This window comes from Semicossyphus pulcher, unplaced genomic scaffold (genome assembly GCF_022749685.1).
Source record: "Semicossyphus pulcher isolate SPU_LCO1_2020_fin unplaced genomic scaffold, fSemPul1.0.p SCAF_22, whole genome shotgun sequence".
In the NCBI taxonomy this organism is placed as follows: domain Eukaryota; kingdom Metazoa; phylum Chordata; class Actinopteri; order Labriformes; family Labridae; genus Semicossyphus; species Semicossyphus pulcher.
Window position 1 is genome coordinate 14,446,237 of NW_027211696.1, and position 121,640 is coordinate 14,567,876.

Consider the following 121,640-nt stretch of genomic DNA (forward strand, 5'->3'; position numbering starts at 1 on the left):
TCAATAGGCATCGTATTTGACATCCACGAGCCAGCTGAGACAACTGCAGATTGAAGCACACGGTTGCAGCTCCTCTCCGTCTGCGAAACCCCTCTGAAGTGTTTTTCGCAAAAGCGCCGGCTGTAAATATTTACATGCCGTGTCTGGCAGCTGTTGGAGACGGAGAACACCTTGAAGCAGACTGACTCTGTGACCTCATTGTAACCCTGCAGGGCCTGCAGGCAGGGCTGGATGGGAGACTGTTGTGCTTTTCTGGTTGCTAAAAACAGGAGAGAACTTGATCAATAGCTGCACTGCACCTCCCTTTCCCTGCTTGTCTATTTTTTTTATTTCATTGGAAACCCTTTAGAGGTGAAAAATGCAAATATTTACTCACTTACTCACAGACATCCATCTTGATCTAATCTTTGTTTAACATTGCAGCCAGACTGTGAAGCTGACTCTTTCTGTGATAAAACATATTTGAAGTTAACCCCATATTTTGCTGTACAAGCCAATATAAAGCAATTATTCTGAATATTTGAGTAATATAATGATCGTCCATCCGTGTTTAGCTGCTAAAACATGGAAAATACACTCTTAAAATAGAATTAATTACATATATTCTGCAAAAAAATGCAACTATATTATTGAATATAGCCTACAAATATGCATACCTGTGAAATGTAGGTCAAAATATTACATATTGGTGTATGTAAATATATTTTTCTTATTAGTGATAATGTATTCCTGTACTCACCTGCAAATTGCTACATATATATGTGAAGCTGCTAAATTAATGAGCATGTGTTCTGACACCTGTATGGCTGAGTAGGACTGTTTACACCTGTATAATCCTGACCTGTTTACACACAAACGCACACACGATGGGCTGTGCCATGTGCACCGAGCTGGTCGACATGTGGACTGTGAAGGTGAGCAGGACCGGCCGCAGGGCGATGGAGCTCTCCACCTACCCTCAGATGCTGCGCGGAGGTTACCACAGAGTGACCGGCCTCCACTACATGTCCTCCTTCTCTGACGCCGAGGACTGCTGTGACGACACCAGCTCGGGCAGCTCCCTCACTCTGGACTGGCAGGCACAGGGGACTGACGGCTGACCGAGAGGTGCTATAATAATATACCAATAAAATAACACATATTATGACTTACATGGGGAATGTGGGGTGTTTGCAATAAATGAAGTAACTGGTGTTAAAGAGAGGAAGTGACAGATGGTTTTTTGTTTTGTGGCAATTCTATGCAACTTTATCAGTGTCTTAGATGTAATCAGTCCTTTTACTTAAATTTGATATGTATGATAATTATATGTAGCAACATTTTGTTGCATTTGATAATAGTATAACTATGCCTACTTGACTCGGCGTTATAATTAGTAACAATTGTCGTTAATGCGGAGTAAAAATACAACATTTGTCTCTGAAATGTATCAGAGAAGAAGTATGGAGCAGCTTTAAATTGGAATAGTCTACCTTGAAAATTGTCCTAAAATACAATACTTAAGAAAATGTTACTTTCCACCACAGGGTCATCAATAAACTGTTTTCATCATCCTTTTTCTCGGTAAAAAAAGATAGGCGACGGATTGTGGAGTTTAGCAGCTAAGGAACCAAATTCTGGCATGAATCTAAATTGCGATGGAAATTTTCCTTTTCTTCCAACCAACCCCCCAAACCCATATTTTGCCAGCAGCCTTACAAGAAGTAATTTACTCAGTGTGACCACTACATTGAAAACACATGGTGGCTCTGAATGTCAAATTGTCTGTGACTGAGTCACAAGCACCAAACACACCCTTTAAACATGATCTTAAATCATAGCAAGACGCCCGATTGATCTTAAATGATGAAAAAAAATCCTAAAGGTTGTTTTAGTTCAGATTTACATTTTCCTGTACTGAAAAAGAGGATGTAACTTTAAAGGTAACAAAAATATCCAAAATAACCCAACAGTTTGTCTCCTTTAGGGAGACACTCGTAAAGGTGGAATGTAACAAGTAAATATAGGCCTGCTAATAATAATAATAAATAATATAGCGCTTTAAAAGGTACTCAAAGACACTTTACATGTTAAAACAATAGCAAAGACAGTAAATGCAATAAACAGTGTATAACAATTCTTCATCAAAGGTGCAGAAATTACAGTTAAACATGAATGTATATAAAAAAAACAATTACAACAATAAAATAATGTTACATTCCACCTTTACAGTAGGTACAGTTACAAGTGAGTAAATGTACTCGTACTGTACTTTTGTAAAAGGTTGCTGAACCTATCTTTAACTTCCCGCTTTCGGCTACTTCATCATCATTAATTCCAGCAATAAATATTGTACTTCTTACTACACAAAAATTGTTTACAGCTTGATTATTTCCATGTATCGATTTCACCAGAAACATTATATATACGGTGGAAGGAGTAATAACTGAAGATATAATTAGGATAACAATGACACGAGGCATTTTTCTGCCTTATGTCGACTCTTACTTTTGATACTTTACGTTCATTTTATTGCGATAATATTCAATGAGGGCATTTCCGTCGAACAGAGTATTTCCACACGACTTACTTCTTGTAAGTAAAAAGTGTGAATACTTACACCACAGCCAACGTGCCTTCTTAAGTATAGCCTGGGGGCACTCATTTTTCGCGTGCCAAGGTATATCGCTGTTCAGTATGATGAGTGTAACAGTCAGTCTCTTCCGTTGAACCGGAGATCATCATTGGGTGAGCGTGTGGAGGCATCATCACCGCAGACAGTACAAAAAGCCTTTCCCCTTCGCGTTCACTCTCACTTTCAAACAACTTTATGTACGCGTCAGCAACAAATCTGCTCGTGGATTTCAACACAGCTCACTTTGGATAATTGTAAAAAACATGGCGGCTCTGTTAAAAAATGAAGTTTTCTCCTGTTTTGTTTTCTACGGCGTGCTTCTGGTGATAAAAATGTACATTATCGCGATAATAACTGGACAAGTGAGGCTGCGTAAGAAGGTAAGTGTCTTTTAATTTGAAAGGGGGAAAACAACAAAATGTTAACTTCTGGAAGCTTTTATTGATGTATTTTTATTATTTCCTTTCTTAAAGGCGTTTGCCAACCCAGAGGACGCGCTGAGACACGGAGGTGTACAGTTTCACAGAGAGGATCCGTACGTGGAAAGATGCCGGAGGTAAGAGAGCACAGCAAGTTATTTTTTTGTGACTGTTACCATGAGAACAAACATTTATTTACTCGTACTGTGATTGTATCTCATATGTTTAGAAGTGACAAATAAAACTTTATTAAGCTGATTGATAAGTACAAAGTAGCAGAACCACACTACAGAAATACTACATTATAAGTTAAATTGTTACTTAAGTAGAGCAGGCAAGTTAAGTAAGGAAAATGACCTTGCTATTATTCTTTTAATACTGAATTATATTGAAGTTATATTTTATTATAAGTTACTAGTTTTAGGTGTTTTGTATACTGTTTGGTCTATGAAAATGCATCATATTTTAGAAGCTTGTCATACATAAAATCTTAATTTTTTAAAAAGTAAATACTGCTTTCAAGCAACCTTATTGGAGAAACTGTATTGAAGGGGTACTGTATGCTGTAAGTATGTTGGAAAAGTATTATAAAGGTACTGTATTTATATAGTTTTACCCATATTTGTAAGAATATCAGACTCCAGCATGCACGAACATCCCCTTGAACATACCCCCTGGGGGTCCGTGTACAGGACATGAAGCACACACTGGCTTGAAATAAAATTATGAACTATAGGTACCTCAAATTTATTTTGTTAGTTTCTAAGTAAATGTGATGATAGCATCAAAAATCCTATACACTTCTTCTGCTACAATTTATACATGACTGTGTATATGATTAATAACAGGTTATTCTAAAAGGTTAAACAATTTTAAAGATTCCTCTAGAGTTTGTGTATCTTCGATTCTCTATTATTAAGTTCTGCATTTGCCAAATAGAAGAAAAACAATGAAAAGTAAAAACAATCCAACAAACTAATCTCACTCTAATATTTCAAGGAATTAGTGATTCTCCAATACTTTAAAAAAGAACGCCATTCTTTAGTTTTTTTCATAGAGATGCAACCTTTCAGTGAACTGGTGTGATATCTTCCACTGATTTCCATGGAGAAATGTGCTCCACTGTTTTGTTTAAACTTGTCAGTAAATGATCCATGGCAGCTGTGAGGAAAGCAAATATTTTCCTGCTCGGAAGAAAAAAGTTTTTGTTGCCTGCCTCGGACCGTCCATGAGGATATAGCTGCACTGACGGTTCAGATACATTTTTAATAGGCCATCTGGTTTGGCTATAATTCAACATTACTTGTGGAAAACAATCTGCCGGGCTTATCATGTTTCCATTATGTGCTGTTTCTTAAAAAACAGTTAACAGGGCAGGTTTCTCAGAACCAGAATCAGCTTTGTTGGCCAAGTATGTGAGCACATACAAGGAATTTGACACTCTTTGCTCTCAGGTACAGACACACACTAAAGTGACATACTAAACTTAAAAACAAGGACAGGTTAGATGAAGGTAACAGACACTTAAACACTAAAAACTAAATCTTAAACTACTATATACAGTAGAGATAGACCGATATGGTTTTTTCAGGGCCGATACCGATACCGATTATTAGCAGTCAAGGAGGCCGATAACCGATATTTGGAGCCGATATTCATTTGCAGTAAAAGTGAAAATATTGGCGTCAAAATTTTGAATAATACAAACTCCAACACTTAACTTTGTTTAAATGCCTTTAAGCATATGCATCAGAGCCAAAATAACCCAGTTTTAAATTGATCTCTTATCGGCCTTCGAGAAAAAAAAAAGAAAAAAAAAAGGCCGATGCCGATATGTGTCAAAATGCCGAATATCGGCGCCGATAATCGGTCTATCCCTAATATACAGACCTATGGATACAAAAATATTTTACAAATTATTAAATATATATAAGTATATACATTATTTAAAGAAAACACAACAACACTTATAGACAATGGTGCAATAGAGGGCGCAAAGGAAACACAAAAAGTACTAGAGAGCGCAGCACCAGCGCTGCCATCCGCGGCGCCATCTTGTTGTTCTTAGAATAATATTTTTGAGAAGTTGAACCCAGTGGGTTGAGAGGAAGCAGGAAACAGTAGTCTGACTTTGTTGCCAACAGGGAGAAAGTCACATCCATCTGCTGTTGTGTGATGCAAGACTTCAGGGTTTACTCACACTCAAACTACTGAGTCAATTTACAGAGACATTTCTGAAGCCACAGTGTTAGGAAAGCAAGGGCAATTGTTCCGGAAAATCATCACATAAGCTACAACGAGTCACTGAAATAAGTGAGAAATACTTCAGTAGGCCATCACTTGCATCATCGATAACTGAGTCACAACTAAATCACTTCCTCTCCCTACAGAGCTCACGTAAACGACCTGGAGAACATCCTCCCCTTCCTCTTCCTGGGTGCCATCTACTCTATGACCGGACCCTCGCTGGCTGTGGCCCGCCTCCACTTCCTGGTCTTCTTCATGGGTCGCGTGCTGCACAGCGTTGCCTACCTGTTCGCCCTGCGCGCACCCACCCGCTCTTTAGCCTACACCGTCGCACAGATACCTTGCGTGTCTATGGCTCTGCAGACCCTAATGTCAGTCGCAGCGTACGCCTGAATATGCAGAAAGGAGGGACTGAGCTAGAGGTGGTGTTCTGGCCTGAAGGAAGGATTTGTGGCTTGTGTCAGAAAAAGCAGGAGGAGGATACCTGAGAGGCCTCCTGGGAGAGAGAGCATAAAAGACAATATGAAGTGTTTTATGACACCACCGCTTGGAGGTTTTGTCAGTATTTTATTGTTTATTTACAATGTTTAAATGTGAGAATGTCTTAAGAGTTATTTCAAGTTGACTATACTTGCGCATTTGAAATGCAAATGAAGGTTTTTGCTCGTTTTTTTAACCGTGTTTTGTTTGAATAGAATCTAAACTCACAGTCGAACAGTTGTCGAGATTTAGTTAAAGCCACTTGGGAGTATTTTCCAGCCCCTTTTTTTTGTGTTTACACACAACACAAACCACCATTCGTGTGGTTATGCATCCTCCGTAGCTTCATCTATTTCCTATGGGGACATTCCATCTGCTGTGTTTGTGTGCTGTGTTCAACAAAAGCACGGTGGATCCTGGCACGATGACTGAAGGTGCGTTAGGAGATTTGATTCCACACAGTTCAACACGACTTGATGCTCTTAATGTGTGAGGGACAGTGTGCTTCAAGTTGCTTTTAAGGAAGAAGAAAAGAATCTGTTTGGATTGAGAAAAATCGTCATGGAGAGAAAGAAACCTGTGAAAGGTTTTCTCACATTTTTATCTGTGAAAACATTGTAAAACTCTATTTAAAGTATTGTAATAACTATTTATTGTTCAATTTAATGTAAACAGTGATTTTTCTGAACCCCAAGACATATTTTTTAGGCAATAAAACAATTCAAACATCCAACTGAGTCCATGTGAATGTTATTTGTTCATTCAGTTAATTGTCTCCGAGCAGAGAGTCGTACGGAGACAGTCTGGTGTTGCGGGGACCGGGCCCCACTTTTGTGTGTAATGCGTGTGAGAAGTGAGATGATCCAGAAGTCCGCGGCAAAGCTCCAGCATTCCTCCAGTTATTATGTAAGACCGTTTTGGCTGTGCTCGTGTTCACAGTCGTATCCTGAGGGGCCAGGAGGGTTGTTGGGAGACAGACGTACTGACAGACAGGGCAGCGCTCAGACATGCATTCACACAGGGTACTGTTACAGAACGTACGGTCTGCGTGTCAACCTGTTCAAATCACCTGTTACCTTTTCTGCAGCCTGGGAATTTCTCACTCTTTCAGCTCTCAGCAATTCTTCCCACCCTAAGATGATGTATTTCCAGTTATCCCAACGCCAGTGATTTTCCTACCAGGGATGACTAATTTGAAATGACAGAGCCAGAATGTTTCGTGATTATGGAGTTTTCTATCCAAACAAAAGAAATATAACAAACCCTAATTAGGTGGGAGGACTGGAAAAACCTAATCCTTTTGCTCTGGGTGAATGAGCATTATGAAAACATACGATCGGGGTGAAACATAAAGCTAATGCAGGGGCACAGGGGTGTGTCTATTTCCTGTGTATGCGTCAACGCTGTGGTCGTCTCAACCTGTCTGTACAAGGCACTTCCTATACCTCTCACTTTTCAGCCACTACAGTCAAGAGATGATAGAGCTGCAAGGCCTGACTCACTCTCAAAAATAACAATCGTTAAATGTGTTGAGCAATCGGAAGTTTTTTGGCTGCGTAAAATTCTGCCTTTTTCTTTTGTTATTCATGCCTGACCAGGCAATGACTCTTACAAAAGCTCTGCTTTTGTTGCCCCTGGCTGGTCCCCATCAGGAGATCAGTTTATGTTGGACAGGATGGTCTATTGTTCAGCCGGTGTAGGCTTGCCTCTGGTAAGAGAAAAAGCAGCCAGTGGCAGCAGTTACTTCAACAGCTAAGAAACTATGATCATAAATCTTGCTTGTGATTTCATCAAATCAAAGTTACATCATCATTCATCCCCACCTTGTGCAATCAGCACGTGTAAACGATCTTCAGATCCTTTACTTAAAGATAAAATCTCTAGCACCTTCACAGTTGTGCGCTTGAGTGCCATCCACTGGCATTATATAGTAAATGAAGAATACACGTCTCAATTTAACCAGATGTCTATGGCTGGCTCCCTTTGTCATGGTTCTTACTCTTGCTTTTCCTCGCTTTCCTTTTCCCTGCTTTGACTGTTTGCCTTCATCTGAGCATCTTTTCTTAGTATTTTCACTTATTTTTGAAGTTGTATCTGTAGTCATCGATCTTTCCCTCGTGTCGTTCTCTCCTGTCTTGATTGTTGCTTTTGTTGTATTAACTCTCAGATCTACGTCGCTTTGCCATAATAGATTACCGTTTCCTCGCAATGTGCAGCCACTTAGCTCCACGACCCTCTCTGACAGACCAATCACTGCTGGATGATGGAAAAAGCGTGACTAACTGGACACCGCTTGTGATTTTTTCCGCAAATGTCGCCACAGACACCCAGTCCATAAAAACCACCATTGTGTTAACTCATTTGGTAATAGATAGTGACTTAAAAGACATTTATTTAAATGAAAAAGTTGGACATTGTTACTTTAAAGTTGCTGTGATTGATAATTTTACAACAAGAAAATGGCGTCCCACAAGGCGCCATACTGGGTCCTCTTTTATTTTTAATTTTTATCAATAGCTTTCATCTTTTTGTGGATGACACCACTATGTATACCTCATCCTTAGCAATTAAGGAACTAAAAGTTGGTTTTAATATAGTCCAGAGAAATCTTTTTAATTGCAAAACCCCCACAAATGGTTGAGGCTGAGGATCCACAAATTTTATCTTTTAGAAAAGTGTGTTTTAGTTTAGCAGCTAGTATAGCTGTAATAATGCAGTGCAGTGAAAAGTATTTGTCTGTGCGATGTTGTGGAGCAGAAGAATAATAAGTAGAAAATTGAAATACTCAAATGAATAACTTTGAGGTGTTGTTAAGCAAAGAACTTGAGCTGATGCATTTTGCAATTTTCCACTACTGTTGATTTAAAATCAAACGGTTTAGGCTTTCACCCTCTTGGAGAACAAATTTTGTGGCTTCTTGCGTAACCACCTAAACTCGACATTAGCTAACACAGCAGCACAGGTGGTGGTTAGTGAGATCTTTGGCTTTCCAGTTTCGTCTTTGTATGTTTACATTTAAATAAATACCGCTGGACAGCAGGGGCAGAAACACTTTGGTGTGGTAGAAATTAAACTTTATGTGATGTTGTGATGATGTGCTTGCATCTCTGAGGAATCGTGCCACCGTGTCATTAAAAGTTCAAAGTGATGAAAGGTTTGCGATAATCAGAGATCCTTTGAAATTTAGACTGCATTGCAAAAATGTCCTATTAAAGTGGGAAGGAGAGCATAAAACTAGCTAACTTTGATGCTAGTGCTGTTTAAGATTTCTGAAAATACGTCAGGTCCGACTTTCCTCAAGCAACAGCAAGTCAAGGTTTTCCAACATCTAGTGAAATATCTACTTCATGGATATTGGCTGAAGACTGGCGTTGCCCTGTTTTCCATGATGTGTTTCTTGGAATTTGCAATTTAACTTTAGGCCTGAAATTTGTGGTCTTGTTAAAAGAGATTTAAAACAGATGTTGTTGCTGTAATCTCTACCTGCAGTTAAGGCCAGGAGCTCTGACAAAAAAAGCCTCATCACATTTTAGACTAAATGTTGATTGTCGAATGGAAAGGAGGAAAGCATTTGCAGTCAGTTATATGTAATTGGATTGAAGTCAAAGCAGAGAAGTTATCACAGAAAAGTATATTTTGCCATGAAAATAAAGGTGTTTTAATTCTACATAAATCCAACACAGTTCATTGGATTGTTTTTGAAGGACAGTTGCATTTTACCTTATTTATTAAGGTAATTTTTTCACTCTTGCAATGACCCCTTCACAAATGAATGAAGCACAGCAAACCAGTGTCAGTATTCAAAGAGCAGCTGTATGTGATTACTACAAAGATCCAGCAGCACTTCTACTCCGCCATAGAAAGACAACTTGATGCCAGCACTGAGGTAAGATGTTTCTGTTCTTGAAATCCTGGGAAAAGAATTTTGGACAAGCTCTATGGAAAGACATTTTACTGGTACCAATAAACAGAGAATTATAGTATTCATTAGAGGACATAACCATTTCAAAAACAATAGTCTCCTTATTGTAAGCTGAGAGAACTCTTAAGGGCTTTTGAGCAAAAAACAATTTGGACTAATGATGTAATGTGTTTTTCCAAGCTAAGATTGCAGTTAAACAATAAAGTTCAAACTTTTTTGGCTGTTTGTTTTTAAGCACAGGCTCAATTTTAATGACTGTATCTGCTGCCCAGTGGAAAAAAACCCAGACTCAGGCACACATTAAGTTTTTAAACTAAGATCAGGAACAAAGACCACGCCTCAAAGACATCCCATTTCCTTGCTGACCGTATTTTACCACACCTTATCCATTCCTTTCCCCTTTGACTCTGTTTTCACATCCCTCACCCCCAAAACCTTCATTTTTGGTATTTCCTTTCCTCTTTCCTTTCCTAACTACAGGAACCACCGGGGGGCTCCAAAATTAAAGAGCACAAGGAGATGGCTCCTCCACCCTGAGTCTCTACACCACCGGTTCCTATTCCATACGTTACAAGACGAAGCAACTCCATTCCCTCATCAGAATCAATCCAACCCAATTTCCTCAATTACTCTTCAGCCCCTCATCCCTTCATCCCTTACCCCTCGACCCCTACCCTCATCCCTTCGTCCCTTGACCGTGGACCCCTACCCTCATCCCTTCGTCCCTCAACCCTGGACCCCTACCCTCATTCCTTTGTCTCTCGACCCTTATCCCTTTGTCCCTCATCCCTCGACCCCTACCCTCATCCCTTGGTCCCTCAACCCTCGACCCCTACCCTCATCCCTTCGTCCCTCAACCCTGGACCCCTACCCTTATCCCTTCATCCCTCATCCCTGGACCCCTACACTCATCCCTTCGTCCCTCAACCCTGGACCCCTACCCTTATCCCTTCATCCCTCATCCCTGGACCCCTACACTCATTCCTTCGTCCCTCAACCCCTTGACCCTTATCCCTTTGTCCCTCATCCCTCGATCCCTACCCTCATTCCTTCGTCCCTCAACCCTGGACCCCTACCCTCATCCCTTTGTCCCTCATCCCTCATCCCTTATCCCTTCGTCCCTCAACCCCTTGACCCTTATCCCTTTGTCCCTCAACCCTTGACCCCTACCCTCATCCCTTCGTCCCTCAACCCTGGACCCCTACCCTCATCCCTTCGTCCCTCATCCCTGGACCCCTACCCTCATTCCTTCGTCCCTCAACCCCTCGACCCTTATCCCTTCGTCACTCAACCCCTTGACCCTTATCCCTTCGTCCCTCAACCCTCGACCCCTACCCTCATCCCTTCGTTCCTCAACCCTGGACCCCTACCCTCATCCCTTCGTCCCATGACCCTGGACCCCTACCCTCATCCCTTTGGATTGGACTCAGACTCAGGTTATGGGGATTCGACTTGCTATGATTAGTAAAAAAAAACAACAACAATGAAAGTAGCAGTTCAAATTTCATAAATATTTATTACATATCAATGAACAGAATCGACTACTTTCACAGCAGTGGTCTACAGCACTTGTTTAAAATAATTGCTCAAATAATAATATTAATAATAATAATAATAATATAGTTCAGTTTCATTTGAGGCCACATTTGATACACAAACATTTACAAGTAGTACTTGGCATTAAAAACGATGGCGATACAATATTTTAAGACACTTGGTGTTTTTTTTGTGAGTTTTCTTTTGTTTTGATATCACAGAGAGGTTCAGCAACAGTCTAAACAGTAAATATAGATTCAAATACAAAAAAACAGAACAAAAAACAGTGAAAATGCCAAGGGGAGGTAGGAACAAAGAGTACTCGACAGAAACACAGGAGAAAGAGGAACATCATAAATGGGGGAAGCGGTGTTACAAACTGTAACTGCCAGGCATCCCCTGGTCACCCACACTCATTCAGAGTAATAAACAGTAAAGTAGAGTACCTTTGTAAAAATCCCCCCAATCCCGTTTTTTCTTCTTCTTCTTCCTTTTTTAGTTTTTCTGAGTGTTATAGTGTTGGAGAGGTTTTACACTGAGACAGGCAAGAGTTGAACAGAGGGAGGCCGTGAGGGGGAACGAGGAGGAGGAGGCTCATGCAAGATCTGAAGTGCTGCGGTGTTGTGAAACCACCACACAGAGGCGCTCTCATACCAACATACGCATAGAACCACAACTCCCAGTTTGTACCCTGCCTATTAGTGGCTCCTTAAAGCTTTCTCCTTTGGTTTTACTGACTGTCTAGAGTTAGACTAGACTACTCAGAACATTTTTCCATTTAGAATAAGCGTTCGCACCAATTCAGCTTCCTAAATACTCTAAGAGAAAATATTTTTACCAGAGAATGCATTTTATGAAGACATTGCAGTGGGATTTCAGGCTGCTGAAAACACTGATGTTTAGATGTTTCATGAGAGGCTGGGACTTAAACTGCATTGCAGGATTAACTTTATGTAAAGGAGCAGCTTAAAGGGTGTGGAGTATTCGGAAAAGAATATGAAATGCATGGATTGGAAGTGAAGGAAGGTGTTAAATTGAGAGTTATAGTGTATGGATTTTTGAGTGCCAACTATAAGGAAGTTCACTCTTTAAAATAGATTCAAATTGATATAACAACAAAGGTCAGGATGTGAGGGATAAGTTAGAATAAGCAGGAATAAAATGTTTCTCGTCCAGACTTAAGTGTATCCTTTCCAGACATATCTTTAATAACACACTACCAGTTAAAATTGAGTTATGACTGCAGATAGCTGCTGTCATGGTAGAATTTATCAGCAAATTAAAGCAGTTGTGTATAGCCGTTTTTCAATAGACACATGTTGGTATGGGAATAAAATGTCAGTGGGGTCCAGTGAATTGGTACGTAATTCATAGCCGCACCACTGCTGTAGGTGTACAGCTGTACATCTGTGTTTTATTGGACATTTGGAATAAAAACAACAGGTCTTGTGAGCTCTAGAGACCTAGACTAGAACCTTTAAACTTTAACGTATAAACTCCCAGCGTGTTTTATGATGTTTCTTTTATATTGTTTCCCTCTTTCTGTGCTAGTTTTAGGTTTTCATGCACACCTATTTTATTATCTAATAATTTGCTTACTCTAATTAAAGCTCCTGTGATTAGTTTTTTTGTTGGTTATGAAACAGACTGAAATTGATTCTGATGACTCTATATGACCTACAAAAGCAAACCAGACCATCAGCGACAAGATTGATTATTTCTATGTAGTTATTTTTAATGTCTGAAACCGCTGGCAGGGGGGTAGGTGTCAGACGCAGGGATTAACTGCGCGTTGCTTTTGTTTATATTTTCCAGGCAAACATTTAAGGTGAGTGATGCATGTGACTGTTAAAGAAAGCAGGATGAGATATTTTTTTTAAAACCACCACTTAAGCATGTACAGGACAAAATCAGAAAAGAGATAAGAGGTACAACTTTGTCCACAGGGGGCGCCAAAATCAACACAAACCGAAAGTTCCTCACAGGAGCTTTAATTAACTCTGGAAGGCCTAAAGTGGTAAAACTGTCCAATATTTCATTAAAAAAAAAAAAAAAAGTAGAGAATAGTTTAGAAAAAATTGTCCACAGGGGGCGCCAAAATCAACACAAACCAAAAGTTCCTCACAGGAGCTTTAAAGAAATTTTAGTTTGATAAAAGAAGCAATTTCCTGAATGTACATGAATCGAATGACAGATTACATTTTGTGTGTGAATTTGAAATGAGTCCATAGAAACAATATATGTACTTTCTTCAAATTAAGACATAAGTGTTTAAAAAAAGGGACCCTTCACAATTTTAACCTTTCTGCACCTTCCACATACGGAAAACGGAAGAAACGTGTAAAATACTTATTTTATTTTAGTATGGTAAGTTGTCAATGTAGTTTTTAAAAAATATATTTTTTGACAAATTTCAGCATTTAGGCATTTTTTAAATTTAAGATTTGTCTAAAAGTTCTGGTTTTGTCTACAACTATCTTGCACTAATATATTGCACCTCAGGCCCTCACATGACAGTATTCTATCCTTTTAAAATCCGCACTCTTTCTCTCAAATCATGTTGTGGTTTCCTTTATGCCGCTATGTTGGGTATGATGCGCAGACCTCTTGGTTTCCAGAGAAGCTGTTTTTTTGGCGCAGAAGACACAAATACTTGTAGCAAAGGCAGATCATGCAGGTTTTAAGGTCGAGTGCTTGTGTCTTTAAGAGAGAGTGCCTCCGTGTGTGAATTTATCCAAGCTGTGTGAAAGGAGTTATGGGTCACCATCGTAATCTAATGTGGACTACAATCATGGCTGCTACTGTCAAACGCCGTAACACGGTGTCTGTTAGAGGTGTAGTTCTGTGGAGGATGCTGGGAAATGGCACTTGTGGGAGACTTTGCCTCCAGCCCTGTCTACCTGTGTACTGTGAATAAGGAGAGGAATAAAGACTAATATGTGCAGAGAGCATAAAACATCATATTTTTACTAAATATGGGAATAAAATGGATTTTTATAATATATCTATAAATATGCACCACAGACCTGACAGGCATACACGCCCGTCACTGTGTGCACTTTCATGTATAAACAGATGTACACATACATATGCATATCATACAACATTTGATAGTGGATTGGAAATAATCACATAATATACAACACATATTAAGCTTTAGTAACTTCAGAGGGTGTTGGGAACCAGATTTTTGTCGTGCCTCGGAGCGCAGATTTACATTCAGTTTGTGGTTTGGGATCAAACCGTTAGCTTTACCTCAAGGCTGTCGCAGAACTCTGAGTAAACCACGCCATCTTGCACAAACTCTTTGCCTCTTTGGGTTATTTGCTGCGGGGCAACACAAACAACCAACACGCAGTGGCTGAGGGACTGCTTGTGAAAACAAACACGCACACACATACACGTCTTCAAACTCCCACTGCACCCATCTTGTCTGATGAATGGGGAGACCCGAGATACAGGGATATAAACAAACAAAACAAAAAGGAAGTCAACAAACAACAAATTAAAAGCAAACCAACCAAAATAAAAAATAGTGACAGTACAGGAGTGTGAGGGCAGAGAAGTGCACGATGGGATTGTCTTCACTTTAGGTCCAGGACGTCTTCTTCGAAGGATGTGGACTGGGCGAAGGCGTTAGCAAGAGTCGGGCTCTCCGCTCGCAGCACCACCTTCTCTGGCTCCGCCTCCGAACTGGACGAACAATGCAGCTGGACGTCCAGGTCTGAGTCAACAGACTCTGAAGCTAATCTGTTGTGCACAGAGAGATAGGGGTCAAGCTCATTTAACAATGTGCAGGATGTTAAATGTACAATGTTGTTGCTGTTGAATCTGTCACTGTTACCTGTCACTGTTTGTTGACGTCAGTGCTCGTGCTTTGGGATCTTCCTCAGTGTTCTTCTTGCTCATCCTCCTCTGTTTGACGGTTCCGCTGTCTGACTTCCCACTTGGTTCCTCTGTCAAGCCTGTTTTGGTACAGAAAACGTGTGTATTAAAGGAACAGTACGACATTGGGGAAATGCACTAGGGCTGAACAATGAATCGAAATGTAATCAAAATCGCAGTATGGCCGGCTGCACTTTTCAAATCGCAGGAGGCGCATTATTTATTAAAGGTGAAATGTGTGTCCAAAAATACCGTTTTAATTTAAATATTGTGCTTCAGAGATGTTCTGGCCTACACAGCATGCGTAGATGTAAGTATCAAATATCTTTGTTTGGTTCAGATCCCTGCAGAAAACACACTATAATCATTTTAATATGTTTTTCAATGAAAATTAGAGAAATTATATAAAAATTATCATTCAATTTAATATCGTAAATCATATCAAAATCGCAATATAATCGCAATTAGATATTATTTCAAAATCGTTCCTAAAATGCACTCTCTTGATGAGAGTTAGCTTAGCGTAGCATAAAGACTGGAAGCAGTGAGAAACAGTGAGGCTGGCTCATTCAGAAGGTGACAAATTTAACCATTCCAGTAACGCTTAATTCAATAGTTAGCATGCTATAAATAGTTTGTATAATCCATTAAAAACAAAGCACACAAACATCCATTTGTGTTTTATGCACTGGATTGTTTGTTGGTCCACTACTTCCTGCACAAGAAATGTTTACGCATATAACATGTGAGTGCACAGTTGCTTGTACTTCTGTTTGGTAAGCTCTGGAAAAGGCTAGGCTAGCTGTTTTCCCTTGCATCTAGTCTTTATGCTAAGCTAAGCTAGCTGTAAGATACATAAGATAGATATGATTCTCAACTAATTGATTTTAACCAAGACAGCTAAGTAGTAAAATGTCAAACTATGGCTTTAACACTTTCATCACTAACAAAGAGTTATTGTGTCATTTTACCGAGCAGCTCCTTCCGTGTGCGGCTGGCTATCTCTTTGATCTCCATGCGGGACAGGGACAGCGAGTGTGTGGCGGAGATGAGGGGAGTCGGGGGCACCATGGTGGGGGCCGGCGTCGTCAGCACCTTGTTGACCAGAGGGGACTTGAGGGGTCTTTCGATACTGCGGCCCACCAAGTTACACAGAGGGATCTTGAACATGTGTTTACATGATGATTCACCTGCAAAGAAGGAATCCAGAGGGAGATAAAGGACGGAAATACAAGAGAGCAACGGGAACAGTTAGGAAGAAGGAAGGAGGAAGGTGACAAGAGAAGACATGAAACAAGAGTTAAAAGGAGCAACGATGAAATGTCGCAAATGAGACGTATAAAGAGAGAGGAATGTGTGGCAGTGATGAGAAATGTATGAAACTGGGCTGAAGCACTTTAGTGTTTTTGTATGTGTTCGTTCCTTCGCTAAAAAAGGGGGTACGCATGTAAAGATACATTATATTTTTAGACTTACCGCTCAGCCACTGAACATTTTGTCATTTGCGACACACATGACACATGACTCTAGTTGGGAGTAGTTACTATTTCTCAATCAAGAAAAATGGCACAATATTGAGAAATCAAAACTTACTTACGTCTGCTAAATATGACGCTAAAGCCTGCAGGTAGTTAGCTTAGCATAAAGACTAGAAGTGTGGAGAAACAGCTAAGCTACCTGAACCATAGACTTCATTAAAAGATGGACGGCATGACAGCTCCCTAAAAGTGACGCCAAACCCTCTCTATCGCCCCCTGCTGACTGGCTGCAGTATAGCTCATAAAGCCCGCCTCCTCCATGTTAACAGATGGGACATGAGTCAAACTATAAAGTCAAAATACACGCCAAATACATCTGTCATTATAGTTAGTTCTTATCATTCTGATTTACACCCAAGTGTTCATTTTTCTAACAAGTTTATTTTTAATTAGTTATTTGATGCTGTAAAAAGGATGATTGACAGCTCTGTTGACAAATCCGGCTCCTGCAGCCGATCTGTTCCAGATTAGCAGAGTAGAGGAGGAACGGCGAGAGGAGATGTAACTAGAACAATCACTACAGTCATTGAAGTTTCCATATCTGTGATCGTCTGCTTCAGACCAACACAAGAAGCTGTTCTGCTGTTAAATACACAGACATGCGGGATCTTTGCTGTTTTTCCAGTAAGTTAAATGTGTGTTTTGGTTAGCGTGAGGGGCGGGACATCGTTACTGCGGCTCCACCCAGTCATATCTGCTGCGCAGTCTCTGGTTCCAAATAACATCACTGGAGTGAGATGGCAGTGTGGGGTATTCTGGCTTTAAAAGGTTCAATTAGAGGTGGTGGAGACGTGCCGTCCATCTTTTCATACAGCCTATGATCTGAACCTGTCTAGTTTTACAATGTCTACTTTTTTCTTTAAAGCTTTCACAATAAAATAAAAAGGTAACCACAGCAACCTAGATCTTAAGGAATCTACCTAAAAAATTGATTAAAAAGTATGAACTAAAAAATGCAAAATTATCTTTTATCATGCCTTTAATTAAACCCAAAGTCTCTCACTCACAAATTCTCATTTTGTAAATTCACATGTCTAAAGGTTGACAAGCTTATACTCCCTATTCAAATGAAGGTAATCTAAAGGGATTAATAGTCCTATTTACTGAAACAGTGTGTCATCTTAAAGTTAATCATCCTTACTACGGAGCGCTAATGAAATGTAACTGCTCAGTTGTGACCATTTAAAGCAGACCTTTCATAATTCAGAGTCTATAAATGTTTAAAGTCTGTTCGGGAAACATTTAACAGATTTAACAGTTTTTCAGTCGGCCTGCAAAAAGCTGCAGTGTGCGAGCCTGCAGTACCCTATTGTGCCAACAGGGAGCAGCGTTGCAGTTCTGCAGTCACGCTCTGCTCCACTGAGACCGGCTGGTAGTAACAAGGATGAGACTGAATTAATGTGGATGCTGCGCTGCACAAATAGGAGCGTCTCATCTGAAATGTCAACGGGTGAGAGGTGAGTGAAGAGCCACGGAGAAAAATAGAGGGTCACTGCTGATGTTTGACAGGTACACTGTGTAAGCGTCGTTACAGATCCTCTTTCCTGTACCTGCACTGTCAGACAGCAACAAAATAATAAACCAATAAAAAGCGAGAAACATGCAGTTATTTGGAATATACAGACACAGAGATCAATATATTCCACATGCGTTTCTGAGCCAGGGGAAGTGTTAAAACTCCATCACACTTTTGAGTGAATTAAGTGTAAATATTAGACTTTCGAGCACTAATTGAAGTCAAATTCTCCAGAGAAGAAAGCTGTTTTGCTGCAGGTTTTTAAGCCGCTGGATGGAGGTTGGATGGAGGTAAGCAGCCACATCAGTAACAGCATCTTGTTCACATTACTGATGCGATTACATCAGATAAAACCCTCCCCAAGAGCAGATACGGCAGGCGCACAGGCAGTTAGACGATGGGATTTTTGTCAGCACCCCTTCCACCTTTCCTCCCCCCTTCTTCACTCCCCTCCTCCTCCCGCTGTTTCACTCCCCACCCTCACCCTGCTCGGATTGTGGCACCGCTGTTTGGACGACCACTTTGGATCGAAGAGAGGGCTGACAAAAGTCTCCATGGCGACAGTGCAATCTGTAAATCATGCTGCGGCAGACGTGTCTTCTCCTTCCCTCTTTCCCTTTTCCTCCCAACCTCCTGCTTGTACACAACCCCTCCCTTTTTCCTCCCTCACTCATGCATACCTTTTTCTCCTCCTCTCTTTCTTCTTGTAATTTCAAAACCCTCCACTTTGATCGACGTTATCTCCTCTGCCTCACTTTTTGTACTTTATCACCTTTCCCCCTTCTCTCTCCTCGTGCTAACGCTTTAATTAGTTAAGACAGAAAGGAGGGGGGGATGGGGAAGACAAAATGTTCACTTAACATTCAACCAATGTTCAAGTCAACATGCCGCCGTGGAGGAGCAGACAGGGTGATACACTCTGGGAGCATGTGCATGTTAGTGGGGCAGCGTTATGAGCGCATTTCATGGACCGAGGGAACGAGTTGCGGGAGAATCCTGCAGTACCTTCGGCATCCTTAGACATGTACAGGGAAAGCTTGGTACCATAGGGGATCCGTATAGAATCTGAACCAGGGATGAAGAAGAGGGTTACACAAACACACAGTAACATACGCTTAGGAACACACACACAAAGTAGGTGTCCAATTGACCATATTACACTGTAGCTATTTTCCTTTGACATCACACTCAGGGTGGGAAGCTCAAATGCTGCAATAATGTTATACCGCTGTGTTCCAGTTTGTATAAATGAAGGGAATCTAACAAATCAGCCAATGCTTCCAATTTGATCAGCTACTAAAAAGACAGTGAACAGTAAAAATCCGGTGTAACATCGGGCCTCATTTCTGAACAGCTAATGTTAGCATTAAGCCACCTCCAGTCCTAGCTAATATTACCACTGGCTAAGAGGGAGCTGGATGCTAACATTACCTTTTGCAAGTGTTTTATGATACAATCGGAAAGGCATTAACAAACTAACATATTTGTTAACTAGTTAGCTACCATCATACAACAGCTACTGTTAGCAATCAACCACTGCCTTGCTAACACTATCAATACCTAGAAATGTACTAAAAACAACATATTTGAGAATCCATTAGCTAGCGTCAGAAAACACCTAATGTCGGCATTCAGTCACCTCCTAGTTAATATTACCACTGGCTAAGAGGGAGCTGGATGCTAACATTACCTTTAGCAAGTGTTTTATAAGAATGTATTAATAATAAAGGCATTAACAGACTTTACTTTATAAAAACAACATCTTTGATAACCGAATAGCTACCTCTAGACAACAGCGAATGTTAGCATTAAGCCACCTCCTGGCTAGTATTTCTAATAAGAGAGAGCTGAATGCTAACATTACCTTTTGCGCGTATTTTTTATGAAACAACAGGAAAGGCATTATCAGACGTAACTTTGTAAAAACAACATCTTTGATAACTGAATAGCTACCTTCAGACAACAGCGAATGTTAGCATTAAGCCACCTTCTGTCTAGTTTTTCTACTAAAAGAGAGTTAACCAGTTCGCTACCATCAAACAACAGCTAATGTTAGCAATCAACCACTTCCTTGCTAACACTATTGTTACCTAGAAATTCACTAAAAACAACACATTTGAGAACCCATTAGCTAGCGTCAGAAAACACCTAATGTTAGCATTCAGTCACCTACTAGTTAATATTACCACTGGCTAAGAGGGAGCTGAATGCTAACATTACCTTTTGAAAGTGTTTTTGATACGATTGGAAAGCAGACTTGACCTTGTAAAAACAACATATATGATAACTCATTAGCTACCATCAAATATCAGCTAATGTTAGCAATCAACCACTTTCTTGCTAACAATACTGTTAGCTAAGAATTTACATCTTTTATAAAGCAACATATTTGATATTTGACCAAAGCTGATTAGCATTCAGCCACCATCTACTCATCAACTGGCTAAGAGGGAGCTGAATGCTAACATTACGTTTTGAAAGAGTAATATAGTATGCTAGGAAAGGCATTAACAGACATACCTTTGTAAAAACAACGTATTTGATAACCCATTAGCTACCAAGAGACAGGAGCTAAAGTTAGCAATCAAGCACTTAATACATTAGCTGTTGTCTGATGGAAGCTAGCTTGAAATAATGCCTGATGTCCCTCCTGATTTTCACGATCTGTTGTGTCAACTTCAAACCCAAAGACACGACATTACAACAGCATGTGAGCTTCCCACACTGAGCGTGACGTCAGAGGAAAATGGCCGCTGGGTGAATATGGTGAATGATGCAGAGTTATATGATAACCAGCTAAAACAGGAAAGAAATGAGAATCCCTTTGAGAGAAATGATTACCAGAATCAGCCTAAAAGCACAAAGCCCGTCCTCTGCTAATTGCAGCAGCGACAGCCAAACCGTCCTCCTTGTTAGCTTTAATGGGACCTGTAAATACCCGCTCCCCTCAGGAAAACAGAGAAAGTCTGTCTTGATGGTGCAGCAGGAGCCACTGCACATTTTAATAAATGTTTTCCTGAGGCCTTGTCCTTCCCTGCAGCCGTCAGAATCACACAAATGCATCTGAGGATGACTTTGTGTCACTTTACAAGTCTAATGAAAGACGAGAAGTTGACATTGCCGTGATCCACTCGCTGAATGACAAACCTGTATGTCATTAACGACAGCCGTGCATCACAAATATGCCCCATTTACAGACAGTTGTTGCAATCAGGAAGAGGTCAGCTAACGGGGGAGGGGAGACTCCGAATGGTCAAAGACACACTAAAGGATGGAGGAGGGAGGGAAAGTGGGCTGGAGGGTGGGAGGGAGGAGGTCGTATTGATCCTCAATCATCCTTGAAAGCATTCTTTTCCCTGCGAGGACACTGACTGTGTCCCTTGAATGGTGGTAGTGGGCAGTATGTGGGTGATTAGTCTGTTCCTCTATTTGTAATTTGTGGTTAGTAAGAATTTAAAGAATCATAATGACGCTTAAAATGTTCTTTCCCCTTGACCACAAAGTTCATTTATATAACTATTTTACATATCATTACTTTTCTTTTAGGTTGGATTTCTAGCTATTTTGCAACCAATCATTTACCGTAAAATTCAGTGTATAAGACGCACTTTTAATAAAATGTTTTCATCTAAAAAGTGGGCTGCGTCCTATAAACCGGTGCGACCAATATACCAGTATAAAATGCAGAGAGGTAATTTATTGTGTTTGGGCATTTTACCCAGACGATGACACTTTAATCTAGCTAAAGCTTTGTCACGTACATGCGCCGTCATGATCACAAGTGCAGCCGCCATCCACACAACAATCAGCGTTACCATAGGCACCACTCGACATGATGTACACACATGGTAGGCTGTAATTTGAATGTGTTTCAAATCAAATTAACTTGTTTACACGTTTTCATTAATAAATAACTATAGAAAACATTTTTCCTCTGGGGTACCCCCAAAAACAGGCTGTGTTCTTATATTCCGGTGTGACTTATATTCTGTATTTTACGGTAATTATTGCATGAAAATCCATTTGCAAGACACATGTAATCAGTTAAAGTAGACATAAAGTTGCCTTAATTTTTTGTCAGTGTCATCATGTTATATTTCATTAAAGTCGCATTGGGTTATATGGATCACAGTTTTGAACATTGGTGTGTTCGTGGACGCTCCAAAATCTGAGCGTTGGCTATCCAACAGCAAAAAACATAAAAGTTTTCAACAATTAACAATTGTTAACAATTTTCTCATTGTCAACAAATGCCATGAAAAGACCAAAACACATATCCAAATTTAGGTAAAATTAAAGTGGCCATCTGTTAAATGAAGTAACACAAATTTAAATAATCAAACTATATGTATACAGATTTATGGTTTTTGTACTAGCCAATACGGTTTGGGGCTGAGTGCCACAGACAGAGCAGAGGAGCTGGGTGGTATTAACAGATATATAGGAAAATATAAAATAAAACCAGCCGTATTCTTTAAACCCATAAAAATATATCCTTTTGATATGTTAAGGCCTTCTGACAACAGGACAGCCAAAGCATCGCTCGTCAGCAGTAAACCCTTGGACGTCAGAGGGTCCTTGAACACACCAGTAGGTTAGTTTTTCTATGACAAATTAGCTCTTTTATGTTTTAAGTTTTCTCATGAGAGGTTCCCACACCTCTGTTTGTTTCTCTGTGCTTTTATTTTTTTTAACTTAACTTTATCTCTTATTTTTTGCCATGAATATTTAATGTTATAGAGAAATACTTGTTTTAAGCATCTTTAAAGCAGCTGCAAGTTTATTTAAATATTGTGCTGAGCTAAATGTAAGCTAATGGTTGCATAGCTGGAGATTAATAAAAAAATTAGGAAAATTCTCAGTTATAATGCAATGTTTACAAGATTTACATATTTAAAACTATAAGTAGGGTTATATAAATTACATGTAAGAAAGAAGCTACTGAAGGGAGACTTTCTGAAGATCTGGATCTTTCCCAGAGTCAACTTGATTTTTCATAAAAGTCTTGGTACAGCAGGAGCATGGTGATAATGACGGGAGAGATAAATGCAATTAAACACTTTGCCCTTCAAACCTACACATGATGAACTGTGAGAAAGAAAGAACTCTTAAGGGGGAAGTCTGCAACTTCAATGAACCTTTCTGCTGAGACTAGTTTTTATGTAAATTGCTCCGGAGCTCTCGGCGAACACAGCAGCGTCCAAAGTCAAACAGGTCTGCAGGCCGCGCTGACATTTGGAAACCTTTTATACAGAAGTGCTAATATCAACATCCTCTGGTGCTTTCGCTGTGCGGGGGCTTACCGTCACCGAGCGGCGAAGGGAACACGGGCATCTCGTAGCCGGTGGGCGTCTGCGGGGAACTCTGAGAACTGGTGTCTCTCGAGCTGCAGTTTGAGGCCGAGCTCACCGGAGCAGACGAGAGAAAATAGATGTCCGACTGTGGGTGGAAAAAACAGACACAGAGAGGAAATGAGACTCATACAGACACACGGCGGGAAACATTAGGGAGAATAGTGGGACAGAAATGGTGGAGCGAAAAATTAAAGAAATACGAGAGATGAAATGAGGATAGAGGAGGAAAAGGTATCTGCTTCATACCAGGTGCACTGTGGTCTCTTTTACATTATCTCTGTGCATGAATTATGAATGTATTATTGCTTTGTAGCCATGCTGATTGCCAGCCATATTTCCCACCAGAGTAATAAAGATTGATTGAAATGAGGGAGCTGAGACAGCTACTTCTAAACGCAGAGTTCGGCCGTCTGACACTGAAAACACTCACAAGCTCAAAGGGCTCTTACTGTAGTGAACCACGTATTTTGTAGGGTCACTAATAATGTATTTCTACAACACTTCTGATCCGTTATTGGACATAAAACAAACAAATATGAGAAGTACTGACCCGGGAAGCGGCCAACTGTAGCTCTGGCACCACTGCTGTGTACACGAGGTTGCCGTTTACCACCAGTCGGATCTCGATGGAGTCTGTCGTGAAGGCCAGGATGTAAGGGAACGCACACACTGCAAAGACAACATGAATGATTAATAGAAGCAATAATTATGGGTTAATATCATATTTATACTTGATTGTTTTTTATATTTGATCGTGTAGTATCATCATTCCATCCATCCTTCATCTGAACCGCTTATCCTGTTCAGGGTCGCGGGCAGGCTGGAGCCAATCCCAGCTGTCATTGGCGAGAGGCGGGGTTACACCCTGCACTGATCACCAGTCAATCACAGGGCTGATACAGAGACAGACAACGCTTCACGCTCACACCTTCAGAGTCACCAGTGAAACTAACAAGCATGTCTTTTGACTGTGGGAGGAAGCTGGAGTACCCAGAGGGAGGCCACGCATGCACGGGGAGAACATGCAAACTCCACACAGAAAGGCCCACTACGTCCGAACCCTACATAGGAACCATAACCCTAGGGGCGGCTGTGGCTTAGTGGTAGTGTATCTCAATCGGAGGGTTGATGGTGCGATACCTGACTGCTACAGTCACATGTCGAAGTGTCCTTGGGAAAGACACTGAACCTCAAATTCCACATTATGAATGTGCATAGATCTGATTGGAGATTGGCACTTAGGCCTTTGCAATCAGTGTGTGAATGTGAGTGTGGATGGGTGAATATGACATGTAGTGTAAAAGCGCTATATAATTACAGTCCATTTACCATTCTAGCTGTGAGGCCAGAAGGTTTCTGTGCTAACCACTTCACCACCGTGTAGCCCGCATCATCATTCAACCACTGATTTCATTTAGTCCTTCATGTCTGTATACCTGTTCCCTGTTCTCTGTCTTTATCTGTACGTTTCCAAGTGTTAAATATAGAGAGAAAAAAGTCTGATAAAAGCAGCAATATATGACCAACAGGGGGCACCAGAGAAAAACTCCCCCAACAAGTCTTCACATAGTGTGGCTGGGAAAACAATACATTAAAACATTTTTCAACTTGCTTAACTTCCACAATCCGAGATATTTAACATTTAACAGTTTCTCCCCAAATGGCATTTTGAAATGCCATCATTAGTCGATGGTATATGCAGAAAAAAGAGAGACACAAGTATCAAGCTGAGCGGCTCTCCAAGGGGCTTCAGATGCTTCCCATCTACTGTGTTTGATGAGAAATGTACAACAAGGTGAGAGCAAACTGCAGCGCAGCATGGAGGAAACAGTTCCGTTAAATATTGAAAAGCAAAAGGCGGGTTTAATAAAAGGCCTTATTAAAGCTGAATATGGAAGTGACAGTTATAGTAATTTTCTTCTGTTGATTCATCAAATATCAAAACTCGATTCTGCATTATGTGATTTTTTGGCCACTTGGGGGCAGCGCAACAAGCTTTAAGAACAACACTGACATATTAACATCTTAAAGGGCCAGTTCGCCGATTATCAACCTCAGTCCTATCATGCTATCATGGGAAGCTAATGCCATTATGGTAGAAAAAAAGCATCGGAGGACGCTATCAGCTTCTCCAATGGGCCCTGGAAAACCTCCGCAAGACTACGTAAAAAATGTCCTCAATCTAATACGCTTGCCGCCAATGTCATGTCTCGTTCAAAATCGTCAGGTTTGAAATGTAGACTGCTGACCTGAAGATTTTTTCAGGTATATTCTCATCGTATTTCGGATTCTGTACCGCTCTGAGCTATCGCTAGCAGCGATCAATGTCCTTGACTAGAAAACAGTATTTCACTCCAGCGTTTCTCGCTGGGTCGTTCCTTTCAGAGGGAGGGGCGCAATGCATGCTGGGTGTTGTAGGAATGTAGAATGGGCGAAACCACAAGCTGTTTGTACAACTTTCTCCACAGCTATGGCGCCAGTTTTGAATATTATTGCTTCTATCGATTACAGAGAACACCAGCTTTGACTGACAGCGGCTTTTTCCAGGGCAAACTGCTCCTTTAAAATACCGATCAGTTCAATATCCACTCTTAAGCTCAAGTTGGTCTTCAATAACTCCTGAGGGGAACGTCGGGCTTTTAAGTTGCTAATGCTACTTTATGTTTAGCAGCTAGCTGCTAACGTTATCTGTCATTTGGTGCTAAATAGTTAACAGTTAGTTACACAGTGGGCTAACCAGCTGTATTTTTGTCACCGAAAGCTGCTGGCTGTTGAAGCTGGAAATTAGGCTGATGAAAAAAAGAGTTACAGTGAACAAAAACATTGACGTTACTGCGTGTAAAAAACAAAACAAAGGGCTAAAAGACGCTAAAATGGAGAGCTGCTGTACAGAGTGAGGTGATCATTCTTTGTTCTTTGTCACCCAGGCTTATTGTTAATATAAAAATGTGATTAAAGCAGCTTAAACAGAGGCTTTCCAATATGTCTCACACCTTTTGTTATTGCTTGTTTAATGTGCGAGTGTGTGAATGTGTGTGTGAATGGAGGGAACATGCAGCAGCAGCGGCAGCAGTGTGTTATCAACAGGGTCAGGGTTACAGATTTAGTACCAATTGTGCTTCCTTTTCATCACCCTCTGCATTAATAGAAACATTCACAAACACAGACACATGTGCGCACAAACACACAAATAATCACATAAGCCAACTGAACACTTGTGTCCACACATGGTGTTTCCATGGTGACAGCAAGCTCTGGGGCCAGGCCAGCGGGAAAGGGGGCCGGGTGGAGCCCGAGTGTTGTGTCAGCGCTAACGTACCGATAGCATTGGGCATCTGGTTCCAGCTGAAGTGGAAGTCGGAGGTGTTGGACTGGATCATCGGCGTGGAGCCGTTAAACGGACAAACTTTCTTGTAGTAACAAATATCTGGAAGAGAAACAGGAAGCTCAACTTTCACAATAAAGGATCTCGTGTTTACTGTTGTGTGAAGCAGAGCTGATTGTTTTAATGTAACTCAGAGAGAATTTTGTTCTATTATTCAGACATACAAAAGCAGAAGAAAGACAAAGGATGGCTGTATTCTCTGAATTCATCTCTGACTTTTAATATTCTGGAGCCGTCTGAGACATGATTTTTATTCCAGAACGGTACAGAGGCAGAGCAGGGCTCAGCGCTGACAGCAAAGACAGAGACCTGAATGAAAAAATATGTAGAAGTGAGACTCACAGTTGTAACACAACAGCAGACCCGCCTCCCCGTCTTCATACACATCAATGGCTGCTACATAATTTACCTGCAGGCAGAGACGAGTCAGTTTAAGGGTAATCATTTCAAGGAGACCCAAAGGTCAGGGCAGAGAGGTTCTGGGTAATCATCCAAGACATATAAAAGACATAATTCTCCTGTTTGTTATTTTGGTTACTCTTTCACAGGAGTAATCGTGAAAGCAGAATAATAGAACAGCTGTTCAACCTCCAGCCTCCTCTTTCATTTCTCCTCTCCAGCTGGAGGCTGTGAATGAAGACGTGTTGATTCAGCCGACACAGGCTGGTAATGTGTGTGTTCTCGCATCTGCCCCTCACCCTGTTGGCGTCTACATGATGTAGCCGGTAGGCATCTCCAGTGCTCTCATTGATCAGGTCAAACTGATGTTTGTAGGCCACGCAGATCATGTTGTCATTTTCCCCCGTCGGCCCATCCACCAGCGCCATCACCACCGGCGGGTCACACAGACAGATCTCCTGATGGAGGGATGGATTGACAGATTAACCTCAGTGCCCTCATACATATAAAGACTTTCCACACGTTTCATTCCCTGACACGTTGTCGTACCCGTATGTACTGAAACTCCTCCACCGGTGAGTCCGCTCCTGCTGCGACGGCGCTGAATCCCTCAAAGCGCGGATGTTTCCTGGTGATGAGGAGGAGTTTGTTCCTGATGGCTGCTACTATCCTCAGCTCTGAGCCGTGATGGGTGTTGATAGAGTACAAATGACAACCTGGGACAAAGAGGGAGGAGGAGGGGTGAGCGATGCCACAGATCAATGCATCCAGCACAGACAGCTGACCTTACACCAGCAGCAGGTCAAAGGTCGTGTGTTTGCAGTGCTGAAAGGACCTTTTTAAAAAAGGTCACAGAATCCTGTTTTATGCTGATTAAATGTTTCTTTCTAAGTACAAATAATTTAATCAAGAATGAATTGCATTAGATTACTAAAACTAACTAAAATGTGTGATTTCACAAATATAAACTGGTTGGATTGGCTGATAGATTTGCTAATTTTAAGGAAAATAAGGATAAAAACATAATAAATTCCAGTTTTTTTAATTTTCTTAAATAGTTTTAGGCAAATAATCTCAAACAATTCTGTTAGTCACTATTTATGACTTCATTAGGTAACACAAAAGTTAATGAGCCTGTGGCCCACTGATGGAAGTCCTTGGATTTGCAGTAGCCCCTTATACACTGCCAGTTTAAGGCAGGACTATTACACCTCTGTTACGTTTCGAGTGGTGGGCGAAGTCGTTCCGCCTCTGAGCCGGCATCGGAGGTAGTAACAGAGGTGAAACGGCGTCTGTGTAAACTGCAGAGCGGAACATCGCCGTGTGTGTGTATTTGAAGCATGTGAGGTTTGTTACACTTCGTGCACGCTGGAACGCTGCGTGTAAAAACACACACTAGGGCGGCTTTACGCCGGCGTTGCTTGGTTCAATGTGAAATGGCAAAGGCTGCATGACGGCGGAGCTTTGTTATGGTGCTGTGGTGGAACCACAGTGTAAAAAGGGCTGGTGTCACAAACTGGGTGTCAGTGGCACCACTCACGCTGCAAACACCTTTTTCAGAAGCAGCATTTTTTTCCCTCGCCTGTCTGTGCAAGAGTTGTGAGTCGTAAACAGTTGTTGGGATGTAAACAGTATCTGAAAAAACACTGAATAAACATGAACGAATTGACTAGTGAGGAAATCTGCGGTTACATCTTTTCTCCACAGGGGTCGCTAAAGAGAAAAATCGTAGATCTGCGTAGATTGTGACTTTTACTGTGACACAATCACCTCTACAAAATAGGAAGGCAAAGGCAGATTGATGAACTAAAAAATAGATTAATTTTAGTAATTAGGTAATTACGGGAACACATTTACAGCTGGCTCCCATTGTCATGGCTCATTTTCGTTTTCGTTTGCCTTCATCTGAGCGTCGAATTTGTTTGTTTTTCTTTGGATTTTCACTTATTATTATTGTTGTATCTGTAGTCATCGACCTTGTATTTGTTTGTTCAGCCATAGTAGATTAATGTTAACCGAAACACTTGCAGAGAGCGGAAAAGCAGCCACTTAGCTCCGCCTAGTCGCCACAGACACCCAGTCTGTAATACTGCCAATGCAAAGGCTTTCATCAGTGGGTCATAGGACCATTGTGTTACCTCATTCAGTGATAGATAGAGACTTAACAGACATTTATTTAAATGAAAAACTTCGAGATGATTACTTTAAAGACACTTAATATAAACGTTCTTGTCAGTAATCTCTCTCTCGTCTGTACGCTAAATATACAACAAGAGTCAGCAAGCAGTTAGCTTAGCTTAGCATTAGATCTCTCTCTGGAATACGTCATTCTTCATGTAAACTTTGCTTTTATTTTTCTGCCATTAAAGAGGACGATTTTGTCTCCCATCAATTACACTGCAAACGCATCAAGTTGAGCTGCGTCAAAGCAAATTTCTCCTGACCATGTTTTATGTTTTATCTTGTTGTGTACAGTAATTAACAGCTTGTGCAGCGCTTTGTATTCCCCTGTCTGTCTTGCGTGGTACCTTTAGTTTTCTCCAGTTTGTTCTCCCGGCTGTCGCACTTGCCCCTGACGAGCTGCTTCTCCTCCAGGCCTCTCTTGAGCGTGCTCAGTCTGAACACATACAGCCGAGCGTCCTTCCCTGGAAACACAAACAACAAAAGCCGCTTGTGTTTTTGCATGAAGGTTACTCTTAATTTGCCATCTCCCTTTTTAAAGCATCCTCCCACGCCACAGACAAAAGGAGAGGATTACTCGAAGGCTTCTCCGGGCTCGTTCCTGCTCTCTCCGAGGCTTTATCAAAGCCCACACACAGTCGTGACAAATGTCTGCGCTGCCATCACATTATCACTATCACAACCGAGTCGACCGTGTTTGTCAATATTAGGGTTAGCTCATCATCTGCATGCTAATTAATTACATGCTCTTTGGGCTGAAACAAACATGAGACGAATCGTTGAGCCGTTTGTCCGTACAAAGCGACTTCTTTGTGTTTGCTTTTAAGTCTGTTTCATTTTATCTGTGTCTGCCTACTAAAGCCTCACAGTCAAGCCAGTCCTGCAGGATAAACAGACACACACACACACACACACATACACACACAAAAGCCCGGCGGGGATTGGTTCTCTATAGGTCAGCTTCCTTAGATCACAGCGAGAGATCGATGTGTTCGCTGGGCCGATGGAGGTGGAAAGGGTAAGTACGTAATCAACAGCGCAGAGCGAGATGACAGAGGTGAAATAAGAGAAAATAAATAGGAATAATGAGGAAAAAAAGAGCCGTAAATACTGCTCTACTGCAAAAATGAATGAATGATGGGATGACGGGGGATGGAGCGGGCTCTGATGTGCAGCGAGGGGGTGTTAAGGAGGATCTGACTCCTTTGTTGTCTACCTTTGTCGGCCCTGGTGATAAGCAGGTCCTGAGGCTCGAGAACGTGCATCTGCTTCACCACCATGGTTTTGTCGAACACCTGCACTGGAGGAAGAGCCGGCGTCTCTGAAAAAACAACACACGCGTCACGTAAAAACGTCAAATAAAGTCGGAAAAAATGTGAAATATTTGCAACACTCACCGGCGTTGGGCAGAGCTGGATCAGGCCCTGAAACACGGATAACATCATTATCATCACCATGTTAGCTGTTAGCCGTGGCATTCAGCAGAGCGCAGTATTGAATGGTTATGGATGGGTGACTTTTATTTTGGAAGGACATAGGGAGATATCGATTAGGGATGATCTCACCGTCCAGCAGCATGACCCCCGCCGTGTCTGTGGCAGCCAGCAGAGACTGACCCCAGGAGTCTGCACACACGATCTCGTAGGGGAATGTGCTGCAGAACGACTGGGACTCCCATGGCTGCAACATACATGTACACGCAGACACAAAGACACACAGAGGGGAATTAATATCACTTATTTTGGCAATATTGTTTTTTAAAGAAAAATGCTCTTAAGGTCGTATTTTTCTGGGGTGCTGGTTTAGCTCAGCGGTTAAATCTCGCAAGACTACAGTCAAGTCAAGTCATGCATAACAGAAACAATACATAGAATCCAAAGCAATGAGACAGAACAACAAAACACAACAGGCTGAGGAAGTCAGTTACCGTAAAATTCGGTGTATAAGACGCACAATTAATAATTCTTTTTTCCATCTTAAAAGTGGGCTGCGTCCTATATACCGGTGCAACCAATACACTAGTATAAAACGCCGTATTGCCTTACAGTGTTTTACCCAGACGATGGCGCTATAATCCAGCTAAAGTTGTTGGTTTTTAAGCGGTGACGTCACATCTCCGCATTAAACTGTTTACAGGTCAAAGCTGCCACAACGTCTCCTATCCACAATATGCCGCAGTGCTGTTTTGTGTTTGCCTCGCTGTTTTAAGGGAGGAAAAGTAACTTGATTGCTGCTAACGCTTTGTCACGGACATGCACCGTCATGGTCGCCGTTGCAGCCGCCACCCTCACAACAATCAATGTTACTGTAGGCTGCCAGCTAACGCAGCTTGCAAACTCAACATGGTGAAAACAGATGGTAGGCTGTAATTAGTGAGTGTTTTAAATAATAAATTGAAATAGTGTTGAAATAACTTGTATACACTTTTTTATTAATAAATAAAAAATAACAATAATTGGTCTATTGGAGGGGTCAGGTCGTTCAGGGCTTTAAATACAAACAGCGCAACCTTAAAATCAATCCTGAAGCGGACTGGAAACCAGTGAAGAGAGGCTAAAACGGGACTAATGTGCTCCCTCCTCCTGGAACCAGTCAGCAGCCCTGCTGCAGCATTTTGAACCAGTTGCAGGCGGGACAGGGACGACTGGCTGATGCCAGTTTACAGGGACGTTACAATAATCGAGTCCTCTATGCTGCAGCCCCGGGTTCGACTGCCACCATCGCCCCCCCTGCCGCGTGTCATCCCCGCTCTCTCTTCTCCTGTTTCCCACACTATCTAATGTCCCTCCGTCTCTCAATAAAGGCATAAAAAGGGCAAAAAATTAATGAAAACATAGACTGTGGACTCTTAGAACAAAAAACGCTCTGCAATTGAAACCTAATGAGATCATTTCAAATGCTCCTTTTGCATTTTTCCATGGTATTGCTTCCTTTTCCCCTCATTTCTGGAATTTTCTCAAGTTTTCATTTGCTAAAAACAAGACAGGAAGATGATGAAAACCTGACATGTTTCAGAAAGGAATGGAATAACACTTAAAGAATCCGTAGGTGATTAAATGAGTCGTTAAAAGGCAGACTCTTCCTGCAGTGAAACGTCTCAAAGACGCGTCTCTCACCTCTTTTCTGCACAGGCCTGTGGTAACGAGGCTGGTCGGGGCGTCTCCTCTCACGATGGTCTTCAGCTTCAGAGCCTGAAGATGAAATGGCATCAGATATGTCACACAACACTCACATCTGTCAGCTCTGGATGCTTTCGGCTGGCAGTGCTGCCTGGAAGAAGGACTCAGATCATTTATTAAAGTAGAAGCATCACGAGAATAATGGAGAAGATATTCCAGTTAAAGTCTTGCGTTCAAAATCGAACTTAAGAAAAGAAAAAATATTATCAATTAAATCTATTTAAGTTTCAAAAGTAGAAGAAAAAAGTGCCTCATATATCAGTACATGCACACTTTATATACAGCTACTTATGGTGTTTTAGTCCAGTGGTTCCCAAACTACGGTTTAGGCTCCCTCAAAAGGCTCACAGGATAAATCTGAGGGGGTTGTGATGATTGAGGAGGTAAGAAATAAGAAAAATAAATTCTACTGCATTATTTTTTAAAACTTTTCTCTACTTTTTGTTGTTTTTTTAATGAAATATTGGACAATTCTACCAATTTAGGCCTTCCAGAGTTCATTAAAGCTCCTGTGAGGAACTTTCGGTTTGTGTTGATTTTGGCGCCCCCTGTGGACAAAGCCGTACCTCTCATCTCTTTGCTGATTTTGTCCTGTACATGCTTAAGTGGTGTTTTTAACAAAACCTCTCATCCGGCTTTCTCGAACAGTCATATGCATCAATCACTTTAAATGTTTGCCCTGGAAAGTGTAAACAAAGGCAGCGTGCAGTTAATCACTTCGTCTGACACCTATCCCCCCCGCCCGCAGCTTCAGGCATTAAGAATAACTATATAGAAATAATCAATCTTGTCGCTGATGGTCTGCTTTGCTTTTGTTGCTCATATAGAGACATCAGAATTAATTTCAGTCTGTTTCATAACCATCACAAAACTCCTCACAGGAGCTTTAAATGACACCATGTGAGTATTTTAGAGGGGAAACTACTACACATCAATGCCATGTATTTTATAAGCTCATTGTATGTTGTTTTTAAATGTAAAGAAAATTAATAACTACAGCTGTCAGACAAAATAGAGTAAAAAGTACAATATGAAAAGTACAGGAGCATAATAATAAAAAAACACTCACATCAGGTACGAGCACTTCAAAAGATGTACTTTGGCTCGTTTAATATGAGCAACAGTCTGCTTGCATTTTACACCTCAGCGTAAAGTGGCTGGTCACTTCAAAGCCAAAGTATGTTTATATAGCACATTTAAAACAACCACAATTGACCAAAGTGCTGTGCAGGCTTAGAACACCATATCAAAGAACCAATATACGTAAAAGGAAGAGTAAAATATGTCAAGCTCAACAGAAATTACAAGCCAACGCAAAGCGGGAGGTCTTAAGCAAGGATTTAAAACTTTCAAGGGTCTGAGCGGCTAACAGGTAGACTGTTCCACAGGTTAGGAGCAGCCACCACAAAGGCTCCGTCTCCTCTGCTTTTGAGTCTGGATCTTGGAGCATCCGACAGCATCTGCTGTGTTGACCTCAGGGCTCTGACTGGAGCATGACAACTCGGACAAGTAGGATGGTGCCAGCCCATTTAAACTTTTATAAAGAAGCAATAAAATCTTAAACTGGATCCTGAAACTGACAAGAAGCCAGTGAAGAGAAGCCAGTCGTACTGGTGCGATGTGATCATGTCGTCTCTAGTTGGAAGACAGGCAGCTGCATTCTGGACCAGCTGTAAGCGACGAAGAGACGACTGATCTACGCCAACATACGAGGAGTTACAATAATCCAAACAGGAAGTAAACAAGTGAATGGCTCTCTCAAAGATAGGCCGTTACCTTCCCCAGAAGCCTTAAAATAAATCACGTGCTTTATATTTACAAACTGTCCAGACGAGACATTCAAATCATGGACCCTGCGTGGGACAAAGGAGTGTCTGCAGCACGTCAAATGTGCATATAAATGCAGCAGCAGTGGTGTGAGCTTGTTGAATTATGCACCTCCATCACTAATATATAACTATCCTGTCACTGTTGCTTCCTTGTTTTCATGCTCATTTAGGCTGAGAAGTGTGACGGCGGCTCACCGAGGAGGAAATTATTTGGACGAGCAGACTGGTGACAGTAAAAAAAAAAAAAAAAAAAGCGCCATAATACATGAAATTAAAGGTGTAATTGCATCAGCTTCCAAACAGAAAACAGTCTGCACAAACGCTCAAGCAGCAACCATCTGATCAGATTGACAATCGGAGCTGCAGTCAGGCGTCTCTATTTACATATCTGCATAAACAGGCAGTCTGGAGATAATGGAATCAATACCAGCCAGCAGTATGATGGCTCAGCAGTGCGTCCGTGAGAAAGTATCCATAAAGAAACACATATTCCACCCTATCAACATCATTGTGTGTAATGTGCGCACACAGTCAGTAGTCAGTTTAGTTGAGGACAAACGCCTTGTCGCTACAAATCAGGGTAATCAATGACTCGACACGTCTAGCTTCCTTTGTTTTCACGCTTTACAGCACAAAGTGTCGATGCCCGGGCTTCTTGTTTATGAGCAGAGAGCGACAGGAACAAGACAAATAAGCTGGAAAACACCGAGAGGAACAAGGGGAAGAACATGAAGATAACAAACAAGAGAGACAGGAAAAACATCTTTATAACTCATTCAAAGAAGGTTGATTTTAATCTTCGATTTCCTGTGGCAGCCCGTTACTTAGGGTCCTGCAGACGGCAAATACCTGCTAACTGTTAATTATCAGCATAGACTGAAAAATAAACACAGCTTTGCTCTTCGGCTGCATTCTGGCCTCTGTTAAGGTTAAAGCCGTGGTTCTCAACTGGTGGGTCGGGACCCAAAAGTGGGTCGCAGAGCTGTTTTCAGTGGGTCGCGAATGTGTGCTTAAAAAAAAATGTTTGGATGAATCATAGATGAAACATTTTCCTCTTCTGCACTGCCACCTGCTGTCATTTTGGGCACCATTTTTCATCATATAAATCTGAGGAGTTGAAAAATTTGGGGTTGTGATTTGTCATTAAGGAGGGCGGTGGTGGGTCCGGAGGCTCGACCAGCTGAGAACCACTGGGTTTAAGCATCTGGTTACAGAGCTACAAAACATGTCCATAGTTTTAGCAGCCATCAGTATCCTGCTAAAAATCAGTTTGTAAAGTTACAGATGAGCAGTGTAGCTTGGCAGGACGAGGCTAGTGTGAGTGTCTGACAACTGGCTGACAACATGAGCCAAATAATTGTCATGACCTGAGGCAGTAGGGAGACAAATCATCTGCTAGACTAAAATGACCAATTACATGCTGCAGTAATAATCCTGCATTGTAAAATGCAATATTACTAAAAGTGGTGTAAAATCTGAAAACTAAGGGGGTAATTTACTAAAGGGTTAAATGCAGTCCAAAGTAGAGATAGACTGATATGGTTTTTTCAGGGCCGATACCGATACCGATTATTAGTAGTCAAGGAGGCCGATATTCATTTGCAGTAAAAGTGAAAATATTGGCCTCAACATTTTGAATAATACAAACTCCAACACTTAACTTGTTTAAATGCCTTTAAGCATATGCATCAGATCCAAAATAACCCAGTTTTAAATTGATCTCTTATCGGCCGTCGGATTAAAAAAAATAAAATAAAACATTAAAAAACAACAAAAAAAAAATGGCCGATGCCGATATGCGTCAAAATGCTGAATATTGGCGCCGTTAATCGGCCCGTCCGATAATCGGTCTATCCCTAGTCCAAAGTGTGCTGCAGAGCAAACAGCGTCTCTGTGCTCCGATGGCGTTTGCACATATTTAACTGAGTCATTATGCGGCGCAGTATTAAGTGCTGTCCGCTCTGAGTTTACACTGATCATGACGACAGTTCCACCTTTTGTGTGATCAAAAAAATTAGTCTGTAAAAACAGTCTGTTGATAATATTTAGTCATTATTATTATAATCAGGAGACCAATCAGTCCGAGGCTGTGCGAGGGTCAACCCTGGGACACGGGCACACTTTGTCCAAGTGTGTGGAGACGGTCTGGAGCCATTACGCATGACAGGGATTATCATGTGGACGAGCTGCTGTTGCGCGCTTGTTTAACTAGCTTAACTGTAACACAGCCTAACACCTGTGGAGTCTGGACTTTACAATGAACTCTTAAAAGAGCTGCCCCCTCCTCTCCCTGCTCATCTGTGCATGGAGTTGAGATCCATCAGTGTGGAGCTCAGCTACTGCCTGAGAGCGCAGCACGGCGCAGCAGGAGGTGGAGGTGCTGACAGCCTCTCTCCACAATCAGACACAAAACAAGAGCAAACTGTACGGATCTGCAGAACTGTACGGAAGTGTTTGCTCTTAAATATCACCAGGGCAATTTGCTTTGTGAATTCTACCTTGACACGGAGCTGATAAAAGGTGCAAATTATGCGCAATTTATGGAGCTAACAGCGGCTGCAATTCATTCCCCCCTAAGTCTCTTTGCAGAAAAACGGCCCCTTGTTATATTATTATGTATGTAGAGAATATCTAATGTCCAATGTTCCAACTACAACTGTCCGCGAGGCTTGAGGACACAATTAGAGCAAATGTAGTTTCGGTACAGGTACACCCCATAGCAACAGTCTGCATATTTGTCCAAAGAAGATTTACCATCTCGAAAACAACCCAAACAAACACATAATGCCAGAGGACATCAGGTTTCAGCACCACGGACAGTTCTTAACCCACACGTCTTCTTTGTGTTTTCAGACATTGTTCCTGCGTAATGACAGTTACATCAGCACCCAGAACAGAGGTGTAATGATCATTACATCAGCCCGGTAATGACTACTCGACTGCGGACTCTGTGACCGGTTCTTATATCATTATTCCAGCCTGACCCTCCTGGAAGCAGTTCACTCAGCTCTCTGTCAGGAATAACAGCTCTTGAGAGTTTTTAAAGACGTCTGCAGCTTCTCCTACAGCAACAGTTTTTCTTTCTAATTGGCTGGTTGATAAGAGTGTGCACGACTCACAGACAAAAATGCACTGTGAATGAAGCTGTAGATTATAACTCGATCTTAAGGGTTTTCCACAATAAAAGCTGATCAAAACCAGCATCACGCAGTCCACGTACTGTAACATCTAATTAACACATTCCCTTTAATTAAGTGTTGTGAAATAATTTCTACTTTGAACACCTGGTCCAAAGTCTCCTGTTTGATAAAAGAATGAAACTATAAAAGTCTGTTGCTGATTAAATGCTCAACACTAAATCAGTTGTGTACTAACCTCCTTAGATCTTAAGTACATTTGTTGCACATGTAAATCTTTGTGAATATTTAGTTGTGGACGGTTAAACAATTTTCTTATTTTTATACCTTCTATGTTTTATTGTTATAAACTACTTTTATCACATATTTTTCCCGAGCTGAAACTGTTCATGTTGTATATTCTTTATGTACAAGCTCAGGCATAATTCACACAAGGGATGGGGATAGTTGAAACAAAAAACCTAGAGTCACCCTAATTTATTAGTGTGCGCACAAACCAACCAGCTAATTGAGCAGCAGTGAGTGGGGGGCAACTTCTTTGAAGGCTTTTTTTTGCCTCAGGCTACAAACAGGCTGCCCAACCTTTTTAGGTTCAGTGTGCAGCATGAAAATTATACCTGCACTGCACAGGGCTAAAAGAAAACATGTAATGCCTGAGCACGACGGTGGCTGTCTCGCGAGCTCTCGCTTGCACTCTCTTGGTTATGGAGCATCTTTCAATGACCACATTGTCACAATATGTTAATGATTAACTTTAGTCTCGCTGACACGAGCTACTACAACAACCGTGTGGCGTGTCGTAATGATGGCGGAGAATTTAAATCCCCACCTGGCCGGAGCGAGAGAGATTCTCACCCCCAGCATAACAGACAGGTGTAGGTATGCTGTCACAGCACAGCTGGCTCGGAGCGCTGAATGTCCGTTCTACCGTAGCTTAATTATTATATTAGTTTATTTTGCCAGGTGTAGGAAGCCTATGTTGATTCTGTTTAAATAAATATATCTTTGTATTGGTACGCCCTCTTGTAGACATACTGCGCAAAAATAGATATTCAAATCGTTTGAAACTCTGTGTTTTTTCAGAAGGAATAAGCAAACGTCATTTTTGGCAAACTTTGGCAGCACTAGTTTGTTTTGTCTTAAAAGACACCAGAACTGAACAACAGTCAAATAAATGGAAGTAAACAAAGGCGTACATAGTATCTCTAGTTTCTCATAGTTTTTGGTCATAGTACCATAACACTATGGAAAACATAATAAGCAAATTCGTTGACACTTAAAGGGGACATATTTTAGCTATGTAATCAATTTTATGAATCACGTTGGTAAAGTTTGTTTCGTTTTAAAAATTGTAGACATATTTTAATTTAATAATTTTTCCAAGCCTCTCCTTCCTCCTGAAACCAACAAGCCGTTTTGCCGTCAAAGGTCAGACCTTATGATTGGCTGACAGTATTTGGAGTGACCGCGTAGCCCCTCCCCCACGTGTGTGATCCCATGTGGGGTTGCGGCCGTTCTGCACTGTCACTCCAAAGTTGTAGAAAAAATGGCTGCTCTAGGATCGGTTATTCAGCCTTATATGTACGAGCCAGAATCGCCAGGAGGTATCGGAATGGTAACGACAACGACTTGACTACAAGCTAGTGCAAGAAGGCAGCCTGAGACGAGTGATGGTGAATGACAATTGGTCGATTTCAGCGGAAGAAAGGTTCTACGTAGAAACCTGCAGCTGTTCTGAACGGCCCATTTCAGAGGCGACCTTTTTAAAAAAGTTAGTCTAGCCACAATGTGAACAATAAACACCCACAAATGTGAAACACATTCAAAAAATGAGAATATCCATTTAAAAGACACGGCCCCTTTAAAGAAAGAGAAGCACAGCAGTCTCCTTATCCTAACATCTCTCAGAGCCTGAAAGTCTGTCATAAAACAACAGTAATCTGCTTATGTGTTCATTGGAACAGGTTTTGCTTGCTGTAATTAGTCCCCATGTACATACTGATGATTGGGTGATCCCTTTCTGATGCAATTTAGGAGGCAATGAAGGACAAACTCCAGACTCCTCGTTAGCAGAAATACACTGTGCAAGTTCATCTGATGATAATGAGTCCTAAACAGTTTCCTGGTTGAGCTGCTGCGCACAGATTATAAGAACACTCAGCAAGTTTGTACCTAAATGTTTGGAAGATACCTATCGCACACTAGGAAGATACTAGATGTTGATATTATGCTCACTGATGCCAATAATCAACGTCTCTGCTGTGTGTCTAGGCGTGTCTGTGTTTGTCCAGTCTCTGCCCTCCTTTCTCTGGGTGTGTACTCTGGTTTCCGTGTGTGCGTGTGTGTGTCACTGCAGAGCTGTAGTCGGTTGTTATACTGTGTTTTTGTGTGTGTATGTGTGCTTGCGTGGTAATTACCTGCCCTATTCTGACAAACTCGGCCTGCCGTGCCTCCTCCTTCTTGCGTGCCGACTTTGGAGACTCGGGCAGCACGTCGCTGAAGGACCGCCGGTTTAACATGTTCTGGGGAGAAAAAGGAACCTAAACGTGGAACACCAACAGCCAAAATGTGGCACGCACACACACAAGCACACACACACACACACACAGAGGGGAAAAAAGAAAGCAGAGAGGGGGTCTTAGACACTGACCCTGGCAGGGGGTGAGAGCAGCAGCAGCATAACACAGTAAGAGCTAAGTCGTGTTAGGAGCAACAGTGAACAGAGCGAAAAACAAGGGGAATAAGAACAAAAGTGATGTGAGGAGAGAGAGCCCTGCTGAGAAAGTCAGCATTGCAGTAGTATCCAGTCGGTGTGGTGCAGTGTGCAGAGAGAGACCGAGGGCTGCAGTGGAAAACAGCAGAACAAAGCTCAGCAGTGGCTGGAGTCGCTGAAAGTGACAGGAAGGACACAACTTGCGTGGACGAAAAAGTGCGCGAGAAGTCAAAGGTCTGTTGTGGTGGCGAGAATCGAGCGTACCTTGTGCAGGTCAGGCATGAGGTCTTGGTAGAGCGAGCGGATCAACATGTCGAGGGTCCGCTGACGCTTCTGGGCAAACGTTGGCGTCTCCAGTGTGGCTTTCTCTCCATTGATTACTGCAGGAGAGGAAGCAGGATTAGACTAGAAAAAGTAAGAAAGAGAACTGATGCCATGTTATCATTGGGTAACGCTTTATACAGTATTAAGGTCCTTTTATTAAACGTTAGTTAATAGGCAATAAGACCCTTATAAGTCCTATGAGATGCATATTAAGGAGAAGTTCGCTATTTTTAAACCTGGGCCCTATTTTTTTACAAATTTGGGGGTCAAAAGCTTTTGGAATCGGTCCGGTAGATGTCCTCCGCCGTAGCCGCGATACGGCTGCAACATAATCCCCTGGGGCAATTGCGCCCGATCAAAGTACGTCCGCTAAAAGTGCTTGTTTTTGCAGCTGACAGGCTCAGATTGTTACTCCAGGTGTCCGACAACGTTACGGAAATGATCCCTACAAAGATCGTCCTTGTAAAGTAAATGAGTAAGACTCAATGAGTTTGTAATGCTATAATAAACAATTATAAGAAACTTATGAGGCTTTTATTAACGCTCTTAATCTGTCTATAAATTGTTTACAAGTTTCTTATAAGTGCTTATAAATGTCAATAATCTAACACATAATATGATTATAATAATTATTAACACTTAAAGTCTTATTAACATATATTTAATGTTAATAAGCATCTTATAGGACTTATAAGGATCTTATTACCTATTAACTAACGCTTAATACAAGAACCTTAATAAAAAGCGTTACCTATAATGTTTTCTTATTCTTACATTTGACTAATAAAAAGTCCCTGAATTCTTGGTGATCAGTAAACACAGGCGGAGACGGGAGAGGGGGTCCAAACAGTGGAACACTCTCCTCTGAGAATATCTTCAACCTGGGACAAAGAGCAGAAATATAACCTCTTAATCAAGGACATCACAGTAACAATAAAGAGGAACAAGTAGCCAAAATTAAAGCGATTGTTTGAGGTAGGGAACATCAAAAGCAGGGTTGGAGCAGCATTAACCCCAGCATTAACCATAGCACTCACCTGTAACTGTCATTCTGGCTATTATACCTAACTAATGCAAAAATATCTGAAAGTGCAGTAAAGGAAACACTTAATATATTCAGGACACACAATCCAGTGTTACAGGGGTGATGCAGTATCTCCTCTGATCACGGCTCACGTAACCGATTACCACTTCATTTCTCTGACAGTCCAACGTGAAGGATACGGGTGAAGTGCGATCGGATCATAGACGGTTTGAAGGACGACGATGCATCATCCCCTTCCTGGAATACTATGGTGACGATGTCATTTCCAATGTGTCTCTTTCTCTCCACCTGTAGAACAAGACACGAAAAATATGAGGAGAACTTAATCTCAGAGGCCTGTGAGTAATTTCTGTATTGCACCCTGACAGCAATAATGTCTCTGCGAGTGAGCGCAGTCATGCCCCTCAGAGGATCAACCAGTCCTATTTTGGACACTGTGATATCATCACTTCACATGCTTTTTTTTATGTCCAACACCTTTGTATTGTCGGGAAAATAAACACTTATTCATCTTAGCATAGCGTCAATCTACCATCATATTCCCTCATAAGGCTGCGTTTCTTTCGGGCCACAGACCTGCAGGCGCTCTCACATGTCGTACGAGCACAGGCTGCTCCTTATTATTGACCAGCAGAATGTCTTTTTCTATCTTGAGATGAAATTCAATTACGTGTCAGATCTGCTAAGCACCAGCCCGTTTAAATCATACTAGTATTGGCATCACAGAATGGAGCTCTGCAGTAAAGCAATAACGTCCTTTTCTTCCTAAAGTGAGCACATTTTGCCAAGCGGGCCTCCATTGTGCCGCCTTAGAGTGGGGTATTTTCTCCGCAAAATGACAGAGAGATGAAGACCTGTGACTGAGTATGGCACAGCCAGAGGGGTCCAATCTTTCTAGGGAGTTGGTGCTGAGACGTAAAGGTGGAAGAAGAGCGCGTCCCATGTCCTGGATGCAGTGGCCGCGGGGTTCAACTCCCACCCTCGGCCCTTTCCTGCGTGTCATCCTCTGACTTCTGTTTCTGACACTATCCACTGTCCTCTCTCTCAAATAAAGGCATGAATGGCCGATAATATCTTATTATCTATATCTTAAACAAAAAAAAGTTGGAAGAAGAAAGTTAACAGAAAGACAAGGAGAGTAGAGAGAGAGAGAAGTGCTCACAACAAGCGGCAACCCCCGGTGTTGTAAAGTGAAGCCAATGCGAAAGTGCAAATAACAGTTCCTCGAGTGGCCACTTGAGGCTCCAGAAACCAAGATGTGAAAATGCATGTTTACAGCCTGGTACAAAAAACGGCTTTGTTATTAATAGCTAATTTTACTGTTGAAGATAACTCTACGGGGGGTGAATTTTTTTTACAACACACCTGTTTTAATTATGGTAAGCCTTAAATCATAGGAGTCACTTGAGTGACAGGTGGTACTGCTGGCCGTCTGCTGGACATCAACACAAACACACAGACACTGAGCTTAACTTGTTGTTGTAGCTACAAGCTACGTTCATCAATGCTGTGCCTCTTCGTATTCATCTTTTGTCTCTTTTAGGTGAGCAAACATCAAACGAGGCTAAGTCTACAGCAAGGCTAGTGGCTCCATGAAGGCCTGACAGTGTATTGAGGTCAATTTGAGCGTCAGCATGTCGATTTAAGAGTTAACAATATTACTCCCAACATGCAAATGTAAGAGGGCGTAATGTTTACCGTGTTAGTCATAATTCGGGGTGTTAGCCTGCAAACACTTTATAATTCTCACTAAACAGAAAGGACAGTTCATAAAGGCTGATGGGAAAGTTATTGGTTGAGCAAGTCATGTAACCATCAACCAAAAGTAGGCCAACTGAACAGATATCATTTTGACATACAGTAAGTTACAACAAGTCATCCTCTAACGTTTAGTTTGTGAGACATTTCACTCAAACCACTAAAAGTCAACCTTAATGTGGCACTTAAAGGGCCAGTTCACCTATTTTCAACCTCAGTCCTATCATGCTGTTATGGGGAGCGAATGCCATTCTGGTAGGAAAAAAATGCAATTTCTCTCTGTGCCTTTGGAGGGCGCTATCCGCTTCTCCAATGAGCCCTGGAAAACCTCCGCCAGACGACGTAAAACACGTCATCTGGTGGAGGCCAGGGAGCTTGATAAACTACACTTCCTCAATCTAGGACGCCCGCCTCCGAGAAAACGGTAGTATTTCACTCCAGCGTGTCTCTTGCTCTAATTAGACTCCAGAACAACGCAGGTGGACACCATGATGCTCTGTTTTTTTTTTTTGTTTGTAGATATATTTGGTAGAACTCAAGTGTTTCACCACCTGTTCTGGTCGAAGGAACGAACAAAACAAACAGGTAGACTTTTCGCGCAGACCTCTAACTTCCCTATGTAACCACGCCCTGCTGGGCCGTTCCTTTCAGAGGGAGGGGCGCAATGCACGCTGGGTGTCGTAGGAATGTAAAATGGGTGAAAACAAGAGCTGTTTGTACGACTTTCTCCACAGCTATGGCGCCAATTTCAAATATTATTGCTTCTATGGATTACAGAGAACACCAGCTTTGACTGACAGCGGCTTTTTCCAGGGGAGAACTGCTCCTTTAAGGAGACATCAGGGGAACATCAGGGTCTTTAGGGCTCATCCTCTGAGGACCATGAATGTGTGCTAACAATTGTGGGTAAGTAAGACGTCACTTAAAAGTAAAACCGTCTACATGCTGGAGGAAGAAGTGAGTGTCTGAACCAAATTTAATGTCAATCCATCCAGTGGTTAAGATATTTCATTGAAGGGTTCTCAAAATTTCTCTTAAAATGATACAATCTCCGCTATTTTTACGTTCCGTAGTAACAATGGGGATTGAAGCCTTAAACCCAACAGATCTACAGTCAGATTTTCAACCAAAAGCTGCTGCAGGCAAAAGAGAGAGAGCAGCTGTGGTCCAGCGACATAGACAGGCAGGGAAGAGAGTGAGCGTCATAAATAAAGCAGTGAAACAGACAAAATAAGACATAATTTTCTGATTGTTTCACAGCTGTTACGCTCTGAACAACAAGCCACACCTCCGCACAACCCTGCAGGAAGGACGTTTTTTATAGTCGCTTCATCCTGCCGACTGTGTGTGTCCGTCTGCTCCGCCCTCAGTCACACCTGGAGATCTTACAGCGACGACACAGCGGACCGTTCTCATTCACAGAACGGCAAATTCAGACGTTTTGTGAAGTCCCTTTCACATCTCATAAAGATGCAAACGTTACAGACTGATGGAGAGCAAAGCAGAGAGACAGCCATGTCACCTTGGCGCTACGTTTTCATTTAGTCCCGACCTGCAGACTGTTGGCTGAGCTCCATCACTGTTCCTAGGACTTCTATTGTTGTTGCCATGGTATCGAAATAGGCATTGAGTATCGTTTTCTTTTACTAGTGTCGTATCAAAGTTTGAAGTTCTGGTATCGTGACAACCCGATTCATTGTGGGCCATCGTGTTTGCACCCTTATATTTTTAACCCTTGTGTGGTTAAACATGTTAAATATTAAACAGGACAAAAATGCACATGCAGACCCCCCACCTGCTGCTTGTTCTCTTTAGAGTAGGGTAACATGGTGGACACGTGGAACATGAGCTCATGGCCCTGATACACTGTGTAGATGGACTTGATCCCTGTAGTGTCGTCTGCAGGTACAGAAGAAAAGAAAGATAAACATTAGTATATATTCAAAGATTAAGCGTTAAATGCGATGTGATCCAACGTCTCTCTTACTCTTGGTGTCTAGCCCTCCGCGGTAACCGGCCCATCCCTGCAGCGTGATGGAATCCCCCAGCAGATTGAGGAACTTATCGAAGCCCTCGCTCCCCGTCTCTGAAACAAACACAGCCATGTAGACTCAGCAGACGTCCTCTACGGCAGAGCTAGCTGTTCTGATGCAGGAATCGTTTGACAATTTGGCTCAATACGACTCTCATGTTTGTACACTAAATATGAAGCCTATACTGCAAGCAGCTTATCTGAGAGGAGCACAAGTGGAAACAAAGGGAAACTCGCAGAACCAGGCGTTGTTTTCCCATTTCCTGTCTTTATGCTAAGCGTAAGTGATTGGCAGCTTCGTATTGAACAGACATTGATCTCCTCTAACTCTTGGCAAGAAAGCAAATAAGCACATTACTCAAAATGTGTTACTTCCCCTTAAATACGTTTGCACACTGAAAAGAGGGATTTACCGTTGCTGAACATCTCGTCGTCTGTGAGCTGTCCGTCTTTGGCAAACAGGACGCCGAATTTAAAGTTGACAGAACCCTACAGAAATATAGTCATGAAATAACATTTATATTCAGTTGTATTGAAACACAGTGCTTGTAAGAATTGTAAGAAAAGAGAAGGTAAAATGAGATGCAAAAGAAACACAAAAGGTTTTTAGAAGTCACTTCAACAATGTTCTTATTTAACTCTTATTATACAATTCTGGCATTTATATTTAAATCACTGGTAGTGTTCAGGGTCACGGGGGGCTGTCATTGGGCGAGAGGCGGGGTTACACCCTGGACTGATCGCCAGTCAATCCCACAGGGCTGACACACAGAGACAGACAACCTTTCACGCTCACACTCACACCAAGGGCAATCTTAGAGTCACCAATTAACATGACGAGCGTGTCTTTGGACTGTAGGAGGAAGCCGGAGTACATGGAGGGAACCCACGCATGCACGGGGAGAACATGCAGACTCCACACAGAGAGGTTTGAAGTAGGAACCTTCAAGCTGTGAGGCGACAGCGCTAACCACTGCACATTCATATATTACACTCTGTACACATATCTGAACATCTTATACCTGATGCACATTTTGTTCTTGTTGCCTTTATTTTTATTCTTTTCCTATTTCTCTATTTAGCCTATTGTTTTGTACAGTTAGTTATTTAGTTTATTTCATTGCGTCATGCACAAAAAGGCGCCCAGCCCACATGGGCTTACAACACACTACAAACAAAACAAACAAGAGCAACGACAGCAGGAGAACAAAAGTACAGTTACACCTCAGAATATATCAAACAATGTCTAACGAAGTATGAAAAACAATCATTTTCTTTGAACATAACTTACGCACTACTTATGCACAATCTGTGCCTTTTACTAAATCAAACATCAATCGTCTTCCTTCGCTGTTAGAAAGCCTTTACCCCAAACTGAAATATTTTATAATACTGTACTTCATGTATACTTGTAATGTATAATTATCATATTTTACATAATTCTTGCTTCTTGTCTGTATCAGAGATACTGTAACGTCTGAATCCCCCCCAGGGATAAAGACGGTACTCCTGATTCTGGTGATTATCAGTCTTTATGCTAAAATGTAGCGACGCCTGCGAGCTCGTTCAGGCAGGCAACTCGAGCTGCACTGATTTAACATGCGTCACTCTCCACGGTCACCTGACAAACACTTCCTCCCCTCCATCCCTCACCCTCCGGTCTTCCTCCTCCATCCACCTCACCGTACCCCCTGCCCGCCTCAGCACCATGGGGGGCAGAGCTTTCAGCCGCTCTGCTCCCCAGCTCTGGAATTCTCTCCCACCTGATCTCCTAAATTGTACCACCCTCCCCATCTTTAAAACTAAACTCAAAACTCATCTGTTCCGCCTTACCTACTCTCCCTAACTCTCAGCACTGTCCCTCACCCACCCTTAATGTATTTTATCTGGTTTGTTTTTACTCTTGTTGGTGTTTTTACTCTTGTTGGTGTTTTCTTGTTCGTACAGTGACCTTGAGTGTCCTGAAAGGCGCTTCTAAATAAAATGTATTATTATTATTATTATTATTATTATTTGGCTTTAAGCTGCAAGATTTCCGGTCTCTCCCTCTGCCCTGCACCGGTACTGCGCTCTCATTTTCAGCCCCACCTCCACCCCAGCATCCACCTGCAGGCTCAGGCATGGGTGGAGGTTTAAGCTATTATCTCATCAAATTTCTGCAGGTAAAATAAATCTGCGAGGAGTGATGAGGCCAGAGCTACGTTCTGCTGCTGCAGTAAACATTTCAAACTATTACAAACGTGAGTCGTCTGAATGGAATTAGTGGGGATCTGTTCTGATATGTGGGTATTTCAAGGTTGCTAAAAAGAAAAAGAAAAGTAGTCTCTAACCTTGAAAACAAAAGGCAGATCTAAAAAGAAACAGCCAGTGGATAACTGTTCAATAAAAGCAGTGTAATTCCCCTACCTCCTGTTCCTCCAGCACCAGCAGATCCTGAGGAAAGAGGACACAACAATTACACTTCACACAGAGGAAACTCTACAGGTACAGGTGACACAGCCGGAGGATATTTTAGTCTAGGTGCGGCTGATCTGATGCTCCGGTGTTACTCTCACCTTCTGAATCTCCGGGTTGAGGATCTCCCTGGGGCCTTTCTCGAACCTGTCCATGTTCATTGCACTGGCAGTGAGGAGAGGAGGGGGGAGAGGAGGGGGGGGAGGAAGCAGTAATGAAAAAAAAGAGAATTAAGGATCGATGGAAGACAAATAGCTGAAAGGGTTACAGAGAAAAATGAGCGAGACCCGATACAGGGGATTTCTCATCCCGCCTGTAACATTTATACTCATGAGTGTGACGCAGCTCAGCCTGAGGAATATACCGTCTCCTGTTTCAAACATTCATCACGTCCTGTTACTTTTCACTAATGCAATCTGCTACAGGAAACAGGTTCTGAAGACATTAATGAAAATGAATGAAAATATAATTGTTTTTAATATACGTGTGTTTATAAGCAATCAGGGTACTTTCATGAGACTGGGTTTTATGGAAAAGTCTCGACAAGCAGCAGCCTAGAATCTGCATCTGAAGCAGTTAGCCGATCAATCAATACGTCAATAGCAGGAAAATGAATCAGCAACTATTTTGCTGATGATTCATTATATTCTCTGCTTCCAGCTTCTCAAATTTGCTGCTTATTTTGTTATAAATTAGAATAACTTGAAGACATCTTAATATGTTCCTGCTGGGATTTGGACAATTAAAACTTTTAATATATTTTTATACACAAAACTGTTAATTGTTGAATCGAGAAAATAACCTGCAGAATAATCAATATGGTATAATGAAAATAATAATAATGATAATGATTAAAGCGGTAATCTCGAAGATCTCAGTTTGTTCTCTTTGGCGCCACCTATGGTGATAAACAGTAATTGCAGGAGCACACTTCCCAGATATCCAGACAGTGCTGCATGTGTGACGTCCTCGGTTGGCTCCGGTTGTAACTCTTGATTTTCCTCACTGACGGTCGCTTTCCTTTTTAGACTGTTTGCTTCATCTGAGCGTCGAATTTGTTTCTTTTTCTTTGGATTTTCACTTCTTTTTGAAGTTGTATCTGTAGTCATCCATCTTTTCTTTGTTTGTTCAGCCATAGTAGATTACTGTTTACTGTTTTAACACTTTCAGAGAGCGGAAAAGCAGCCGCTTAGCTCCGCCTACCCTCTCTGGCAGACCAACCACTGCTGGGTGATGGAAAACGCGTCACTAACTGGGCACCGCTTGTGATTTTTTTTCCGCGAATGTCGCCACAGACACCCAGTCTGTAATACTGCAAATGCACTCACCATTGCGTTACCTCATTCTGCGATAGATAGCAACTTATTTATTTATTTAATTTATTTAAATGAACATCTTCGACATCTTTAAACACGAACATGAACTTGTTTTGTTTTCATTATTCGAGGTCTGAAAAACATATTTTTTGCCTCTTTTTATCTTAACCAGTCTTCTGCAAATAAAAGACCTAAATGAGAATATTTTATTTGGAACTAAGGAGAAATGTTGTAAACATTAGAACAAAAGTTAATTTAACAGAAAAACAAACCAATAAAAAGTCGAACCAGAGAGGGACTTTGCATGCATCTCTTTCTAAAAATATCATCCTGCTTCACTGGAGACAAAGAAAGCATGATTTGCATATTTGTATAACATGTTGAGTTGGAAAACCATGTGTCGTATAGACAAACAAACTCCTCTGTGGGCTGCTTTGATGGAAATTTTGAGTCACTGACTGGATATTGACTGTCAGTCACATCGAGCAGCGATGTAAGTAAGTCTTTCTGCCTCAGCTTCAGCATGAGATAACCAAGAGTATTAGTTTTGTCAGAATGAGCGGTCTCACCTTAGGATGGACTTGACTGATAGTGTTTTGGTCGGGCTGTAGGGGAGGCTGATCTTCAGAGTGCCCTAAGAAATGACACAGATCAAAGATTACAAACACTTAGCACAGAGAGCCTCAATCAGCTTCTCCCTGAGGAGACTCTTAAACCTGTTGCACTTCTGCTCATTCATAAAAGCATATTCTGCACTCAGTGTTACACGACAGAAACTCAAAGCACATATTTTTCAATCAGTCACAGAACAATTAAAGAGGACCAGATTAAACCGGCGCAGTTCAAGCCAATTAGAGCGGTTCTGTTCAGCAGCAGCAACAACAACATCCTGTTCCAGTTAGAGTCAGACAGAAACAAGATAAATCGATGTGATCAGTCAGCGGAGGGGCAGCACCCTAATCAGGTTCCAGATGACGCTGGAGGGCTGAAATTAGTAGCGAGCTATCTTGGTCATGAAGCTGAGTCACCTCGCTGCAAACACACAACATGCATCTCACACAAACTCACAGCGACACACACGGTGACTCGGTGGGGTGGTACAGTTCATCAAGATGACATTTTATGCCTTCTTCACATTTAAGATTAACTGTGATGCCAATGTTTCAGTAACCTTATCTTCTGTTCTTTGTTATGATTTGGTACTTTTGGTCCTTTTATTTGATGGAACAAAACATTTTCAACCCAGTGTCCTCAAATGAATCAGATGTTAATATTTACTCGGACAAATAAGACACCTCGTTATATTGCGGGAGGATGATATGAAAGCTACTGAAATAAAAACATATAGTTTTTATTAAAAAATATTAATAGAAAAAGCAATAAAATCCAATGTAATAAGGTGTGTCTTAATTATATAACTGAGTATTAAAGGAGAAGTTCGCTATTTTTAAACCTGGGCTCTATTTTTACAAATTTGGAAATGACTCACAGGAACAAAAACAGTCCTGTAGATAGCCTCGTAACATAATCCCCTGGGGCAATTGCACCCGATCAACTTACGTCCACTAAAAGTGCTTGTTTTTGCCGCTGACAGGCTCAGATTGTTCCTCCAGGTGTCCGACAACATTACGGAAATGATCCCTACAAAGATCGTCCTTTTTTTAAAGAGTAAGATCCTTTTTGCGTAACCAGAAAGTCTTGCTCAAGGAGAAGTCTCTCTCTGAAATCTCGCCGGGTGGTGAGATTGATTGGGTGGCGTTTGAGCCAGAGCAAACAGACGAAAAAGCTCATAGAAACTGAAGAGAGAACTGGGAGATACAGAGAGAGGGGCAACAGGCAAATACACTAGCCTTCGCTTTCTGTACACCAACACAACAATCTCTCTCCAACTTAAACACACGTTTCCACCGTCCTGTTCCGGTAACATCTCTTAACATGAACTGTCGTGGGGCGCCTGACGCTTGCATTGGGACCAGCGATTGTTATGTCCTCATCATTCTCAACACTCTGCTGACAAATTCTATTATGGATGTAGCTTTGAAATGCGTGTTGTCGTCCTTTCTGTCGACTTCTCTCTCATATTTGGGAACAATTCTTCCAGAAATGTTCTATCATTCCCCTTGGAACATCTCTAACTGTTCTAGTTGAAAACGGCATAATATCTACATGCATGTGCGAAAGCTTGACAGGCGCAGCAACAGTAACCAAGGGGGGCGGGATTTAGCGAAGGGCCCGATATAGCGGACTCACCGTTTTCCTCCAGAGGATGGCTCTGTACTGAGGAACCCGCTGGTTGTTCTGGTCTGAGAGGACGACTGACAGGTAGAAGGGATTCTTCTCTGCGTCCGTGCCCACGTAGTTCTGGTGGACTGAGGGAGACAAAAAATAATACAATGTAAACATATGTTAAAAATATCAGAGTGATGCAGTGCAGAGCTGACATTTTAGTCCCTCACTGTCTTGGCCTGCCTTTCTCTGTCCTTCTGTCCTCCTTTCTTTTCTTTCATGATCCCCCCCCTCCCCCCATCTCCGGTTTTTCTGTGTGTGACTTACAAAGATTTCTGACTTTCTGACGACACCACAGCAGAGTCGTACATTCATGCCTCTGCCTCTTAGGTTGACAGGGTAACATCCTCAGAAACAATGCTGAACAGACCTCCAAACCCAATTAGACGCAGGATCTCTGCCTGAGCTGCCGTGTCCTTTGCTTTGTCCTCCTCTGGTGCTTTCTTTTTTCCTCTAATGTTTTCTTTATTCTGCAATTTAACTTCCTATCTAATATTTTGCAGCTCACTTTCCTCTCAATTAGACACGTTTTAAAGCCTCAGGTGAGCATCGGCTTCTAATCTTGTACTTATTATATCCTGAACCTTGAGCTTGTCTGCGTGCGAGAAGAGAGAATCCAATCAGGTATTATCTTTAAACCTAATGCAAGGAAACAAATGACTACACTAGTCTTCACCTCATCATCAGAAAATTGAGAATTCAGTCATTGTGTTGGATGCTTCATCAGACAGGAAGTGCTCATGTGAGAATTATTGGCCTGGAGTTCATGTTGTACGATGCAGTCCGGCTGTGAGACGCAGATGGTTCAGTCGCAGTCCAAACAGGTCGAGCCAACTTTCTGGAGACATCCCCTTTTATATCTGCTCATGCTGTAGCAATGATAAGACCCTTGCTAGAGGAGAAATGGCATCTCTTTTGTACCATTCCTGACCCTTTGCTGTCTAACTTTCCCTCACAATTATCTCCATCCATCTCTGGGCTCTGTCCTCTCTCTCAACCTTTCAGCTGAAGGCGTTCGTCTTGATTCTAGTCACGGCAAAGAAACCCCGGACAATGATCTTTTTGTTGCACAAGTTGCTGTGCCACCTACACTGAGAACAGGCAGGGTGTTAATGAGGATGGGGGTCACAGAGGTGAAGGAACAGGTGACAAATCCTAATGTTTTATTTAACAATCTCAGCGACTCGCTCCTGTGAATGGCTCCTGCTGGCCTGCTGCACCGCGCCAGCAGTCCGATCTTAATTGTGTTATCTGCTGGAGGCGAGCCTTTGCTCTGTGTGTTGCTGGGGAGGCTGTGCGTCCTCTATGGACTCCCTCCCTGGGTGGTGTATAAGATTATAGTGTAGTCGAGACTCTCAGTGGGGATATGGCTGGATGCTAACAAGTTTTGGCCTTGAATGAAGCGTGGTGCAGCATGAGAACAAGGCTGACTTCATAAGATAAGAAGCGTCCTGTGGACCAGGGCAGAATTCAGAGGACGTTTTAGGTCTGCAGCTTCTGTGAGCGAGCATCTCCTCACCTTCACCCGTTGTATCGCTCTCTCTCTTTCCTCACACCTACGCCATGTGTGTGTGTGAACTGACCTTTTCCCAGGAAGTATTTAAAGAACCATCTGGTGTGGTACTCTGGATTCTCCAGATGGACATCGGTTCTCCTCCAGGTTCCCGGAGTGTAGTCCAAAGTCTGTTTGTAACACACACACACACACAAACACAACACAGTGTCATCATGATCATGATGGGCACAGCTTGAGTCACAGCAGTCTTCTCTGTGGAAAACTGTTACACTATGCAGCATTACTAATTACAATACAGGCAAGTAAGTCATGTACAGCCAAAGCCTTGGTGCAGCGAGCTGCAGTCGGTGGTTTTGCTTTTATTCTCAATTTAAAACTGAAGGGTTCAAGCTTTGGAAGAGGACTTTTTTTCTTGACTTAATCCTAAATATCACCATGAAGTTACATGCTTAACATAAGACTAAAACTATATCATCAGTATAGAACCCGAGCTAAGTGTCCTTAAGGCAGTGATGTGACTGCTAATGCTGTTTAACCTTTTTTGCAAATATCACTGTGATGTGTGCATTGTTTGAGCTGTACACATTATTAAAAAGTGTACTTGTTCAACTATTTTAATAAGCTAACCTTTTCAATTCGTGACACGTTAAAGTGAAGCAGCAGGTACCTGCTACACCTCATTAGAGGTGGCATATCTATATAAATTTTAAGGTCTAGGCTTTGGATAAAGTTTTCCCCCCCAAAACTGTCTCAGACTTCTTAATTTAAATCTATATTAAACAGTGAAAAAGTAAAAATGTCTTCCTTCCATTTGCACTGTGAATCCCTCAGATAAACAGTAGCCTATAGCCTAATAGGACGCAGGTTAGGAAGCACATAAATAAGCAGCTACTTAAGTCATAATGGCAGCTGAACACGTCAGTCTAGGAATAACTAAAAAATGTTGGAAAATTAGTACACATATTAGCTTTCTAACCGAGAGTTACAGAGAAAGTCCATACCAAAGTTGTGTCTGCTAAATGTTTGCTAGCGGCTAGCTAACGCCTGCTAGCTAGTTGCTAGCTAACGCCTGCTTTGCTCCGCTCGTTCCTTTGTCTCAATGAAATTTATATTTCAGCATGTAACTCCACATAAATAAATGCATTAAAAAATCACTTTGTATTCATGAGTGTTCTGGTAGCAGTGAAAAGTAGTTAAAAGAGCTGGGCTAGCTATTTCTCACTACTTGACTTGACAAGGCTAATCCTCTCCTGGCTGTAGCTGATATCCCAAATGTCCATGCAAAGAAAAAAAACATATATAGCCTCAAAAATTATAACATTTTCTAATATTTTGTCCATTTATTTAGGTTAATTAGGAAAAACATAAGTTTGAGTGAATTGTTGGGATGCATCTGGACACAAAAGTGTATTCTTTACCTCATCTGTAGAGCCATTCTCCACCCTGAAGCGCCCTGCCCTCTGAATGGCCCCATCTGCGTCACTGGAAATTAGCTGAGAGGAAGACAGACAGAGGAGACATGTTTAAAATTAGACACCTGACAAACCACGACCGGTGTCAGACAGTAATATGCAGGTCATAAATACATTAGAGCTGGCAAAAGAGGAACCACGGCAGACACATCACCTCCATGTGACAACAGCAGCATGAGTCCTACTTCAAACTACCCACAGCGCTCTTCAACCGCGCGGATTCATCTCAACACTTCTTTAATCATCGATAATAACTCAAGTCTTTGCAGTGATTCTTCCAACTCCCTCCGCTGTTAAAACCTGTTTTTATGCTTGATTTTCTTTTTCATTCTCGCATCTGCCACCCTCCACTTATCGCTCCAATTATCTGTCTCTTGCTGACTCACCTCTCTCTACTACAGCACTGGAGAGGAGACATTATGAGAGTGAAATGGGACAGTTAATGATAGTGGAGGAGTGAGCGAAACAAGAGAGTGCAGGGGAGGACAGGAAGTATCCTGTGTAACATTCAACTTAAAGAATAGCTTAGACATTTCAGAAATACAGAACTCATTCTGGTTTTTCCTGCAGATAATTTAGAGCGATTTAAGGTCATGGTGCCCCCGTTTGTAACCTCAGCACTCCTTATGTAACTCAATTTGATAGCATTACCAATGTCAACCTTGGAAGGACAGTTGAAACATAAATTTTAGCTAGCATACCAGTCAGTCTCCCACTAAAGTTGTCTAAAATATCTAGACAACTTTAATTGATTTGTCCATAGGTGGATATTGTCCCAAGAGTTGTCCCAATATGATATTAGTTTCGGTATCAGCCTCAGATTGGGGCTAAAATAAGCTAACAACAACAGGGCAGTGCTAGCATAAAGTGCTATGTCAGTCAAAGCTAGCAAAATGTCAGCTATCAGTGTTTTCTCACCTATAATCTGTATTTTTTACTCAGTGTCGGGCATTACTCAAGTCTAGGTATGGTAAACAGTATTATGAAGGGAAAAAAATGTATCAGATTATCTCCAAAAGCAAGGCTAATTGTTTAAAGTTGTATGCTATGCTTCGCTAACCACTTCCTGGTTGTAGATTAATATTTAACAGTCTGACAAGAAAGTATGCAACAGTGTACTTTCCCAATATTTTAACTTTTCTTCACTCAACTTGAAAATGTCAATATACACTGCAAATTAAATTACTAGAGTTTGTAATAATTCACTTGTACTATGATTTTTTGTTTGCATATCCTGTGCGTGTACTACCTGTGCGTGTTGGCTGCATTTCTTTATCAGTGTCGTGTCCAGATTAACATGTTTCTAGACCACTTGGTTTTTGATGGTTTTGTTGTAGGACATTTGACCCTTGAGGAGAAAGGATGTTATTTTTTATACCATCTGGACATTTACGAAACCCACTTTAATCTATCCCCCTCACATCCCCTCTTCCTTTTCATCCCCCCTCAAACTCTGTTGCATTGAATATTGTTTTGTTGCCAGGCCACAGACCCTATTCTCTCCTCCCTTCTTACTCCATAAACTGATGCCTCTCCTCTCTGCGTCTTTGGCCTTTGACCCTCTTGACTGTGGAGCTCTATTTTGCTCCGCTTGCCGATAGAGGTCTCTGCTCTGCCGACATGTGCTTTTAAAAAAACAGTTCTGGCACAGCTTTGTGTTCCTGAAGAGCACACACTGTGATCTTTCCAGATGGCCTGAAATGGTTCGGAGGAGCTTAGCAAAGAGGAGGATGAGAAGGAAGATCCTGGGAGAGAAAGACTGAACATGGAAAGCTGCTAATTGCAGGCCTACCTCAACTGTCATCAACTGAAGTTACATAGCATTTAACATATTTGTTTAAACAGAAACTATGATGTTAAATCATGATCGTTATTATATCATTACACTTTAAATATTGATCAACAAGTTAATACAAACGAAAAGTCTGACTTCAGTAGTGTAGACATAAGATGTACTGTCACTAGTTATCAATTATCGTTCATTACAAAATATATATATATATATATATATATAATAGTAATAACAATAAAACCACTTCTACTACTACGACTACTGCTACCCTTACTACGTTTACATCTGCTACTACCGCTGCTACTTTTACTACCACAACTACTGTTCTACTTTTACTACTACTACTACCGCTGCTTTTACTACTACTTTACTACTACTAGTACTACAATCGCTCTACTTTCACTACCAGTACTACTGTTCTACTTTTACTACTACTACCACTGCTACTTTTACTACTGCTACTACTACTGTTCTACTTTTACTACTAGTATTACCACTACTTTTACAACTACTACTACCGCTGCTACTTTAACTACCAGTGCTACAGTTCTGTTTTTACTACTACTACTACAACTACTAATGCTACTTGCGCTACCACTACTACTACTACAACCCACTTTTACTACTACTGCTGCGACTTTTACTAGTACTACTATCTTCTACTTTTACTACGACTATTGCTGCTACTTTTACTACTACAAGTACCCTGCTACTACTAATACAACTCAGCCTCTTTGACTACTACTACTACTACTATAACTATAACTACGACTACTTCTACCACTACTACTACTTCCACCACAACTTTTACTAATATTACTACTACTTTTACTACAAATACTACTACTACTGTCACTATTAAAATTAATAAGCTTAATTTGCATAGTGTCTCTCATAAAAGAAATGCAGCACAAAGGTGCTTCCCAATAAGAAATAACTAATGGAAAATAAGATTGGAAATAAAAACTATTTGATAATTGTAACATTAAATGTACATTGCATTACACTACATGTACTTTCTTCACATGACAGGAGACAGGAGAAGCTAAACTGAGCACAGAGCTGAATGCAGCAGAGTCCAGAAGTGTGTTCAGTGTTCATTATCTACAGTTGGTGCAGAAATCAAAGAGGCAGCTGCAGGAAGAGGATCAGAAACTCTAATGATCACATGCAGAGAGATGTGAATAACCATTTGTCATTGTCCTTGTAAAAACGCCATACACCTGAAAGTGATCAAAACAAGGACAGGATTCAAATCCAGGACGCTAATGTACATGTAAATGTCCTCAGTGCCTCGGATGCAACTTCAAACAGTCTTAAAGTGAAGTTTTCCCTCTCTAAGAGACCATGCACACTATAAAAATATATCTAAAATCACAATGTGAATGGCTGGAACAACCTGTACCAAACAAAGCAGTGCTCAGTGTAATAAATTTGGATAGTGGGTGGTGGTTTGTCCTCCTCCAGCGGCTCATTAGATCCTGTCAGACAGCACAAAGACGAGGGAGAGTGCTGAGAGAGCACTTATCATAGGAACAGACAGAGAGGGCTGAAGACCATTCAAACATTCCTCTGGGCAAGTGAGGATAAAAGAAGAGAGCTTTACGTTCTGAATAAAATCATTAATAACTGTCACACTCACTTTATTGTTCAAGCTAAATTAAATCTGATACGCAGTACTGTAGCCGAGGGGTTAGAACGCTTCTACGTGGGATTCTGCAACTTTAGGTTACTTGTGTTGAGTCTTAAAGGGGCACATATTATAAATCATTACATTCAGAGATGTGATTTAAAGCGCATAGCTTTCATGCATGTCATTTAATCAACAACGCTGACAAAAAGGACTGATATTGTTAAAATACTCCTATTTAAACGATTTCACCCCTAATGTGCAAACAAGAAAAGCCCTGCCTGCATTTCCTCCCCATGCTTTACTGTATATAATGAGATAATAGAATCCAACGGTTGGGAGCGCAGCATGTTTACTGCAGGTGTGAAGCTCTGATAAACGACAGAAAGGTTTCTGCGCAATAATTGGCTGTCTTTGGAGAGGCTGCTGAAATAAACTGCTCTCTCTTCTTTCATATGCATATTAATAGACCTGAAAACAAATATATACAGTGCACATTTCCAGGAGCGGCGGCTTGTGGCTGTATTTATTTTCACACGTTTGTGTGTGTGCGAACGAGTTTTCCGTTTTGCGCGTGTGTGCAGAAAATGGAAAGTAAACGCCTGAGATATAGGCCGCTATCTCCCTCCATTTCTCTCGCCTCCTGCAACATTAACCGTCCAATCGCAGGATAATGGAGGGGAAACCAATGCGGTGCTCAGACACGGCGATGCACAGCCTCCCCAGTGTATGTGAGGAGAAAAAAAAAGTGAGACATTCTGTATTAAATGTGCGTTTAGGTAAGTGTTTGTGCTGCTGTGTGTGAAGAGGCTTTCTGCTGGTTTTTTTGGGTGAAGGAATGAAAAATAGCAGGAGGAAAAGAGCGATTAAGCGCTCTGGGGAGTCTGTGTGTGTCTATGCGCACACATGCATGCATCATGCAGCTTCTAAATCATGCAACAGAAGAGTGGCAAAGAGGAAAAAAAAGCTGCCCTCAAACGATTCCCAGTGGGCCGGGGGAGGCAGACAGGAGGAAACAGGGAGGGAAAAGGGGAGCCGTTATGCTTCTACGCTTTAACAAACAACCCATAAAACACCTCACCACTTCCAGGGAGCAATAGTGGAGGATAAGGGCTGAGGTGAAAAAAAGAGAAGGTGCATCAAATGTATAGAGAGAGGAGGAAGAGAGGGAGAGAATGAAGGAAGAGGCCACTGGGGGAGAGAGGCCAAGAGCGATGTGTAATGACGACAAAAAGCCGTATGATAAAAGAATAATAGCGGTCTCCACGATGCGTAACCCCATGGGAAAAAAGGCCAAGGCTTTCCAGCTTTATAGACGGAACAAGGATGCGCAGACACACACGCACACTCACTCTCTTATACACACACTTAAACAGCTCCCATTTTAGGGCATGACTTGAACATTTCACAAACACAATCGAGCTCACGTCGTACTCAGAGAGCCTCTGATTTCCCCAAGGCCCACAGGACAAAGGAGCGCGCTGCAGTGCAGAGAGAGATGTATGCGTGTGTGTGTGTGTGTGTGTGTGTGTTGGGATATTTAAATCAATACTTTTTGTGACGGCTGATAGATAATTGATCTCATCAGTGGGCCTGTTCATGCACACTCACAATCCTCCAGGAAGGAAGAGAACACAGAGGCGTAGGCGGCAGAGGAAGTGGCGAAGGGTGAGGAGGGAAGTGATGAGTAGCAGGGGAGGGAGGGGGGGTGAAGTGATGCAGGTGCACAGTCAGAGAGAAAATATGGATGACTAATGAGAAAGAAAAAAGATGGAAATTAGTGATGAGATAAAAAAGGAGGCGGAAAATGACACGGATTAGGAAAACGAATAAAGAGAGAAAGCAGCAAGTTAAAAAGACAAAGAAAAACCTTGCCCGAGAAGAGCGACCGTCCACTCATACGGTGGCTTTGCTAGGCATGTCAAGGTTTGTATTTTTCATTTAACTAAACATTAAAATCCAAATCCGGTCCAAAAACCGAAGGAGCACATTGTAAGGAATTGATAATTGTGTGGCAGCTCTAACCTAGGACGCTTATGTTGCACAGCTTGCTTTCCCACAGTAGTAATCCTGCTTCTTGGGGCATGTTGTTAGCATACTAGCATACTTTTTCCCCCTTTATTGTACAGGATGTGTTACTCGAACATCTGCTGTGTGGGAGCCAACTTGTTTATAATTGTAAGTTAAGGTCCTTGAGGGTAGTTTACCAGAAAGCTAACTTACTACAAATGTTATTGTTTCTTGTCTTCTATCTACATGAATCATAAACTGTGATGGAAGCACATTTTTTTCTGCCCTGGGAGATAACTCATGCTTAGCTCGACACAGATTTAACTAGCTAAATAACTAGCATAAACGCTCTCTAGCCGGCAGTTATCTAGCTACTTAGCAAGCTAACAGCAACATTTGTCATTTCAACTGACAAACTCCTTGTAAGATAGAATTCAGTGACCGGATTTAGTTTACTTCTGTGCTAAATTCAACACCAAGTGTTTCAAAAATTTACATCTTTGGCTTCACAGGCATACCAACACCAGCGAACAAAGGTAATACTTTAGCTAGCACAAGTTAGGACAAAGTGAACAAGACAAAATGGGTCGAACATGAGTTGGATGTTTTTAGGAGATATACCCTCCTTCTTTTAGCCTTATTATTAGACATCATAAATATTTAAAACCCTAATACAGAGTTGTTTTAAAATAAACTAGCTTTGAACATTAAAAAGTAAGCCCCAGATGGAGTTTTTACAGCAAATCCCAGGGTTTAGCGCTAGTTAGCTAGCTAACTGTTGTAGCCTATTTCAACTGACGAAAATGTACACTTAAGGTAAAAATGAGCAGCCTGCTTTAGCTAACCTCTATATGAAATCAAACACCCAATCTTTCAATAAGGATAAAATTACAGTGACAAATCTGCCATATATGGTTGAGCTTCTCATGTAGCACCACTAGCGAACAAGGACAGGGCTTCAGTTAGCATCAGTTAGGACTAAGTGGAGCAAGACAGACAGCCACTGTGTGTCTCTTTTTCACTAAAGGGTTGGAACATGAGTTCAGGAGAGTATCATTTAATGTTTCACTGACATTAGAGAGAATCTGGGAGGTGTACTGACATGTACGTGTGACACAAAGGTCGTCTATTGACTCAGACGGTTCAGAATAAAAACACTACAGCTGCTGCATTTAGAGGGGGAAGTGAGACTTGGCAATTGAAATCACTGAGTGCGGTATCAAATACAAAATGCAAGCATCCCTCTCAATGCATTCATTTCAATATGACAGATAATTTGAGATCCATCTTGACACTGTATTCATGGATGGATTATTACATTAAACCCCCCACCATCTATGATGATGATCTTTAATGTTCTGTATTTTTCTTATTCTCATGAAATCCAATGAAAAGACCAAAAACAGCAATGAACGGATTCCTCTTACAAATATTGACTGTGTAGTCAAAGCCTGATTCTTTTCCCACAGACGTCCATTGTGTTGTTAATAAGTTTTTATGGCAACAATAGAGCTTTTTGGCACAAGAGAGGTTTTGGATACACAGACTATTCTTGTTAGTAGAATTGTTTCATTGTTGGTTTGGCTCTTTTTGTGGGAATTAGTTGACAATAAGACAAATAGAATATGATCAGAATTATCTTCATCATTATATTTTATCTAACAAACAGTTTAAGCACTTGGTTTCAATGACATATCTATGATTTTAGGTTGCCCATCAGCCAAGAGCCCATCGAGCTGCGATCAGACAAACTGGTCATTGTGCAAATTTGCGCAACGACCCTTTCATGTAGTGAAAGACTTCTGCAACGGCAATATTAAAGACCAGCTCCAGTCATGTTTTAAGACATATCAAATTCTCTGTGTGAAACAATTAATTGTGTCTGATATGTTTTTTCTGCAAAATACGTTGTAACTAGGGATGCACGATATTATCAGCATGTTAAAATTACATATCGGCATCAGCAGAATATCGTGCATCCCTACTTGCAACAATCCTCCCAAGGCATCACCTCCTTCTCCCTCATTAAAAATTCACCAATCTGCATAGTGCCCGCCCACTTTGCAAATTTCCAACCGCCAAACAAAACATGTCTCTGCCATCGTTTAGTGGCAAATTGTTGAAACTCAGCTAGCTTGAAATGTAGTAATTAGCAGTAGTAACGTTAATGTTAGTAGTCAGTAGTGAGTTTGCAAAAATTACGACGGTGGTTACAGCTGAAGTCAAAGTGGTCGCCATAGGTTACATATAATGATATGCATAGCGTCACCCCGTCCATTAACGGGATTGGCTCCTTAGGTTTGTGACGTCACAAACCTGCCAATCTGAAAACGTGTTGTTCAGCCTGTCCTTGGTACACTGCAGTTTAAAAGCAGACAGGCCCAGCCATGGAGATGACTGCTTATGTTCTTGTAGTACATGAGAAACACCACATGGAGATGTTTACAAGGTTAAACACTCTATTCTCACTGGAGAGGGTCTTTAAATGTATAATGCATGCATGTGTCCGTGAAGAGAAAAATATGGAATAAAAATGTAAATCAAAGACAAACAACGACTGTAATTCGTCTCTATGCCATGTGGCCATTGACTGCACCTGATTAGCATTAACGCTGCCTGTGGCTAGGAAAAACCATGCCATGCTAACGGCGGCAATATGTCCCCATCTATTTGTAAGCTGCACTGCCAATGAATAATCTAATCACTTTGACTGTCGGCATCAGACCACCCACCCACCCAGGAGTGACACTGGCAGGATGCAGCAGCTTTAAGGGCCACTGGAAAGTGGGCAGATGCTGCAATGAATCCTGGGAGAACACAGCAGCAGAGCTCCTTGCAACAGCTCCTTTAATAGAATAGATGGAGAGAGGTAGGGGGAGAGAGTTTAATCTTCCAATGTTTGAATAAGCACCCACTATGAAACATACTTTTGAATTTGAATTACTTAAGAGGAATTTTATGACCCAAACGTTTGGATCTTCAAGGCCAAAGACACCAAGCAAACTGATGTTGTATGCTCGTAAAAGGACTAGGAATTTATCAGGCATCACTATTTTTAAACCCTGGGTGAAGTTTTTATCAGTAAATGACAGCACAGCTAAGTCCAAAAACAAAAAGAAAGTACCATTAAAATGAGAAAGAAAAGAAATTCAATAATGTGCAATTTAGAGGAGCTACAACACCCTTTAAAAGGCCCCTGCAGCTTTAATAAAGTGTCAAACAGGCAATTTAGTGCAAGCAGAAAAACTTAACTGCGTCTAAATTTAAACAACAATAAATGAGGAGGGCCTCAGCCCCGTAGGAAGCCTATTAGAGAACACTGTGATCATTAGCTTTACAGACAATAAACAGAGCAAGACATGTGCATGAGAGAATTTAAAGAAGTAGCCCTTTTGAGCTAATTTCATCCCATGTTTCTGGGAGGGTTTGTCACATCTAAAAGTGTAGTTCCTGTGTGGATCTGGGTGATGAATACCACCCACAGTTACTACTAATATAATCTGACTCTTCTGCAGTTCTGCATTTGTACTCAGCTGCTCCTGTTATGACTTATGAGTGTTTATCATTCATTGTTCAAGTCTCAGTTTCATTCACTGACGTTTCAGAAAGATGTGTGTCTATGACGTAAGGGTCGTAGTTGCTGTTTGATTTCAAAACAACATTTTTACAGGGATTCAAACTGATGCAAATTTCTATGACTATAATGCTTTCTTGGAAGGATGCAACCGTTTTCTATAATGATTAATCTGCCTATTACTTTCTCCATGGAAAATGGTTAAATAGGCGCCTTACAACTTCCTAAAGTTGAAATAATTCCTTGTTTATTCCTAAACCAAAAAAGCTTAGACAAAAATCGTGGAAGACTAAATAACAGGAAAAAAATCATACAAGGAAACTGTTTTTTTTTTTTTTGGTATATTGGTGAATAAAAAAGAACTTTTATCAGCAACCATTATCAAAATATTTTATACCTTATTGATAATTTGGCTAATCGTTTCGGGTCTAGTTTCTTTACCTAGAAATCGTCCCAATTTTAACTTTTTTTTCATCTTGTGGCGACAACATTTGGGACAAAAAAGTCCATAAATTGTTTAAAAAACAAGTTGAAAATTGACATATTGCTCCATGAATGAGTAAATAAGTCTTTATAACAAAAATATTCAAGAAACCGAAATACAAGGGGCGCCGGTGTAGCTCAGCGGTTAACGAGCGTGTCCTTTGCACAGAGGCTCAGTCCTCGATGCGGCGGCCCCGGGCTCGACTCCCACCTTTGCCTTGCCACGTGTCGTCCCCGCACTCTTTTCCCTGATCTCTGACACTGTCCTCTACATAAAGTCATAAAAGGCAAAAAAAATTATCTTGAAAAAAAAGAAAGACAGTTAGAAAGACTGAAAAAACACTGCTTGGTCTGGTACAACTTGTAGCGTATGGCTGCTAATGTTAGCTAAGTCAGTAAACTTGACATATAAATACTGCATGTAACTGACTGAATATTTTTTTCGACTAGAAGAATACAACAAATCATGTACCAAATAATCATTTTACTGGCTGTATCACTAAAATGAAGTTAGAAAAAGAAATCTACAGAATTTCTCTTCAGGGGAATTTAAATCTGCCGATATGTTGTAATAACTACGTGCGGCAACAGCAGCCGCAGTTAAGAAAAAGTTACAGTCTCACTTTAATGTCAATAAACACACAGACAGACGCCCTCGCACACACGCTGAGAGTGGGAATAAATTCAATGTGACAGTGCAGTCAAAAGCCTCTGAGGCGGTGACAGTAACACTGGTAGGCAGGTGGGAGTGGAGCCGTCTGCTCACCAGGCACTCGGCAAGACTGACAGCTAACCGCGCGCGCACACACACACACAACAATTGTGACAGATGTCTCAGTCGTATTCATTGATGTGAACTGCGGCACTCCAAAATGTGAGTCTGTGTGTGCGGAGGTTAACAGGATCCTCGCGTGTGTTGACTATAGTGACTTGGGCATGTTATATAGGATGATTGCCAGGAAGTGTGTGCTTGTGTGCGTGTGTGTGTGAAGTAGCAACAGGTTATTGATTTTCCCTATTCCTCTGTGTATTTAGTAAATTAAACTTCCTACTTTGTGTTTTACTTTTTCCATGCAACAAAGGGCCCTCTGGCACTTTACAACTTTGAACACACCTTCCTGTCCTTTACTCAGAGGAACTTTTGCAACATAATCCTTTAAATCAATATATTCTAGGGGAGTTCATCTTGAGCACATGCATATTTTATTTTTATAATGTTGACCCTAGAGAGAATGTAGGAAATTGTACTTCCATGTGTCTTTATTAGGACCTACTAGAGCAATCTGTCCAAGGTGTAACCCCACCTCTCGCCCAATGACAGCTGGGATAGGCTCCAGCTTCCCATCAACATGCTAGCATCATAATTTATTAGCATGCTAATTTTAGCATCTAGCTCAAAGCCCTGCTGTGCCTTGAGGGAAGGATTGAGGTGTTTTAACTTTGTTCTTTTCATCCTAAAATAAAAATGAAAAATTAAGCTCATAACACAAGTGTCCTTGATTTCTTCAACTTCAAGTTTCCTTATCAAATGTACTTAGAACAATTATAAAAGGTCTTTTTTTAATTAACCAGATCCTCTACAGTCCTCTAATGTGAAAAGTAGCTGCTGCGTGAATCACATCGCCATGATGGAGTCTGCGGAGGTACCCGCTCTTATTGGCAACTGCTGCCCGGCTCCACTGATGCCAAAAATAAAACAAACAGACAGGATGAGTCACAGCTCTGCTTATGGTGGTCTGTCTTATTAGGGGGGGACCCTGCTTTGAATCAGTATCTCTCACTTGTGTTGAGACATTTGAAAACATGTTCCTCAAAGCACCGAGTCAAAATTAGTGTCTGTGAAGACGGAAACAACACAAAGGTTACGGTATCTGTGGTCGCTGTGACTTTACTCAACTGTTAACCTTTAACATAATACTTTTGAACAGAAATGATTATAGAACACTGCTTATTGGAATATTTTCCTCTCTGTTTAGCAAGTGGAGACAGATTATGAGTTTAACTCAATGCCTTTAAGACATTCGTAAGACAGACATGTGCTCCACAGTTAACAGGGCGAGAAACTGTCGGCTTTAATGCAACATATTACATCTAATGTAAAGAATACAATGTTTAACATGCTTCAAATTCATTGTAGTAAATCCAGCTGTGTGAATGTTACATTAGTGTGGGAGGATTTTTTTCTAACTACTTAGTGACGCATTTCAATAACAAGTAAAATCAGATTCAATAAGATGAAATTTAATTGAAGACAATAAGACTTTAGAGTGTATGGTATAATAACAGTTGCTACATTTGAGCCCTGTTATCTTATTCATGAATGCATTAAACTTGTAGAATTGTGACCAACATATGCTCTGCGTGGTGATCTCTCTAGACAAATACTTTCTGACTACCACTTCATCATGTTCTCAATCCCCACTTCCAAATTATTTTTAGAAATTAGAAAATAATTCAAAACAACAAGTTAGCAATAATAATTAAGCAATATCTGGTTAGATTCTGGTTAGACTCAGGCGGCCACAGAAGCTACGGTCCTCGACGCACTGATCGCAGGCTCGACTCCCGGTCTGCTGATTTTTGGCGCACGTCATCCCCCTACTCTCTCCTCTCCACATTTCTGTCTCTCTTCAGCTAGCCTATCCAATAAAGGCTAAAGCCAAAATAAATCAATAAAGCTTTCTGACAAACATTTCACATTTTATGACCTGTGGACATGTAACAATCATTACCACGTGGTTAGCAATGAGAGCTAGGTTATGTATGCACATCAAAGCTCCTTGACAAGGTTCAGGGAAACAAGTCAAAACCTAGCATGTGGCTGACCGCAACAGGTCAATGTGCGCTTTTGTGGGCAATGTGTTACAAGGACTGTCCTTATGAGGCCGATGACAACGTGTTTGAAAGCAGGTACGCGCTGCGGACATAGGTGAGGACAGCGGACGAGCAGTGGAGGAGCCTACTCCCCCGAAAAAAGTATCCAGAGCCGTATAGACAGAGAGTCACGTCAGTGGCGGTCCAATATGCTCCATTATCCACCATTGTGATGTCGCAACTCTCTCTCTCTACGGCTGTGAAAGTACCGTCACTCACTGACTCAGTAAGTCAAATACAGACCCATGTCTAGGGCTGACCCTGGCGGTTCGGGTTTAAAGAGGTTCTAATGTACTAAAATTTGTAATGTAATTAATGTAGGATATACATATAACTAACAATACGTTACATAACTAACGCACAGCTTTTGGCATAAATAGCATGCAAACATTACGTAACTAACTCCCTGTATGTGACAGGTCAACTTCAGAGCGCTGGTTTAGCTCAGTTGGTAGAGCAAACGCCCCACATATAGAGGCTACAGTCCTCGACGCACTGATCGCAGGTTCAACTCCCGGTCTGCCGCTCATTTGGTGCATGTCATCCCCCACTCTCTACTCCCCACATTTCCTGTCTCTCTTCAGCTGCCCTATCAAAAAAGCAACAGTTAAACTAATAAAAAAAAAAGGGGTGAACATCTTTAAAGAAGTCAACATTCACAATCGTTTCCAACTGTAATCAAACCGCACACACACGAACATCAATATATCAGTCAGAACGAATATTTTTTCACTATAAGCTTGGTTGTGTAATACACCAATTTAAGTGATAAATAAATGTGTTCGATATCAGCATGGTGGATATACAAGAGGAAGTTAAATAATCACTTCCTAATTTTATGACTTGTCTGACTTTTGGTGAAATGTCAGATGCTAATATCCTGCTGATTCACATCAGACAGACACACAGACGTACACACCATGAGCACACAGATTCAGCACTGTCAACACAAGAGGCTGTTTGTTGGCCAAACTGCGTCAGGACCTGAATCTTCCTCAGACTCTTTCCTGACCTTTGCACAATCCTCCCCTGGAGACACATAACCTTAAACAGTGTGAGCGCCATGAGTTGACAGACACACTTTCGCTTGTATGTTCTCAAAAGCAATTATACTTGTTTTACAACAGAAAAACAAAAGACTTAATTTCACTGCAGAGTCAAGGACCAAAGATAATTGCTCAAACACAAGCTCGGCATCATGTGCTTATCCTCCCCGAGGTGATTTCTAAAAGATCAACCCGGATTTATCAAGCCCTAACATTCATTTTCCATTATCCACTTACTCTTCTATCAAAATTAACACACAGCTTCTTATCTCTCAGGAATTGTCCTGTAATAAAAACAGACTCTTACTGGAAAGGATTATTTCTTAGGAGAGAGCTTTGTTTTGGTATTACACTTGCATTTACTTGATTAAGCTAATAACAATGAGACAGAAATGGTAAGTCTGAATTAGCAATCATTCCTTAGCACTTGTAATTAGCTTAATTAGCAACTACCAGCAGGAGGCTGTACTGATGGCAGTTAATATAAAGTACTCATCAAGGACAAATAAGAGCTTTTGGCAGACATTAGTAGTTCTGTGTGGTTGAATTTAAACAGTGAATGTTACACAATGCTATAGCTACTTGCTATGCTAGTTTATCATACTATAATGTAGATGCCAACTTTTCATAGCTAGTTAAACAAATATACCTTAAAGGAATAGTTTGACATTTTGGGAATCATGCTTTTTTTTCAGGGAACAAAGGGAATAGATCACAATAGACTCTGCAGGCTAAAGCTAGAGCAAGCAGGCGGTTAGCTGGAAAAAATTACCCTAGCATTGTCATTGTTGTCTTTGTTTAGGTGCTAACTCACCAGTTGAAACTCAAGGAAATTACAGCACCTGCTGAAATACTTCCTACATATTATTGTCCATAAAATCGCAATTTCTTGTTTGATAATTCAAGCGGTACTGCTTCCAGTCTTTCAGCTAAGCTAATCTTAAACTAATCTTTGACATTTTGGGTATCACGCGTATTTCCTTTCTGTCAGGGAGCGAGGTGAAGAGATCAAAAGGCTACTAGTTTCTGTATGCTAATCAGAAGGAGAGCAAGCAGGCAGTTAGCTTAGCTTAAAGATAAAGACTGTTTACAGCTGTAAACAATTACCCTAGTATTGTTGTCTTTGTTTAGCTGCTAACTCGCCAGTTGAAACTCGAGGAAGTTACAGCACCTGCTTAAATACTTCCTACATATTACCGTTCATAAAATCACAATTTCTTGTTTGATCATTCAAGCTAGCTTTCGTGGTGCTGCTTACAGTCATTCAGCTAAGCTAATCTTAAAATAATCTTTGACATTTTGGGAATCACACTTAGGCGTATTTGCCAGGGAACGAGATTAAAAGATCAATACTAGACGCTAAATACAAAGCTAAAGCAAACTGGCAATTAGCTTAGCTTAAATTATTGTTGTTGTTTTATTTATTAAGCTGCTAACTCATCAGTTGAAACTCCAGGAAGTTACAGCACCTGCTGAAATACTTCCTACATATTACTGTCAATGAAAAAATCGCCATTTCTTGTTGATGATTCAAGTGACCTTTTGTGGTGCTGCTTACAGTCTTTCAGCTAAGCTAATCTTAGCCTAGCTTAAAGACTCTAGCTTCATATTAACCGAACAGAAATGAGCAGGTTAATAATGTTCTTTGATCTAAGCTAATCTTAGCCTAGCTTAAAGATGATAGCCTCATATTAACCGAACAGAAATAAGCGGGGTATCAATGTTCTTTGATCTAAGCTAATCTTAGCCTAGCTTAAAGACTCTAGCTTCATGTTAACCGTATAGACAGTGTCATTCTTCTCATCTAACAAGCAAGCTAGCAAGAAAGCAAATAAAATGTGTATTTACTTTGCCTTCCATGACGAGATAAGCGCTAGTGGGACCAGTGCTTATCTAGCATCAAATTAGCATCAAACCCGTAAGTTCACATCAGTTTACAGTCTTTTTATCTATTATACTAACCAACCTGGCCATACCGTATTAACAATGAAAAGTGCATCCATTATGATGAATCATAGAGGACCCTTATCTTTCTATGCAGTCTATACAGCGACATGACAAACATGAACATGACGAAGGTAATGACAGACTACGGGCCAGACATGCACATGTGTGCAAAAGAGTTGCAGTCGTCTCCCGCTGCTGTGTGACACACTTTGAATATTGAGACTATCAGTGACCTCACCCTGACTCACGCTCACCGCAGTGTTTGGATACTGCTCTCTCTCTCTTTTTCTCACATACACACCCCCACACACAGCAGCATTGTGCGTACTGTCAGTCTGCTCCGGCTGATAGGCAGCATGTGGTTTCTCCTCAACACTAATCTGCCACACACGTGGTGGTGCAGCAGTCATGGACAAACCCACAATATGTCTCTGGTAGGAAGTACGATGGCAGCGCCAAACTCGAGGACTTCCTGCTCCTCTGGGCTATCGGGATGTGCAGACAACAATGACTCAACAGCTTAGTGATCAACCACAAAGACACACACTGTGCTGCAGCTTTTACACCCGCAGCGTCAAAACAAAACAAATTAACTCTGAAGGGTTAGCGGGGAGCAACGGTCCTGCATCACTTTCACCGGCGCACCCACTGTGACCCACACAGGCAAAGCGCATCACTGGACCACACCCAGCGTGTCATGACTCATCAGTCACCCTCTGTTGTCCATCCAAGCCAACAGAATGAGAGAGCAGAGCGAGAGAGGCAGAAAGGGAAGGTAAATCTCAAGGATGAGAGGATAAAGAGATGGACACGCTGACACACAAAGAGAGTGATAAACACATGACTGCGTTGTGGGCGGGACTCACCAGCTCGACCGATCCATAGTGTTTCCTGCTGAAGTCTCCACGCCTGCAGCCCAAGTCCTCCGAGGCAGAGCTGCAACACAAACGCAGGGTCAGACGCATGGCCTCCATCACATAACACAGAAACACATGAACATCTCTAATACAACTCCTATTTGCAGCATCTGCTTTACTTTTTGTCTTTTTTATCTCACTGAGTCTTCACGTTCATGCCCTCTTTCTGTATGTTCTTTCTTTCCTTCCTTCCCTTCCTCCTGTCTGAGTGTTTGTCTCTATGGCTGGGTCTGCCAATGGCTTGGTGACTGGCCAGGAGCGGCGGCCAAACCCAGTTCTGATTGAGACGCAGGTCCTGATTGAATTAAGCCAGAGTGATAGATGGAGACCGGCTGGGAGAACTGACTGCTGGCCTGAGAGTCAAATGCACACACAGAGACGATACACTCACTAATACATAAAAAGAAACACACTCACTGGATTCAAGTTTGAAAAAAGGAACACTATGAGCCACAAATGTCCTCTCAAAAACAGAATGATTTCTAAGTGTGGGTATTGTGGAGAAGTTCATGAGGCTCTAAAAGCGTTACTGACACATACTGTACTATGACATTTAAGGAACACAGATATGAGTCATTTTTGTGCATCTTCAGATAAACAATCTGTCACTTCCTCACTGCACAAGCCAAAATAATTATCCCACACATAAAGAAACAAAAAAACGATAAGGCCTTGTGTTTTATTTGGTACACTTTTACCCAGGCCAGAGCCATGCTAGCTGTTGTGCTAAGCAAAGCTAGCTGCTGTGCTAAGCAAAGCCAGCCACCTGCTGACGTTAAGCATGAAAAGAGGTGTGGTTGCACAATAATTCAGCAGTAGAATGGATAAGTGTATTCCTTGTAGATATGGTTTAAAACTGAACGTCAATCTGACGATATCTTGAAGCAAATATAGAAAGTTCTTCAGTCGCAGCTCTGCAGGAGCGTAGATGCTAAACTTTTTGTATTGCAACAATCGTGCTACTGTAGTGTTTCTTAATCCAGTCCGACTCTTTGCTTCTCACTGAAATATCTCTATAAATACTGAATGTATTGTATATACTGTATGACTCTTCTGCAGACATCCACTCTCCCCAGAGGGTGAATCTTCAAGAGTTTGGTTTTATCATGACTTTTCATGAAGCCATTATCAGATCAATTTCAGGGGCGGGACCAGACTTTTTTGACTCGGGTGGCCCAGTTGGAGCACTGACTTATGCAGGGGTGGCGTGACGTATGTGTCCACACACTCGCACGAATAAATAGCATTTATTTACCCTTTCTATCTCCAATAATCATGTCTACTTTGACTTTATCAAAGTCCTGTGTACATTTTTCAACTTTAAGGAGTAACGACAGAGTGGCAACATATAAATCTAAGCTTAACCCTTTAAGGACTCAATATGACGATGTATGTACAGAGTAACATTTTAAAGCACTAACAAAAGGAAAATGTGCCCAATTGAAATGAAAGGAAAGCTACCTGCAGCCTGTTGCAACACAGCCCGAGTAGCTGATTTTAACATAAAAGACCTGCCTCTAGCAAGGTAAATAGCCAATCATAGTTTAGGATTTTGTGGCGGTAACTGGGGTGGCCAATCAGATTTCTAGGGGGGGGCCAAGGCCACCCCTGGCCACCCCTCTGGATCCGCCCCTGCTCAATTGCAATTTGTGTTTTCGCAATGCTAAATCAAGATGGTGAACCCTAAGCATACCTGCTAACATATTACACCCTCAGTGTGCACATGTTAGCATGCTATTTTAAGCACTTAGCTCAACTGCCTCACTGCTAGCTTGGCTATAAACCTATATACAAACAAAGAAGCAAAAGTCACTCAAATGCATGACGAAAAAAGATACGTTTTAGCTTCAGTCATTACTTCAACACCAACTGTGAGTTATGAGCATGGGAATCTGAGACACAGCCTCCTCACACATAAAGGGACAAATATCTAGTCTATATAACGCCCAAGACTTGGGGTACAAGGCTAATATTTTAGCATGCTAACGCAAGGAAAGTTTGTCCTAGAAATGCACAAATATTGAATATACTGCTTTGATACACAAGAAACAGTTTGGGAAGGGTTAAACACTGCTGCTATTCACAGATTTTTGGGGGGGTTGCCCTTCGATAAATACATTTATACTCATCTAGAAAGTTCTAAACTTGTGTTTATTAAGCCTATGCAAAGTTCAACCCAGACTTCACCCCACTGCCAAAATAGATTGTATGGCTCCGGGAATCTTCAAAATATGCAAAATACTCTGGACCATGTGTGACTGTGTGTGTGGTCATAGTGCTCTCTCTGTCTCTCTGGACCACACCCCCCCCCATCTCTTACGTCTCCCCCTAACTCTCCCCTCTCTGGTCAGGTTTCTCTCTCCCTGCAGAGGAGATGAAGGCAGAGTGGGGCTGTTAATACATAATGTACACTCAAGCTTAAAGGACGCATTTTAAAGTGCGTCTGCACCACAGAATGTATCCATCACCGTGTCTTTACCCCGCGCTCTCCCTGCGTGCTCGCCTCCTCCACATACGACTAATCGGGGTGGGGTCTGCCGTAGCCTCGCAACATGCACTCCATCACAGCATTTTCCCTTCATGTGCTGCCATTCGTTCTTTTTATTGCGCAGGTAGCTATCTTTCTGAGCCTTCACCTTTCCTCTGAAGGGGGGTCATGAGAAGGATTGCACCTTGGAGGGAGATGATTAAGTGATGCAACCCCACCCACAGGGGTAATGAAAACCCCTCCGCTCCTCCTAGAGAAGCTGGTCTCCTTCCTGTGAGTCGAGGCTTCTTGTGGCGTTTCAGAGGTACATGAATAGACATTTTGTGTTCGGACAGAACTAAAAGACAGAAACCTTTCTTGGTTGGGTTGCTGTTTTTTGCTCACATCAAAACCACTGAATGTAAAATGCCCAAAAGACGGGTGCTGTAACCAGACTGAGGGCTCCTCTTCTTCCCCGGTAAATGTTTTTGGTTTAATTTTAGCTTTTTCTCTTTAAAAAACGAGCAATACTTTAACACATGTGGGAGGTGTAGTATTTGGTGAAAGAAGAGCCACTTGTGCGCAAGGAGGTTTCTGTCAAAACCAAAAAGCTGTTCCGACGCCTATTAAAGAGGTGGAATGAGGCGAGGAAAGTAAAGCGCCTCACGTCTGATGAGGAACATGTTCCTGTCAGCAGAGCTCTGGGAGTGCAACACAGAGGAGATGACATATTCATTTACAAGAACAGTATGTTGTCTGACGAATCAAAACAACGGAGCTCTCCTATACTGGGTTCCAGTCACGCACCAAATTGCCTCCAAAAATCAAGATTGTTTGTGCCGAGAACACGTCTGTGGCCCATTTTTTTTACAAAAATCTAAAGAGCAATACTTCCCCTTTTTTAAGCCATGCTAGCTATGTGGCTCTATGGGATGGCGATGTAAGCAATCGTGCAAGCGTGGGTATACGGGATGAAAACACTTGCAACCGTGGTGCAGCTTGCAGCAGCTTCAAAATCTGTTATTCCGGCGCCGGTTTGACTCTGCGGTTAAATCGGCGGCCTTATACAGAGGCTATAGTCCTCAATGCAGCGGCCCCGGGTTCAACTCCCGCCCTCGGCCTTTTGTCGCGTGTCATCCCCACTCACTTCCCCTGTTTCCAACACTATCCACTGTCCTCTTTCAATATAGACATGAAAAGCCCCCAAAAATATTTGGCCTTAGCTGGTAGCCTGGAAGAACATCAGCTCGTATTTAAAGTCCTCGCCTTCCCTTATATTGCAAACTAGTTAAAAAACTACAATACCCACAGCGACAATGGCATCCAAAGGCATATAAGCAAACAGGATGTTTTGGACAAGATGTGTTTTACATTGTTTTGGCTGATATTCTGATAATTTATCGAGTATACAGGCGAAATAATGCAGCCGAGTAAGGCCAAGGCTGTCGCTGCTCGCATGCAATGCTTTCTGGTACATGTAGGCGCTACCGTCATGGCTCAGCGAGAAGGAAAACTGAGCTTTCTGGGTCAATATAACACGCACTACAGAATATATTGCTTCGAGTGGGTACAAAATGACTGGACATCAATATAAACGTAGAGAAAGTTGCTTTCAGCCTTGAAACTTCAAGGCAAACTCTTGATGCGTATCGTATTTGCAGGGGATTACAACTATCCCTAACAGAGGTGCTAGCTGTAGCCTCTGTGATTATAACAGAGTGCTTGATTATGACCTGCTGTGTTACCTTACACACCCTACACGCTGCATAACATACATTAAGATATTGCAACCATCATCCTGCCTCCAAAGCCGCCTGTATGTTTGGACATCATCACTTGAACTCTGCACCGCAGCAGCTCAGATTCCCGGCAGCACGGTGGCCGTTAGCCAAAGAGAAATGACTTTGAAAGCTCGGAGCGAAGAGAAATCGCTCTGACACAGAAAGAGGTAAAATGGATATTCATTACTCAAACTGCTGCCCTCAGTAATGGAGTACTGGAAAGGTTACATATCGTGGTTTCTGTCACAAGACAATGGACAGTGGCCACTGAAAGGCTGCGTACAATACAGTAAAATGTGAGGGATAAATCACACTGCCAACCGTCGCACCAAACCTCACAGCGCTGCTCCAGAAAAAGCCAATCCTTTTAGCGGTTATATTAAACACTGTACGTCTCTTAAGACTCTTAAATCGCTCCATAAAGTGACTCTTTTTGAGATGGGGTTAGAAACAGAAGCCAAATACACCAGAATAACTTGTATGCAGGCCTAGAGGCAAACAAAAGACTGTAGCGAGTGACAATAAAGTGCATGAAAAGACGCATCTGGTGCTACAGAAGTGGGTATTTGTCAAAGATTTCTCCGGCTTTTCAACATAAATCAACATCACCATTACAGCCAGCTCACAATCGCATACATTTTGATATTTTTTATGTTTTTCTGCAGCAGTTCTTGCAGGAAATGATGAAGACTAGAACTGCTTCTCCCAATATGGGATTTATTTGGGAACTTTGGTAAACATTTGTAACCATATTTCTCCGATTTAAATCCATCTGAAGCACGCACAAAGTGAAAGTAACACATGTTGCTCGGTGCACTACATGCACGGTGCAGATGCTAACCCATAAGACACTTGATTCTGAGAACTGACGTTGACAAAAAGAAAGACACAGATGGCTTTGATAGTAATGAGGAGGAGCTGGGTAAAGATGATGAAGGGCGGAGGGGGGAGAAAAAATAAAAGCTAATTTATGCCTTAACAAGCCATTACAGCAATATGACAAGTCACTAGAGCATTTAATGAACATTTCAGGACATCTTTAGCTCGTCCCTCCTCCCTTTGTGCACAACTGGTGCAGCAGGGGGAGAAGCCTCTCTGCTATTGGCAGCACATTGTCATAAAGGCTGTATGTTCTCTATATGATCTCTCTCTCTCTCTGTATTAGAGTCACTGCAGCCCCTGATGTTGCCACTGTAAAGAGCTGCAGTGGCGGCATTTTCAGATCCATCTAACAGGCTTGAAATGAGCTTCTGCTCAGTAACCTTGGACTGCAATTGAACTCAGCTGCACAGTTTCAGCCAGATGCCTGTTATCCTGTCGCTGTCATACAGAGAGAAAGAGCTGCCACCTTAAACTGCAAAGCATGCCATGAATTATTCATATTTTTTCCATGTACATACTGAAACGTCTCCTCCGAAGAAAAAACAGGGACTCTCAATTCATAAGCAACCGAAGATGATTCAGTTTACATTCATAAAAGTGGCGACAAAGCTGCACGTAAAGCAGCTCTGTCTGCGGGTTCATTAATAGCTGTTGTGGCTGCCGAGGAGCGTCAGTACTTCCACACTGGAGAGACTTGTGGATTCAGTGACGCTCAGTTTGCCAAGAGTAAATGAGAAAAAGATCAATAAATCATGCACTCGACAAATAACTAGACAAGTATCAAAACGAGACTCAAGCAGACGATTAGTGTAAACATAATTAGCCGATCCGAGTGCACTTTACGCATCAAAGAAAATGCGTAAAGGTGTCTAATTTGCCCTGGGCTGCGTTCAAATATGCGAGTGCTGCAGAGCGACCAGGGAGCATTCAACAGATGAGAAGTAACATGCATAAACACAAGGAAGAGTAGCATTACCGCTGATTGAAAGTCAACAGTTTGGTAGACGCTGGATCCACACTGTTCATGTCCCCATGCGATGTCAACAACAGCAACAAACCGGCGTCTTTTTTTACTCCTTCTCTCGGTCTTGTTCTCCTCTCGCTGCTAGGAGCACAGGAGCATCACTTCGGCGCAAACTCCAACAACAGCTGATCGAAAACCCGGTTGGTGGTCGGACCCTGTTTTTGCTCCTCTCTCTCTCTCTTTCTCTCTCTGCGCGTAACAGCGTTATGATGAAGCGGAACGGATCTGTCATAGGAGCTGTGTGTTTACTGTGTGATCCCTCTCTCTCCCTCCCTCTTACTCCCCCTCTCTTCCTCTCTCTCTCTCTCACTCACTCACTCACATGAATGGTGCAGTTCAATCCACCACAATGTTTGGCTGCAGGCTCTGCAAAGCAAAAGGCGCCATTCAGAGCGAATTATTCTTATTGGGTGTTTTTCCCCCTCTTCGAGTTGCTGTTACATCACCGTCGATTACGTGAAGCTTCTTCTACAGTTACAGTATCCTGAAGCGTAAAGTGATGTCAGGATGCAGGCTGAGGGTCGCATCACATCATCCGGTGTGAGCATTGAGGGAAAATGTGAAGGGGAAAAAAAACGTTTATGCTGCTCTAAAATGCGATTCCTGCTCAGGTAGGAGCAAAGAGAAGCAGGAAATTTAATCTAGAATGTCCATTTATTCAGGAAATCAGCTTTTATTTTGAAATCAAGCTAATTGCTGCAAGAAACGGTGGAAAAGTTGTTACTAATTGCTTTGTTAATCGTAAGAACATAACTTACCAATATTTAACAAAACAATTGTAAGCCATAAATGTTAATATGAAAATGTTTTTTTGGGTTGCCAGGTTGTAAAATCTTTTTGGCTTTTGTTTATCCTTTATAAAAAGTTACATAATATGGTAATTCATTCATAAATACTCATAAAAAGGTATCAAGTCTGTAAGTAAGTCATTAATAAAATAATTTAAGTCAATGATTCAGCAGTAGTAGATAAAGATAATCATTTTAGTAAAAGTCCGATCACTTAAAGGGGATGTTTTTTGGGCTATGCAATCAATTTTCTGTTACTCTAATGTGTTTTTGAATCACGTTGGTAAAGTTTGTTTCATTTTAAAAATTGTAAACATAGTTTAATTTGAATATTTTTCAGAGCCTCTCCTTCCTCCTGAAACAAACAAGCCGCTTTGCCATTCAAAGGTCAGACCTTAGCCACGATTGGCTGACAGTATTTGGAACGACTGCATAGCCCCTCCCCCACGTGGGAGAGAAGCCGCACTGCACTGTCACTCCAAAGTTGTAGAAAACATGGCTGCTCTGGGATCGGTTATTTGGCCTTATATGTACGAGCCAGAATCAACAGGAGGTATCAGAATAGTGAGTTGAAATCTTGACTTTTCTTACTTGCAGAGTGACGCTAACGCTGTTGGCGGTTCGGCTAACTTGACTACAAGCTAGCGCAAGAAGGCAGCCTGAGGTGAATGACGATTGGTCGATTTCAGCGATAGCAAGGTTCTAGGTAGAAACCTGCAGCTGTTCTGAACGGCCCATTTCAGAGGCGACCTTTTTAATAATGTCATTCTGGAAAAACACGGAATAATGCAGTTTTCGCTTTTTCACTGTGAACAATAAACACCCAGAAATGTGAAACCCATGAAAACATGAGAATATCCATTTAAAAGATATGACCCCTTTAAAGAAAGTTTTCCCAACCTGGCAACCCAAATGTTGCTCTTATCCTCGCTGATTAATGTCAGACATTAGTGAATGATTTGCTAACCATTCTATTCATAAACTCTATAAAAGGCTGACTGTTAAGTAAGTGGCCCCATGTGCTCCGACATTTCTCTTAAAGGACAAACTGATCTTTGTGTTTCTTTGGCCTCTCACATTCTCTCAGATCAATCGCTTTTGATGTGCTCTCCAGGGTCTACCCATAATCCTTCTCAACAGCAGGTCCAGGCCATGATGAGGTCATTCATTTATTCACTCATTCATGCAGCCCCCCTCCCCTCCTTTTAATCGCTCACCCTTGTCTCTCTTTTTTACCCCCCTTCTCCGCCTTCCATTGAATAACTCTCTTCTTATTCAACGCTCGATTTGAACACAAAAATAACAGCCTGTTAGTCTCTATATGTGCCCTGGTTTGAATTCTATCTTGTATGCAGAAAAACATTGAAGTAGTGGCCCTTATGCTGAAAAAAACATTTAAAATATCATGTTCTTACAAAAGACAAATAATTGTAAAGAAAATTACAGTATGTTATCCGACATGGTGATGTCTTACGTGGGAGTATTGCTGTATAAAAACTACTGTCGACATCATTGCGATGTAGTACTCACTGTACTGTCATCATGTTACAGTTGGTATCTCTTAGACCCCAAACGGAAGCGGTGTTATTCTCTATAGCAGCCTTTGAAATCAGTTTGTAAGCAATCCTCATTAAATTATGATGAGTCATTAAAGCTGCAATAGGTGATTTTTTTTTTTGGCCACTTGGGGGCAGCGGAAACAAGCTGTGAACGCAACCCGGACTTCCATCCATCCATCCATTATTTTTTAACGCTCATCCTGTTCAGGGTCGCAGGGGGGCTGGAGCCTATCCCAGCTGTCATTGGGTGAGAGGCGCGGTTACACCCTGGACTGGTCGCCAGTCAATCACAGGGCTGACACATAGAGACAGACAACCTTTCACGCTCACATTCACACATATTAGAATCACCAATTAATCTAACAAGTATCTCTTTGGAGTGTGCGAGGAAGCAGGCAGAAAGCCCTCTGTACCTGAACTGGGATTCTAAACAGGAACGTTCTAGCTGTGAGACAAAAGCTGCTGCACCCTCGTGCAGCCCCCAACACAGATTAAAAATGACATTTTAAGTTGGTATGGTGAAGCAAACAGTTGCTAATATGCAGTTGTTTTAGCTCTGATTTTGTTCTCCACCAACTCCTTATGGTAATATCTGGTGTTTTAGCTGCTCATTGTTTCAAAATGCTAGTCGCTAACCGTGTCTGTCTGCTGTCTGCTTTCCATAAAGGGGCGCTGCACATTCAGGTGATGATACACTATAGGCTTGATAGTACAAGCAAAAGGTCACAGTGTTTCCATTGGTAAAACAGTGTCAGGTGCAATTAGAATAGGGTGTTAGAAAGTGCACAGAGTCTCCAGAACCTCAACCACACACTTTAAGGAATACTTCAGACTGCAACAAATAAAAATATATGGCATATGTCATGAAGTGTAAAAGGATGGCACACACAAGAAAAGAAAACACAGAGCATGTGAGGGGGAGGACACATAAATAAAAGAGAGGAATGTGGCAGAAACATATGGGAAGCTGGTATACTGGTACTGGGAACTTGCACATACATGTATACTCTCATGCATATACATAATTATATACATGCATATATATATATACTTACAGGTATACAAAATACATACTAACCTATACATACATACACGTGCATGCATAACCTAATTATATTTGTTTATGAGTATGAGGGTATATGAGTATTATTATATAATATATTATATGTATATGTCTGGGAGTATATATGTATGTATGTATGTGTGTGCTAAGTATGTATGTATGTGTGTGCAAAGTACGTATGTATATGTGTGCTAAGTTGGTATGTATGTGTGCTAAGTATGTATGTGTGTGTGTGTGTGTGTGTACTAATTATGTATGTATATGTGTGCTAAGTTGGTACGTATGTGTGCTTTGTGGGTGTGTACTAATTATGTATGTATATGTGTGCTAAGTATACAAGTATGAGTGTGCTAAGTATGTATGTGTCTCGTAAGTATGTATGTATATGTGTGCTAAGTATGTATGCGTCTCCTAAGTATGTATGTATATGTGTGCTAAGTATGTATGTGTCTCCTAAGTATGTATGTATATGTGTGCTAAGTATGTATGTATGTGTCTCCTAAGTATGTATGTATATGTGTGCTAAGTATGTATGTATGTATGTATGTACGTGTGCGCTAAGTGTGTGTGTATGTGTGTGCTTAGTATGTATGTATGTATGTCTGTGGTAATCATTTATGTATATGTGTGCTAAGTAAGTATATGTGTGTTAAGTATGTATTTGTATGACTGTGCAAGGTCTGTCTGTATGTAAATGCATGGATATGTTTTTGTATATGCATTTAGTATTCATGTATGTGCAGATGCAAAGCATTCAATTTTGGCTTCTGTGGTCTCCCATAGAAACATGTCAAAACAGACTTCATATTTGACTGTCTGTGTGCACACACACACACACACACACACACACACACACACACACACACACACAGAATAGCGAAACGAGAGCTTAGGTAAATCTGATACCTTCACAATGGCCCAGCCTCAGTCTACACACACACACACACACACACACACACACACACACACACACACGCACACAACATGAAAGAGTGCAGGAATGCTCGGCTCGGGCTACACAGCACTCAGCTGCTCATCAATTTTTAATCAGCAGAAACCCCCCTCTGTGGCACGCCACACCACTGGAAAACACCTACAGCTACCAACACATGACGTTTACTCTCTGTCTCTGAATGTGACTAGCTTTAAATAGCTCATGTTAAAATGCAGCGGAAATCCACGACAGCGTGAACAGAGAAGAAATCCCTTCTAAAGACACCGCGGAAAATAAAGCCTCAGTTTTCTCAAGTCGGGATCCAGTTACAAACAGACAACCTGAGACACCTGAACACCCCCACCTCTAATTAGAGCCTCGAGGCCTTTCACACTTACACATTCATCAGGTTGCATAAACACAAGTGCATCACACACACTCCCATTGTCACACTTTGACACGCACTGCTCACATGGCCTTTGCATAAGGGCGTCTGGCTTTTAACGTCTGTGAAAGCCGTCTGTAACACGGGAAGTGAGAAGGGGAAGACTTCCTGTTCAAAGATCAGACTGTTAATGTGGCCTAGGAGCTGCAGTGTCATCCAGAATGTGTTAACAGAACTGCCATGAGAGAAATAACTGGTGTAATGAGAATTTCTTTTATTTATTAATTGTTTGGTCCTTAAAATACTTTAAAGGTACAACTAAAACTTTTCTTTTCTTCTTCTTTTATCCAATATTAATACATATATATCCAATATAATTAATATGAATACATTTTTTTAGTTCCTTCTTTTGCTGAATCATTCCCTCATATATTTTTTTGTGTGTTTTAAGAAGGTGATGTTGATAAATTTGGATTTATATGGCAGCCCTAATGTTAACAATGTATGTGTGGAAGTCCTCCAATAATTATGTAAATAATTGACAGGAAGGAAATTAATTTAACACATACGTATATTTTATATGTATTGAATTTAACACACATTAACACATACTGTAGCCTAAATGTTTTAGTGAGAGAAGAAGGTAAACATACCATTGTAAAAAAAAAAAAAAAATCCCTAGGGTTCCTTTAATGCTAATACAGGTGACGCTTTAACCTTGCTGTGAAATGAGTGGTTGTGGCTCAGTGGAAAAGTGGCTTGTCCTTTGATTGAATGGTTGGCGGTTCAATCCCCGGCTGCTGAAGCCTACATGTAGAGCAAGACTCCTGAAGATACAGCCATAAGTGTATGACTGAGTGTGACCCAGATTGGAGATTGGGGGTGAGTGGGTGAATGTGACATGTAGTGTTAAAGTGCTTTTACTCTGAAGATTTGTAATCTCGATTTACAGATTCTACATAGAAATTTATAATCTGTAGGCGGGGACATTTCCGGGAAGGCAAGTGCACTGTTTGAACTACGCCTGTAGTCCGAGTCATATTGACCAATCACGTATCAGCATGCTGCTGCGTATGCAGGAAAAACAGTCCATGAGGATTTAGCTTCTTATTAATCTCTACAAACAGACATTTGCATGCCAAAAGTTAACAATCCGTTCTAGATCTAAAATTCAACTTGAGATAAATTCCCTTGATGCTGTGACACGAAAGACGTTCAGCGCTTAGATTTACCGACTTCCTCGAATGCATCAGAAATGACTGATCCGACCTCCATTCAAAAGTAGTTTTCTTCTCCTCTCGAGGACAGACCTGACAAAGCTTCATTTTAACTTTTTACTAATCTGCATCATGATGTTGAAATTTTGGCTCGTTAATTAAAGTAAGTAAGAGTTTCTTTTTCTGTAAACAAAGCAGCATGCGGAAAAGGAAGTCGTTTATCGCTAACCGCCGGCTACATGCCCCGACATGTTCACTGTTGCGCCCAGAGACTATAGCGTCGTCAGACTGTAGCCGATGGGATCCGAATCGGAAGACAAGAAAAGTAATATATAAGTGCAGTCCATTTAAACTATGTAGTCTGCAACAATGTTAGAAAGACCAAAAGGTTCGTTTATTTATGATGACAAAAAGCAGAAACGTGTAACTTTTAAAATGTTGGTGATCTCATAATGAAGTGATGCAACCATTACACGTCAGGCTGAATGTCGCCTTGTATTTCTGTGAGCACGCTATTTGCTCATGGATTAACCCAACCTTAAAGACAGTACCTGTCAACATACTTGGTGTTGCATGATGTCATTAAGCTGCTGTTAAAACAAACTTAAAAGGGATCACACACCCTCAAAAGTAACTTTTAACTGTGCTGAATACCCAGTGAGGCTCGAGTCTTAGCATCAGCTAGAAAGTGAAATATAAACTATAACCTTCAATCCTAAACTCTTGTGCATGCCAGCGTGTGTGTGTGTGGGACCCAGCAGGGATGCACTATCCCAGGCTTTCAGCTCCCCAGACGAATAAAACTTCAAAGATCAGGAATCAAACGTAGGTGTAAGCATTATAGCGCGTGGGTGCAATCCTTGTGTCGGTGCCAGTAAGAGTTGTGGTGCTCAGGTACACAAAAAGAGTGTGCATGCACTCGCACTCGCACGTTAGCCTCTGCAGTGGAAGCCCGTGGAGCTGCATGATGCGGATCAGGAGCGCTCGACTCAATAGTGTGCTAATCCCTGTGAGCTCCGCCGCCTTCTCTCTGGACAGCTGCCACTCCGGCCCTTTAGTCTCAGTGAGTAAGCCGTGTCTGACCAAGGCACCTTTCCCACGCGCAGGATAAACAAGGCCTCTGTTACTGTGTGTGTGTGTGTGTGTGTGTGTGTGTGTGTGTGTGTGTGTGTGTGTGTGTGAGTGCGATTAAAAGTGCAGCTACTGACACCGGATAGAGATGTATGAAGATTCACACACACATTGTTTAGCTGAGGGTGTTTTATCTGTCACAGACATCCAACATGCAAATCAAGGGAGCTGCCATGATGTCACTGTTCATTGATGAGGCTTTGTCTCTGGGTAATGTGTAACCTGGAGGAGGAAGCGGTGATGATAAATGGCTTCATTTGACTATGATTCAACCTTTTATTGCGCCTGCAGCACGCACCGGAACAAGCAGGAAACAGTGAGTTTAAGAGTACGTTTAGCTTCACCTGTGGAGCTTTGAACAATGCTGGAAGATAACTAAATATATAAAATAAATTTGGCCTTTTATGCCTTTATTAAGTGAGAGGACAGTGGATAGTGTTTGAAAAGATGCAGAGGGTGAACCTGGGGCTGTCGCATCAAGGACTAAAGCCTCTGTACATGAGCTAAACTGGCGCCCTCATGATATTAAGAACAAAACTTTTTTGATGCACTTGTGCTTTTTATGCTCCTTAAAACTTCTATTCCACTACATTTCAAAAGGAACTATCGTATGTATTACTGTGGAGCATAATAGTTGCTTTTAAGGTTTAATACTTACTAATAAAATGCATTACTCAAGAGAAAAACAGTGGTTTATGTTGTAGTAGCACTCCTCATATGGGACTTGTTAGCAGTTTCACCAAAGAGTTATTTCCCCTTCACAGATGGTTTAAGGTAAAACCAACTGGTTTATCAGAGGAAAAAAAACTCATAATAACATTATAAAAGTCGGCTGTAAAAAGTAGGCTGAGAACAGCCTAGTTCCTGTAAAATCAGCAAGTTGACTTATTTTAACTCTTGCCTTTATTGATAGGAAAGCTGGAGATAGACAGGGAATATTAGGAGAAGACAGTGAGGGATGACATGCAGCAAAGGGCCGGGGGCTGGAGGCAAGCCTCTGGCCGCTGTAGTCTCTGTACATGGGGCTGCTCAACTGATCTAAACCAGCGCCCCACTTGCTTTCATTATACTGTTTATTGCTAATAATACTTCTGTACTTTTGCTTAAGCAGAGGTTTGAATTTCGGAAATTTACTTGCAATAACGAGAGCTGCAATTAGATGATTCATTGAGCGACAGATGTCGTTCTGAAAAGCGAATTCACACCGGGACTCAAAAGAATTAAGACACTTTAACGCTCACTTATTTATGGTTAAACATTTTTATGCATATTTGCACCGTACCGTTTTTGCACTAACTCTGCTCATCACTTTAATGCACATTTGCACCGTACCGTTTCTGCACCAACTCTGCTCATCACTTTAATGCACCGTACCGTTTTTGCACCAACTCTGCTCATCACTTTAATGAACACCTGCACCGTGACGTTTTTGCACTAACTCTGCTCTTCAATTTAATGCACACCTGCACAGTACCGTTTTTGCACCAACTCTGCTCATCACTTTAATGCACACCTGCACCGCACCGTTTTTGCACTTATCATCAAGTTTGAATTTGCACCACCTCAGTACAGCTACTACTCAAAGTAGCAGTATGGGAGTAATTTTAATAGCCTTTATTTTTATTTTTGTCTCTAAAGTGGGCTTAAGGGGGGGAATTTGTGTTGACAGATGTGTGATTTCATATGTCTTGTAAGCTGTTGGATGCCTAAATTTCCCCGTCTGTCTATCTGTTCTACATTTCCAAGCATAAGAATAAACAGTAAACTGAATTTGTTTGGGTTTTAAAACGCTGGTTGCATAAAAAAGCAATCTGAAAACATTCCTCGGAGCTGCTTTAAATTGAACTTTATCGACAAAATGATCAGGTGTTATTCTGTTAGTTGGACTCCTGTAGCCAGTATTTCGAAGTCGCTGTGTTTGACTTAACAGTTAAAGATCTGAGTGATTCTTCCAACACTAGTTTTAGATTAAACTGATTCCAGGTTCCTTAGTTTAATTGTACATGACGTATTCCCTTATTTACACACATAACCACATGCGCGCACACATACAAACAGATGATTTGGATTCAGAGCTCGGCCTGTTGGGCTCCTGCGCGTCCTAAATGCCAGCAGGTCACCGTGTGGCCTCTGTGAAATGTCACAGTGTCAGACGGTCGGGGATTGATGATGGCCCTCTCATTAGACGTGATCAGGTGAATTAACCTTTTGTCTGAAACGATCTGAGCGCCCCAGGACAACAATCTGCCCTCCGCCCTTTGGCTGCATGTGCCCTGCGTGTTCTTCCGTACAGTTTTTGGACACTGAAAGCACACGGTAGTCCTGATTACTGCCGATACGAGTATGAATACAGGGACGTTTAAGTACGTCTGAGCTACAACAATAATGAGAAACTCAGTGGGCTTGTTGTCTGTGAATGAATGAAACCTGGGTCCACTTACTCTTCAAATGTCATTTGTTCTTTGTGCACTAACTCCTCCTAGTGGAAAAGTATGAATGACTGAAGTGTTGTACCAGGCTTGTAAAATCTCTACCGTTTTATCTGCTTCAAAAAAAATCGTTCTTTCAACTCCTCAGCTTGATTCCTTCAAGGTTTAGCTGCACAGGAAGCTTCAATTAACACTAAACATCCAAAGAGTGACTTCTTTTTCTTCAATGACATTCTCACAACCGCAGTCCTTCCACCGTGTGGCAGCATCGCTGTTTGTACAGGGAGAGTCTGCCCTCTTGTGGTTCAAACTTTTATCACAACGAAATTAAGAGAAACTGTACTGTATTGTGTATCAGTTAATATGGAAAACACGCAGTTATTTGTAATTTTATCACATTTAAATAACATTTAGCCTCTTCTGCATTAATTAGGTAAGGATATTAAGGGCAATAGGGGAACATCCCAATATTCTGGGAGATTAGGTCCTCTGATGAACTTTGGACATTGTTGGAACCATGTTTTTTTTATTTGTTATTTTATGTGGAACCTCAGAAAGCAGGTGTTTGGCCAGGTGTGGCCACATGTTATTCTTCCTTGTTCCATATTTTCACCCTGCTCAGGCCTACCCTCTAAAAATGATGCTGTTCATACTGTCATATATGGCAAATATGGATAACTTTTTTAAGGTATATCTTGTTCTTTAAGGACATGGCATGTGCTTGGTTCAAGAAGACAATAACCACTAAAACCGTACCTTGGAATTTGGTCTTCCTTGCTGTCACACAAACACTTGATCAGGTTCCTTTTGTGCCATTAGGGCCTGTGTCCACTAACAGAGTCCTTAGCGCAAAAAAACGCTGTTTATCGTTACGCTCACGGGACTCTCAGTTGAAAATAGTTCAACTTTTGGAACACCGCCGCACTCGTCAATTTCGTTTCTCCCTCAGCGACCAATCGAAATCATGAAGTGGCGAGATTTATGATTTCAACTTTGTCAACAACAATGGCAGTGAAGCTGATCCTTTAGTTTTTGCGAGGGTACAATTTCCAGGTGTAGAACTGCTGCTAACGCCAGGACACGATTCGTTTCCATAGTTTTTATGTTTTCTTTGTAAAATTACCTTGAATAAAAGCAAATATTAAACCTGCTGTGAGGAACTCACGCTTTGTGTTGATTTTGGCGCCCCCTGTGGACAAAGCTGTACCTAATCTCATTGCTGATTTTGTCCTGTACATGCTTTAACAAAAATCTCATCCTGCTTTCTTTAACAGTCGAATGTATCACTCACTTTAAATTTTTGCCTGGAAAATGTAAACAAAGACAGCGTGCAGTTAATCGCTCCATCTGACACCTACCCCCCCACCAGCAGTTTCAGGCATTAAAAATAACTACTTAGAAATAATCAATCTTGTCGCTGATGGTCTGGTTTGCTTTTGTTGCTCATATAGAGTAATGAGAATTAATTTCAGTCTGTTTCATAACCATCATAAAACTCCTCACAGGAGCTTTAAATGACCCCATGTGAATATTTTAGAGGGGAAACTACTACACATCAATGCCATGTATTTTATAAGCTCCTTGTATGCTTTTTTTCAAGGGGTTTAAGCATACAGAGCAATTTAAAACAGACTTAACGGTCACTTCCAAGGGAAGCGGGAGTGCTGCGAGTCAACTGTGGTAACCTAGCAACAGTGCAGTAAGCATCAGTAAGAAGCGCTCTTAAATTGAGGTTGTGTGCGCTGCTAGCGTAAAAAACGTTAGTTAGTGGACACAGGCCCTTAGACTATAACATGTTCATTATAACCTGGAAGGATTAGTAACTAGAAAATTTTACATCATTATAGAAGAAATGGAAAATGTCTTCAACCATCAGTTTGAAAAAATAGCAATGCACATGTTTTTAGCAATGCTAGCAGCTCCGCGGCTCAGAGGACAGCAGTGTCGGTTGGTCGACCACTTTTAGTGAAGCCTGAAATAACTCCAAAACTATGAGATGGATTGACATGAAATCTAGTATAAACAATCATGGCCACCTGAGGATGTATACTTCTAACTTCCTGTGACCCCCTTACTTTCCGTCCAGCACTACCATCATGTTGACATTTGTGGCCGTTGTGACGTAAAGACATTCATGGTCACCAGAGGATGAACTGTCATAACTTTGCTGCACTTAGCATGCTACTACGCTCAACTGAGAAGGTGAACATAGTGAAAATTGGCGTTGCTTAGTATTAGCATGTTAGCATTGTCATTTTGAGCAGGTTTGTTGATTTTGATGTAAAGGTATGAGCTTGTTGTTCTGCTTCCTGCTGTCCGATTCCCACCCCAAAAAACATCATAACACCTACTTCAGTTCCTTATACAAGTTTTTAAAAACATTTAATTAGGCATTTTATTCTGTAAAATCGGACCCTGCCTCATTGTTTTATGTTGTTGGACTGTCGCTCACCTCTGAAAGGAGCACATCAGCGCTAAATGCACCTGTGTTTCATATTGGTTTTTGAGTTTTACAAAACAAGAATGACTCAAAAGAAATAGCAACATGTTATATGATTCATATGCCAATCTAACTGAGGCCTTCAGTCGGGGAAATAACCTTTAAAAAAAGAATCTCCAGACTTCAACAGCTTGAACAACCTGTGCTGAAAATAAACCCCTCCAAGATGTTTCTACTCTCAGTTTCAAAATGCACTTCCACCTCGTTCCCTTCCTTTCGTTCTAACCAAGAAGAGGTTTTTGGCCGGCCTCCCTTCAAACCGCAGGGTAAAAATGTACAACAGTAACCCCTTCACAGGCTCCATTTCCTCCTGTGTCTCTCCTGGATCTCTCTTTCAGGGTTATGACGGGGGCAGTGGGCTGGCGTGAAGCAGCTCACAGTGTACACACAGACTGTGGCCATACTGTGCACACTTCCTTTGATCTTTCATACTTCAACACGCACTCGCTTTCACTTTGCGTCATCCGCGACACAGGCCGTGGTAAAAAGCAAGTTTATACAACTTTGAGAAAAAAGAAACTACCCGGAATATGACTCGTATACGAGAGTGGTTTGTGGCTTGTGCTCGGGCTGGCTGCATCTCAACCGATACCCTGCTCTAAGTACAACTCGCTCCACGCCGGCCAACTATAATGGGAAATGTTTTTCCAGCCTGCGAGCTTTCCCGGAGCAGTGCACAGTGCATTTTAATGTGTAGGTATGTGTCTTAGAGCCCTAAATGGAAGCAGATGTTCCCGTAGAAGAGTTAAAGTTTACACAGGGCTGTAATCAAGCGAGGGATTTTTCTTTCTCTTTTTTTGTGTGTATTTTTTCTTCTGGTAATTTGAATCTATTTTTCTGCCTAAATGAGCCTCGTGAGCTGCGTTGTGCGCATGGCTGAACTGTGTCGGCTTGTGCTGAGCTATGCAGACACATATGGGAGTGATTACAGTCCGGTGTTTATCAGACCTCACTGAGGGACCGACTGTACGGCCGAGCAGAGCAGAACCAGCCTCGCACACTATTTCAATTTCCCAAATACAGCCTTCTATGGAAATCATGAAAGTGATACAATATGGCTCTAAAGCTGTGACGCAACCATCATTCCTGGAGGCTACATTTTTGTGGAGCTTAAGCGATTAGTCGATAAATCTTCAACTATTTTGCCAGGTAATTACACGTGCCACGATTTTACACACTGAGGTCTGTTTACAGGCGTGCTGGGAATTCTGCTACATGTGAAGAATAGCTAAAAAAAAGCTGATAATTTGCCCGAGTGATGTCACTTCTTCAAGATAAAAGTTACAAGCTCAACAATGACAAATATCTGAAGGTGTTGAACAGGAAGAAGTGAAGTCAAGAGTCATTTGAAGCCCGCTACACATATCTGCTTGAGGCTAACAGCTAGAGGCTACATAAGCTGTTACTAGCATAACAAATCACACACTCTGATCCAACTTTTGGCAGACAAACTGCATTGTGGGTAACATAAGTGCTTTGTTTTGACAAGGAAGAAGAATACAGGGTACAAAACGGATCACTGTTATTTTTGGCAGCTTTTAGATTTAGTCTTACGCCTGGATCGAACAGGATCCGTGTCCAGCACGTTCCGTCTGCGCTACTTTTAGTCAACAAAAACACTTTTAGTCGAAACGTTTTCTCTTTTTAAACTAATTTAATTAGCCTGATACAGTATAAAGTCCTTTTATCCGTCCTTACATTAATTGTTTCCTGACGATGTTCTCCACGGGTAATATAGATCCTCAGAGGTTATACGTGTATATGGAAACTCCCGGAACCATAGCGTTACGCGTAAAACCACAGAACAAAGCTGTGCAGTTAGAGCAGCACATACTGCACATTCCTCTCTTGCCTTATGTACAGCAGCGGTGTTGGTATTTACCGTTAAATTTTTTTATTAATCATCGCTTCTCATTTAAGCAGACTGACTGAAGCAGACAGCCGGTGATCGCTCCTTTTTGTGCAGAAGAAATGCCCCTTTTTCTGTGAGCACATTTGAGTCCCATCTCGTCTCGTCAACCAAAACAAAACATACGTGTCGTCAGAGTTTTTATTATCAAAGCTCTATTTTTAGCTTGTCAACGTCTCGTCTTCGTCATGGAAAAAATAACATTTATCGCCAGCATTTTCCTTAACGAAATTAACACTGATTCAGCTGCAAAAAATGTGCAAAAATGTGCAAAAATGTGTATAATGTGAGGCTGACAGTGCTATATTAGCACAATGCTAACTATTCTAATTACTGGTTCCAGCTTCTCATATTTAAACATCTTCTGTTGTTCTGACTCCTCTATGATTGTGAACCAAATTTATTTGGTTTGTGGACTATTCGTTGGACATTAAAAGCAACGACACCATGGACTTTGGTATGGCTATTTTTTGCTACTACCAAACGTTGGCTGTCCTCCCAAGGAAAACAACAGCATTCCTCTTTTAGCAAAAACCCTGATGTCAAATTAAAAGTCTGCACTGCTTCAACTTCATTGTCCCTGAGGGGAAATTTGTTTTGCAGCGAGGTAAAAACCACAAGACACTTAGAAAACACAGACACATACTCGGTGCAAAAAACCTCACACGAATACGGGAACACATCAAGTGACAACAGCGAGTACCATCATTAAAACCACCATTTACAACTGCTTCTACTTCTCTCGTCTCATATGACTACTACTGTAAAACTCTGTGTGTGTGCTTGTGCGTGTGAAAGCTACATAATGTTCACAGTATGCAAATACAGGACTGCTTTGAGTCAGCAAAAATGTCTGCTACTCCATCAATTACGCTTCCTGCTGGGGGCCTGGGACTGTAACGCAGAGGGAGACCCCGGCTGACAACCACTCTCACTCCGTTCCTCCTATGGCTCTGTCCTCATGTCTGTTTCTCAGCGCTTAAACTACGTCTGACAGTCACGACACATGTTCTTCATTCACATCCTGCTTTGAAGTTTACTGTAAAAGCTTCACAAGGCAACCACAAGCAGACAAACCCCTAATACATATTTCCTTCACTTTTTTTCCTCTCTTTAAAAAAGGCACATATGCTTAAATCCCTCAACTGTTCCTTCACTTTGCACTTGAACGCAGCACGATACACCTCAGCTACATCTGGCTCCAGTCTCGCGCCAAACTGACAAGCTCCTGGCAACAGCAGGCGCAAAACAATGTAGGTTTGGCAGCGGGAGAGGTTAATGAAGACACTGATAGCATTTCAAAGCGAGTGCACTCAAATGGCCTCCGAAGTGAGAAGTTCAGGGAGGATGAGTGGGCGAGGGATTGTAAGAGTCTGTGAGAGTTTCGGTTGCTGCAGCCCGCCAAGGGTCTATTTTTTGCTCTGCTACAGTCGCAGGCTGACGTTACTGCTGCTTTATGAGAGGCTTTTTGTTCCGAGGCTGGACGGTCAAAGCAAGGAGGGGCCGGATTGATTAACGAACAGCGGCACACATTTCAAAGCCAACTAGGGCACCGGTCCGTCAAACCTAATCTCCCCTTCCTTCATTGTGAACAAGCTCCTTATCTCCTCGGATTTGTTATGTCTGTGTTACAAATTTAACCCATAGTAACACGTTCTGCTCACACATTTCTCTGCGTTAGCTTGATGATGAATGTGCTTCTCTTCCCTCATGGTGCGGTAACGTACTCGAACGGCTCCCTGCCAGCGAATGCCTTTCCTTAAATGAACTACAAATGTTCTGTTATGGATTGACAAGCGAGAGCAAATAGATTCCAGACAATGAGGTTAGTTTCCACCGCATCAGAATCTGCTGATGCTGCCTTCGAGTTCAAGACTTTTTCAAGTGTTACGGGCTTCGTAGGAAAAGATCTCCGACGGCCAGTGTTTGTATGTTTGCTGGCTCACTATTTGTTTTACTTCTTCCACATAAATTCCCTTCGCCTCCTTGGCTCGGTCTCTCAGAGTTATGTTCCTTCTGCCAGTTCGTGGTCTGAGCAGAGCCAGTGATTTCTTGGCTCCTCCAAGTGTCACCATGTAGCCTAATCTCATTCACACACAAGGAGCCGGAGCTGACTGGAAGTGGTTTGAGACGAGCCAAAGCTGAGTTCGGTGACAGGCGGGGTTGATAGCCTCAAAGAGACGTGCAGCCATTGTTGTGGAAATTAATGGAAAAATTCACTAAATAGGTGCGGATTTGTTGTTACTGGAGGACAGCCAGACTCTCATTCTGTCAAGACTTAAGGGCAAAGAGCGTGCCCAAAGTTGCGTGTGCTTGCTTATGCACCGGCATGATAGGCTAAAATACAGAGCAGTGATTTAGCACTTCAATAAAACTGTCAGACTCACAATGGGCACTCAAAAAAGGGGCCTAAAATATCCTCTTTTTTTATCCCACGTGTTCTTCTTCCTTGTCAAAACCTGCTGCCTACATTACTCACAATGCAACCCAACTGCAGACAGCTCAGGTAGAGATTCAGGTGTGTTATAAAAATAGGTCTGAAGGCAAAGCTTTCGATTTACCGGTCGATCTACGTTCAAGCCCTCATCTATGTTCCTGAGCTTTCGGTAGTGACCGAAAGAATGAGGATCGCGGACACAAGCGGCTGAAATGAGTTCCCTCCAGAGGGTGTCTGGGCTCAGCCTTAGAGATAGCTGAGGAGCTCGGACATCCGGGGGGAGCTCGGAGTAGAGCCGCTACTCCTTCATATCGAAAGGAGCCGGTTGAGGTTGTTCGGGAATCTGGTTCTGATGCCTCCGGGCACATCCAACTTGGAGAAGACCCTGGGGCAGTCCCAAAGCTCGCTGGAGGGATTATATATCCCGTCTGGCCTGGGAACGCCTCGGAATCCTTCAGGAGGAACTGGAAAACTTTGCTAGGGAGAGGGACGCCTGGGTCACCTTGCTTAGCCTGCTGCCACCGCGATCCGGCCCCGGATAAGCGGAAGATACTGGATGGATGGATATAATAATAGGTGCTTAATTTAGCCTCATGCTGCTAGCCTTTAACAATTCTTTCTCACTCCGAACATTTATTTTTCATTTTCAATCTTGTTGTCTTCAGCCCTGACTGAAGCTGACTCAAGTGACATCACACGAGGCAATGTTTTAGACATATTAGCCCAATAAAAAAAAACTACTTTCGTATCATATAAAACAGTTCTTTTAGACCTGTAAACAGACTAGTGTATAAAAGTCAGGGCTTGTCAATCAGATTAATTTAAATTGTGGATGGTGTGTTATGCTAGTAGCGGCTAACGTAGCCTAGAGCCACTAGCCTCAAGTAGAGACGAGGAGATGGTAACCTCACTTCTTACCAAAGCCACACCTTTAGAGTTTTTTCATGTTCAACTTGTAGTCTTCTTGTCTAACCGATCTGACTCAAGTGACATCACTTGAGGCAATTCATCAGACTTTGCACATCCACTGTTGGCAGTCACAAAACACGTTATACAACTTTTTCAGTTCTACACTCCTGATGAACTGCTAGCAGACGCTGATGTGTCAAATCGATTAACTTCCCCTTTGTGTCCAGAAAGATGTCGACACACACACACACGCACACACGCTTGTTTACATTTGTACTGCACATCAAGAACAGACACCTGACAGCCATCAACCTCCTGCGACCAGCTCACTGTAACAGAGCGAAAATGACCAAACAACTGGTTTGAGGCCATTCAACTTTTCTGCTTCACCAGCAGCTCTGCAGCTACCTGCCTGCTGTCAGAGAGAATATCTGCCAACTGGCAGGCCGCTGACTTTGTTAGATAAGGCTTAGTCACCATGGAGCAGTGTCCAAAACACAGTCAGACAGACATAATAATGTGATGTGATGTGTTTATCCCAAAGCGAGTTCATGTTTGGAGACTAGCACAGATCATGACAACTTTACACTGATAACTTCTTGCTGAAATGTGGAATAATGTTGTATTTGGATTCAGTTAGCAGATAATTCAATTAGCAGACAGAGAGTTTAGTTTTGTCTCACACACCAGTGCTCGATAGCAACAAAGAACATTTACACAAGCGCTGTAAGCTGTCCCTCCAAAGACTGATTCCCTCTCTTAACTTCTCTAATGGTTCTGTTAAATAATTTAGGCCCAATGCTTCTTATGTAAAGAAGCACCATTACAGACAATCTTTCAATTTTCCATTGATTATCTATACCTTAAAGGGTAGCGTCGGGCTGAAGCCGATTCGGCGAGAGGCCACCTGGGCTGACATGTAGAAGCACACAAACTATTAACACTCACATTCACACCTACAGACAATTAAGAGTCACTAATAGCCAGTTAATTACGTGGACTGTGGGGAGAAGCTGGAGTACCCAGAGAAAAACCCTGCAGGCAAGGAGAGAACATGACAACTCCACACAGAAAGACCAAAGCTGACCGGCAGGTTCGTATCTAGACCTTGTTGCTATGAGACGACAGTGCTACTGCTATTAACAATGTAATATGCAGAAGGAGTTCTTTTTCTTTTAATAATTGGGAACATTGTGTTGCTTATAGAAAAGTTGTTAGGCCCAGAGACAAGTATGTTTTGACAGGGGATAGTTTGGCAGCGGCCCCCGCCAATAGGGCCCTAAATCAAGGCCTCATGACAGCCTTTCAAAGTCAAAGTGTAAAGTGTTCACATCACTTAATGAACACTAAAGGTTACGAACACTGACCTCCGACCTCTTGTTTTTCTTTTATTCATTCATGTTTTGACCAAAAGCTGCTGCTGACCTCTTCAACTATTGTATCTTTGTACCCAACTGAGCTGGGCCACTGAAATTCTAGTTAAAGTTAAAGGGGGGGTATTATGTTAATTTCAAGCTTAATATATTTCACTCTGTGATAACTGTGGAGTAGCTTAGCATAATTTTCAGTTGAAAAAACTCCTCATTTTTATACAGCCTCGGCCTGAGACGACTTGGTCAGCTCTGTCCCTTTAAGAAACCCCGCCCCTACAAGCCCACTTTCCACTGATTGGCCAGCTCTCCGAAGTCTGCTGAGGCTGCGCCACAGACTGTATAAAAAGATGGACGACATGACAGCTCCCTAAAAGTGAAGCCAAAACATTTTGAGTGCCCCCTGCTGACTGGCTGCAGTTAACGTCATACAGCCTGCCTGCTTTTAATTAGTTATTTGATGCTGTTAAAAGGATGATTGACAGCTCTGTTGACCAATACAGCTCCTGCAGCCGATCTGCTCCGGATTAGCCGAGTAGAGGAGGAACGGCGAGAGGAGACGTAACTAAAACAATCACTACAGTCATTGAAGTTTCCATATCTGTGAACGTCTGCTTCAGACCAACACAGAGAAGCTGCTCTGCTGTTAAACTCGCCTGTGTGCGGGATTTGGTTTGTGGAAGTGGCTACGGCGACGTCGCCTGCCGATCTCTACTGCGCAGACTCTGGCTCCAAATGATGTCACCATCGCAGGATGGCAACGCCTATTTAGGCATCAACTCCGTACAATGAGAACAGATGGAGACACGTCGTCCATCTATATAGTGATTGGGTTGCACTTTGTGACGTCACAAAGTGCAGCATGTAGAAAAAACTGTGTGAAACCTGGCGTTCACAGCAGCCTGCAGACTGAGCTGAGAAGCCTGGGGATTACTCCAACATACTTTTACATATAGATTTGAAACTTCACCCACATTGATTGTAAAATTATATATACGTCTTAAATTGTGAAACAGCATAATACCCCTCTTTAAGCATTTTAAAACACATTGAAACAATATGTGATGCTTTAGCCTGGTTGGAGCTAAACATATGTTACCAGACCTACGATGAACTAGTGGAAACCAAGTAACACCTCTGTACTTTAACCTACGTTGGATTTGTAATGTATGACACTACCTCTACTAGTGTTAAGGACCTGAGTCCATCCTCCACCATTGTGTCACACTTGTCTGTCGCCAGGAGGAGAAAAAGAGGTCAGATCAACAACAGGATAAAACTACCTCATGACTTACATCCACAAGCAAACATATGGAAACACTCCCGCCATTGTGTGTGTGTTTGAGCGTGTTACACACACAGGTTACCGACTGTGTGTCTTCTTATGAAGCTGTCCCTATATTTGAGGTCTGTTTGCATCTCTGCAGCACAATAAATTATACACACACTCCTCAGCAGCGGCTCTTAACCTGAGTGTCTTTCAGGCCTCCTCAGTATAGCGCAGAATCTACTTCCCCCATGCAGTAGCTCTCTGATTGATTGTCTGTTAAACTGCAAGTGTCTGAGAGATAGTCTTGCCAGGAAGCCTTACAGCAGGGTGACTCTGGGTCCTACATTATCCTACACTGGATAAATCAAGCTCATTAGAGGGGACGCGTAATTTGAAAGTAAGTGTTTGGCACGAAGCTGGCCAGATTTCGCCCCCGCGTACACCCCGATCATGCCTCTATTTGGAAAGTCGAGACCTGGCAGCCTGGATGGAGACATCTCAAACACACACAGTGAGACGGAGTTCTCACTATAAGAGTAATGAAGCGAGAGTAAATCTGCACTTCTGCACACCTCCGCAGATCGTCTGAAATAGCAGGAAATTATTCAGTAGGTGGGAGTAAAAGGAGGGGAGGGGGTGTGATGTGCCCAGAAACAATAGTCCAATACAGGCAATATAATCTGCAACAATTGGTCGATTAGTCGATATAGAGATGATAATTCTGCAAGAAATTTGATAACTATAATCTTATTTCAACTTTCTTAAGTCTTTAAGTGAAGCAAATTCACAATTTGGGGGGTTTGGACTGTAGGTCAGAGAAAACTAATGTGCCGTTTTTGGATGTCACCTTGTGCTCCAAGATGTTTCTTTTTCACTCAAAATAGACCCAAACTAGACGGCTGGGAATCGCAGGGTCACTCACGATACGATGCGCAATACTAACTGAAGAATACAAAGCCCCTCAAAAGGTAAAGTGCAGGACAAATGTATTTATTCACTGCAATTTGGTGTCAGGCCATGTCATGTTCTTCCCTCCTTTGTTTCGAAATAAAATCCCGTCCACACGAGCGTGGTTATAAAGAAATCCACGTCCACACGAAAACGCAAAAACACGACACAAACAAATGCCACACCAACAGGCGCCGATGTAACCCCGCCGTGCAAAGAAGAAAAATAAAATTGCAGCCAATCAAAAGTATCAAAATATCTATTGCCAGAAAACCTGGTGGGCTGCAATGGCGCATCGAGGAAGAGGGACGATATATCAATATAGTGGACGAGTAACTGTACAAATATGTGTAAACATGTAAAAAGTCCTGTTACCAAGGTTAGAAGCATCACTGTTTTTGTCACGCAAGGAATGTCACCTCATATGTGATGCCTCACCACACAGCCTGATGCCACGAGCCAAAAACGGCGTGTACCCCATCTACGCATCTCCATGGAAACGGAGTTTCACAAAAGATCTGTTTTCAGTGACCTAAAGCTGCGTTTGTGTGACGAAAGGCCAAAAGGCAAGCAGTCACGAAGTGAAGCAGTGAGGCAAACGGCATGGCAATCGGTTTAGAGCGCAGTTTATTTGTACATTAAAATATCGATAATTGGCGCCAGCCTATTGATAATGGTTTTGCATGAGTCAGGATGATATATGTTGCCATAACGATATTTTATCCCACCCCTATAAACTACACTGCTCAAAAGAAACTAAAGCAGCACACACCTTGTGTATTGTAAAAGTCAGAGTCAAAAGTTAGATGATATTCTCTGAAAGGATTGCTAAATGTCTCCTGTCTTATCTTGAACAAATACAACCGTGCCTCATTTTGGAACTAAATGAAATTTAACCGAGATCTGTTCCCTTAATTTCTTGGAGTAGTGTAGTTTTCTGTGATGCGAAATGTAGCGCACAAACATCAAAGGATACACACAGTATCAAGTATCAAGTATCAAGAGACACTTTTGTTGCGTCTCTAATGAAAACAGCTCCAGGCTTATTGAATGCATATATTAGCTCCATGCTCCGACGCTAATATGCTTGCTCTCACCATTCTTGGCAAACAATCCCCACATATGGAGTTACTGATTATGCAAAGAGGAAGGAGCTGGTGTGACATCAGTAAAAGTGAAACCTTTCAAATGCAGCAGCTATAACTGGCCCAAACACCAGCACACAACCCTCTGATGGATGCACAACACAGGCGGCTCGGTGGCATACAGTCGGTGTCATCCTGATGGAGCTGCCCCACAGGAGGCCATACATCTCTGAAACCTCCAGGAGGCTCGCACAGTTATACCACGCTGAGAAGTCAAATCACCTGCACATTATGGGGTCTACCTGCCACCAAGACCCCCTGCCTTCATGTGTCTGGTGCCTCAGGGTGTGTGAGACTCACAGGGGTCCAGCTGTGCCCCAGGGGTATCAGACTACAGCAGGTGATCCCTCAAATCATCTCCTGTAGTGGTGCTATTTTTGGATGGAACCAAAAACCTGCATATTTACAGCTTCAGTCCTCTGTGGCGCATGATTGGGCAGCTTTGGGGCGCTGGGGTTGCTGGACTGCCCAATCAACACCTGATTTTGGTTGTTAAATGACGTCTGGCAGCGTCCTGCCACTAAGCAGCTTTGTCAACAGTGCAGAGTCAGGTGCAGACGGAATGTAGCCGTGCGTAACGCTTCCAAAGACAGCCCGAGAGGAGATGTAAACGCACGGTTTTCCCATCAAAAATGAAATAAAAAAACAAAAGACATCTGGTTATTATTTTAGCCAGAGTTTTTTTAAAAATCACAGGCGGTTTTATTGCCACAATCTCCTTGGATACATACATGTTTGGGGGCTTTCCTCCGCTCAATGCGCGCACACACACAATACCCTGGCTAAATCACCAACCCACAAGGTGAAAGGCACACTCATTACGTGTGGCCACTTCTGTGAAGGAGATTGCAGTTTCTTTGGGATAGTCTAGCCGTTTTGCTCGCCCACTAAAACCAGACAAAAACGACCCCCACCAAAAAAAAAAGAGCACGTACCTGGTAATCTCAAAGCTGCAACCTTTCCGAAGGAGCAATGCTCTCTTCCGCATGATGCCTTTGTCTCTGCCGAGGTACACATTTTTATCCGAATTCATGGGTGCTGAGCGAGCAGGTAGACTCAGGGGAACAGTGGCGCTTTCTTCCCAAGGAAACAAAAAGTCCAAAAAAAATCGAGCAGTGGACCGTGAAAGGCGGAAGGAGAAAGGTAACAGCCTGGTCGAAAAAGAAGAGAAGGAGAAAAATCCTCTCACGCTCGGTCCACCTCAAGGAAAAGTGATCCTGCAGACTTTTCTCTCCCCCCACCTCAGGCTAGACAAAAGACGGTGTGTTGAAGCTTTCAGAGGTGCATGCTGTCCGGTTTGGTGGTGTCTCCATGCGGGCTTATTTCGGGGCAGGCTGCTGCAGTTGTCAACCTGAGCGGACCGTGCAGAGGGGAGACTCTCCGCGGCTCCAGAGATCCTGTGATCCTCAACTGTGGTGGAGTCCACAGCGCTGCTTCAGCGTCAGCCCGGCACTGAGTGGCTGCGAGAGGCAGTGACTTCATGAAAGAGAGAGAGAGAGAGAGAGAGAGAGAGAGAGAGAGGGGTGGTGTGACTATTTACAGTAAGCGAGAGTGTGTGACTGTGTGTGTGCTGAAATGAATTAAGTCACTGCGTGAGAAAGGAAGGGAGTAGCAGAGTGAGAGTACACAAGTCTGTGTTCAAGCCTGCAGTATTAACAAGTGATATTATTTATTTAGATATAAAAAAGTTACTAAAATATATCAGCCTTAGTGCTTTGATTAGTTTTTAAAGGTGCACTGTTAGGTTTATTGTGCTTATTATGATGTTACTTCGACCCATTATAACACAATAGCCTCATGTTTGACCTTAAAGGCACACTATATTATTTCTGCTACTAGGGGTCTCTCAATCAAAACAAAAGCCCCGTTTACACTGCCAGTTGCGGCAGGATGGTGGGACGATGTCGTTCCGCCTCTGAGCTGGCATTAGAGGAAGTAACAGAGTTTCGTCACAGTTCTGTGGCAAAACAGCAATGTAAAAAGTGCTCATGACAGAAGATGTACTTTGATAATGTAGTAATGTGGTATCATGGGATTTGGTGTCTTCATTGATAAATAATACCCTTGCTGATGAAGCTAGCACCAACAGACGAGGTGATGTGTTTTAGTTCGCATTATGTTTATTTACATTACGTTATGTCTCATGAAATAGCCGCAAGTATTGTTAGCTAACGTAAAAAGTTTGCTAACTTATACTTAAACACTTTTTACTCACCAGAAAACAGGCGACCAAATGAATCACATTGTTCCCTTGTACAAAATTTCTCCAGGTTTTATCTTCGTTGGAAACATTTGGGTTAATGTAAGTAAACAACTAAAGAAAACTGAATCAGCATTAATAAAAAATATTTTATAGACATTTTAATGAGGAAATGCTAACCTTTAACCAACAGGAAACAATGTTTTTATTTGACTGACAATGCTGTTTTGTAATGAGGAGTCTCCACCTAAAGAGGAATAACAGCAGGACAAGGTTCTTTCCTTCAAAGTCAAATAAAACATTGTATTTTTAATGTAACAAGTCTGTCTTGGATGAGACCAACAGGCCTATTTAAACCGGAGTAAAAAGAATTATGCAGAAGAAACTTGTAGCATTATAAAAAAGATAAATAGACAAGCAAATAGAGCCACAAACATGCATGTTTCTGTTATGATGCAAGAGTGATGGATCCTCTTTTGCGGTTTTCTTCACACTGCTGACTTATTTTGAAACGCGTATCTATCATGCTTGAGTCTTTGTTGACTCATGGACTTTTATGTGTGCTGAAGAAAACGATCAGATGAGTCATGTTGTTATATTACCAGAATTTTGAACTTTAATTTGAACTTGATTTATCTAATTAAGACTGTTGAAGCCTCGCATTAGCTTCAGATAAACTCTTTCTTTGGTCCCACAGCAGCCTGAGAGACAGCTCCCTCAGGTTAAGCACAGCTTAACTCTCAACAAGATATTACAGTGTGTTCGCTCAACAGCAGAGAAAAAACCTTCAAGCAATGTTTACTCTGCTAAAACAATCCCAGCTGCAGGTGCACCCAGCTGAAGGTGTAGCATTAGTTTATTGGCTCTAAAAATATGTTGGTGTGGGTTGAGGTTGCATCCTGTGCTCTACAAGGGTGGGACCTCGAGGGGTGATTCATAAGGCATGCAGCTAGAGACAGGGAAGTGTGCGCCAGTTAACATGAGGTCTAATCAGTCTGCAAAGACAGAGTTGCTGTGAAATTTCATCCTTGCTTACCTCAGGTTTCCTGTTACAGTTTTTTTGCAATGGTTGTAGTTATCAACAGTGTTGAAGTCGATTTTAAAGACTATAGTTGGTGTAAATTACACTTCAGTTTAATCGTTTGAAAAATCTTACGTAAACCCTAAAAAGCTCTAAAAATGAGTTGGTGGAAACCAAAATACATTAAAATAGAGGGACGTGCGAAATGAAAAATGTCATTTTAATCCTTTTAGATCACATCCCCGGTAATATTGTGCATCTATTTGACAATATAGGCCAAAAAAAATTTCAGAAAATCAATTTTTTTGTATTCTTATATCAAAATCTGATCACTTTTTCTTCCGGTAAAATTAAATTTCACGCGTGCTTACGTAAGTTAGCACCAAACAATTTCAACCAATCAATCTGCAACATTTAGCCGCAGAGCACCAAGAACGCTCGGTCAGTTAGCTAGCTACTGCGCTGTGGAGAACGTCTGTCTACGCCCACTTCTCAACGATCAAATCAAATCCCTCTAATGATATGTCCCACCTGCACATCCTGTTTCACTCGGAAATACGTCACGATCTGGGAAGCTAGATACTCTTGAAATGCCATTTCAGCTCGACTTTAATGTGTGCTGTTTCTGCTCTCCTCAAGAGACCAGAAATCAGTTATTGCAGGTTTAAGGAATACTACTTTAAGAATGAAGAAATTTTCTTTAAAAAATATGTTGCGAAAACGGTTCGTGTGTATGTGCTAGTTGGCTTTCGGTTGTGGACTTTGCATTTTAAGTGCAACACACTGCAAAGGCAACACAACAATCGGACTTCGTTGTCGCTTGTTCTTCAATGTTTATTGTGTATGCCTGGGGCTTTACATAAATGAGTTGCAAGAAACACTGCACGTGAATTCTAATGTTGTTTTGTAGGCTAACTGCTATGTGTGTGTAAATTATCGAGCGCTTGCTAACTATGCTTTTATGTTGTTTGCTGTTTCTGCTGCCCTCAAATGCCCAAAAATAGTGTATTGCAGGTTTAAGGGATACATCTATGAGAATGTGTGCTTTAAAAAATAAAATACGAGAACAGACTGCTGCTACGTGCTCGTATTGAGAGTTATTTTGTTAGCATGTATGCGCTAGTTGGCTAACGGCTGTGGACTTTGCGGTGTGTTCCAACATACTGCAAAAGTGATGCAACGTTTGGACTTTGTTTTTGCTTGTTCTTTAATGCTAATTGTGTATGTGTGGGGCTTTCCATTAATTAGTTGCCAAAAACACTGGTCTGTTGTTCTAACTGCTGTGTGTGTACATTTGTAAGCGCTAGCTTACTAAGGAGGCGATACGCTGATGCTGTGTGCTGTTTCTGCTGTCCTCAAGTGACTAAAAATCAGTTACAGCAGGTTTAAGGAATACAACTTTAAGAACATTACAAATACAAACTGCTGCTATGTGCTGGTATGTTGAGTCATTTCGTTTGCATGTATGCCCTAGTTTGCCCTGGGGACTTTGTGGCACATTCAAGTGCAACACTCTGCAAAGGCGACACAACAGCTGGATCTGTGTGTCTGGGGCTTTACATTCATTCGTGGCCAGAAACACCACGAGTGAATGCTAATGTTCTGTAACTGCTGTGTGTGTGTAAATAATCAAGCGCTAGCTAACTTAGGAGGTGATCTGTAAGTGTTGTGTGCTGCATCTGCTTCCCAAAATAGCAGCTGGTTTAAGGAATACAACATTTTTCTTTTAGAAATCGACAGGGTCACTTAAAACTAATTGTAACGGTAAAAAGATCAATCTGACGCTCCTGAAATAAGTTTTCAGTCACCTTGGGTCAAATCATCACTCATGGACTGTGGGTACAAAAGAAGATGGATCTGGGGGTCAATAGATAATGGGGTCTGCAGCTGGATTCAATAATACTTCTTGAGAAGGGAGACACAATGGTAGATTTTCTCTGTAGTTTCTGCTCTGATCATCTAACACTTGGTGGTGGTCGTCTGTAGGTTGGTCTTATGTTTCACCTGTTCCGTGCGATAGAAGGAGACGTAAGCTGATTACTCCCACATATGTACAAACACACACACACACACACTCTCTTTCTTGGTCTAGTATGTCGGCCCACTGTTTAGATGAGGAATTCTCTCAACATGACTCACAGCTGCGTTCAAAGAAAGACCCGGCCATGTTTGTGTGATTGGAAAGACTTCAGTTTTGTTGCTCAAACCTTCTGACTCACTGTGATTCAACAGAACGGCCTCTTACCACATCTCACTGTGGTTAGAGACGCCTTTAAATAGCCGCCTTTTCTTTAGCACCACTTCTCAATCTAATCATATATTGGCTATGTTAACATGAGAGTGAAGAGCAGCGGACGGAGCCGACTTACTTGTTGAGGTTTCACTTGTGGCGTTATGATTGTAGAGGGACTTTCAGAAACACAGCAGTTACTGTAATCGAGACTTTCAAAAGAAACCTGCCTGCCATCAACGAGTATAATTATTTGGCTTACTACAAACATAAATACACCTTTTCCAAAATAAAACCACATGTCTTAGTGTTTAAAATCCTGCTGTGTGATACGTGAGGCAGGGAGGTTATGCAATGTGTGTGCAGCTCTCTCCTGTTTGTACTGAACAAGGATGGAGGACACTGAAAGGCCTTGCTTCCACTGGAGGTCATGAGTCTCAATGGATTCTGGCCTCTTCAGAATCCAAAGCGCTGTGGTGAGCAGGTAATTTAAAAACAACATATTGTTATAAATGCTTTTAGATGTGAATGGATTTTATTACCGTCTCATATTGAAGATTAAAACATTTTTTGTCCAGCGTGAACAAGCTGTAAAAGCAACACAGATATATTGTCACCTTAGAAAGTTGATGTGCCAAAATTGTGAGCAAGGAGCTGCTTATTATCTTGTTTTTGGACACCTGGAAAATGTAAGCGCAGTATTCTTTATCTACTATAACCAGTGCGCAGCTTGAGATCCTTAGGCAGGAACCCCTTTAAAGTTCCCACCTTTAAAACCAAAGGAGACCGAGTCGGGCTCCTCGGCTGTGAGACGACCTGTCTGAGGAACTCCGACTCGCTACATCAGCTTCTTCTTCTCTATCTTAAGGCCTTCTTGTAATTTGTACGTCTTATTCATGGTGTTTTATTGATGTTTATGTTTTGATTTATTGTTTTATTTATTCAGTATGACTTCTTGTTTTATTGTATTTTCCTGTTTTATTCCCTCATTGTGGTGTATTTTATTGTTGGGCATTTATGTTTTGCACTTTGTAACGTTGGTTTTGATAAGTGCTATACAAATAAATGTATCATTAAATATATATTATGACTAGGATTTTCATGATGATGATGATGATTATACTGATCTTGAAGCTGCACTTGAAGCTGTTTTTTGGCACTTACTGACTTCGTTCCCTCCTGTCTTGATCGTCGTTTGTGTTGTATTAACTCTCAGATGTACGTCGCTTTGGACAAAAGTGTCTGCTAAATGACACTGCAACATTGTAACATTATATTACCTCTGTTTTGGTCTCCACCACCTCCATAGGGACAGGGCTGCCTCTTAAGCTGCTTAATGTTCACAAGCTAATTGCTTAGTTTGTCTGTTGGCACTTTGGTGCTGGCGTTTTGGTTTGTTGAGCTTTTTTGGCCAAAATGTGCCTGCGGAATCTGAATTATTTTTTAGATCGGACAGTGAAGAGTGAAAGGAAATGAGGGGAGAAGAGAGGAGGGATGACATGCACCAAAGGGCCGCAAGTGGGAGTCAAACTCACAGGCCACGTATGGAAGACTTTGCCTCTGTACATGGGGCGCCTGCTCTACCAACTGAGCTACCTGTAAACCAGCGCCCCGTTGAGTCAACCTAATGTAACATTCAAAACGATTTGTTAAATAATGCTGAAATTGGGATGCTGGTTTGGCTGGTTTTAGATTTTTTTTAGAGGCACAGCCCTCGTAGCAGCAGCCCAGGGTTCAAACCTCAGCCCCTTTGCTGCATGTCATCCCCACTCTCCCTCATTTCTGACTCTGTCCAGTGTCCTGAAAAATAAGGGCAAAAAAAAAATATTTGAAAATATATATTATTATTGTTTTGGAGTGAGCTTAACTACGTCAGTCAATGCAGCTCTATCGAGTTTTGGAAAAGATTTGTGTGTTACCGTGTTAGTGAGCTAGTAATCATTGCTATGATGAGTTCCATGCCCTCTGTTTGATGTATCGAGCGCTGAATGAATTTTATATGAATGACCAGCTGCCATTCCGAACACACACGTGTCATGGGGAGCGTGGTTTATGATCTGTAGCCGGCCTCCTGCTCTGATTAAGCCTCGGCCTCAATAACCGATCTGGCCAATGACCTCTAGATGTGCTTTAAAAGGTCATCACATCCTGACTGAGGCGGATTCTGCGTGCAGCCTCCATTAGTCAGGAAATGACAGTTTGGGTGGGAAGAAGGGAGGCAAGGAAAGAAGTAAGGAAAAGAGAACCCATGTGCTGTGTTGTCGGTGAGTTGTAGAAAGGAGAGGCTAATAAAGTTTGGAAAAGGTTACTGACTGGCTTCATGGTGCGATTAAAAATTTAGGAGCTGTGTGTGCTGGTGTGAAAATGTGTCCTCTTTATCTGACACCTGATTTGTTTACGCTCAAGTGCCATGAACGAGTTCAAATTCATCAGCTTCTCATATTAGAAAGCAGACGAAGCAGCTTATAGAAGAAAATGTTGATGTTATAGCACCAAAATATTAACAACAATTACAGGACTTTCTGTAAAGTAAAGAAATGTCTAAAATTTTAGGGGATTTGCTGTTTTGTCTTCTTGCAAAGGCTAAGATGAGAAGACTGATACCACTCACATGTCTGTTGGTGTAGGAGATGGTTAGCTTAGCATACAGACTAGTAATAAGGAATCAACTAGCCGCACTCTGCAGAAAGGTAACTCCCCCAACCAGAAGCTATAAAGCTCACATTTTCACACTTTAACCCTAACCCTAACCCTAACCCTTTTCTTTGTTCAATCTTTTCAAAAGACTAAGTGTGAAAACAACGATTTGACCTTAAAAAATAACCTCCCTGTCATTTCATCCAGCCATGAAGAGCTTCAAATTGTCATTATAGAGCTTTAGCTTTGGTGGGTTGTTTTTACTTTTACATCTGGACAAAGTCAGGCCCCCAGTTCAGCCCCGAGGTACATTTCAGACCTTCTCGTTCCATATTCTACTTCTCGTCCACTCCGATCCTCTAATCTCGGCCTTCTAATGATCCAACACTCAAATTCCAAAACAGGTGATTGCGCCTTTGATGTTTAGCCCCCACCCTCTGGGATCATCTTCCACAATCTCTCAGATCTGCTGAATCTTTTTCAAGAAGCAGCTAAAAGCTAATTTCTGTAGACAAGCCTACTTGTAATTCTCCATCCCTGTCTTGTGTTTAAGTTTCTTTTCATTGTGCCTTGTTTAAAGCTTCTGTGAGTGTAAAGTGAGTGATACATATGACTGTTAAAGAAAGCAGGATGATATTTTTGTTAAAAAACACCACTTCGACATGTTCAGGACAAAATCAGCAAAGAGATAAGAGGTACAGCTTTGTCCACAGGGGGCGCCACAATCAACACAAACCAAAAGTTCCTCACAGGAGCTTTAACGTTTGTGATTTTTGTCTTTTGTTTTTGTGTATATGGTTTTTTTTTGTGAACCAATTTGTAACCTGGTGTTTTAAAAGTGCTCATAAATAAAGCTTTACTTACTAACTTAAAAAGTCAGGCTAGTTTTTCCTCTCCTTCCAGCCGTCATGTTAAGATAGCCTTATTTTTTCTTGGCTGTAGCTTTACCCTCAAATTCCACAGGATCCGTCTCCGGCACGTTCCGTGTGCGCCGCGACCTCCGGAGTCAATCGCGCCCATTCAAGTCAATGCACGTCCCAGAAGCGTGTCTCCGCTCTGCTCCGCTGAAGATACGCGCCGGGTCTATTTCTGACGGAGGCCGCTTCAAGCACGCGTCAAGCTGAACAGAGCAGATCGTTCCACACAGGAAGTCAGGCACGAATACAGCATAGAGCATCCGGTCATTTCAGAATAAAACACAATGTACAGACTGGTACAGACTCCCGTTTTTTTTTACATTTTCATAACAACAACAAACTGAAATCTTGAAAAAAGAACACTTTTAATTAAGTAGTGTACTTTAACATGATGTTATCGCGTGATTGCGCAATTCTCGCGCAATCTTGCGATCTTGCGATCTCGCGAATGAAGCTGCTTGGGCCAGCGCTCCGCCACACTGCGGATCAGACACGCTTCCTGTGGGTGAGGGCTCGCACTGCCTGACCGACCAGAACCGCGACGCAGACGGAACGCGCCGGACACGGATCCTGTGGGATCGAGGCGCCATAGCTACAGTACAGATATGAGAGCCGTATCAAACTCTCGTCAAAGAACAAATAAGCCTTTTCTCCCCAAAAAAATGGAACTATTTCTTTTAGAGCAGGAGACTGAAAATACGTCACCCACTTTTTTACCTTTTGCTGGTCCTGAAACACCTCAGAAAGAAAAGAGAACCTTAAAATGTATTTATCAAAAAAGTAGTCCTTCAGAAAATCCCAGACAGCTTTTGCAAAGTCTGTTACTGCAGGATGCTTAATGGCAGTATTGCTGAATGGCAGTCTGTACATCTTGTCTGAACAAAGGGGTTGTGTTGCTCCGTCAGCATGCACTGAAATAAATTTGTGAAAGCAAAAGACATTATTGTATAAAACCCACCCTCTCTAACCTGCAGCTGATGGAGCTACTGTTAGTGACAGGGAGAGACAAGTAAAACCTGCCAACATGAATATGGAGCCGTTCTATATCTCCTCACCTCCCGTCTCAGTTGCCTGTAAATGGACTGATTCATTGCGGTCTTGCTGACCTGAGCAATAAAGAAAGAGCAAGTAGGCGAGCGGGGCCCCGTGATGGTGCCAAACCACCGCTGAGGTGAGTCTATCAATGACACCGGGTCCGATGCCAGCAGACCCCAGCAAACCAAATATCAAATTCAGTGTGGTGACATTTAGCGAAATGATGCCAACATTGGCACATCTCACTGGGTCATCGGGTTTTTTGGGGGGTAGAGGGTGTCGGTGGATGGTGATGAGGGCAGTGTCAGCAGTCTGTCTTCCCCCTCAGGAGGACCAGCAGTGTAAAGAGACGAGAAGTAAATGCCAAATGCCCCATGTGGAAACCCTGTTTTGGACACTAATACAGAGAGAGGGGCTGTAATTTTAAATGTCAGGACACAGATGGAGACTAATACCTCTTTGCCACCGAAAATGTACGCATTGACATGGGTTTCTCAGATCCTGGAAGACCCACATATAGATGCCGAATGTCTCTTTTCCGATTGCCAGTGGAGTATACTCCTGTCTCTTTTCTACTGTGTCAGTGAACAGTGAAGATGCTACAGTGGTTAGGTCTTTATTGTATCTATTACTCAATCAGTCTGTTTATCAAACTCAGCGCCGTCAAATTTGGAACGATGTTCGAGCGCTGCTTGGACGGAGACGGGCGGAATTAGTCGCAGAAGTTACTGATGGCGCTTAGCATCACGCCAGAAAGGGGGCGGAGATTAGCATGTCGACACGAGTTTTTGGCTCCTATCCATGCCGATTAGGTCTACTGCATTTGACCTGGGTCTAAATGCCAATTGTAACCTTTCCCACTTAGCAAAAAAGCTCGGTGTTAGTGGGTTTTTTGACCAATGGGAAAGCAGCTTAATTGGTTAGCATAGTGGAGTATTTAATCACTAAACAGACATATATTTCCTGTGGAAGTTGGTAGAAATCAAAAACGGAGCTAAGTGCTAAAGGCTAGTGGGCACAATTTGTTTCTACTGCCCCCTAGTGACCAAAAAATATCAGTTATTGCAAGTTTAAACTAGTTGCTTGGCATCCACAATGTGAAATCATTCACACAATCATCACTTAGGATAACGAAGCGTGCAACATAGCTTTAAGCTACATAGCGAGGTAGCTAGTTCCAACATCCAAATCATACAGCTGAAACTTTAAAATTAGCATGAATGACTTACCAATTTGTAGCTAACATAAACTACCCTAAGTTCTTTTAATACCGACGCCATAGCAGATTAAGAATGAACCATATCGCCGGCCATCTGGCTTGTTTACAAATATGCCTCAACAGTGCAGTGCTCCTCTGTACAGTCTGTCATCGTATTTAACCCGCCCCGTATTGGATGAACAGTTGTGATTGGCCCGACCGGAATCAGGATCGGTGGAAATCTGCCTGAATGGGAGGTGACGTATCTGCCAGAGCAATTCTTCTGGTTACCGTGCTAATAAACTTGAGTACAATATCTCAAATTCTTGGCGCAGGTTTGGTTTTTAATAGCCTGGTGAAAATATTAGCTGCGCTGGATAGGGCCTTTAAACTAACGTCCTAAAATTGTAGTCCCTAAAATTTTGGAAACAGAAAGAAACCCTGCTGGCACGCTGCAGTCCCTTTACAATAAGGTGATTCTTCATTTTGGTTCCTAATCTTTATTCAAATTCATTCATTGCGTGCGTGCATGCTTTCTTGCGCACATGTTTCTTGGTCTGTACATAGCCGTGAATGAACAGGTGCAGGGTTTTTATTCGGGTTGAATGCGATCATTCAAATGAGGCGAAAAAAACTTCAAGGCCACAATGGTCAACCTCTTGTTTACTTCCTTGTCACTCTGCTGCTCTCCACTTATATATGCACATATGCACTAACCTACATACAGTCACAGATCACACACCTCTCTTTCTCCTACTCCTGCCTGTGGTAAAGACCACAGGCAAGAAATCTGCAGAGTTAGCCACACATTACGCTTTTCCATCTCGAAACCATCTCAGTGCAATGGTAAGGAACATCCCCGACATGAAGTCGAATACATTTGCTCACAAAAACCTTCAGTACAATTTTGTCCTTCTAACAACAAAGAATAATATAGTTGCAAAACCAGAACAATCATCCAGGCAGGCACAATAAAACATCTGAATACTGATGTCCTGCAGTGAGTTTCTCTCAAATCGCTGCTGAAAACAATCCTGTCACCCGTCTGTGGAGCTGCTGACAGGCCTGTTTGTGCACTTTAAAGCCATTATCAGTGGAAGGATGAAGAGAATACATTTGAAAATGTCAGAATCCTTTTTAAACTGTCTGCTGAGGCGAGAAAATACTCTGTACTGAGTATCTTTTGACCTTTTGTGACAGAGTCTGAATATTACCTCTCCATTGATTCTCCTGTCGTCTCCAGGGTGCGTTTAACAGCTGTAACACAAAACAATTACACAACAGCCTTCAGTGTCAGAGAATGACTATTTTGACATCCACAGATGAGATCTGAAGTAATCCCGTCATGTTTATGGATTACTTCATATCGTGTAGATGGATCAAATTGCTGTGCCTGCTTGTGAATTGTAATGTCCTCTTCCATCTGTTTAATCTGAGTCGTCCCATTGGACACATGGCCATGTCTGTTCCCATTCTGATATGTAATTATGAGGAACCATTGGTCGCCAATCAACTCCTCAACAGCTTTATTGTAATTCTCTTGCACGAGCAACAGCCTAACCAAAGCTAGCCATCTATATAGTGCTTGGGTTTTTATTTTTATGGTGAGTGACGATCCTTAAAGGGAAATACACATATACACCAGTGGTTGAAAGTAAGGAAGTAATTTACTCTGTAGTGCAGGTACAATTCTTAAAGGGCCAGTTCACTGATTTTGAGGCTCAGTCCTATCACGCTGTTATGGGGAGCTAATGCCATTATTGTAGGAAAAAAATACAATTTGGCTCTGTGCCTTTGGAGGATGCTATCCGCTTCTCCAATGGGCCCTGAAAAACATGTCTTCTGGCGGAGGCCAGGGAACTCACTAAACTACACTTCCTCAATCTAGGACGTCCGCCTCCGATGTCATGTCTCGTTCAAAATCGTCAGGTTTGAAATGTAGACTGCAGACCTGAAGATTTTTTAGACGATCCACCGATATATTCTCGTCGTATTTCGGATTCTGTCCTGCTCTGAGCCTTTGCCTGTAGCGAAACGGTAGTATTTCACTCCAGCGCCTCTCGCTGGGCCGTTCCTTTCAGAGGGAGCGCAATGCACACTGGGTGTTCTATACAACTTTCTCCACAGCTATGGCGCCAATTTTAAATATTATTGCTTCTATGGATTACAGAGAACACCAGCTTTGACTGACAGTGGCTTTTTCCAGGGGCGAATTGCTCCTGTAAGTGCTGATACTTTACTTTGCTATTTCCATTGTATTCTACTTCCACTCAACTACATGTATCTTGGCAGCTGTAGTTTATACAGATAAAAAAACTGATTGTAAATGTTTACAATGCATTGATAAAGATTAAAATACTTTTTTTTAAAATGGCATTTCAAATCTATGGGCGAGTACATAGTAGCCCCACCATGGTTTGGCGCTCTTTATGCATAGTTACATCAAAATAATGAAAACCTCAAAATCGAATCATCAAAACATTTTCAACTTTTACGCAAATTAAATAACAATTGGAAGACGTTTTTCTGCAAATAAGTGATATCTATGTGTTGTTTGTCTAAAAACCGTCTATACAACTCTATTAATTCTTTGTCCGTGTAATTAACGTGATATACTGAAAGGAGGCATAATTATGCTGTCATCAATATATAGAAGAACAAGACCAAGAGTCTACAGATATGCTACCCACTCTGTGAGGCTGCATTTGAGCTAAAAGTCAGGAGAGTTTTTACAAGTCACCCAATGGAGACCAACAATGTGGCAACCCATCCACTAAAAAGCTCTAAGTGGCTAACAGAAAAGTCAGAGAATCACCAAAATTGGTAGAATTCGTCGTCTTGGTACTACAAATATCTGTACCTAATTTTGTACAAACTCATCTAGTCACAGTAGACTGTATCCTCTTGGGACCTTGAATATAGGTTACATTACAAAGTAATTCAATAGATGGTGAGGTATTTCAGTCCAAACCACACATTTCTACCTCATGGTTCCACAATAGGAAAGGTCAGGATCCACCAAATTCAGTAGGATTCATCATCTGGGGACAATGAATGTCTGGACAAATTGTTATAGCAAGTCAGTGTTGACCAACGTTTGAGACCAACTGACAGGCCAACATTGCCATACCAAGAGCCACACTAATAGCATGGCTAAGAAATAAGGGAGAAAAGACACCCCCTGTTGCAGTCTAATAGAAGTACAAAGGAATTAAGATGCATTTAACGTTACTTTGTGAGCTCTGTTGATGAGAAAACCGATTATCCATGTGATGAACTGATGATCTAAATGGAAACAAGACAAACTTTTTGTACCAACTACCACCCCAATATCTACCTTTTTTTAGACAGCCTAAACAAAAATCAAGCATCACAGCTCTTCACGAATTCAGGACGATTGCTCTGGATTAGCCTGCGCAGGTGGCCATGACATAAAGTCCACCCCTTGAATCTATTTGAGTGTCAGTTAAAGCCTGAGCCCTCATCAGCAGCCGGTTGGTGAATGGGAAACAGCAATTACGGCCGGCTGGTCTGTGATCACAGATGTCGACTTAATGACTGTGTGAGTGTGATACTACCACGTATCTGTTGTGCATTTGTGTGGGTTTGTCCACTTAAATGTGTATGTGCTGAAGAAGGAGTGTATCACCGGTTTTTTAAAGTCTTATGTGCTCTGGCTTGGTTACTCTATAATAAAATAAAACTGGAAGGTTAGGCAGCAACTGTTTTGTCGTGTGTATTTGTGGAATAAAGGAAAGAAACGGAAGTCTTTGTAACTATGTTGGAGTTTATCCGAGAGAACGAGGAGCACTGCTGACTCACTGCGGATCTGTCTTTAGGTCTCCAGGTGCCCTGGCTCTTTCCTCCTTCTACCTATTACAGACTGACTCATAGCTTATCACTTTGAAGCCTCTCAAGTAGACACACAGAAATGCACACACAAACACACTCTCACACAGTTACCTAGTCCCTGTCAAGATGCCAAAGACACTCTCTTCCACTCTCAGCTCATCAGAGTTGGGGTCGCCAAGAGTGGCTGTGTTGAACAGGCAGATGGAGCCACTCAATTTCTTCCCCTCCAGGAGCTTTGATAAGAGAGAGTTTAGATCCAGACGATCACTTGGGTTGGTGCCATCTCCCAGCAGCCATATCTAAAATATACCATGACTGAAAAATGAGATGAGATAAAAGTGAAAACATGAAGTCTGGAAAATGTTCTGAACTCTTTAATAGAAATGACACCCAATGTGTCATTAGTCTGCCCATCAATACTTTCCAACTGGCTTGAACTGGCAATCTGGCAAATGCCAGATGGGCCGGCCGCAAGACCACCACCACAGCACTGTGGGGGGAAAGATTCTGGGCAAAAAAAAAATGGACCCGCTGACTGGGACCCGTCAAAGGTTGGAACAGACCATCTGATTGGGGTTAACACGGTCACAAACATTGTCAGTAGGCGACCTGTAGAGCAGGCTCAGTGGTACCGAAAAGCTCCATCTGAAGCGTCTCTGGTGGTATTGAATTGACAGGGCCACATTATGTTCCATCTTCCCAAGCCTTTTGTTGTTGCTCTGAGCCCCAAGCTCGTCCATTCCTACTAAATATGCAACACATTTAAAAAACAAGGAGAGTTATTGTTCTTGGAATGGCATCTGTGGTTTGTGCTTATAGTAAATATTAGCATGCTAACATGCTAACTTGTGATTTTGACCATGGTAAACATTATAATATCAGTACATTAACATTAAGGCCTTGTTTGTTAGCATGTAGATGTTAGCATATAGTTTAAAGCACTGCCGTGTCTAACTATAGCCTCAGAGAGCCTTGCTAGCATGGCTGTAAACATGACCATTAGCTAGGAACGTATGCCTCTCCTATCACATATAGCGTTAGCTGTGAAGTGGTCCAGAAGCTGTGAAGTGATAAATACTTGTCAGATAACCTACGTTTATATGATTTGAGACCTAAAACAGCAGTAGAGTTTCCCACCGTGAGTGTAACGTCAGAGCAATATGGCTGCCGTCTGAATATGGGGAATATTAGCTGTGTCCCAATCCAGGGGCTACATCCCGAAGGGCGTATTTGAAGACCAATTGCATCACAGCGGCGCATCGTAGACGCCTTCAGATGTGGCAGAAAAAAATGCTTCCTAATTTTCCTGGGCCACAAAGGTTCTATCAGGTGCATCCTTTGAGGCCCAACGCATCCGGAGATTCACTGCACGCCAATTCAAACGTGATGACGGACTGTTACGCAGCCGAGGAATACACTTTAAATGTAAAAGTTTTTGGTTTCAACTCAATCAAAAAGCTAGCTTTACAAATGAATAGGGCTTTGAAACTAGCTAGCTATCTGTTGCTAGGTGTCAGGAGCCGCGTTTGGTGAGGGCGGGAACAGCTGATGACGCAAACAGGAAATGCTCAGGAGTCCAGACGTCTCATTTCAGTTCAGCTTCAGTGGTCTGCACAGGATATGAATTGCTCATCCTCCTTAGACCGCCTCCATTGAAGGATGCAGCCCCTGAATTGAGACACAGCTATCGTATGCATATCCCCTCTTGTGTTCTGTTTTACAGGAAAAGTTTTATGTGGACTTTAAGTTTTAAAGTATAGAAGAATATATAAATATATATTCGAGGAAAGGAATTCAAGGAAAAATACAGAAATATCACCATTAATTGAAAAGGCCTCTCAAACATGTGGCTAAAATATATGTATAGTCATCTTCTCCTCTATAACATTCACGTTAAATGTGTGTGTCTGCAGAGGAAACCCCCAGATGGAGACCTGCGTGTCTGACTGAATGAATAAACGCAGCGAGGTGTCAGGTGTCGCCCAGCTTTCCCCTCGCTTACATTAACTCGTCAATATCTTCTTGGCTCCCTATCCATCTCTGCGGTGATCCGGCCTACACGAGCTTACGACCCCACGCTCACAACGCACAGCTATATGGGATGACTCAACATAATTACTTTCATCTCAAGAACAAGTCATTTAAGCAGCAGCAGCTATGCAAATCAGTTCCAGTCCCCTTCTCTTCCAGCCGCTCTGGCAGTGGATGGCTTCCTGCGGCTGTGGGAGGATCAGAGGAACAGCTGTCAGTTATTCATGAGGTCTCTGCATTACAGCAGCTCTCAGAGATGGGATTAAAAATGTCTGATGCATCTGTGTAAAAACCCTGACATCCCTTTTTCTGGCGTTGAGGTGTATGAGATTCACACGCACACACACGCGCAAGTCTATTTGTTTGTGTTGTGCACACATGCATTTGCACAAGAGGACCTACAGTGAGGCTGTAATCCCGGGAACATGAGGTGAGCAGGTGCAGTCGCTTCAGGCAGGGATTCCCATTCCACACGGCTGTCAATCACCTGGGTGAGGCTGCAGCTCGAGGGCTTCCCTTACCTATACCTTATAGTGCACACAAGGATGGAGATGTAATATTCAGGCAGGGAGAAATAAGAGATTCATGAAGGTTGCATCGTCTTATTTGTGTGACATTTTCTGCAGTCCTCTCCTCTTCTCCTCTCCGCAAACGAAATCACTGATTGTTCCTGCAGTTCTCCGTCCTTGTCGCCTCTATTCTTAGCCTTTTATTCCTCCCACTCGCCCCCCTGTTTAGCATCAAGTCTGACATTTTAAAAACACTGCTCTTCATAATTGGAAAAACACTTTAATATATGTTAATGAGGACATTAGGTGACTCAAAAGGGGCCACTTAACGTCAATTTATTCCACTTAAAATGTCAGATAAATTGAGGCCTTTTGTGTCCTCTTTAGTTACAGTAATCCATCCCATTGTGTTTAATTGAATACACTTTCAAACAATAGTGCAGACACATAGAAGCACAAAAGACAAACATGTTGATCATGATAATCATTTTTGGAGTGGGCTGAAACAGTGAGCAGTTGCAGCCGTTGTCCAAACACAGCCAGAAGCCACATCAATCGGCTGCTACCTTGTTAGCATTCATAGTTAGCATTAATTAGCATTCATGAATCCTAAGCTATTCCCCATCTTCCTTAACTTCTTGTGTTGTTTTGCACCTCTAACAACAGGAAAGCATCTCACAACTGTATGATAACATGCATGCACCTTTATAGACGCAATAATAATTGTTTTTAATTCATCAGAAGAGACAGAACCGAAACTGTCACTCATGCAGCCCCAGTTGAGGCTGCAGACTCGTCCTCTGAAGCAGCAATCATGGTGTGACAATCAAATCTGTCCTCCACATCGACGTCCTCCTGTGATGGCTGCTCTTTAATATTCTGTGACTCATTACCATGACTGAAGATGTTACTTTGTCCTTGAACAGAGGGATGCACGTTCACACTGACACTTCACACTAACACAAAAATCTGTCGTCTTTCTTTTCCCTTGATCACTCTCTTACTTACGAACAATAAAAAAGAATAATTTCATAAAAATAATGTTAAAATTGGGGATGCACGATATTGGAGTTTTTGCCGATATACCAATATTTTCCAACCTTTTTTGTCAACTTTGATACCGATATATTAGACATGTTTTTTTCCACCTAATTGCAGAGAACATCAAGTCTTCCTTGAACTGGAATTGATATCATGCCTACTCTTACTGTAGTGGCCAAAAACTGCCATACCGCAGACATCTTGTACCCTTCTTCACGCTTGACGGAAGAGGCGTTTTACAAAAGGTCACGAGTCTGATCACTCACGTTTCTGAGCACACCTGAAAGCAGCATCTCCCTGAAACACGGCAGAGAGGGAGACATGCCCGGACTTGTTTAATGCACCTACTACGGAGACGTCAGTGATCGCCGACGGACTCTTTTTATTGTGCATGCGTCCATGAATATGTAAGTTAGTTTTGCACTGATGTTTATGTTACTCTCTGTTAGCGTCGACTTTGGCCGTGAGTGTATTTTCGGTGTGTTTGATGTTGTTAAGTCGGTAAAATGACGAGAATGTGAGCTAACTGTTAGCTAGTGAAGAGCAGTGAAAGTTGTTTAACTTCTGTTTATTGGCTTGAGTTTCTGTGACTTTTTAGTCTTTATTTGTATATTGTTGATAACTTTCTGCAGGCAGTGCGCGCACACTCGCTTCGAGTTAATGTCGCATTACGTCACCCTTTTTTAGGGAATCATTGAGTAGTTAGGCAGAATTAAGGCGCATATCGGCGGAAAATATTGGCAGAAAAATTAGCTGCAGATACCGATATCGAGCCGATAATATTGTGCATCAAATCTTAATTGATCTTAATGGTAACATACTTTCTGCTTCTGTAAATGGACGTAAGGGAAAGGCAGCATTTTTTCATTCACATACTTGCCTTTTCTCTCACACACACTTCTCTCTCTTCCTTTTCACGTTCACATAATACGAGATGAGGAGGAGGAGGACGTTAGAACAATCCCCTGCGGCACATATTTTATCACACAATGAGGGAAGCGAAGGTATCCAGAGAGACGCGACAATAGCAGAAATGTAGAGAGCCCAACAAGAGGGTTTTCATCCATTATCCGCTCATCAGAGACACTGCTCTTCCTGCTGTCAGATGAATTGCACTCTTGTCTCTCTCCTCCTGTGTGTGTGTGTTTAGGCAAGGGTCCAATGTGTCATTTATTTCTGTGACTTATTAGCGCATTTCTTTCAAGATAACAGTGTTGTTTTGATCATAAAGCTTCTGACAAACAAGGGATGCGTAGGTGGTGAGCATCTGTTATCTACACAATGAGCAAGAATTGGGTGGTGTACTTCAAACATAGGAATGTATCACAGCACATCATTAAGCAGACTTAATTAAGCCAATGCTTCCTCTAACTCTCTCTGTGTTAAGTATGATACCAGCCACATATTTTATTTCAAAAGCCTGACATTGGGGCGCTGGTTTAGCTCAGCGGTTAAATCTTGCGGCCCTTATACAGAGGCTCAGCCCTCGATGCGGCAGCCCTGGGTTTGACTCCCACCCTCGTCCCCCATTTCCGACACTATCCACTGTCTTCTCTCTCTAACAAAGGCATAAAAGGCAAGAAATAAAGCCTGACATTGAGGTAAAAAAACTTCAGACAGCTCGTAAAGTGTGCAGACGCTGACTTTCAAGTTCGAGTAATTTCATCATCTGTCAGCCTGATCTCTTGTTACGTCGACGATGTTGATCTTTCTGTCCACAACTGTGGCCCCGACTGAATTATCTCAATAACTATTGGATGGATTTACAACCATTTATAAACACATTCATGGTCCCTAGAGGATGAACCCTAATGGACTTCCGTTGACTTTTCCTTAAGTGCCACAATGAGGTTAGCGTAAGAGGCTTAGAGTGAATTAGCTAAGCTGCTACTGGATGGGCTGCCATCCAATTTAGTGCAAGCAATAATGTCCCCACCAGCACATGCTAAATATCATAGCATGTTAGCATGTTGACGGTAGCATTTAGCTGTGCCTGAGTAGCTTGAAAGAGCTGCTAGCATAGATGTGGTGGACGTTTAAGATTTAAAATGCATTCAGATGGACGATTACGACTAAAGTAGATGCTGTCAGGATGATGGTGGGTGGGATGCAATAATAACAAGCTAAAAAACAAACAAGCTCCCTTCACAAAATAATGCTTCAATAAAGGGAACCTAAATCCCTGCTGCTGAGCAGCTGACAAGAAACTAAACTTTCAGGGAGACCAAGGAAACATTTTAAACCCAAAACACACACTGACTGCTGCCTTAAAAGACAAACACAAAAGGCTGAGGTAGAAAAGAGCCACCCGGCACCAACAAACTACTCGAGGGACGACAAGAAATGGTGGGCAAATCACACAGAAAGCGAGAACACCAAGAGAACCTCTCACTACCTCTGATGGTGAGATAATGAGTCAGCAGAAAGCGCTGGAACCCAATGATATATGTAGGCTTCACACACCTGGTCTTAATCAGGAGCAATTAGACACACACACACACACCTGAGCCTGCACTGAGGAGATTCCCCTCCCAAACTCAATGTGGCTACTGTGAGTGCCCCTCAAAGGTGCAGCATTCAACTTCTTCTACACTTAAAGCTCCTGTGAGGGACTTTTAGTTTGTGTTGATTTTGGCGCCCCCTGTGGACAAAGCCGTACCTCTTATCTCTTTGCTTATTTTTTCCTGTACATGCTGAAGTGGTGGTTTTTAACAAAAATTCTCATCCTGCTTTCTTTTCGTATCACTCACTTTAAATGTTTGCCCTGGAAAATGTAAACAAAGCAGCGGGCAGTTAATTGCTTCGTCTGACACCTAACCCCCTGCCAGCAGTTTCAGTCATTAAAAATAACTACATAGAAATAATTAATCTTGTTGCTGGTGGTCTGGTTTGCTTTCGTAGCTCATGTAGAGACAGCAGAATTAATTTCAGTCTGTTTCATAACCAGCGACAAAACTCCTCACAGAAGCTTTAAAATGTAATGCAGATTATACTGTACCTTTATTATGTACGGAAGCCCTAAGAGGACATACATCCACACATTTTATATTTTAATTACTCCATTTTAACATGGTAATGAAGACTTCATTAGCTCGACTTATTTATCTCATTATATCGAGAGAACAACACTGGTTTTTCCTTCATAAAGGATTCATTTATGTCATTATCTCGAAATAACACAGGTTTTCCCGTGACAAGTTAATGTCAGTTGTTTTCTCAAGATCTCGACTTGTTTATCTTGTTACTTCAGGATAACAATGCTGGTTTTGCCTTTATAAAGGATCAATTTGTGTCATTATCTCGAGATAACAAAGCTGTTATCTCGTAAGTTAAGCCTGTTTCTATGTTTGTTTTGTGCTTTTACAACTCTGGGGATACTAGTTATGATCACATGACGTTACGGGGGTGCAAGTGAATCAATTAATAAGTCAAGATCTCGAGAAACAACTGGAATTTATCACGGGAAAACTGAATAAATAAAATGTATGGATGCATGTCCACTAAGGGCTTCCATAGTTATGGGAGGTATCAACTATATTTATGCTGAGTCTAGCTAACAGTTAGCCAGATTTAAGCCCTTCAAAATGAGTGGCAAACACTAGCTCTGCAACACAAGATGGGTTGAACCAAGAGAACGACCTGTCCTGGTAGATTTTATTTTGTATTTTCAGAATAAAAGCACGACCATAAATAATTAACTGCACCCTAAAAAAAATCACCAGGCTTGGACAGTAATGTGGGTAATATTTCCCCGGGGTGCCTTTGAATTCCAGTGGGAGGCAGTTTAAACCAAAGTATTTTATAGCCAAATAATGAAAGAAACTTTAAAAGACTGTCATCAGAGGCACAAAGTGTTTGTGTTGTGTGTAACTTGAATGCTGCTGTCAGGTCTATTCAACCTTTGAAGATGTAATTTTACTGTGGACATAACAAAATAAGCTTTCCTGCATGACAACTAAATGAACGGATTATTCAAAGAGCCCTGAATGCTTTTCATCACATGCCACATTT

At 41.9% G+C, this 121,640-nt stretch overlaps 3 protein-coding genes across 4 annotated transcripts; 2 read left to right on the top strand and 1 right to left on the bottom strand.

Moving 5' to 3' along the window:
• The first annotated feature begins 2,716 nt into the window (after positions 1-2,716).
• Positions 2,717-6,479, top strand: ptges (prostaglandin E synthase). The gene is made up of 3 exons (XM_069673499.1): positions 2,717-2,994; positions 3,088-3,170; positions 5,424-6,479. Exons 1-3 carry the CDS (start codon positions 2,878-2,880, stop codon positions 5,671-5,673), a joined length of 450 nt encoding a protein of 149 aa, XP_069529600.1. The 5' UTR covers positions 2,717-2,877; the 3' UTR covers positions 5,674-6,479.
• Positions 6,480-9,532: 3,053 nt separating this feature from the next.
• LOC138602401 (uncharacterized) lies at positions 9,533-11,147 on the top strand. Its single transcript, XM_069673877.1, has 2 exons — positions 9,533-9,646; positions 10,320-11,147. The coding sequence occupies exons 1-2, from the start codon at positions 9,533-9,535 to the stop codon at positions 11,145-11,147; spliced, it is 942 nt and encodes a 313-aa protein (XP_069529978.1).
• A 31-nt stretch (positions 11,148-11,178) lies between these two features.
• garnl3 (GTPase activating Rap/RanGAP domain like 3) lies at positions 11,179-100,317 on the bottom strand. 2 transcript variants are annotated; one of them, XM_069673551.1, is made up of 31 exons: positions 99,894-100,317; positions 70,760-70,829; positions 54,484-54,558; positions 53,133-53,232; positions 51,514-51,632; positions 49,833-49,897; positions 48,049-48,112; positions 47,900-47,926; positions 45,907-45,982; positions 45,449-45,547; positions 45,257-45,360; positions 41,883-41,991; positions 41,696-41,741; positions 41,433-41,539; positions 40,599-40,714; positions 40,039-40,143; positions 32,593-32,667; positions 31,042-31,156; positions 30,874-30,900; positions 30,693-30,797; positions 29,824-29,940; positions 27,845-28,011; positions 27,595-27,753; positions 27,239-27,305; positions 26,831-26,938; positions 24,062-24,180; positions 23,461-23,596; positions 19,163-19,222; positions 16,075-16,293; positions 15,063-15,183; positions 11,179-14,968 (listed from the first exon to the last, which is right to left on the bottom strand). In XM_069673551.1, exons 1-31 carry the CDS (start codon positions 99,989-99,991, stop codon positions 14,803-14,805), a joined length of 3,141 nt encoding a protein of 1,046 aa, XP_069529652.1. In that variant the 5' UTR covers positions 99,992-100,317; the 3' UTR covers positions 11,179-14,802. The 2 variants fall into 2 exon arrangements, with proteins under 2 accessions (XP_069529652.1, XP_069529651.1); XM_069673550.1 differs by having other exon boundaries at positions 40,039-40,161.
• Positions 100,318-121,640: the final 21,323 nt, after the last annotated feature.

Excerpts from the sequence above, each read along its gene's own strand:
- LOC138602401 (XM_069673877.1), top strand. The coding sequence starts at position 9,533 with ATGAAGCACAGCAAACCAGTGTCAGTATTCAAAGAGCAGCTGTATGTG. Across the intron at positions 9,647-10,319 it reads AACTTGATGCCAGCACTGAG|CCCCTCATCCCTTCATCCCT; the intron begins GTAAGATGTTTC and ends ATTACTCTTCAG.
- ptges (XM_069673499.1), top strand. The coding sequence starts at position 2,878 with ATGGCGGCTCTGTTAAAAAATGAAGTTTTCTCCTGTTTTGTTTTCTAC. Across the intron at positions 2,995-3,087 it reads AAGTGAGGCTGCGTAAGAAG|GCGTTTGCCAACCCAGAGGA; the intron begins GTAAGTGTCTTT and ends CCTTTCTTAAAG. Across the intron at positions 3,171-5,423 it reads TACGTGGAAAGATGCCGGAG|AGCTCACGTAAACGACCTGG; the intron begins GTAAGAGAGCAC and ends CTCTCCCTACAG.
- garnl3 (XM_069673550.1), bottom strand. The coding sequence starts at position 99,991 with ATGAATTCGGATAAAAATGTGTACCTCGGCAGAGACAAAGGCATCATG. Across the intron at positions 27,306-27,594 it reads ATCATGTAGACGCCAACAGG|GTAAATTATGTAGCAGCCAT; the intron begins GTGAGGGGCAGA and ends CTCTGCCTGCAG. Across the intron at positions 24,181-26,830 it reads CCAGATGCCCAATGCTATCG|TGTGTGCGTTCCCTTACATC; the intron begins GTACGTTAGCGC and ends TTGTCTTTGCAG.